The sequence below is a fragment of the Magnolia sinica genome, chromosome 7, assembly GCF_029962835.1.
Source record: "Magnolia sinica isolate HGM2019 chromosome 7, MsV1, whole genome shotgun sequence".
In the NCBI taxonomy this organism is placed as follows: Eukaryota; Viridiplantae; Streptophyta; class Magnoliopsida; order Magnoliales; family Magnoliaceae; genus Magnolia; species Magnolia sinica.
Genome location: NC_080579.1, coordinates 79517647 through 79661825, shown reverse-complemented (window position 1 = coordinate 79661825; position 144179 = coordinate 79517647). Strand labels below are relative to the sequence as shown.

The 144179-nt window shown below is 41.2% G+C and overlaps 1 protein-coding gene and 1 long non-coding RNA gene across 4 annotated transcripts; one reads left to right on the top strand and one right to left on the bottom strand.

Annotated features, from left to right (window-relative positions):
• The first annotated feature begins 53649 nt into the window (after positions 1 to 53649).
• On the top strand, positions 53650 to 135364 carry LOC131251495 (uncharacterized). 3 transcript variants are annotated; one of them, XM_058252245.1, is made up of 4 exons: positions 53650 to 54030; positions 54152 to 54197; positions 72586 to 72662; positions 134025 to 135364. In XM_058252245.1, the coding sequence occupies exons 1-4, from the start codon at positions 53924 to 53926 to the stop codon at positions 135082 to 135084; spliced, it is 1290 nt and encodes a 429-aa protein (XP_058108228.1). In that variant the 5' UTR covers positions 53650 to 53923; the 3' UTR covers positions 135085 to 135364. The 3 variants fall into 3 exon arrangements, with proteins under 3 accessions (XP_058108228.1, XP_058108229.1, XP_058108227.1); XM_058252246.1 differs by lacking the exons at positions 54152 to 54197; positions 72586 to 72662 and adding exons at positions 131673 to 131718; positions 132736 to 132782 and having other exon boundaries at positions 53655 to 54030; XM_058252244.1 differs by lacking the exons at positions 53650 to 54030; positions 54152 to 54197; positions 72586 to 72662 and adding exons at positions 130777 to 131537; positions 131673 to 131718; positions 132736 to 132782.
• LOC131251496 (uncharacterized) lies at positions 105823 to 107298 on the bottom strand. The gene is made up of 2 exons (XR_009173892.1): positions 106818 to 107298; positions 105823 to 106698 (listed from the first exon to the last, which is right to left on the bottom strand). It is a non-coding gene; the product is annotated as an uncharacterized LOC131251496 (long non-coding RNA).
• Positions 135365 to 144179: the final 8815 nt, after the last annotated feature.

Here is a 144179-nt window from a genome sequence, read left to right as displayed (position 1 = left end):
TTTTATTTCTAGAATGGTATTAAATTCAAATAGGACTCTGGTTGTATAGTGATGGCAATATCCTTTTCTTGTTATAATCTCTAAAGGCTTTATTATGTTATATTTTGTTTTAAAATAATATTAAAATTTGATTTTTTAAATTTTTGCTGATTTCCCTCTACATCTGAAAAGCTTTGGTACTTTTGTGTTGTAGGTTTTGTCCCACATCGGATTTGAAAAGGTAAACTATCTTGTACATAAGATAGTCCTTTTGCCTAGGGCTTGGGCCTCTTTCAGGGGGCATGTGAATTTGGTCCTGTGGGGGGGCTATGTCAATAGCTCTAATCTATGCCATTGACCACACGCGCGCGCGTGTCGAGCCGAGCCGAGCCGTGCTGTGCCGAGCCGAGTCCGGATGGGACGGGACGGGACGGGCTGGGCGTGGGCGCGGGTGCGATGTGAGTGTGAGTGTGAGTGTACTTGCGTAGGTGTGTGTATGGGTACTCGCAAGACTTTATGTGCGAGAGTGTACTCGCACTTACGCTTTTTCGTTTTAAACCAGAGAGATGCATCCTTTCCGATTGGTCGCCCCTGTTGGGTTTAAACCCAACGGACCTAACCTTTTATAAATGGTGCTTATGCACCACTTCGGAGTCTATATAAAGACTACCGATTCTCTTATAAAGCGCTCTCTGATATTCGATTTTAAGCAATTTTCTACTGAGTTTATCGTTCATCGCTGAGTCAACTTAGCACTTTCGAATTAAACTGCAAGTGGTTCGAGCCCGTGTACAGTGAGTGCACCGCTGGGACCGGGTCATAGTCGTTGTATCCTAGAGGTCGATTGCTCTGGAAACCTGTTGCACTTGGGACGCTGTCTAAGGGGAGCAAATTCGATTTCAAGCCGAGTGACTCAGTCACGCCTCGACTCAATTCAATAAGTTCTTCTTTCTTAAAATTTTATTTTCCTTTTTTGGTTCTCGATTTTAATAGTCTATTTAATTCAACCAAATATTCCAACAATCTTGAAATCGAATTGTTGAATTACATAGACTATGGCTACAGTAACAGTAAATGCTTCTGCTGAGTTAGCCAAAATCGAACCGTTCGCTGGACAATCATTTAAACGGTGGAAACAGAAACTGATGTTCACTCTGACCACCCTGAAAGTTTCATACATTTTATCTGAATAATTTACTATAGATCTAACAAATCAAACTGAAGTAACAGATGAAAATAATTATAAAAACTATATTCTAAACTCTTTATCCAACGAACTATATGATATGTATGCTTCTTACGTGTCTGCTAAAGACATATAGACTACTTTGGAAAAGAAATACATATTAGAAGATGCAGGCGCTGAGAAACATGCAATTGCTAACTTCCTTCATTATGAAATGACAGATGATATACCTGTCACAAATCAGATTCACGATTTTCAAAGCCTAGTTCACGAACTATCGACAGAAGGAATTAAGTTGGATGAAGTGTTTCTGTCAGGAGCGCTAATAGAAAAGTTACCGCCCTCCTGGAAAGAATATTAGAATAGAATGAAACATAAAAAGAATGGTGTTTCTTTGGAAACTACTATCGTACACATATGAATAGAGGAGGCCAATAGAATCAGGAACCAAAAAGAAAATAAAAATGAGATAGATTCAAAGGCGAATCTTGTGGAATCAAGTCAGGTAAATAATAAGAAAAAGAGAAATTGTCATAACTGTCGCAAACCTGGACATTATGCAAATGAATGCAGGCTCAAAGAGAAGAATGCAAACAATCAATTCAAGAAAAAAGGAAACTGCTACAACTGTGGAAAGCCTGGGCATCATGTCAAAACCTGCAGGCTTAAGAAAAACAAAGATAAGCCGCAGACTAATCTTACAGAAACAGGCAATGAGTCTGACATGGTAGTAGCTGTGGTGTCAGAAGTCTTCCTTGTAAACAACTTGGAGTGAGTGCTAGACACTGGTGCAACTAGGCACGTGTGCAAGGATCGTAGCATGTTTACTTCCTACCAAGTATCAGGAGATGATTAACAGGTGTTCATGGGTAATGCTAGAATGTCTCCAGTTGTAGAGAAAGGGAAAGTACTTCTGAAACTCACTTCTGGAAAGACTCTAATGTTGAATGATGTCTTACATGTGCCTGACATTAGAAGAAACTTGGTCTCTGGTTCACTCCTCAATAAGGCTGGTGTTAAGTTAGTAGTTGATTCAGATAAGCTTGTAATAACTAAGAATGGAACCTTTGTTAGTAAGGGGTACTGTAGCGATGGTTTATTCATTATAAATGTATCCAATGATAATAATAATAAGACATTCAGTTCTGTTTATATCGTTGAACCTTTTTATCTATGACATAGTAGATTAGGTCATGTGAATATAATATCTTTAAAGAAAATGAAAAGATTAGGTTTATTACCTAATATATCTAATGAAGAATTCGATAAATGTGAAACATGTGTCGAATCAAAATTCATTAGAAAACCCTTTAAACAAATAGAAAGATCATCTGTTCTATTAGAGTTAATACACAGTGACTTAGGTGATTTTAGAAATCACATGTCTAGAGGTGGAAAAAGATATTATATAACTTTTGTAAATGACAACTCTAGGTTCACTAGAGTATATTTGTTAAGAAATAAAGATGAAGCTTTAGATATTTTTTTTAAATACAAACTTGAAGTTAAAAATCAGTTAAATATAAAAATTAAAAGACTTAGAATAGATAGAGGAGGTGAATATGAATCTTCTCAATTTAGAGAATTATGTGAAAAGAATGGAATAGTTCACGAAACTACAGCTCCTTATACACCAGAACAGAATGGAATAGCAGAACGTAAGAATCGAACTCTAAAAAAGATGATGAATGTCATGTTAAACAGTTCAGGCTTACCCTCAAATATGTGGGGAGAAGCAATTCTATCTATTTATTATATCCTAAATAGGATTCCTTCTAAATCTTCTGAACTAACACCATATGAACTTTGGAAGAATCGTCTTTCTAGTTATAAATATATTAAAGTGTGGGGGTGTCTTGCTAAAGTAGGATTGCGTGAAACTAAGAAAAGAAAGTTAGGTCCTAAAACGATCGACTGTATATTTATAGGGTACGCACAAAATAGTGCGGCCTATAGGTTTTTAGTTTTAAAAACTAAGGATAATATTATAGATCCTAATACAATTATAGAAGCTAGAGATGCAGAGTTCTTTGAGAACGTATTCCCTATGAAATCTAAATCTATAGGAATAAAGGAAGTTAATGAATCAGATATTGCGTCTACTAGTAAAAATGTATACGAGAAAGTAGTAAAAGAGATACAACCAATAAAAAGTACTAGGGTTAGAAAAGAAACTAACCTAGGAGATAGTTTTTTCACTTTCTTAGTAGAAGATGATCCTACAACCTATATGAAGCAATTAACTCTCCAGATGCAACCTTTTGGAAGGAAGCAATAAATGATGAGTTAGAATCTATTATATCTAATAACACTTGAGAACTTGTAAACCTACCACCTGAAAACAAACCAATAGGTTGTAAATGGGTGTTTAGAAATAAACTAAAACCAGATGGGACTATTGATAAGTTTAAGGCTAGGTTGGTAGCGAAAGGCTTTAAACAAAAGGAAGGAATAAATTACTTTGATACATATTCCCCTGTAACTAGGATTACAACTATTAGAGTCTTAATAGCGATAGCCTCCATATATAAACTAGTCGTACACCAGATGGACGTTACGACGGCTTTCCTAAATGGAGACTTAGAAGAAAAAATATATATGGAGCAACCTAAGGGTTATAAGATATCAGGTAAAGAAAATAAAGTATATGTAGACTAATTAAATCACTATATGGTTTAAAACAGGCTCCTAAACAATGGCATGAAAAATTTGATGGTGTTTTGAAATCAAATGGTTCTCATATAAATGATGTAGATAGATGTGTATATAGTAAAATTTTTGAAAATGAATATGTTATTATATGCCTTTATGTTAATGACATGTTTATTTTTGGAACTAATATTAAATTAGTTAATACAACTAAAAAATTCTTGTCATCTAAGTTTGACATGAAAGACTTAGGAGAGGCTAGTGTAATCTTGGGTATTGAAGTAACTAGGAAAAATGAGATTATTATATTATCTCAATCTCATTACATTGAGAAGATATTAAGAAAGTTTAACCATTTTGACTGTTTACCAGTTAGTACTCCTTATGATTATAGTGTGACTCTCATGAAGAATACAGAAAATAGTGTGTCTCAATTAGAGTATTCCAGAATAATTGGTAGCCTCATGTATCTAACAAACTGTACTAGACCAGACATAACTTTTGCAGTAAGAAGATTAAGTAGATATACACATAACCCTGGAAAAGAGCATTGGAATGCTTTGTCTAGGATTTTGAGATACCTAAAAGGTAGTATAACCTATGGTTTACATTATAATGGTTTTCCTTCTGTATTAGAAGGATACAGTGATGCTAACTGAATTAGTGATTCAGATGAGACAAAATCCACGAGTGGATATGTCTTCACTTTAGGTGGAAGAGTAGTCTCTTGGAAGTCTACCAAGCAGACATGTATCGCTCGGTCTACTATGGAATCCGAGTTTGTTGCCTTAGAAAAGGCTGGATCAGAAGCCTTGTGGCTTAGAAATCTCTTAGCTGATATACCATTGTGGCCAAAGCCTGTATCGGCCGTATCTATTCATTGTGACTGTCAAGCAACTATAGCGAAAGTAAAGAGTAAAATATATAATAGAAAGAGCAGGCATATTAGACTCAGACACAGCATAGTGAAACATATGTTGCGTGATGGAGTCATATCTATTAACTTTATGAGGTCAGAAAAGAATCTAGCAGATCCTCTGACCAAAGGACTATCTAAAATGTTAGTCAATGATACATCGAAGGGAATGGGGCTGAGCCTAATATATGAGCTGCCAGTGTCGGCAACCCAACCTATACAAGTGGAGATCCCATGAGATAGGTTCAATTGGTAAACAACAAGACACGAGGTAGACGATTGCACTGAGTTGTATGAGCCCCTTCTATGGTGTACAGTGCGAGCAGCAACGGAGAAGGATGAGTTGTTAGAACTCTTAATGAATCCATAGCTACATATTTGGTGGTGTATACAGTTGCTGCATACACTTGATGGAATTCACCTATATGGGTGTGGAGGTGGAGGCCGCTTCTTATGAGAATCTATGCAAATTCTCTAGAGCACTCATGAAATCTAGGTAATGGTGTATGACCGAAACGCACCGAACCACAGAATCACTTGCAGAGGAAGAGTTGTGTGAGTGGCATGTACTTGTGATCTACATTAAAAGGATTCAGGTTCAAGACTATGGTTTCACCTGATTCCTTTAGACCTATCTTGTTTACTCTAATGTCAGTTCAAGTCTATGGTGACACCGGCACCATTGCACAACTATTACGCTTTAATCCGAAAGAGTTTTATTTTAAAACATGTGGGGGATTGTTATATTTTGTTTTAAAATAATATTAAAATTTAAAATTTCAAATTTTCAGTGATTTTTCTCCACATTTGAAAAGCTTTAGTATTTTTTTGTTGTGGGTTTTGTCCCACATCGGATTTGAAAAGGTAAACTATCTTGTATATAAGATAGTCCTTTTGCCTAGGGCTTGAGCCCCTTTCAGGGGGCATGTAAATTTGGTCCTGTGGGGGGGCTATGTCAATAGCTCTAATCCGAGTCCGAGTCTGTGTGCATGTGCGTGTGCTTGTACGCGTGCGCGTGCGCGACGCGACGGGATGAGATGGGCTGGGCTGGGCGTGGGTGCAGGTGCGGGTGCGGTGTGAGCGTACTCGTGTGGGTGTGTGTATGGGTACTCGTAGGACTGTATATGCCAGAGTGTACTCGCACTTGCACTTTTTCGTTTTAAACCAGAGAGATGCATCTCTTCTGGTTGGTCGCCCCTGTTGGGTTTAAACCCAACGGACCTAACCTTTTGTAAAGGATGCTTATGCACCACTTCGGAGTCTATATAATGACTACCGATTCCAGTTTCAAAAATACGAAAAATTCTTCTCTTATAAAACGCCCTCTGATATTCGGTTTTAAGCAATTTTCTACTAAGTTCATCGCTGAGTCAACTCAGCACTTTTGGATTAAACTGCAAGTGGTTCGAGCTTGTGTACAGTGAGTGCACCGCTGGGACCGGGTCATAGTCGTTGTATCCTGGAGGTCGATTGCTCTGGAAACCTATTGTACTTGGGACGCTGTCCATGGGGAGAAAATTCGATTTCAAGCCGAGTGACTCAGTCACGCCTCGACTCAATTCAATAAGTTCTTCTTTCTTAAAATTTTATTTTCCTTTTTTGCTTCTCGATTTTAATAGTCTATTTAATTCAACCAAATATTCCAACATATTACTGCTCCATCGTGCTATAAATTTCTCAACCTAATCATGGCAAGTAAGGAAAAGGTAAGATGAGACCGCAAGAGTGGAAATTGAATAATGAATATAGATAGTAGAACACAACCAATTGAACAAACCTCTCTATGAGAAAGCTCCTCCAGAGCAGCTGTATCCTTCTTTGCAGCAAGATCTTTGGCATTTTACAAGAGTGTCTGGTTTTGGGAGTGGAATGCATTTTACAAAGTGTCTGGTTTTGGGAGTGGAGTGTATTCTGAAAACAGAGAGAGAGAGAGAGAGAGAGAGAGAGAGAGAGAGCTCCAAGAAATAAGACTAAAATGGCATGAATCACTCTATCTATGCAAGTCCCTCTTATAACATGCCAAACACTTTCTTAATATATCCTCAAGAAAATTGGACAATAAATCTGAGGCCTACCTTGGATTTTGTAAGTCCAATATATTATAAAACACAGAAGTGTGTGAAATCATTCCAGATTATTGGGTGGAACATTGTGCAACACTCATAAATTTGAATTGTCGGTCATGACCTCAATCATAGATTATGCAACCCCAAAAGTAAAATATTGTAGCAGTCACATCCTTTAAATGGCCATGAAGAGAGCCAACATTGGTCTCTCCTTATCAAAATTTTGGTCCTTTAAAGTTTAAAGAGGCATGACGTTAAGTTGCGCCTTAGTTGCAGGAAACCATCTACAAAGTGGGAAACATGCTTCCTAGGAAAAAAATGGTTCTGATTTTCATTTTATGAAAGAGGTGGAACTATAGAGAAACTCAAGGAAACATAAGGGAAGCATATTTCCCTGGGTACACTGGAAAAGAAATTTCCTCTTCGGCCACCATCTTTACCGGAACTTTCTCAACATTCAAAACAAGATAGAATGGACTGAGGACTGTGAGCAAGCATTTCAACAGCTCAAGCAGTTCTTAGGCTCACCTCCACTGCTCTTCAAGCATGAGCAAGGAGAGCCACTACTGCTCTACCTGACAGTCTCGACCGCGGCAGTAAGCTTGGCTCCCATCCGAGAACAAGAGGGAAAGCAACTCCCAGTTTATTATGTCAATAAAGCATTGATCCCAGCCGAGACCAAATACCCCGACATCGAGAAGCTTGCTCTGTCTTTAATTGTGTCATCTCGTCGCTTCCGTCCTTACTTCTAAGCCCACATGATCATAGTCCCAACAAACCAACCTCTCCGCCAAGTGCTCCGAAAGCCTAAGGTGTCAGGTAGGCTCACAAAATGGGTAATCGAGCTCAGCAAGTTCGATATCAGATATCAACCTCGGACCGCCATCAAGGGGCAAGCAGTGGCCAACTTCATTATTGAATTCACCAATGGACAGAACCTGGAAGCTGCAACTGACCCAAACAATGAAGCCAACCAATAGGTTTGGACGTTGTACGTCGACAGCTTTTCCAACTATAAAGGCAGCGGGGTCGGGATAGTCCTTGAGGCACCTGACCAGACCTACACGCAATATGCCTTGAGATTTGGATTCCAAAAGTCGAATAATATGGCCGAATACGAAGCATTGCTCGCCAGACTCAGGTTAGTAGCAGCAATGGGGGCCCATACTCTAAAAGTCCTAAGCGATTCACAGCTCATCGTCAACTAAGTCGCCAACAAGTAATAGGCCAAGGAAGAAAAAATGATCGCCTATCTTCAGAAAGCACGAGAACTCATCAGCAAGTTCCAAAGATGCAACATCGTCTTGGTTTCTAGAGTGATAAATTTTAAGGCAGGCATATTGGCAAAGTTAGCTACGGCGACCGAGGATGACATCCTGAGATCAATACCCATTGAGTTTCTATCAAACCCTAGTATCAATGAGCCTGACCTTCAAATAGCTTGTCCCGTCATCTCGACCCTGAGCTGGATGGATTCGATCACCGAGTATCTCTAAGAAGGCAAGCTACCCGAAGACAGGCTCAAGGCGTGCAAGGTCTGGGCTAGGTCGGCTCGGTATACTAAGGTAGGAGACGCCCTATACAAAAAAGATTTTTCTCTACATTATCTGAGGTGTCTCCAACCTAAGGAGGCCGAGTACGTCTTGAGAGAAATACATGAAGGAATTTGTTGTAACTATTCCGGCGGCCGGGCTCTTGCCCATAAGGTCATCCGACAAGGATACTTTTGGTTGACCATCCAAGAAGATGCTAAGCAATATGGCTGGAGATGTAACAAGTGTCAAAGATTCACAGTGATACCTCGTCAATCGCCTGAGCAGCTGACCCCCATGATCGGACCATGGACGTTCGCCCAATGGGGGATAGACATCATTGGCTCATTGCTAATAGGCAAAGGACAGACCAAGTTCGTGTCATCGCAGTCGATTACATCATCAAATGGGCCAAAGCTGAACTGCAGGCCAAGATTACCAAGCTGAAGATCACTAACTTCATTTGCAAAAATGTCATCTACTGGTACAAGATTCCGCATACAATCATCTCGGACAATGATAAATAGTTCAACAATGATCAGTTCTGAGACATGTGTGAAAATCTTAGAATTCATAATTCTTATTCGTCACCTCGGCATCCTCAGGCCAACGGCCAGATAGAGGCGGTTAAGAAAATCATCAAAACCACCCCAGAACCAAGCTCTAAAAGACCAAAGGAGCCTAAGTTGAGGAGCTTCCCTATGTCCTCTGGGCATACCGAACTACTGCCCGAACGTCTATAGGAGAAACTCCCTTCTCCCTAACCTTCGAGTCAGAGGTCATCATTACAATCGAGATAGGGCTCCCTACTACGCGAATTCAATCATATAATGAATCTCAAAACGTCAAACAAATGGCTTTGAACCTCGACCTACTCGAAGAGGAAAGGGAGCAAGCGCAGCTGAAGACTGCGACTCGCCAACAGCAAGTCGCCCGCTTCTACAACTCCTAAGTGAAGGTGCGAAGGTTCCGGCTAGGAGACCTAGTACTCCATAGAACCTTCCAAAACACCAAGGAAGTCGGTTCAGGAACCCTAGTGCCGAACTAGGAAGAGCCTTACAAGATAACTGGCATGACCTGACCAGGAACATACCGACTTGAAGATATGGATGGATGACCTCTATTGCACTCATGGAATGCCAAACATTTAAAAATCTACTATCCATGAAGACTAATTAGGTCTCAAATCGAAAATAACCAACCTATAAGGTTAGAACAGCTTGTCTACTTATCCATAATAAGAATTCTTGAGGATGGGAATTTCAAATTTCTACTTGTCGATTTTTCTACTCGAACTACACGGCCTACTATTAGGACTTCTCTTAGTGCAAGGGAAAATAGTCCTCTCGTCAAGCTGCTTGGCCTATTATGAACAGGTTGGCATAGTTAATTCTTCTTGTGTCCTACAAGGGCAGGACTTCCACAAAGAAAAGGGAAGAACACCTCCCAAACGCTTCGACCTTCAGGATGACATGACCAATTTACTAACACACAACACCTAACCTACTAAAACTTAAAAACATATGACACGAAGAATATGCAAATCAAAAATCATACTTTCATTGACATATATATATATATATATATATATATATATATATATATATATATATATATATATATATATATATATAAAGAGAAGAAACTACATCAAGAGTACAGGGAAAAGGGTTAGGAGAGGCTAATCCCCTTGAGGAGGCTGCTCAGCTTTTGTTGAAATCAGGGCCTCGACTTCTGTTGGGGTTAAGTCTTTGGCTCCTTGTGGGATTGGGCCTTAGGCATAACTATCTACAAGGATGCTCAGGTCGAGCTTAGGGTACTTTTCTTTGATATTCTCGAGACATTTATGATACCTATAGTTGTAAAGTAGCTCCTTTTCATCTGCTCGCTCTTTTAAGGCCTTGAATTCCTCTACCGCTACCACTTAAGCAGATGGGATGAATGCCTTGACTTCAACCAGCTTCGCTGCTGAGTTGACCTTCACCTCGGCTAGTTCGGCCTTCAGCCTAATGGCCTTAGCCTTCGCCCCGTTCAGGTGTGATCGCATCACCTCCAGCTGGGCCTTCGCCTGAGCTGCCTCCTTCTTGGCCTCCTCCGTATAGGTCTTCAAAGCCGTTAACTCCTCCCTAGATTTCTCCAAAGTAGAGCGAAGCTAATTGGCCTCTGCGATCTTAGCGAGAAGCGTCACATCTGTCTCCTTACTCTCCTCCTCAACGCGTATCATCACTCGGCGAGCAAATAGGACAACAAGGGCAATCTAAAAAGAAAATGAAGAAATACATCAGATAGCATCAAATTGTGAAAACTAGTATAATGCAAGGAAAGAGCTCTACCTTATAAAATGTCGCAGCCGCCTCACCCAAGAAAGGTGACCAGATGCATCTTCGTTAAAGCCATGATCTCGGCCTCAGGAACGTGTCGGGCCACCTAGGGGACAAGACCTTACATGTAGTATCCGTTCATCCGCCTTCTGACCAGACAAACTGCCCTCTTGAGCTGGGGCCGAGGGGGGCTGAGCCTAAGTGGTGGGAACGACCTCCTATATAGGGGAGGGTTCCAAGTCCACCACCTCCGGAGCCATTGGAGGATTTACACTTGTGGGGGCATCCTGAGCCCTCCCTTCAATGGTGGCCAAGTTCGATTGCTCTACCGCAGGCTGACCAGCACCCAACGCTGATCTCCCTTCCACCACTGTGAAAGAGCTCGCCCGTTGCTTGGCGGGGGTTATAATTGCCCTCCACTTTGAAGGCAGTTTCTGCTAGGTTAGCTCGGCATCAGAAGGGACATGAGCTCTTTTGGCGGGACGAGGGAGATCGGCCATTACTACGCGACCGGAAATATTGATCAGAAAAAAAAAGAAAAGAAAAAAAGTTAAGTTTATAAGAAATGATAGTCTGTTTACCTCCCGAGATGGATGAAGTGAGAGCGAACTGATAAAGGAGCTCGAAAGTGATCAACACCTTCTAAAATCTATCAGAAGCGTCCGCCAACCTCGCGCAAGCAATCTGATTACACTTTGACTCGGTTACCACAACAGGTTTCTTGGGCAGAACTGCAAAAAGCCGCTACAGTTAGAAGCAAAACAAAATGAATGCAAATTATAATGTCAGCAATTCGGATATACCCGACCTGGATTGGCAAAGCGGGTTGAAACCCGAGGTTGTAGTCCAACAGCCGTCAGAGCCTCCCAGTCTCTAGACGCTTAAAACCACTTATCTTTCCGGTTCTCGTTAGAAGACCAGTTGTCTGTAATGAGGGCTTTTCCCCTACTCGGCCATGCCGAGAAGTAGTACCAACCCTTATGTTTCAGGTTAGACTTCATCTGGTAGAGATGGAGGAATTCATTAACGGTCAGCTTCGTATGCTCGAGCTGAAACCATAGTATAAAAACCCCCCAGTAAGGCCCTTTAGGCGTTTAGGGTTATTTGGCCAGGGGCCAACCTCAAACAAGTTATGACTTCCCTAACAATGCGATGAAAGGGAAGTCTGAGGCTGCACTGCAAGGCTACCAAGAACACAGCCACCTTGCCCTTGTCGAGATCACCCGAAACTTCACCAAGTATAGGAGTACATAATATCACCGAATCAGGGATGTGATATTCTAGCCTAATCTACACCAGGTCAGATTCCTTGAGTCTCGACCCAAATAGGCAGATCTCTTCAGATCCTTCTACAGGGGACTAAGTCGCTTCTCCTTTTGTCGATGCAGGACCCGTTTCAGCATCTTTCAGCCTTTCAATCGAGGACTGGGTCACCGCCCTTTCATTCAGCAGCAGGAATAAGGACGGTGGATCTTGGAAAGTCCCCGGTGGCAAGTCCCAATCCTCCGGCTCTGAGTCGCCCTCAAAGGCCATGGGTTCATCTCAATCATCCGATATATTAGACATTTTTGGTCAGAAAGCAAAAATGAAGAGGAAAAATGAAAGAAAATGGAAGAATAAAGAAGATTTGAGGAAGCAGAGGTCACCAGAGGAGAAGATTTCCAACTTACCAGAAGTCAACAAGTCTGGGAGCTTGAGAAGAAGAAGCGGGAGAAAATGGTTGTAATGATTAGAGTTCATCCCTTTTTTTATAACTAGCTCGGCCGCATGTATTAATTGCCTGCGTTTAATGCAGTAGCCGAAGAGGTTCCTCGACTTGTGCTCATAGCCACGTGGAGGCCTCCCCTTTGATGGATGACCCGGCTTCCCAGGTAGCATTACTTGTCCACGCCCCATTGGTCGGGAACCGAAAAGGTGCCTTGCCAGTGCATGCCGCCTCAACCGTGTTGAACCATCATTACAAATCCTCATCAATCTCCGCGTTCATTGCCCCTCTCCGCATTAATGATGAACTGACCCAACCTCCCATATACAGATATCATCAATCCAACCTCATTACACCGACTTACTTCCAGAGCTTACGCAGTTAGCTCGAAAGTAGGGGGCTACTATTATGGGAAAAAAATGAACTGATCGGGAAGATGAGGTCGGCTCAGATATCAATATACGTCACATGTTCAGATGGCGCGTGGTCTAACTAAGGAGCTCCTCAGCGGACAGAGTAGCATCAATTGAACACTTGGAGATCGACCTGCCCGATGTCTCATCCACCAAAAGATGAAGTATCTCCGCTTCTTGTGAAAGGGGACGAGCCCCAAGCCTTTTCACATTCCTATTCATTTTCAAGCTCCTGCAAGGAGATCTGTCTATGATCTACTGAGGACCATCTGAGCCATGATCCCATATACGAGGCCGTGCAGCTCAAAATTTACAATGAAGTCCCTACACCATATGATAAGATCAAGAGGATGGTAATCCCTGATGTCATCTATACTTCGCTAAGGAAGAGAGTTCGGCCTGAGTGCTTGGATATAACCTCCAGTGCTCGGATACAACCTTCATGGGCATGTTGAACATAGCCCATAGGAGAGCCCAATTCGAGGAGCTCTTCCTCAGCATAATTGAGATGATTATCTCGGATGCTCGGCCTCAGTCTCCGACCACATTGTCTTCAGAGGTCGACCACTTGATCTTATCTTCGCCAATGATCTCGCGAAACAGTTGAGAAACAACTGCTAAATGCACGCCTATGATTTAGGAAGCGTTTTTCTCCACGTAATTGACTCGTAGCCTATAAATAGGAGCCTCATCTATAGTAAAAGGTACACACCAGTGAACCATCAATTCTACTGGACCCAGTTTACTATTTTTTGACTTAGGCAATGGAGGGTCCCCCTATTGTAGCCAAGGTCTCCTTTGTTTTCCTTGTGTGCAGGTGCTCAGAGGTCCAGTGAAGGTTAACCAGATTTCTGCATCAACAGTTTATAGTGAGTAAAAGGACTAAATCTCACTAGATGTGGTACTTATCAGGGAATGCGATAAGCAAATTTTCGACCACATGGCTCTTTACCAAGCCTGATTCCAACGAATTGAAGCATTGAACCATAAGATTTAATGAAATCAATATTTAAAAAAAAAAAAACCTCGATTGTAAATAAATCTGTAAAATATTATAAAATCAACAGATTTTCCAACAGAAAAAGGGAGAAAAGCGAAGATTGAATGGACCTGACCATCTTTGTCCTTGTCAAACATGCTAAATGCCTCCTTGAACTCAGAGATCTGACTGTCCCCAAACTCCTACGCCTTCGTCAGCGCCAATGTCAACGGGGATGCAGAACTGACCATCTTCAATTAAAGAGAGAGAGAGAGAGAGAGAGAGAGAGAGAGAGATGGTCGGTGGGTTGAGGAGAAGATGAGAGATTGGGGTTTTCTTAGGGAGATAGGGTCAGTCAGTGGGTTTTTTAGGGAGGAGAAGATGAGAGAGACACGTAAGATGATTTGGGTAATTGGAGGTATCAAGCGGATAAACTCTTTAGGGCTGTCTTTTTTTAAAAATGTTTGAAACAGTTTAAAATTGTTCTAAGTTTAGAACAACCAAAGACGTAGCCGTTCCAAATTTATCATTTTGGTGTAGGGATATATAAGACCTAAGCTCTTTTGTAGGGTTGAATTCACCAACATGGGTGTGTACATGGTCCACCAGGCATGGGTGCATACGTGTTAGTCTTCGTGAAAGCATCTGATAGGAGTGTACATAGCTCATTGGATTAGGACCGCTAATGGTTGTTAGTTTGCTAATAAAAAATCAATTAAAGTTTCTTACGGGAGCCACCGACACAGATAAAAATGGTACTTCCGACACGGGAGTGTACATGTAGGCTAGTGGTTAGCCTAAGAGAAACTATGTAAAGGTTAGATGTGAAGCAGATTTAAAACCTCCGATAGTAAATACCAGTACACTCAAGGAAAGTACATCCGCCAGGAGTTGAATAGGAAAATTGAATCACTATACATGCTTGTGCTTGCAATTGTGAAGTTTGCAATTCTAATTCATGCTTACATGTTTAATTAGTTAAATTATATGAATGCTTACATTGAGTTGTATGCTATGTAATTATTAAGTACACATAAGTATATATATATATATATATATATATATATATATATGTGTATATATATATATATATATATAGAGAGAGAGAGAGGCATGCTCACCTACGCACCTACGCACATGCGCACCTTTACACACATGTCATGGGTGTCGAATCCGAATGGTCCATAAGATGCAGAATCCCATGAAACCTTAGGGGGTGAATTTTCACCCTGATCTAAGATTCTAGTGGACCATAGCAAAGATAAATTCAAATCAAGGGAAGAAGCTGTTTGCATTTTTCATGGCCCACCGAAGTTTTGGTTCAAAGTAAAAATTGGTACCAAGGGGTTTCAAGAGGTTCTACTTCATGTGGACCGTTCAGATTTTCGAGACTCATCAGATATGATGAGTTCTCAAAAAAGTTCGTATGTAGTCCATGCAAACTAGTTCATAGGTGAGCGTTCCGCTATATATATATAAAAATTAGTTGCTTGATTGGAACATCATTTGTAGTTTATGTAATTGGACTCACTTTGGCTTGAAAGCCTTATTGGTAGTTGTCTTCTTAACTTTAATTGATAAATTGATTTAAAGTAGGCAATTGTATTTTTAATAGTATAATTTTTAAATTGGTCTTAGTCAGTCCCCATTAGAACTTAGTCATAGTTTTATAGCTTCGTCAAGTTTCCACATGTGTCATGTAGACTATCCCCACCATGATATATGTATTGTATTTACACTAAATTCATTTTGAGAGATCATTTTAAGGCATGACCAAAAGAATGAAATAGATTCAAAGCTCAAGTGGACCCCACCATAGAAAACAGCAAAACATATAAAACAACAAAAAAGTGACACCTAATGTTGTAACCTTCTTATTCTCACCATAATGTTTGCTGAAGATCTACCATATTCATACGATAACAACATAGATGTACATGAAGTGAAATCACAACTATTAGCAAAAACTTAAAATTTTAATGGTAATCATTCAATCCTCCTCTTTTTTCTTTTTTCTTTTTCTTTTTCTTTTTTATCTAGAAGGGGTCCACATGAGCTTTGGATGTGACTCATTCTCTCATGCCTTAAAATGATCTCTATAAATGGATGGACAGTGCAGAGACAACGCATACAACATACATCATAGTGATGACACTTTAGTAGCAAAATTGGTACGGACGATGTCAGTAGCGAATCAGCGTCCAGACTAACGGGGATGGAAGCAGATTGGCAGGTGTACCCAATTCGCGTCTGCGCATCGAAAGCGGATTAGCTGGGCTGTAGGTACGTGTCATGCGAAGACGAGCTCTGATGCTCATCGAGCTCCGAGTTATACGAATGGTTCAAATGATATCAAAGTTACATAGGCCCCGTAGGGATGTATTTATTATATCTACACCATTCATCTATTTTCAAAGATCATTTTAGAGCTTTATCCAAAAAATGAATCATATCTAAAGATCATCTGGACCACACCACAAATAGCCGCGGAGATAATGATTTTCATTGTTAAAAAATTTGTAGGGCCCACCATAAAGTTTATTTTCCATCTAATCCGTTCATAAGGTCACAAAGGCTAGAATTAAGAGGGAAAACAAATTTCATATTGATCAAAAATTTCTGTGATCCCAAAAAGGGTTTCAATGGTAGACGTTCAATCCCCTACTACTTTTTATAATGTGGTCCACTTGATAGTTAGATCTATGTTATTTTTCATCTCTAGCCTTAAAACTAGCTCGCCAAATGGAAGGACGGTTTGGATATAACACATACCTCGTGATCAGACCCACATAACTTGCTGACGTCAATGCAGCAGCTAAAAAGCTGGTGTAAGGTACACTAGGCAATCCACTTCCCCGCGTGTCCCTCAATCGAAAGTAATCTCATCCATACAAAGGTGTGCCCTGCCTAATGGCTAATCTCCGAATCTCGCGCACGTTCCAGTGGAATCTCCTTGTACAAACGGAAGCGGATGTGGCTGTGTAACGCCCTGAAATTCGGGGGTCGAGCATAACTCAGCTCCCGAGTTTCAAAACATCACTTATGCAACATATGCAATGATGGATGTATGTTGTCTGTATGAGTGCATAAAACACGGAGTAGATTAAGCCAAACTACAAACATAATCCAGGGATAGGTGAAATCTGCAAGCGGAAGACTGAAGAAACATATATGTATATCTATATAAGTCCCTGAGATATGTATGCTCTGCCAGGTCATAATTACAAGTGTTTGTTTCAAAATATAAGTATCAAAATGAAATCATCCATTACAAAAGAAACCCAGAATCCCCGTAGCTCAGGGCACGACTCATATGAACCCGCCTGAGAACTGCATAAAAGAAAACGCGTCCTCGTCATCCTTATACTCCTGCTCTGCCTCAGGGGTCGCATCATCATCTGCATCTAAGACAGAGTCTGGTTGATGTTAAAACACCGTCCCAGAATGTGGGAGTGAGTGATCAACTCAGTGGAACTATACAGTAAAAGTTAACATATTATCAAATCAATCAAGCAGTAATGATAAGGCAATACAATCAAACACGTCCTAATTACTCTTGTTAATGCAAGGATGTATGTAGAAATGATGCATGCTCTCGCCTGCACTCCCTCAGCGTCTTCATCTTACGGTACGCGTGACAACCTCCCGCAGTGTTCCACGACGCCAAAGCACATGCAATGCGGTGTATGAACATGATTACCAAGTTGTTATTAGTCCTTTTCATACAGCAGGATTGGGAAGCTAAGGTACCTTCCTCATATCAATTCTCAAACGGTGATCCATTCTAGGGTCGTCAGTCCTAGACAATATCATATGATCATATGGTTCTAGGTCGCTGCAAAGGGCTCGTCACCAGTTAATGCATGCCTAGCCATACCTTAGTTGTACACTAAGGCTCGTCACATCAATGCAGTATCAAGGTATGCTCAAGGGCACTACAAAGGGCTTGTCACCAATCAATGTAGGCCGACAGCGCGAATATAGTGTCTCATACCATCATAATCAGCTCACGAGTCTGGTGTGCTCACTGGTCACTACGGGGAGGCTCGTCGCCCCAGCGTAGGCCTACAGCTCGACCACGGTGTCCCATACCACCATGCCCGGCTCATGAGTCTTAGCGGATCAAGGTACAATGGTTAACGGGATTGCATTGGTAAGTTTAGTACCCTAGATTCAAACAATAGCGTTCATACATGGTGAACATCCATCGGGACAGTCGGGTTACTTGACGAGTTCAACTAGCACGAGCGCACGTTGAGTTGAATGACATGAAATGCGCAAACACTCCATGTGGCCAAACCACTGTCGACGACTCTAATACGACTCGGGTTCGTTAAACATGTCCTTCGTGGTGAAAACAACCTTGGCCACGAACTCAAGGTTTTCTACCGATTCCCTTGACTATTTCATAGTCGCAACACATTCAAGTATAACAGATATTCATACTAGCAATTCAGAACAGTAATGGATCAACAATTCCAATCATACAAGCATGTGAGCATTTGTTGAATTTCAACTTAACATGAATTCACACCTGAGTAACGTCTAAGTTAAACATACAAAGAATATAGATTGCATGGAGGAAATCATACACATCATTAAGATAGTTGAGAATCTCTTCTCAACGCCCATAAAAGTACAATATATGACACTTATTTATTCAGACATTTCTACAAACACTTAGGCTACATATTCCAACATACATGACGTATGTTGGTGATAACACACATTTAGACAATTCCTTTCGCCAAGGAGTTGACACACGTACAACTAACACATACACGAGAATTAATCATGGCAAACACATGTTCGTATTTCATACATATACGATACTTTCTACTTATACATGGAGTACAAAAATCTCAATATAGATCATATATATCAGGAATGCAATATAAACATCGCATTTAAAATGTGAAATTTCACCCACAACAATAACAAACCATTAACCGACATTGAAAGCCTTGAAAACCATAACCTATACGAATATAGTCCGCACCTTAAACCAGAAAGTACGCAACAGATCTGATTCAGACGATAAGTCTTCGTCAACGGCGACTAGATAACCTAAGGTATGAATGAAATGAGCTACATCAACACTTAGACTATTCTAAGCTCCAAAACAGGCTAGGGTTTGATTAACTTACCCAAGAATGAACTTAGAATCGCCGAAATAACGATTCAGATGAGATGGTTTAGGTACGGAGAGTAATAGGGAAGAATCTCAAGATGATTCACCAACTTCTCTCTCACTTTCTCTCTCTCTCTTAGCTAGGGTTTAGAAAATTCGTATGAAATTTGAGAGTGAGGGTTTAAGGTCTTTATATAGGCCTAAATTGATGGAAATAGCCCCAAGGCCAAGGTATACTTAGGTTATAACCAATTCGGGTCTATTTCGATCCAATGGAGCGCTTTTGGTGGTCCCTTTTCCATGTGCGGTCGGACTTAAGCTCACTGAACATGGATCTAGGTCAAGCTGAGTTTTTGTACCGATCGGATTTACAGATCAGCCGTGGCGGACCAGTTTCAATTCAACGGTCACCGAAACTCGATCAGGTCCACCGGCACTTTGACATGTTTGGGTCGTCTTCCCTGATTCGAGGGTAAATTTGGGTCAGATTCTGATGGTCAGAATGCTTAAAATTGGCGCACAAGCGACACGACTCGGATTTCTTAAATTCATATTTAATTTCTAAATAATTTCACCTTTCTCAAACTCTTTACTCCGGACTAAAGCAAATCGTCTCAGGAAATCATCTGGACTTAATTTTTAAGGTGATTGTCAAACCCAACAAGGTGATCATAAATGTCTAAGATCATCGCTATCGGATTTTCGACGCGCGGTCTAGGTTCGATACAAAATTTCTAAGTACTCCCGTGAGCAACTGGATTTAGCGTTGAATCCTAGATTTCAGGGTAACATAGCGCTAACGATTCTACAGGTTTTGGGTCTTGCAGATCATATTTAAAGTGATTGGTGCTAATTTCACAGGCAATCGAGATTAGCGCTAGTTAATCCACATTTAACTTCTAAAGAATTTGAGGTAGTACTCGGGTCTTTGCACGAAATTTTTCGGGATGTTACAATTTACCCCCCTTAAAGAAAAATTTTATCCTCAAAATTCGTACCTTCTCATACTCCTCGAGGATCTGAGGGTAGTTCTTTCTTACCTCAGCTTCAATCTTCCAAGTAGCCTCTTCTTCACTGTGATGCGTCCACAGCACCTTCACAAGTGGGATGACCTTGCTACGCAGTACCTGTTCCTTCCTATCTAGGATACGCGTCGGTCGCAGTACATATGTGGCATCTTCGCTCAACTACACCTGCTCCCAACTGATAATATGCGAAGGATCAGGAACTTATTTCTTCAGCATAGAAACATGAAATACGTTATGCACACCCGCAAGTGGTGTGGGCAAAGCAAGGCGGTACGCTATCTCTCCCACTCGATCCAGTATTTGAAATGGACCAATAAATCTCGGCGTGAGCTTCCCCTTCTTACCAAACTACAGGACTCCCTTCATAGGGGAAACCTTAAGAAATACATGGTCTCCAACCCTAAACTCAAGCGGTCGCCGCCTCGTATCAGCGTAATTCTTTTGCTTGCTCTGGGCTATCAGAAGTCAACGTCGAATAATGTCAATTTTCTCTGAAGTCGCCTGTACTAATTCTGGGCCAATCAAACTACGCTCGCCAACTTCTGCCCAGTAATGCGGTTCTCTACACGGGCGATCATACAATGCCTCGTAGGGAGCTATGCCGATACTCGCCTGGAAGCTGTTGTTATATGCGAACTCTACATAAAGGAGACAGTCATCCTAACTGTCCTTGAAATCCAAAACATAAGCTCGCAACATGTCCTTCAGAATATAATTCACACGTTCTGTCTGCCCATTTGTTTGTGGATGAAACGCGGTGCTGAACTTCAATTTCACACCCATCGCTTCTTGCATACGAGTCCAGAAGATAGATGTGAATCGCGTATCTATGTCAGACACAATCTCCAAGGGAACTCCGTGCAGACGTACAATCTCCTTGATGTACAACCTAGCCAACTCGTCTGTAGAGTTTGTGACTCTGATTGGTAAGAAATGAGCCGACTTCGTCAATCGGTCGACGATCACCCAAATAGAGTCATGTCCCTTCCTCGTCCTCGGTAGTCCTGAAATAAAATCCATAGAGATGAAGTTCCACTTCCATTCTGCTATAGGCATGACCTAAAGTAGTCTAGGAGGTCGGCGATGCTCTGCCTTAACCTGCTGGCACATGAGACAACGAGATACGAACTCAGCAATGTGAACCTTCATGTTGTCCCACCAATAGGATCTCCTCATATCTTAATACATCTTCGTGCTACCTGGATGCATTGCAAGCTTTGAATTATGGGCTGACTCGAGAACCTCCTGTCTTAAGTCAAGAATGTCTGGGACATATAGGCGGTGACGATATCGTAAGCCCCCGTCTGAACTAACACTCCACTTGGAGTCCTCATCTGTACGAACCCACTCTCTCATCTTCGCCAATAGCTCATCATCTACCTGAGTTGCAATGATCCTTTCGTCAATAAGGGGTTGTACTCGAATGTGTGCGATAACCTCATACGGCTCTTCCACCATGAGTTTCTGGTCAAAGTCTCGCACAAACTCCATCATGTCCCATTCTGCTATCATTAGCGGAGCCGCAAACTCTATAGTCTTCTTGCGACTCAACGCATCTGCCACAAGGTTTGCCTTGCCCGGATGGTAAGAGACATCGAACTTAAAGTCCTTCAATGTTTCCATCCATCGGCATTGCCTCATATTCAAGTCACGTTGAGTGAAGATATACTTAAGGCTCTTGTGGTCACAAAAGAGCTCGAACTCCTCTCCTAGAGGTAATGTCTCCAGAGATTTAATGCGAAGATGATAGCTACCAACTCTAGGTCGTGTGTAGGGTAATTCTCTTCGTGTTTTCTCAACTGTCTCAAGGCATATGCAATCACCCTGTCCTTCTGCATAAGGACACAACCTAGGCCAATGCGAGAGGTGTCAGTATATATCGTATACTTAACCCCTTGCTCTAGCAATACTAGCACAGGGGCGGACGTCAACTTGTCCTTCAGCTCCTGAAAAGCTATTTTCGCCTTCTCATTCCAAGCAAACTTCAAGTCTTTCCGTGTCAACTGAGACAACGGTCTGGCTATCTTCAAGAAGTCTCGTATGAAGCGTCGATAATAGCCTGCTAGACCCAGAAAGCTTGTCACCTCAGTAACCGAATCAGGCTGCTTCCAATCCTGAACTGGAGCTATCTTGGCGAGGTCAACGACTATCCCTTCCTTGGACACCACATGTCCTAGGAACTTGACTTCCTCCTTCCAGAAGTCACATTTCTTGTACTGCGTAAAAAGATGATTCTTCCTGAGAGCATCCAAGACCGTTCTTAAGTGCTCCTCGTGCTCTCCCCGACTCGTAGAGTATATCAAAATGTCATCGATAAAAATAATGACGAATCGGAACAAAAATGGCCGAAACACCCTGTTCATCAGATCCATGAACACGGCCGGTGCGTTCGTAAGACCGAACGACATCACAAGGAACTCATAATGGCCGAAACTAATTCTGAATACGGTCTTCTGCACGTCCTTATCCTTGATGCACAACTGATGGTACCCTGACTGCAGATCAATCTTTGAAAAGTACCGTGCCCCCTTTAACTGATCAAACAGATCATCGATCTTGGGTAAGGGATACTTATTCTTCACTGTCACCTTATTTAACCTGCGATAATCTATACATAATCGCAAGGAACCATCCTTCTTCTTGGTAAACAGAACAGGTGCTCCCCAAGGGGACACACTAGGTCGAATAAAGCCCAACTTCAACAAGCCATCTATCTGCTTCCTCAATTCCATTTCACTCGAAGGCATGCGATAGGTCGGCAATGAAATCGGTGTCGCACCAGGCATGAGATCGACAGTAAAATCAATCTCGCACCGAGGGGGTAATCCAGGAATCGACTCGAATACATCATCAAAATTTCAAACTACTAGCGTGCTTTCAAGCGTCGAACCAGCAATACTCTCCAACAGAGAAGTATAACAACCAAAATGGAAAGGGTAACTGACCTGAATAAGGAAAGTAAATGTCTCACCCTCAGGTCCATGGACTGTCACCAGTCTATCTTCACAATCAATCTCTGCTTGCATCTTCGTGAGCCAATCCATGCCCAAAATGACGTCGTAATGATATAGAGGTGCGACAAACAGGTCAACTAGAATCGATCTGCTCCCTATATCAATCAAACAACCCATACAAATCTTGGTAATATCAGAGGAGGTCCCTGTAGCGGTAATGAGTGTCACTCCCTTCATAGTAACAGTGCCCAAACTTAGGCGCTTAACTGCCGCATACGATATAATAGAGGTAGTGGACCCGGTATCCACCAACAAGGAGATGAGAATACCTTGGATGTGAGATGTAACCTCAAAAGATCTCGGTGCCAAGTTAGCCCCAAGCGCTTCAGCTGTAAGCGCGTGAACTCAAGCATGCTGTGGGCGATTCGGCGGTGGTACCATGGGCCGTTGAGGTGGCTTGAAGCGAGGTACAGAAGGTCTGAAGGATGGGTGAGCTGGCGCTGAACGAAGGGGTGGAGTTGATATGACCTGAGGCATCAGACGGCTGATCCTCTGCGGCGGCGTAAACCCACTGCGGTTGCTCCACCTTGGATAAACATTGAATGTGCAGATGTGGTGAAGCAAGCGAAAGTCGTCCATCATGTTGGTCGTTAAAAGGCTTCTGTTAGGCTACCATTCAACCAGACGACCACAAAGGAACCGCGTACGGCGATCCCTTTCACGCGCACTACTCAGATTCTTCTCACTTGCATGAACCTCGCTAAGCGGCACGTTCAGAAGTCGGGATATCAAAGCGACGTTGATTGTAGCCTCCCGATCTCTTCCACAAGGGATCTTGAACTGCAATGGCTCCAATGAAGGTTCTCGAATGTGGGCATAGAAAGCTCGGACAGTACCCACATTGGTGTGGTATTTGCCCTCGAATAGCGGACACCAACTGGCCTCTTCCAGGCGCTCAAATAAGAAATATTCTCCAAATAGTAGCGAATCTACACGAGCTTCAAAAAGGACCCTACGGCCCTCATAGATTCCATGAGATAGCTCCACCAACAAAGTTCTTCTAACAAGAGACTGAGGATCGAGATCCCACTTTGTCTGAAACTCTCGAGTGGCGGTTGAGCTCGTGGCGGCACCTCTCGACCTCCGTGAACTGGTTGGGCGGCTAGGCCCGGCTTCATCAACGGGAGCTCTTTTCTTCCCCATGAAAGAGAGAATGGTAGAAATAAAAAATATAGCCGTAATAAGCTCAAATAGGGCCATGAAAAATGAAAGGAAAGAGGGAAAATGGGAGAAATGGTGAGGCTTCCACAAATTTGAGACTCAAAGGAGGGTTTTGAGTACTCAAAGGGAAAGAAAAGAGAGGGAAAACAGCAATGGAGGTGGGTTTTGAGATGGGTAGAGTGGGGGTGCATGAAATGGAAGAAGAAGGGGTTTGGGGAGGGATTTTTGTGGGGTTTTGAGAGAAATATCCAGAAAAGGGAAGCTTGGAGGGTAGCTTTGTGAAGGAAGGAGGGTTTTGGGGGAGTTTAAAATGTGCAACCTTGGAGGAGTGGGCCACACTAGATCCCATATGCGTCGGCCCGAGCCAGCCCACCCGGCCAGGCCCGTTGGGTGGTGAGGGCTCGCCGAACCGACGAGGTCATCGCCGGTCTCTGGACATTCCGGCGAGGACTTGCCATTTGGGCGAGGTCCTCCTGCCCCCTAGGTCAGCAATTGATGTGGGTCCCACCCTGGGTCCCCCTATAAATGCCCCGATTGGGCCCTTAGTCCGCTTCGACTCTTATTAGGTCACTTTGAATAGAATCTGATACATGTTCACTTTTACCAGATTTCTAATGGTTGAAAAGGGATGATACACAGTCTAAACCCATCAATGGATGGTCTAGAAGAGATTTGGGGTCCCTGTGTGTGATCAAGAGTGTGTACAGACCCGATCTCGGCGACCATTTTCAGTCAACTTTCACCGATAAGAGCAACTGGAAAACCTACACTGTTTCTAGATTAAACTCGCACCCTCCTACACTAAGGTGGCATCAGCGTGCGTTGTGTGACCATAACCGAGGTCCGGTTTAATCTAAATCATGCTTTGATACCAACTTGTAACGCCCTGAAATTCGGGGGTCGAGCATAACTCAGCTCCCGAGTTTCAAAATATCACTTATGCAACATATGCAATGATGGATGTATGTTGTCTGTATGAGTGCATAAAACACGGAGTAGATTAAGCCAAACTGCAAACATAATCCAGGGATAGGTGAAATCTGCAAGCGGAAGACTGAAGAAACATATATGTATATCTATATAAGTCCCTGAGATAAGTATGCTCTGCCAGGTCATAATTGCAAGTGTTTGTTTCAAAATATAAGTATCAAAATGAAATCATCCATTACAAAAGAAACCCAGAATCCCCGTAGCTCAGGGCACGACTTATATGAACCCGCCTGAGAACTGCATAAAAGAAAACGCGTCCTCGTCATCCTTATACTCCTGCTCTGCCTCAGGGGTCGCATCATCATCTGCATCTAAGACAGAGTCTGGTTGATGTTAAAACACCGTCCCAGAATGTGGGAGTGAGTGATCAACTCAGTGGAACTATACAGTAAAAGTTAACATATTATCAAATCAATCAAGCAGTAATGATAAGGCAATACAATCAAACACGTCCTAATTACTCTTGTTAATGCAAGGATGTATGTAGAAATGATGCATGCTCTCGCCTGCACTCCCTCAGCGTCTTCATCTTACGGTACGCGTGACAACCTCCCGCAGTGCTCCACGACGCCAAAGCACATGCAATGCGGTGTATGAATATGATTACCAAGTTGTTATTAGTCCTTTTCATACAGTAGGATTGGGAAGCTAAGGTACCTTCCTCATATCAATTCCCAAACAGTGATCCATTCTAGGGTCATCAGTCCTAGACAATCTCATATGATCATATGGTTCTAGGTTGCTGCAAAGGGCTCGTCACCAGTCAATGCATGCCTAGTCATACCTTAGTTGCTACACTAAGGCTCGTCACCTCAATGCAGTATCAAGGTATGCTCGAGGGCACTACAAAGGGCTTATCACCAATCAATGTAGGCCAACAGCGCGAATATAGTGTCTCATACCATCATAATCGGCTCATGAATCTGGTGTGCTCACTGGTCACTCGGGGAGGCTCGTCGCCCCAGCGTAGGCCGACAGCTCGACCACGGTGTCCCATACCACCATGCCCGACTCATGAGTCTTAGCGGATCAAGGTACAATGGTTAACGGAATTGCATTGGTAAGTTTGACACCCTAGATTCAAACAATAGCGTCCATACATGGTGAACATCCATCAGGACAGTCGGGTTACTTGACGAGTTCGACTAGCACGAGCGCACGTTGAGTTGAACGACATAAAATGCACAAACACTCCGTGTGGCCAAACCATTGTCGACAACCCTAATACGACTTGGGTTCGTCAAACACGTCCTTCGTGGCGAAAATAACCTTAGCCACGAACTCAAGGTTTGCTACCAATTCCCTTGACTATTTCATAGTCCCAACATATTAAAGTATAACAGATATTCATACCAGCAATTCAGAACAGTAATGGATCAACAATTCCAATCATACAAGCATGTGAGCATTTGTTGAATTTCAACTTAACATGAATTCACACCTGAGTAACGTCTAAGTTAAACAGACAAATAATATAGATTGCATGGAGGAAATCATACACATCATTAAGATAGTCAAGAATCTCTTCTCAACGCCTATAAAAGTACAATATATGACACACTTATTCATTCAGACATTTCTACAAACACTTAGGCCACATATTCCAACATACATGACGTATGTTGGTGATAACACACATTTGGACAATTCCTTTCGCCAAGGAGTTGACACATGTACAACTAACACAAATACACGAGAATTAATCATGGCAAACACCTGTTCGTATTTCATACGTATACGATACTTTCTACCTATACATGGAATACACAAATCTCAATATAGCTCATATATATCAGGAACGCAATATAAACATCGCATTTAACATGTGAAATTTCACCCACAACAATAATAAACCATTAACCGACATTGAAAGCCTTGAAAACCATAACATATACGAATATAGTCCGCACCTTAAACCAGAAAGTGCGCAACAGATCTGATTCAGACGATAAGTCTTCGTCAACGGCGACTAGATAACCTAAGGCATGAATGAAATGAGCTACATCAACACTTAGACTATTCTAAGCTCTAAAACAGGCTAGGGTTTGATTAACTTACCCAAGAATGAACTTAGAATCGCCGGAATAACGATTCAGATGCGATGGTTTAGGTACGCAGAGTAACAGGGAAGAATCTTAAGATGATTCACCAACTTCTCTCTCACTTTCTCTCTCTCTCTTAGCTAGGGTTTAGAAAATTTGTATGGAATTTGAGAGTGAGGGTTTAAGGTCTTTATATAGGCCTAAATTGATGGAAATAGCCCCAAGGCCAAGGTATACTTAGGTTATAACCAATTCGAGTCTATTTCGATCCAATGGAGAGCTTCTGGTGGTCCCTTTTCCACGTGCGGTCGGACTTAAGCTCACTGAACATGGATCTAGGTCAGGCTAAGTTTTTGTATCGATCGAATTTACAGATCAGCCGTTGCGGACCAGTTTCAATTCAACGGTCACCGAAACTTGATCAGGTCCACCGACACTTTGACATGTCTGGGTCATCTTTCCTGATCCGAGGGTAAATTTAGGTCAGATTCTGACGGTCAGAATGCTTAAAATCGGCGCACAAGCGACATGACTCAGATTTCTTAAATTCATATTTAATTTCTAAATAATTTCACCTTTCTCACACTCTTTACTTCGGACTAAAGCAAATCGTCTCAGGACATCATCTAAACTTGATTTTTGAGGTGATTGTCAAGCCCAACAAGGTGATCATAAATGTTTAAGATCATCGCTATCGGACTTTCGACGCGCGGTCCAGGTTCAATACAAAATTTCTAAGTACTCTCGTGAGCAACTGGATTTAGCGTTGAATCCTAGATTTCAGGGTAACATAGCGCTAACGATTCTACAGGTTTTGGGTCTTGCAGATCATATTTAAAGTGATTGGTGCTAATTTCATAGGCAATCAAGATTAGCGCTAGTTAATCCACATTTAACTTCTAAAGAATTTGAGGTAGTACTTGGGTCTATGCACGAAATTTTTCGGGATGTTACAGGCTAGTGTGGGTATGTGTCATGCAAAGATGAGCGTCGCAGCTCCTCGATCTTCGAGTTGTACAAACGGTTCAAAGGAGATCAAAGTTACATGGCCCCAAAATTGTATTTTTTATATCCACACCATTCATTCATTTTTTTGATCATTTTAGAGTATGTTACAAAAATTTATTAATATCCAAAGCTTTAGTGGATGACACCAGAAATAACAGTGGGACAATTATTCTAACCATTAAAACATTCGTAGGCCCACCATAGCATTTATTTTCAAGCTAATCTATTCATAAGGTCACACAGACCCGGATTCCATTTTTTGGAGATAACGTGGTCCAAAACAATTTCCTTTTAAACCATGAAATGACATTTCTCTCGATTTAAGATAAGGTACTTCTCTTCACACCTAGATAAGACAAGAGATAAATTGTTGAGGCATTCCTCAAAACTACTCCCAAATACAAAAAAGTCATCCATGAAAACTTCAAGAAACTTTCCAACCATATTTGAAAAAATATTTAACATACACCGTTGAAAAGTTGCTGTGGCATTACACAATTCAAATGGCATCCATTTGAAAGCAAACATGACAAATGGACAAGTGAACGTGGTTTTCTCTTGGCCTTCCATGGCTATCTCTATTTGGTTATATCCGGAATATCCATCAAGAAAACTATAGGAGTGACCCGCTACCCTTTCTAAAACTTGATCAATAAATGGTAGAGGGAAATGGTCCTTTTTGTGACCTGGTTTAATTTTCTATAGTCAATGCAAACACGTCAACCTGTGATGACACGTGTTGGTATGAGTTCATTATTAAAATTATGTACAGTAGTTGTTCTAGATTTCTTTGGGACTACTTAAGTTGGACTCACCCAAACACTATCGGACATTGGGTAGATGATTCCCATATCCAACAATTTGATCACCTCATTTTTTATAACTTCCATCATGTTTGGATTGAGACGCCTTTGAGGTTGTCTAATTGGTTTGGCATCCTCATTGAGGTGGATCCGATGGGTGCATATGAGGGCTTATACCCTTAATATCAGAAATGGTCCAGCCCAAGGCTCCTTTGTGGTCCCTTAGAACATCCAACAATTTTATCTCTTGATTCTTGTCTAAAAATGAAGAGATCACCACAGGATAAGTTTTATTTTCACTCAAGTATACATACTTAAGCTTATTTGGTAGTGGTTTTAGATCAAGCTTTTGAACATTGGTTGGTGATGGCAGAGGTCGCAAGTCCTCGATAGATAAGATTTGAGTGCGCGGTCTCCATTGATATATACCAATGTCCTAGGTGGTAGTGCTCTCATTATCATCACAAATTTCAGCAAACACTTTTTCTAAATCAGAATTTTTCAAGTCCCCAAAGACTTGAATCAATTCCTTAATCAGACTAGGTTCCAATTCTTCTTCTCCTATCAAGAAGTCCATGAAATTCAGCTCATGGATCTCATTATTGTCAATGGGCTGCTTACATAGTATTTAGCTCTAAAGTCATGTTACCAAAAGACAAGTTCATCATTCCATTCCTGCAATTTATGATTGCATTTGAAGTTGCTAGGAATGGCCAGCCTAAAATGATGGGAACTTGAGCGCTAACGTTTACACAAGGTTCAGTGTTTAGTACAATAAAATCCACGGGAAAGTAGAATTTCTCCACTTGGACTAGCACGTCCTCTAAAATTCTCCTTGGTACCTTAATGGAGCGGTCAGCGAGTTGGAGTATAATCGTAGTTAGTTTAAACTTACCTAACCCCATTTGTTTGTAAACCAAATAAGGTATTAAGTTGACACTTGCACCCAAATCTAACAAAGCATGCTTAATTTGAAATTTTCCAATAAAAAAAGGAATAGTGGGACTTCCCAGGTCTTTGTATTTAGGTACGGCCCTTTGTTGAATAATAACGCTCACTTTCTCAACAAGAAAGGCTTTTTTGTGCACATTTAATTTCCTCTTTACAGTGCACAAGTCCTTGAGATATTTAACATATGACGGAATTTGTCTAATGACATCAAGTAGAGGAATATTGACAGTAACCTTTTGGAGCACATTCAACACCTCTTAATATTTCATGGGGACAATTGGTTTCCAAAGTCTAAATGGGAACGGAACTGAAGGCTCATGTGACTTAGTCTCTTTATCCTTTTATTTTTGCGGCTTTTGAACCATAGTCGGTTCATCATTCTCTTGAGATGGGTGCTCATCCTCCAGTATTTCTACCGGTTGCATTATCTTGTTATTGACGTCTTTTCCACTTCTCAAGGTAATGATGGCCTTAGCTTGTTCATGATGTAGCTCGCTTGGATTTGAGTCTCCAATGAAATGTATGTTCTAGGGTTTGACACAGGTTGAGAAGATAAGGGTACCTTTTTCCCTAACAATTAGTTGAGTCTCAATCCTAGCCACGACTATCTTTAATTCCTGACTTGATTGAATTAGAGACTGATTCATTTGAGCTTCAGAGTTCATGAATACAGTCAATGCATCCTCCACAGATGATCGCTTTGATAGGGGCACATATGGTGCATTGTTAGATGCCCCAAAGAAGTTATTTTAAGGAGGCATTTGAGGTACATTGGGCGCATTATTTTGTGATCCATTCATCCAACTAAGATTAGGATGGTTACACCAATTTGGATTATACGTGTTTCTTATTGGTTGCATAATTGACCTTTGGTAGTTATTTATAGCATTTGTTTGCTCATGCTCATGCGTGATATTTTGTACAACTAGGATTATTGGACAATTCTTTGTGTCATGATCTGCACCACCATAAATGCTACAAAAATTACCTAAGGTAGTGTTTGATTTAACCATATCAACCTTCCTAATTTCCAAGGCTTTGACCTTTCTAGCCAATGCAGCGAATTTTGCATTAAGGTCGTCTTCCTCTTTTGGGACAAACATCCCCGCTTTCTCTCTAAGAATGGGTCTAGTTTGGTCTGGTTTAACAGAGACATCCCATGTCTACTATTCTCTTCTAACATGTCTAAAAAATCCCAAGCCTCATTATGATCCTTGTCAAGAAAGGTTCCACCACACATCATCTCTATGAATTGATGGGTATCTATGGTGAACCCCTTTCGGAACGCATCAATCGCATGTCGTGGTTCATAACCATAATGTGGACAAGTAAGTAGAAGGTCTTTGAAGCGCTCCTAGGCTTGGAAAAACAGTTCATTCCCCTTTTAGGAGAACGACATGATTTCTTATTTAATTGCATTTGTTTTGTGCTCCGGAAAGAATTTTTTCAAAAACTCTCTAGTTAAGGCTTGCAATGTAGTGATAGTATTAGGTCTTAGAGAGTTGAGTCATGCTTTGGCCCGATCCTTTCGAGAAAATGAGAATAACCTAAGCTTAAGTGCATCCCTATTGCCATTGCTTACTTGTAATGTTACAATTACTTCATTAAAGTCCTTAAGGTGCAAGTAGGGGCTTTCAGAATCAAAGCCATGAATTTAGGAATAAATTGAATCACACTTGGTTTAAAATCAATGTTCCCTGTGAGAGTAGGGAATACTATGCAAGATGGTGAAGTTGATCTCTCAGGGTATAGATGTTCACGTAAAGTTCGTGTTTGGTTTAACACATTCCTATGAACTTCATTTTCATCTTCAAGAGGAAGATTAGGTTGATTTTCTTTGTTTTGATTTATGATTGGATCTGACAGATTTGGATTGGATTATCAACTGGGTCTGTCATGGAATCCAAGTGATGTTGAGTGCCTCTTCTAAGTGAATGATCAAAGCCTGGAACTAGTCCGCCTTTGGAGGAGAGTCGATTGTTTTGATCTTTATTCCAACGAGACATAAACCATCCACACCACACAATAAATACCACTAATTCAAATAGCAAGTATGATACTTAAAATAAAAATAAAAACTTAACCAACAACCCAGGCAGCAGAGCCGACCATGAGAGTTCAATCCACAAAGCAAAAATAAATTAACAACCCAGGCGGCAGGGCCGACCATGAGAGTTCAATCCACAAAGCAAAAATACATCAACAACTCAGGCGGCAGAGCCGATCATAAGGGTTCAAACCACAAAGCAAAAATAAAAATAAATCAATAAAAGTAAAACTAATACAGAAATTAAACTATGCTAATCTGGAAAATAGATTCAGCGGATAATCTTTGTGATTAAATAGCAACTATATGACAACCATAGCACTTGGGTGATAAAATCTCAAGTACAAAAATCTTATGTCATAGTTAGTGCTTGAAAGACCCAACTGAATTTACTTTCAAAGAAAAATAGAAAATCTGCATAAATTTTGGAGGGTTTAAAAGAGAACTTATGTTAGAAAAGAACTTACCTTAGCTATCTTGCACAGATCTAATTTATCTTAGTCTCCCCAACAATGGCACCAAAAACTTGATTGTTTGCCTCCAAGTGTAAAGATTCGTAAGTAGTATCCCGTGAATACAGGGTCAATCCCACATGGAGATGAATTACGAGAATGAGAAAATCAAATGCAAAACAAACTAAGTAATAAAAAAAACTAAACCGATGATTTGATTTTAGGAGTTTTGAATGGATGTAATTCAACTGAATTAAAACAACACCCAATCTTCAAAGTTCCACACAACGGTTAATATTCTAAAATCATGATGACTTGGATAACACAACTAGGATCTGAGTACTATGGTCAGCCTAATCGAAAAATAAAATAGTTTAAATATTTTAATAAATGATATAAAAGAAAATATTAGAAAATCATGGATTTGCACCATTGATATAAATTCTCAAGTGCCAGTGATTTTGAGAATTCAATATCAATAAGATAATGAATATCAAAGAAATATAGCAAGTTGAGAACCTCTCTTATCTAGGAAATCTAATTAATCTAGGGTAAGTCTATCCATCAATGTGGATCTCATATGATGGAAACATATATATCTCACATGAGGATAAAAAACTAATCTTAAACAATATATAACATGCATACATCATTCTTCTCATCATTAAAAACAATTAATCATCAAAACTTAAAGAATTATTAAACCCGTGTGCTTCTCTTCTAGCTTGAGTTAGAGGAAACTAAAAAAACATAACTGAAAAAAGGAAAGCAACAAGAAAGAATAAATATCTAAAAGCTTGTAAATAAAAACAAATTAAAACTATGAAACTTTTTAAAAACCCTAGATCTTACTTTGGGATGCTTTGAATGATGCTTAGGAATGCCCTAGGAAGCCCTATTTATAAGTGGGGAACTCCAACTTTTACACCAAGTTGGAAAACTCTAGAAACTGCTTCAAATTTACACATTTTATTAAAATAGACTTCTTGCCGCGATGTTTTCCAAAATAGACTTTAGAGTTTTAGAATACGTTTTTTCAGGACGATTTTAGAATTCTTCACTTCAAATCTTTGATTCTCTTCATTTCTCACTTAGTTTTCTTGGATATTTGGCATATGAATTCTTCAATCTTAGTCTCCTAAGATCCATCCCTTGCCTTGGTGATTCTTGAGCATCAAATCCATACTTTTAACACCATTTTCAATCCAAGCTCTTAAATTCACCTTGCAACATAAACATGAGTAAAATAGAACATTAAGTTGATTCATGTTCATAAAACCAAGATATAAATGGTGAAAATTATGCATTATTTGAGTCTCAACAGCAAGTGGGGTCCGCACCACATGTACGTTGCGCAGTCCACTTTGAATTATGCCAAAAACTACAACTTCTAATCTAGGTATCGTAATAGGGTGTGCCATTTAACATTGCAAACACAATGCCTGTGTGGTTGCCAATGTACAAGTCTCGAGTTGTTGCGGTATTAAAATAGAGCGCTCAATCAGTGCTCACTAATCTGGTCCCTTTTCGGGTATACCGACGCTAGAAACAAAGCATATAAAGGGTTAATTAAGGTACGAGTCTTACAATCAAGGACTGAAGAACAAATAAATGAGGTACCTTGGTGACTTAACCTTAGACCCTAAACGACATTAGCCTCTAGATGATCCTAAACTTTACCGGTAAACCTTGGTTGATCATCACATAGTCTTATGAGTCAAATTGGAACATGATAAGTAAGGCTAAAAGTGGTGCAAAACTGCTGTAAAAGCATACGCCCGAAACAACCGTTTTTTAGTGAAGCTTGAAGCCATTGACAAACCATCGATGTGTCTCGAGCGAACCTTCAATCAGTTGAAAGTCAGGGTTCAAGCAATCAAACTCTGTGCTCGATTAATCGAAGGTCGCCAAAAACCTCCAGCAACTAATTCACTAAATAGCTGAAATTTCTCGATCCATCGAAGGACCCTTTGATGCCATCGAAGGGGAATTCAATCGATTGAAGGCATTGTTCGATCGATCGAGAGAGCAGTTTTTTGTCCTTTTTTTTAAATTATTGGAACTCGGTTCCTTTATATAGGGCATTTCGTTCTTGGGTATTCTAATGAGTTTTTGGTGCAATAAAAGCTTAGGTGATTCCCCACTCATATCCCTCACCCTAGACTTTATACCAAAGAGATCCATGATAATCTTCTTGTGATTATTCACTCTAATTAGCATTTCATGCTCTATTACGAAGATGTGGATGAGCTCTCCATAATCTAGATATTAAATACTAAGCTTATTAATATATACTTGTATAAATCTTTTAGGAAGACCCATCTAGGTGAATCTCCTTTGGAGCTATCTCATTAGTTGTAGAAGATTCCACCATCCTCTCTTGCCTTGGTCACCTTATTGGTGCATCTCATGCAAGGTGAATGTTCGTAGGAGTTGAAGCATCGACGTCAACGATCGATGGACCAATTGAGAAGCTAATTCATGTATGGAAGAGCATTGAACAAACATCTTAAGACGACGCATCAAAAGTGGCTCAATCCGACAAGTAAGTTGTCACTTGTAAGAGTCCACATACACTCTTTCCTTATGTAGGATTGAGTGTAAGAGTTTGTGATGCAAACTTGATAAATTTATATGTAAGACCTAAGCTCTTGTGTAGGGTTGAATTCACCAACACAGGTGTGTACGTGGTCCACCGGGCACGGGTGCATACGTGTTAGTCTTCATGGGAGCTTCCGACAGGAGTATACGTAGGTCATTGGATTAGAACTGCTAATGGTTGTTGGTTAGCCGATAGAAAACTAACTAGAGTTTCCTACGGTAGCCACTGACACGGATAAAAATGGTGCCTCCGACACGAGAGTATACATGTAGGTTAGTGGTTAGCCTAGGAGAAATCATGTAAAGGTTAAATGTGAACCATATTTAAAACCTCTAATAGTGAATACCGATACATTCAAGGAGAGTGTGTCTGCTAGGAGTGGAGTAGGAAAATCGATCCACTATGCATGCTTGTGTTTGCGATTGTGAATGCTTGCAATTTTAATTCATGCTTATGTGTTTGATTAGTAAAATCATATGAATGCTTGGATTGAGTTGTATGTTATATACTTGTTAAATACACACAAGTACATTATCTATATAGACTAGTTGCTTGATTGGAACATCATTTGTAGTCTGTGTGATTAGACTCACTTTGGCTTGAAAGCCTTACTGTTAATTGCATTCTTAGCTTGAATTTGTAAATTGATTTAAGGTAAGCAATTGTAATTTTAATGGTATAAATTTTAAATTGGTGCTAATCACTCCCCACTGGTACTTAGTCATAATTTTATAGCTTCACTGAATTTCCGCACGCGCCGTGGTAGACTATCCCCACCATAATGTATGTATTATATTTAAATCGTCCATCCATTTAGAGATATTATTTTAATACAAGAGCCAAAAAATGAGATGGATTCAAAGCTCAAGTGGACCCACCATTATATATATATAAACAAACATCTAGATAGTGGCGCCTACTTTTGAAACCCAGCACCTTAACGTTTATTTGAGACGTAACATGTTAATAAAAGAACATAAACGGGGATGAAGGGAAAACACAAATATTAGCAAAAACTTCTCTAGCATCGTAATTATTGAATGGTAGCCATTTATCCCATTTTATTTTGTTTTTCAGGAGTCCACATGAGCTTTGGATCTGACTTATTCTTTGACTCATCCATTAAAATGATCTCTTCAAATGGATGGACGCTGTAATTACAATACATACATTACGGTAGAGTGCCCAAAACTTACGGAGGTTACTTTAGAAGGAAAATTGGTACTTACGATGTCGATAGTGAACAGGGCAGGTGGCGGTGGTCGGTGCTCCGTGGGCCTATGATGTATGTGTTTCATCCATGCCGTTCATTTATTTTGCTGGATCATTTTACAGCATGAGACAAAAAATTAGTAAAAAATGAGGTAATCCTAATCTCAAGTTAGCCACAATATAGGAAACGGTGTTAAAAGAATATATGCCGTTAAAAACTTTCTGGGGATCATAAAAGTTTTGAATAGATGATCTTTGTTTTTTCCCTTCATCGGGGTCAGTATGACCTAATCAACAGATTGGATGTCAAATAAACAGTACAGTGGGCCTTAGGAGGATTTTAATGGTGGATATCCAATTACTATTTTTTTCCCTGTGGTGTGGTCCACTTGAGATTTATATTCCTCTTATTTTTGGAATCAATCGCTAAAATGATCTGTAAAAATGGATGAAAGGAATGGATGAAACACATACATCATGGTGGGGCCTACAGAGCACCGACCATCGGCCACGGGCCTGGTGGCAAGGAAAGTAGCCAATCCGTTCTCCGCCAAAAAGCCCCTCCCCTCCAATCCGTGGCGCCACGGAGAAGAGCAAACGCCTTTCCTGCCATCCCCAAATCCCCAAATCTATCCTCCTCCCAAAATAAACCGCTTCGACTTCCAATCAATCCCTGGTGCCATATGCCGTGCGAAGGAAGGAAGATAGAGAAGCAGAGAAAACGCCTTTCCCGCACTCCCCAAATCCCAAATTCCATCCTTCCCCACAGACAAACCGCTCTGAGTTCCAATCAATCTCTCGCTCCTCTCTTCCTCTTCAATCCTTTTTCCAGGAACCAAAAGTTCCAATCAATCTCTCGCTCCTCTCTTCCTCTTCAATCCTTTCTCCAGGAACCAAAAGAGAGGGCAAAAGAAACCCATAACCAGAACCCTTCCCCTTCTCTATCTATTTAAAATCTACCAATCCCAGAGAAAATGCGTTGTGCTTTGAGAAATGCCTCTGAATCTCAGTGGTTTGATTTCGACATTTGGAGCGTAACTTGCAACCATGGGTCGGCGTTCTAGTGGCGTTACTATGAAGATGGAAGTCGATGGTGGAATTTACCAAAATGTGCCTCCAGGGTTTTCGGCTGCAGATTCGACTAGGTCTAGAATCAAGCGCGAAGTTAATCACGATGGTGAATCCGTGATGGATGACATCGATAATCTTCCATTGAGTAAACGGATGAAAATGCTGCTTGCTGGTAGGCCGTCTGGTTCATCTTCGGGCAGTGGGTCGAGTGGAAAAGTTCCAAAGTTAGTATTTGGTTTTGATAAAGAAAAGAAAAAAACAAAGGTTTTCTGTTTTTGAATCTTTTATGTTGTGTAGTGAAATGGGTGGAATTGATTTTTAGGAACTTATGTGAGGTTTGGTCGCAGGTATTGCGTTGATGAGGACGTTACAGAAGAAGCTCGTTCTTCGAAGGTATATCCGCTCAACTGTCATTACTTCTTATGATATGCTTTTGATAAGATTCGGACGAAATGTACACAATCCTATTTATATTGGAGGCTTGCGCTTGCACTTCTTGCTGGTGGGGTCCACCACTTGACCATCCAAAATGTTTCATCTGGTGGGGCCCATTATGGATGGTCGTTCCCATAAAACGTGGCCTCATTGTATTTTCCTAACCTTTAACTCACTTCTCCTCCTCCATGGTCCAGCATCACGGTTTCATGCATTTTCTTCTTTTTTTCTTTTTTCTTTATTCTTTTCATTATTATTATTTTATTTTGCATGATGTTGATTTTAATTTTCCCTTTTCCTCCTTCTGGGCCTGTTTTAATTACCATGTGAATGTGATTGGGTAATTATTACCATTCCCCTTCTTTGAAAATCAAACAAATTTCTACCTTGGAAACTGGTTCAAAAGAGGTAATTTAAAGTTGTGGACCCTAAGGTGATGTGTATTATATATCCATTCCGACCATCTGTTTTACCACGATATTTTTAGACATGATCCGAAAAATGAGGCAAATCGAATCCTCAAGTGGCCCACACCAAAAGAAACAGTGGCCCCAAGAGATTGATTTCCTTTTTCCCGTGATGTAGTCCACTTGAGCTTTGGATAATGGATGAACGGTGTGGATGACCCACAAATATTCCGTGCCCTTCTGCATTTTTGTGTCTAAAAAGCACCCAGTCAAATCAAGTACTGGAATAGTGCTGTGAAATAATTATTACCCATTTAGCCCGTATTTACCACTGAACTGAAATTTCAAATAAGCCCTTTCCTTTTGGTGCGTTGATCGATGGCACTTCGCGGCGGTTCCAGGGAAATTGGTTTTCCTCTAAGCAGTTGGGCCGTCCAGATTGATTGGGGCCGATCGGGTCCCTGACCTGCCAACAATTTGTGAAGTGAGATGCAGCAGATCTGAACCGTTCGAACTGATCAGACCTGTCCCCATGCAATTGGAAGCCCTGATCTAATGAGAAATGGGCCAGATGGGCCCAGTGGAATTCCGATTTCTGCTTGGCCTCCATCCTGACTGCCTGAAGTTTTCTAAGATCAGTGTGGCGGCTTCAGACAACTCTGTCTGGAGCCCATATGGCAGTTTGGGCTGTCCAGATTGATCAGGGCCCAGCATTTACTGATTGGCAACTGACCTGCCAAAAAATTGTGAAGTGGGGCCCAACAGATCTGGACCGTTCAAACTGATCAGGCCCCGCCCCTGTACAATTAGAGGCCACCTGATGACAAATGAGTCATATATGCCCAACGGAACAGCTGTCCGACATCTACTGAGATAAGGTTATGTCAGTGCGGGGCCCATTCATCGTGTGCTAACAACGGCCAGCTGTTATGAAAAAAAATGACTTGTTATTGCCATTAACAACACGTTACATTCTCTATAAAGGTCATAATAGTAATAGCCTTGTAATAGTCTATTATAGGACATATACCTAATTTTCATACTTTTTAATCAACATTGCGGGACATATATAGGTTTTTTGGGAGTTTTTTCAATAAATGAATAAAATAAAAAGAGAGAGACTGTAACGGCTGTTACATGCCCCATATCGTAAAGGTAACAGTGGTGGCCCTTACGGCCACCGTTACCGTTATGGAACACCTTGGGCCCATTGGGCTTCAGACAACACAATGTGGAGCCCCCTGAGATCTGATCTCTTGGAAAAGGGCCATTCTGCCTCGATGAGCCTGACGTCGGGCCTGCTTCAATCCCTAGTTTCCATGCAAATTTTTTACGTACCTGCATTGTTGTTGCTCACTCTAGCTGCTGGTCCAGGTTGCCGCTCGAGGTTCCATACCCGCTGTTGTAGATCGAGCATACATTCCTTTGAAGAATGATCCATCCCATCAGAGGTGAGATCGGTTTGCCTGTTCCTCCTGTAGTGTGGTGATGACTGATGTGGGGCTCATCTTAAGCGATTTTGGTCATTGGATGGTCCTGATCTTTGGGCTGCAGATGATCAGTGTATATATTACTGCCTGATCATTAGTAGGGTCCATCTCATGATGATTGGGGCTGGATGATTGATCTGATTTGTTGGATGTATGGCTGTCTTGCTTATGTTTGGTTGGGCATCCAATCTATTGTAATTAATTGTGTTTGGCATGCCAATGAAATGACATCACACCGCAGCCTGACAGAACTGGATATTACTCTGGCCTAACTTGATCCACTGGCCCTGCAGTTCATTAGGTGTGCTATCATATTATCCCAACTGATCCTAAAAGTCAGTCCTATCTAAGAGTTGGGCCACACCAAAGTAACCTCTTGTGAAATCATGCTTAAACCCTTTATATTCAAGTGGTGTGGCCTACATAAGTCTTGGAATGTACTGAATTTTAGGAAATCCATCATGCTGGTGTAGTGCTTACTTAAATGGATGGTATGTACAAACCATGGTAGACCCAACATGCAATTCGAAAGATTTTAATGGTTGGATTTGCCACCATTTCCCACTTTGAGTGTTGAATGGACGCCGATTGCATACTGACAGCGTCAGTAGCCAGGTGGCTATTGACAGTGCTCTGTTGCCCTGCATGATATATATGTGTTGTATCGAAGCCGTCTATTTATTTTTTTCAGATCATCATAAAGCACGATCCCAAAATTTAGGGAGATCTATATCTCAATTCCACCACACCACAAGAAAACAGCAGCGATTGAAGGCCCACCATTAAGAACTTCCTAAGGCTCACTGTAATGTCTATTTGTCATCCAACTTGTTGATTAGGGGATGCACACCTGGATGAAGAAAACGCAAATATCAACTTAATTCAAAACTTTAGTGGCCCCAAAGAAGTTTAATGGTGAGTGTTCAATCACCACTCTTTGCGGTGGTGTGGTCCATATGAAACTTAGATCTACCTCATATTTGGTTTCATGCATAAAATAGTCTGGAAAAATGGACGGAAGGCGTGGATAGAATACATGTTGCATGCCAGTAGCCACCTCGCAATTGACGCTGTCAGTAGCAGTCGGCGTCCATGTTGAATCTACCTATTTTTTTGGGAAGCGGATTGGCTGGTTTACCAGGGACGCGGGTTTCCTGCGAAAGTCCTTCGCAGGAAGTTCCTGTGCTGGGAACTTAGGTAGGCCCACTGTGATGTTTGTGAGAAATTCTCCCCGTCTATCTATTTTGTAAGTTGATTATAGTGAACCGTTTCCAAAGCTCAAGTGAGCCGAAACCGTGATAATCGAACGTCCACGGTTGAAATATTCGTAGGCCACAACTGTTTTGAATCATGCTAATATTTGTGACTTCAATTCATCCCAGTAGGAATGAAGTTATTAACGGTATGGATGTCATGTAAACATCACTGTCGATCCCAGGTAGGTTTCAACGGTAGTAATTTCCCTAACCACATTTTCCTTTAGTATGGCCCACTTGAGCTTTGGATACAGTTCATTTTTTGAATCATGTCCTGAAATTAACTCATAAAACGGATGGAAGGTGAGGATTTCTCTCAAACATCACAGTGGGCCCCACCTGGGTTCCCAGCGCAGGAACTTCCTGCGAAAGGCTTTTGCAGGAAATCCGCATCCGTTTACCAAACACCAGCGATATAGCTGATGTAGGTACGTATCGTGCGAAGACGAGCGCTGACGTAACTCGAGCTTCGAGTTTTAGGAACGGTACAAAGGGGAAACGGATTGGCTACTCCCCCGACACCCGCCCCAGAGCTGGTGGTCGGTGCTCTGTGGGCCCATCATGATGTATATGTTTCATCCATTCAGTTCATCTATTTTTCTAGATCAATTTATGGTAATATACAAAAAATGAGGTATATCCAAGTTTCAAGTGGACCACATTACACGAAACAGTGTTGAATGAACTTCGACCGTTAAAAACTTTTCGGGGGCCATAAAAGTATTGGATCAAGTTGATATTTGTTTTCTCCCTTCATCTGGGTCTTTATGACCTAATCAACGGATTGGATGTCAAATAAACAGTACAGCGAGCCTTAGGAGGATTTAAAAGATGGATATCCAATCACTATTGTTTTCCTGTGGTGTGATCCACTTGAGATTTATATCCCTCCCAATTTTTTGGGATAAACCATAAAATGATATTTAAAAATGGATGAATGGAATGGATAAAACAAATACATCATGGTGGGGCCCACAGAGCACCAACCACAGCTCCGGGGCTGGTGTGAGGGGGAGTAGCCAATCCGTTTCCGTACAAAGGAGATCAAAGTTACGTGTGCCCCACAGTGATGTATTTATTATATCCACACCGTTCAGCCATTTTTCTAGATAATTTTAGAGCATTATACAAAAAATAAATTATATCCAAAGATCAAATGGACCACAGCACAAATAGCAGCGGGGATAATGATTTTCACCGTTAAAAAATTCATAGGGCCCACTGTAACGTTTATTTTCCATCCAATCTGTTCATAAGGTCACAAAGACATAGATGAAGAGAAAAAACAAATTTGATTTGTGTGACCCCATAAGAGTTTCAATGGTAAACGTTCAATCCCCCACTTTGTAGTGTGGTCCACTTGATGGTTAGATATGTTTTATTTTTCGTCTCAAGCTTTACTACGAGCTCATCAAATGGATGGACGGTTTGGATACACCGCATACCTCATGATGGGATAAGCTCGCCAAATGGATGGACGGTTTGGATATGACGCATACCTAATGATGCAATGGGCTCGCCAAATGGATAGACGGTTTGGATATAACGCATACCCAATGATGGCACCTCAGAACTTGCTGACGTCAATCCACCAGCTGTATAGCTGTGTGTGGTACAACAGGCAATCCGCTTTCGAATTTTATGTGCCCTCGTGCAAACGAAAGCCATTCCGTCCACGTCAGTGGAAGTAACGCCCCCATTTCCTTAGGACGAGGATGGCAATTTCCTGCAACCCGGTTGCAGGTAGCCGGGCGAGGATTAGCTGGTAACAGGTTGAGCACTACTGAAGTGACGTCACCAATTTCTGTGGCCCACTTTGATGTATGTGTTGTATACATAACGTCCATCCATTTAGGGAGATTATTATAAGTCATGAGCCCAATAATGAGGTGGATTCAAATCTCAAGTGGACCTACCACAGAAACCAGTAGGACTGTGTCACTCAGTGTTGAAATCTTCTAAAACCCCGCCGTGATGTTTATTTGAAAATAACCTGTTCATAAGTTAACATAGAAAACACAAATATCAGATTAATTGAAAACTTATGCAACCCCCAGGAAATTTTTAATGATAAGTGTTCGACCATCACATGGTTTTTCTGATACTTGACCTTTGGATCTACCTCATTCTTTAGCTCATGCTCAAAAATGATTTTTACAAATGAATGGACAGTATTGCTGTTACATATACATTAATGATGGATCTCAAGACTTGGTGACATCACTTCAGTAGTTGGATTCACTCTTCACTACGTCAATAGCCAATCTGCCTCCCAGTAGCCTCGTAAACTATGCTTTGCGGGGCGTTGGCATGTTTCTGTTATGAATCCGGATCCTCTCCTTTGCCAGGAAAGTCCTGCTTGTTGTTGCCATCTAATTGTCCCACATCATCACACATTGCATTTAATGCAGTAATGCTAATGAGGACGCTGATTTCCTGGCAAAGCCTTTCGCATGAAGTCCCTGCGCAAGGATGATAAGTGGGGCCCACCTAGATGTTTGTGAGAAATCCACCCTGTCCATCCTTTGTTTGAGCTCATTTTAGGACATGCGACTAAAAATTAAATATATTCAACACTCAAGTGGACCATATAAGAGGAAATAGTGGAAAATTAACGAGCACCGTTGAAGCATTCCTATAGCCATAAAAGTTTTGTTTCAGGCTATCTTTATGGTGTTTTCACTTCATCCCATTGGGAATGACCTTATAAACGGTTTGGATAGCATATAAACATCTAGGTGGAGCCCAGGAAGGTTTCAACACTAGGAATTTCTTTCCCCAATTTCCCCTCTCGTGTGACCCACTTGAGTTTTGTATTTAGCTCATTTTTGGTCTCATGTCATAAAATGAGTTGGCAGAACAGATGGACAGAATGGATTTCTCACATACATTGCAGTGGGCCTCACCCATCATCCTTGCGCAACAATTTCCTGCGAAAGGCTTTCTAGTTGTTGCAAAAGGCTTTCCTAGGAAATCTGCATCCTACTAATAATGTCAGTGATGATATGGACCAATCACAATGCAAGAAAGCCCCTAATATGAGATTAAGACCAGTAATGGGCCCATTTTGGATGGAATCCTAGTCCTTGTTTTTTCCATTCATGATTTGAACAACGGTTCCCTCATGCATTGGCTGTTTTACCTGAAATATGAACCTAGGTGGGTATCCTTATTTTAGATAATTCTCCTGTTGAAATATTGCGGGCCTGGATGTTGGTCGTTATGTTAGTTGTGTCCCATCACGTTTGTTTTACTTGATTCTGGTCATTTGGCATATTTGTCATCATGGTCCAGCCATCGGGCGGGTTGGATTTGATAATCCAGTCTGTTGGTTGGATCTCATTTTTATTGGTCCTGACGTTGGAGGGACCAGATTCATTGTTCAAACCATTAAATGCGTCTTGTTTGACAATCTGGCCCTTATAGGTGCCAGATTTGGCGATCGGACCATTGAATGGGCCTAATTTTGGTGGTTGGACTGTTGAATGGGCCCGTTCGAATGATTTGATCGTTAACTAGACATGATTTGGTGATCCTGAGCATGATTGAGAGGTCCCACTGTTAGACAGGGCGGATTTCAGCTTTGCATCCTTCTTAGATAGCAAATATTTAAGAGCCGAGTGGTCTGTGAAAATGACCACTTTAGATCCCAGCAAGTGGGACCTAAACTTATTCAAAGTAAAAACTACTATAAGTAACTCTTTTTCAATTGTTGAGTAGTTCACTTGGGTCGAGTTTAGAGTTCTACTCGCATAGTGAATAACGTAGGGCCATTTATCTTTCCTTTGGCCCAAAACAACCCCTATGGCATAATCACTTGCATCGCACATTAGTTCAAAAGGAAGTGTCCAATCTGGTGAATGCGTGATAGGTGCAGTGGTAAGGGATGATTGAATTTTATTAAAGGCACTTGCACACTCATCTGTCCACTTAAATAGGACATCCTTTTGGAGAAGATTAGTCAAGGGTCTAGTAATAACACTAAAGTCCTTGATGAATCTTTTATAGAAACTAGCGTGCCCTAGAAGTGATCTAATATTTCGAACAGTTTGGGGGATAGGCAGATTAGCAATAATGTCGAGTTTTGAGCGATCTACCTCGATTCCATTTTTTGGAGATAACGTGGTCCAAAACAATTTCCTTTTAAACCATGAAATGACATTTCTCCTAATTTAAGAAAAGGTGCTTCTCTTCATACCTAGATAAGGCAAGAGATAAATTATTGAGACATTCCTCAAAACTACTCCCAAATACAAAAAAAGTTGTCCATGAAAACTTCAAGAAACTTTCCAACCATATTTAAAAAACTACTTAACATTCACCATTGGAAAGTTGTTGGGGCATTACATAATCCAAATGGCATCCGTTTGAAAGCAAACATGACAAATGGACAAGTGAACGTGGTTTTCTCTTGGCCTTCCATGGCTATCTCTATTTGGTTATATCCGGAATATCCATCAAGAAAACTATAGGAGTGACCCGCTACCCTTTCTAAAACTTGATCAATAAATGGTAGAGGGAAATGGTCCTTTTTGTGACCTGGTTTAATTTTCTATAGTCAATGCAAACACGTCAACCTGTGATGACACGTGTTGGTATGAGTTCATTATTAAAATTATGTACAGTAGTTGTTCTAGATTTCTTTGGGACTACTTAAGTTGGACTCACCCAAACACTATCGGACATTGGGTAGATGATTCCCATATCCAACAATTTGATCACCTCATTTTTTATAACTTCCATCATGTTTGGATTGAGACGCCTTTGAGGTTGTCTAATTGGTTTGGCATCCTCATTGAGGTGGATCCGATGGGTGCATATGAGGGCTTATACCCTTAATATCAGAAATGGTCCAGCCCAAGGCTCCTTTGTGGTCCCTTAGAACATCCAACAATTTTATCTCTTGATTCTTGTCTAAAAATGAAGAGATCACCACAGGATAAGTTTTATTTTCACTCAAGTATACATACTTAAGCTTATTTGGTAGTGGTTTTAGATCAAGCTTTTGAACATTGGTTGGTGATGGCAGAGGTCGCAAGTCCTCGATAGATAAGATTTGAGTGCGCGGTCTCCATTGATATATACCAATGTCCTAGGTGGTAGTGCTCTCATTATCATCACAAATTTCAGCAAACACTTTTTCTAAATCAGAATTTTTCAAGTCCCCAAAGACTTGAATCAATTCCTTAATCAGACTAGGTTCCAATTCTTCTTCTCCTATCAAGAAGTCCATGAAATTCAGCTCATGGATCTCATTATTGTCAATGGGCTGCTTACATAGTATTTAGCTCTAAAGTCATGTTACCAAAAGACAAGTTCATCATTCCATTCCTGCAATTTATGATTGCATTTGAAGTTGCTAGGAATGGCCAGCCTAAAATGATGGGAACTTGAGCGCTAACGTTTACACAAGGTTCAGTGTTTAGTACAATAAAATCCACGGGAAAGTAGAATTTCTCCACTTGGACTAGCACGTCCTCTAAAATTCTCCTTGGTACCTTAATGGAGCGGTCAGCGAGTTGGAGTATAATCGTAGTTAGTTTAAACTTACCTAACCCCATTTGTTTGTAAACCAAATAAGGTATTAAGTTGACACTTGCACCCAAATCTAACAAAGCATGCTTAATTTGAAATTTTCCAATAAAAAAAGGAATAGTGGGACTTCCCAGGTCTTTGTATTTAGGTACGGCCCTTTGTTGAATAATAACGCTCACTTTCTCAACAAGAAAGGCTTTTTTGTGCACATTTAATTTCCTCTTTACAGTGCACAAGTCCTTGAGATATTTAACATATGACGGAATTTGTCTAATGACATCAAGTAGAGGAATATTGACAGTAACCTTTTGGAGCACATTCAACACCTCTTAATATTTCATGGGGACAATTGGTTTCCAAAGTCTAAATGGGAACGGAACTGAAGGCTCATGTGACTTAGTCTCTTTATCCTTTTATTTTTGCGGCTTTTGAACCATAGTCGGTTCATCATTCTCTTGAGATGGGTGCTCATCCTCCAGTATTTCTACCGGTTGCATTATCTTGTTATTGACGTCTTTTCCACTTCTCAAGGTAATGATGGCCTTAGCTTGTTCATGATGTAGCTCGCTTGGATTTGAGTCTCCAATGAAATGTATGTTCTAGGGTTTGACACAGGTTGAGAAGATAAGGGTACCTTTTTCCCTAACAATTAGTTGAGTCTCAATCCTAGCCACGACTATCTTTAATTCCTGACTTGATTGAATTAGAGACTGATTCATTTGAGCTTCAGAGTTCATGAATACAGTCAATGCATCCTCCACAGATGATCGCTTTGATAGGGGCACATATGGTGCATTGTTAGATGCCCCAAAGAAGTTATTTTAAGGAGGCATTTGAGGTACATTGGGCGCATTATTTTGTGATCCATTCATCCAACTAAGATTAGGATGGTTACACCAATTTGGATTATACGTGTTTCTTATTGGTTGCATAATTGACCTTTGGTAGTTATTTATAGCATTTGTTTGCTCATGCTCATGCGTGATATTTTGTACAACTAGGATTATTGGACAATTCTTTGTGTCATGATCTGCACCACCATAAATGCTACAAAAATTACCTAAGGTAGTGTTTGATTTAACCATATCAACCTTCCTAATTTCCAAGGCTTTGACCTTTCTAGCCAATGCAGCGAATTTTGCATTAAGGTCGTCTTCCTCTTTTGGGACAAACATCCCCGCTTTCTCTCTAAGAATGGGTCTAGTTTGGTCTGGTTTAACAGAGACATCCCATGTCTACTATTCTCTTCTAACATGTCTAAAAAATCCCAAGCCTCATTATGATCCTTGTCAAGAAAGGTTCCACCACACATCATCTCTATGAATTGATGGGTATCTATGGTGAACCCCTTTCGGAACGCATCAATCGCATGTCGTGGTTCATAACCATAATGTGGACAAGTAAGTAGAAGGTCTTTGAAGCGCTCCTAGGCTTGGAAAAACAGTTCATTCCCCTTTTAGGAGAACGACATGATTTCTTATTTAATTGCATTTGTTTTGTGCTCCGGAAAGAATTTTTTCAAAAACTCTCTAGTTAAGGCTTGCAATGTAGTGATAGTATTAGGTCTTAGAGAGTTGAGTCATGCTTTGGCCCGATCCTTTCGAGAAAATGAGAATAACCTAAGCTTAAGTGCATCCCTATTGCCATTGCTTACTTGTAATGTTACAATTACTTCATTAAAGTCCTTAAGGTGCAAGTAGGGGCTTTCAGAATCAAAGCCATGAATTTAGGAATAAATTGAATCACACTTGGTTTAAAATCAATGTTCCCTGTGAGAGTAGGGAATACTATGCAAGATGGTGAAGTTGATCTCTCAGGGTATAGATGTTCACGTAAAGTTCGTGTTTGGTTTAACACATTCCTATGAACTTCATTTTCATCTTCAAGAGGAAGATTAGGTTGATTTTCTTTGTTTTGATTTATGATTGGATCTGGCAGATTTGGATTTGGATTATCAATTGGGTCTGCCATAGAATCCAAGTGATGTTAAGTGCCTCTTCTAAGTGAATGATCAAAGCCTGGAACTAGTCCACCTTTGGAGGAAAGTCGATTGTTTTGATCCCTACTCCAACGGGACATAAACCATCTACACCACACAACAAATACCACTAATTCAAATAGCAAGTATAATATTTAAAATAAAAATAAAAACTTAACCAAAAACTCAGGCAGAAGGGCCGACCATGAGAGTTCAATCCACAAAGCAAAAATAAATCAACAACACAGGTGGTAGGGCTGACCATGAGAGTTCAATCCATAAAGAAAAAATAAATCAACAATTCAGGCGGCAGAGCCGACCCTGAGGGTTCAAACCACAAAGCAAAAATAAAAAAATAAATCAACAAAAGTAAAACTAATGCAGAAATTAAACTATGGTAATCTAAAAAATAGATTCAATGGATGATCTTTGTGATCAAACGACAACTGTAGGACAACCATAACACTTAGGTGATAAAATCCCAAGAAGGACAACCTTATGTCATAGTTAGTGCTTGAAAGACCCAACTAAATTTACTTTCAAAGAAAAACAAAAAATCTGCATAAATTTTGGAGGGTTTAAAAGAGAACTTATGTTAGAAAAGAACTTACCTTAGCTATCTTGCACAGATCTAATTTATCTTAGTCTCCCCAACAATGGCACCAAAAACTTGATTGTTTGCCTCCAAGTGTAAAGATTCGTAAGTAGTATCCCGTGAATACAGGGTCAATCCCACATGGAGATGAATTACGAGAATGAGAAAATCAAATGCAAAACAAACTAAGTAATAAAAAAAACTAAACCGATGATTTGATTTTAGGAGTTTTGAATGGATGTAATTCAACTGAATTAAAACAACACCCAATCTTCAAAGTTCCACACAACGGTTAATATTCTAAAATCATGATGACTTGGATAACACAACTAGGATCTGAGTACTATGGTCAGCCTAATCGAAAAATAAAATAGTTTAAATATTTTAATAAATGATATAAAAGAAAATATTAGAAAATCATGGATTTGCACCATTGATATAAATTCTCAAGTGCCAGTGATTTTGAGAATTCAATATCAATAAGATAATGAATATCAAAGAAATATAGCAAGTTGAGAACCTCTCTTATCTAGGAAATCTAATTAATCTAGGGTAAGTCTATCCATCAATGTGGATCTCATATGATGGAAACATATATATCTCACATGAGGATAAAAAACTAATCTTAAACAATATATAACATGCATACATCATTCTTCTCATCATTAAAAACAATTAATCATCAAAACTTAAAGAATTATTAAACCCGTGTGCTTCTCTTCTAGCTTGAGTTAGAGGAAACTAAAAAAACATAACTGAAAAAAGGAAAGCAACAAGAAAGAATAAATATCTAAAAGCTTGTAAATAAAAACAAATTAAAACTATGAAACTTTTTAAAAACCCTAGATCTTACTTTGGGATGCTTTGAATGATGCTTAGGAATGCCCTAGGAAGCCCTATTTATAAGTGGGGAACTCCAACTTTTACACCAAGTTGGAAAACTCTAGAAACTGCTTCAAATTTACACATTTTATTAAAATAGACTTCTTGCCGCGATGTTTTCCAAAATAGACTTTAGAGTTTTAGAATACGTTTTTTCAGGACGATTTTAGAATTCTTCACTTCAAATCTTTGATTCTCTTCATTTCTCACTTAGTTTTCTTGGATATTTGGCATATGAATTCTTCAATCTTAGTCTCCTAAGATCCATCCCTTGCCTTGGTGATTCTTGAGCATCAAATCCATACTTTTAACACCATTTTCAATCCAAGCTCTTAAATTCACCTTGCAACATAAACATGAGTAAAATAGAACATTAAGTTGATTCATGTTCATAAAACCAAGATATAAATGGTGAAAATTATGCATTATTTGAGTCTCAACAGCAAGTGGGGTCCGCACCACATGTACGTTGCGCAGTCCACTTTGAATTATGCCAAAAACTACAACTTCTAATCTAGGTATCGTAATAGGGTGTGCCATTTAACATTGCAAACACAATGCCTGTGTGGTTGCCAATGTACAAGTCTCGAGTTGTTGCGGTATTAAAATAGAGCGCTCAATCAGTGCTCACTAATCTGGTCCCTTTTCGGGTATACCGACGCTAGAAACAAAGCATATAAAGGGTTAATTAAGGTACGAGTCTTACAATCAAGGACTGAAGAACAAATAAATGAGGTACCTTGGTGACTTAACCTTAGACCCTAAACGACATTAGCCTCTAGATGATCCTAAACTTTACCGGTAAACCTTGGTTGATCATCACATAGTCTTATGAGTCAAATTGGAACATGATAAGTAAGGCTAAAAGTGGTGCAAAACTGCTGTAAAAGCATACGCCCGAAACAACCGTTTTTTAGTGAAGCTTGAAGCCATTGACAAACCATCGATGTGTCTCGAGCGAACCTTCAATCAGTTGAAAGTCAGGGTTCAAGCAATCAAACTCTGTGCTCGATTAATCGAAGGTCGCCAAAAACCTCCAGCAACTAATTCACTAAATAGCTGAAATTTCTCGATCCATCGAAGGACCCTTTGATGCCATCGAAGGGGAATTCAATCGATTGAAGGCATTGTTCGATCGATCGAGAGAGCAGTTTTTTGTCCTTTTTTTTAAATTATTGGAACTCGGTTCCTTTATATAGGGCATTTCGTTCTTGGGTATTCTAATGAGTTTTTGGTGCAATAAAAGCTTAGGTGATTCCCCACTCATATCCCTCACCCTAGACTTTATACCAAAGAGATCCATGATAATCTTCTTGTGATTATTCACTCTAATTAGCATTTCATGCTCTATTACGAAGATGTGGATGAGCTCTCCATAATCTAGATATTAAATACTAAGCTTATTAATATATACTTGTATAAATCTTTTAGGAAGACCCATCTAGGTGAATCTCCTTTGGAGCTATCTCATTAGTTGTAGAAGATTCCACCATCCTCTCTTGCCTTGGTCACCTTATTGGTGCATCTCATGCAAGGTGAATGTTCGTAGGAGTTGAAGCATCGACGTCAACGATCGATGGACCAATTGAGAAGCTAATTCATGTATGGAAGAGCATTGAACAAACATCTTAAGACGACGCATCAAAAGTGGCTCAATCCGACAAGTAAGTTGTCACTTGTAAGAGTCCACATACACTCTTTCCTTATGTAGGATTGAGTGTAAGAGTTTGTGATGCAAACTTGATAAATTTATATGTAAGACCTAAGCTCTTGTGTAGGGTTGAATTCACCAACACAGGTGTGTACGTGGTCCACCGGGCACGGGTGCATACGTGTTAGTCTTCATGGGAGCTTCCGACAGGAGTATACGTAGGTCATTGGATTAGAACTGCTAATGGTTGTTGGTTAGCCGATAGAAAACTAACTAGAGTTTCCTACGGTAGCCACTGACACGGATAAAAATGGTGCCTCCGACACGAGAGTATACATGTAGGTTAGTGGTTAGCCTAGGAGAAATCATGTAAAGGTTAGAAGTGAACGATATTTAAAACCTCTAATAGCGAATACCGGTGCATTCAAGGAGAGTGTGTCCGCTAAGAGTGAAGTAGGAAAACCGAACTACTATGCATGCTTGTGTTTGCGATTGTGAATGTTTGCAATTTTAATTCACACTTATGTGTTTGATTAGTAAAATCATATAAATGCTTGAATTGAGTTGTATGTTATGTACTTGTTAAACACACACAAGTACACTATCTATATAGACTAGTTGCTTGATTGGAACATCATTTGTAGTCTATATGATTGAACTCACTTTAGCTTGAAAGCCCATTGCATTCTTAGCTTGAATTTGTAAATTGATTTAAGGTAAGCAATTGTAATTTTAATGGTATAAATTTTAAATTGGTGCTAATCACTCCCCACTGGTACTTAGCCATAATTTTATAGCTTTGCTGAATTTCCGCACGCGCCGTGGTAGACTATCCCCACCATAATGTATGTATTGTATTTATACTGTCCATCCATTTGGAGATATCATTTTAATGCACGGGTAAAAAAATGAGACGAATTCAAAGCTCAAGTGGACCCACCGTTACATATATATATATATAAACAAACATCTACATAGTGGCGCCTACTTTTGAAACTTATCACCTTAATGTTTATTTGACACGTAACGTGTTAATAAAATAACATAAATGAAGCAGATGAAGGGAAAACACAAATATTAGCAAAAACTTCTCTAGCATCATAAATTTTGACCAGTAGGCATTTATCCCATTTGCTCTTTTTTTTTTTGGTCCTAAAGTCCACGTGAGCTCTGGATATGACTTATTCTTTGGCTCATCCATTAAAATGATCTCTCCAAATGGATGAACGTTGTAGATACAATACATACACCAGGGTGGAGTGTATAAAACTTAAAAAGGTTACTTTAGTAGCAAAATTGGTACTCACGATAGTGAGTCAGGTGGCCGGTGGTCGGTGCTCCGTGAGCCGATGATGTATGTGTTTCATCTATTTTTCTGGATCATTTTATAGTATGAGACTAAAAATAAGGTAATCCTGATCCCAGGTTGACCACAGTATAGGAAACAGTGTTGAATGAATGTAGATTATAAAAAACTTTTTGGGGCCATGAAAGTTTTGTACAGATGTTATTTGTTTTTTCCCTTCATCTGGGTCTGCATGGCCTAATCAACAGATTGGTTGTCAAATAAACAGTCCAGTGGGCTTCAGGAGGTTTTTAATGGTGGATATGCAATCACTATTTTTTTTTCTTGTGATGTGGTCCACCTGAGATTTATATTCCTCTCAATTTTGGGATCAATTTCTAAAATGATCTGTAAAAATAGATGAAAGGAAGGGATGAAACATATACATCATGGTGGGGCCCACAGAGCACCGACCATCTTCCACGGGCCTGGTGGCAGGGGGAGTAGCCAATCCGTTCTGCGCCAAAAAGCCCCTCCCCTCCCCTCCCTGGCGCCCGGAGAAGAGCAAACGCCTTTCCTGCCATCCCCAAATCCCCAAATCTATCCTCCCCCCAAAATAAACCGCTTCGACTTCCAATCAATCCCTGGTGCCATATGCCGTGCGAAGGAAGGAAGATAGAGAAGCAGAGAAAACGCCTTTCCCGCACTCCCCAAATTCCATCCTTCGCCACAGACAAACCGCTCTGAGTTCCGATCAATCTCTCGCTCCTCTCTTCCTCTTCAATCCTTTTTCCAGGAACCAAAAGTTCCAATCAATCTCTCGCTCCTCTCTTCCTCTTCAATCCTTTCTTCAAGAACCAAAAGAGAGGGCAAAAGAAACCCATAACCAGAACCCTTCCCCTTCTCTATCTATTTAAAATCTACCAATCCCAGAGATCATGCGTTGTGCTTTGAGAAATGCCTCTGAATCTCAGTAGTTTGATTTCGACATTTGGAGCGTAACTTGCAACCATGGGTCGGCGTTCTAGTGGCGTTACTATGAAGATGGAAGTCGATGGTGGAATTTACCAAAATGTGCCTCCAGGGTTTCGGCTGCAGATTCGACTAGGTCTAGAATCAAGCGCGAAGTTAATGACGATGGTGAATCTGTGATGGATGACATCGATAATATTCCATTGAGTAAACGGATGAGAATGCTGCTTGCTGATAGGCCGTCTGGTTCATCTTCGGGCAGTGGGTCGAGTGGAAAAGTTCCAAAGTTAGTATTTGGTTTTGATAAAGAAAAGAAAAAACAAAGGTTTTCTGTTTTTTAATCTTTTATGTTGTGTAGTGAGGAGGGTGGAATTGATTTTAGGAACTTATGTGAGGTTTGGTGGCAGGTGTTGCGTTGATGAGGACGTTATAGAAGAAGGTCGCCCTTCAAAGGTATTTCTGCTCAATTGCCATTACTTCTTATGAGATGCTTTTGATAAGATTCGGAGGAAATGTACACAATCCTATTTATATTGGAGGCTTGCGCCTGCATTTCTTGCTGGTGGGGTCCACCACTTGACTATCCAAAATGTTTCATCTAGTGGGGCCCATTTTGGATGGTCGTTCCTATAAAACGTGGCCTCATTGGATTTTCCTAACCTTTTTCCTCACTTCTCCTCCTCCGTTGTCCAGCATCACAGTTTCATGCATTTTCTTTTTTTTTTCTTTTTTTCTTTATTCTTTTCATTATTATTATTTTATTTTGCATGATGTCGATTTTAATTTTTCTCATTTTTCTCCTTTTGGGCCTGTTTGAATTTTCGAGAGCAGGTGTAATTACCCCTGTAAATGAGTAATTATTATCATTTTCCCTTGAAAATCAAACAAATTTCTACCTTGGAAACTGGTTCAAAAGATGTAATTTAAAATTGTTGGCCCAAGGTGATGTGTATTATATATGCATTCCGTCCAACCGTTTCACGACAATAATTTTAGGCATGATCCGGAAAATGAGGCAAATCAAACACTCAAGTGGCCCACACCAAAAGAAACAGTGGCCCCAAAAAGTTTTTAACGGTAAGTGTTCAATTTCCTTTTTCCCATAGTGTGGTCCACTTGAGCTTTGGATAATGGATGAACGGTGTCGATAATCAACATACATCACAGTGGGACCCACGAATATTTTGTGGCCTTCTTGATTTTTGGCCTTCTTGATTTTTGTGTCTAAAAATTAGCCATCAAATCAAGTACGGGAACATTGCTGTGAAATAATTATTACCCATTTAGCCCGTATTTACCACTAAATTAAAAATTCAAATTCAAACAAGCCCTTTTCTTTTGGTGCGTTGATCGTGGTACTTTGTGGCGGTCCCAAGGAAATTGGTTTTCCTCTATGCAGTTGGGCCGGATTGATTGGGGACGAACGGGTCCCTGACCTGCCAACAATTTGTGAAGTGGGATGCAACAGATCTGGACCGTTCGAACTGATCAGGCCTGTCCCCGTGCAATTGGAGGCCCTTATCTAATGAGGAATGGGCCAGATGGGCCCAATGGAATTCCAATATCTGCTTGGCCTCCATGCTGACTGCCTGAAGTTTTCCAAGATCAGTGTGGCAGCTTCAGACAACTCAGTCTGGAGCCCATATGGCAGTTTGGGCTGTCCAGATTGATCAGGGCCCACCATTTACTGATTGGGCAACTGACCTGCCAAAAAAATTGTGAAGTGGTGCCTAACAGATCTGGACCGTTCAAACTGATCAGGCCCCGCCCCTGTACAATTGGAGGCCATCTGATGACAAATGGGTCATATATGTCCAACGGAACAGCTGTCGGACTTCTACTGAGATCAGGTTGTGTCAGTGCGGGGCCCATTCATGGTGTGCTAACAACGGCCAGCTGTTATGGAAAATAAATGACTTGTAATTGCCATTAACAATACGTTACATCCCCTATAAAGGTCGTAGTAGCCCTGTAATGGCCTATTATAGAACACATACATATTTTTTATACTTTCTAATAAATATTATGGGACATATGTAGGTTTTTCGAGAGTTTTTTCCACAAATAAAAAAAATAAAAAAGAGAGACTATAATGGCTGTTACGGGGCCATAATAGCGGTTATTCCCCGTATTGTAAAGGTAACAGTGGAGACCGTTACAGTCACCTTTATCGTTATGGAACACCTTGGACCCATTGGGCTTCAGACAACACAATATGGAGCCCACTGGGATCCGATCTCTTGGAAAAGGGCCATTCTGCCTTGATGAGCCTGACGTGGGGCCTGCTTCAATCCCTAGTTTCCATGCAAATTTTTTACGTACCTGCGTTGTTGTTGCTCACTCTAGCTGCTGATCCAGGTTGCTGCTCGAGGTTCCATTTCCGCTGTTGTAGATGGAGCATACATTCCGTCGAAGAATGATCCATCCCATCAGAGGTGAGATCGGTTTGCCTCTTCCTCCTATAGTGTGGTGATGACTGATGTGGGGCTCATCTTGAGCGATTTTGGTCATTGGATGGTCCTGATCTTGGGCTGCAGATGATCAGTGAATATATTACATCCTGATCATTAGTTGGGTCCATCTCATGATTATTGGGGCTGGATGATTGATCTGATTTGTTGGATGTATGGCTGTTTTGCTTATGTTTGGTTAGGGCCAATGAAATGACACCACACTACAGCTTGACAGAACTGGATATTACTCTGGCCTAACTGGATCCACTGGCCCTGCAGTTCATTAGGTGTCCTATCATATTATCCCAACTGATCCTAAAAGTCAGTCCCATCCAAGAGTTGGGCCACACCAAAGTAACCCCTTGTGAAATCATGCTTAAACCCTTAAGTGGTGTGGGCTACATAAGTCTTGGAATGTACTGAATTTTAGGAAATCCATCCTGCTGGTATATGCATTAGATAAGTTAAATGGATGACTGTACAAACCATAGTAGACCCAACATGCATTTTGAAAGATTTTAATGGTGAGACTTTCAACCATTTCCCACTTTGAGTGTTGAATGGACGCGGATTGCCTACTGACAGTGCTCTGTTGCCCCGCATGATATATATGTGTTTCATCGAAGAAGCCGTCTATTTATTTTTTTTCAGATCATTATGGAGCACAATCCCGAAAATGAGGGAGATCTATATCTCAATTGGACCACACCACAGGAAAACAGCAGCTATTGAAGGCCCACCATTAAAAACTTCCTAAGGCTCAATGTAATGTCTATTTGTCATCCAACTTGTTGATTAGGTGATGCACACCTGCATGAAGAGAACGCAAATATCAACTTAATTCAAAACTTTAGTGGGCCCTAAGAAGTTTTAATGGTGAGTGTTCAATCACCACTCTTTGCTGTGGTGTGGTCCATAGGAGACTTAGATCTACCTCATATTTGGTTTCATGACGTAAAATAGTCTGGAAAAATGGATGGAAGGCGTGGATAGAATACATGTTGCATGCCAGTAGCCACCTCGCAATTGACGCTGTCAGTAGCAGTCGGCGTCCATGTTGAATCTACCTATTTTTTTGGGAAGCGGATTGGCTGGTTTACCAGGGACGCGGGTTTCCTGCGAAAGTCCTTCGCAGGAAGTTCCTGTGCTGGGAACTTAGGTAGGCCCACTGTGATGTTTGTGAGAAATTCTCCCCGTCTATCTATTTTGTAAGTTGATTATAGTGAACCGTTTCCAAAGCTCAAGTGAGCCGAAACCGTGATAATCGAACGTCCACGGTTGAAATATTCGTAGGCCACAACTGTTTTGAATCATGCTAATATTTGTGACTTCAATTCATCCCAGTAGGAATGAAGTTATTAACGGTATGGATGTCATGTAAACATCACTGTCGATCCCAGGTAGGTTTCAACGGTAGTAATTTCCCTAACCACATTTTCCTTTAGTATGGCCCACTTGAGCTTTGGATACAGTTCATTTTTTGAATCATGTCCTGAAATTAACTCATAAAACGGATGGAAGGTGAGGATTTCTCTCAAACATCACAGTGGGCCCCACCTGGGTTCCCAGCGCAGGAACTTCCTGCGAAAGGCTTTTGCAGGAAATCCGCATCCGTTTACCAAACACCAGCGATATAGCTGATGTAGGTACGTATCGTGCGAAGACGAGCGCTGACGTAACTCGAGCTTCGAGTTTTAGGAACGGTACAAAGGGGAAACGGATTGGCTACTCCCCCGACACCCGCCCCAGAGCTGGTGGTCGGTGCTCTGTGGGCCCATCATGATGTATATGTTTCATCCATTCAGTTCATCTATTTTTCTAGATCAATTTATGGTAATATACAAAAAATGAGGTATATCCAAGTTTCAAGTGGACCACATTACACGAAACAGTGTTGAATGAACTTCGACCGTTAAAAACTTTTCGGGGGCCATAAAAGTATTGGATCAAGTTGATATTTGTTTTCTCCCTTCATCTGGGTCTTTATGACCTAATCAACGGATTGGATGTCAAATAAACAGTACAGCGAGCCTTAGGAGGATTTAAAAGATGGATATCCAATCACTATTGTTTTCCTGTGGTGTGATCCACTTGAGATTTATATCCCTCCCAATTTTTTGGGATAAACCATAAAATGATATTTAAAAATGGATGAATGGAATGGATAAAACAAATACATCATGGTGGGGCCCACAGAGCACCAACCACAGCTCCGGGGCTGGTGTGAGGGGGAGTAGCCAATCCGTTTCCGTACAAAGGAGATCAAAGTTACGTGTGCCCCACAGTGATGTATTTATTATATCCACACCGTTCAGCCATTTTTCTAGATAATTTTAGAGCATTATACAAAAAATAAATTATATCCAAAGATCAAATGGACCACAGCACAAATAGCAGCGGGGATAATGATTTTCACCGTTAAAAAATTCATAGGGCCCACTGTAACGTTTATTTTCCATCCAATCTGTTCATAAGGTCACAAAGACATAGATGAAGAGAAAAAACAAATTTGATTTGTGTGACCCCATAAGAGTTTCAATGGTAAACGTTCAATCCCCCACTTTGTAGTGTGGTCCACTTGATGGTTAGATATGTTTTATTTTTCGTCTCAAGCTTTACTACGAGCTCATCAAATGGATGGACGGTTTGGATACACCGCATACCTCATGATGGGATAAGCTCGCCAAATGGATGGACGGTTTGGATATGACGCATACCTAATGATGCAATGGGCTCGCCAAATGGATAGACGGTTTGGATATAACGCATACCCAATGATGGCACCTCAGAACTTGCTGACGTCAATCCACCAGCTGTATAGCTGTGTGTGGTACAACAGGCAATCCGCTTTCGAATTTTATGTGCCCTCGTGCAAACGAAAGCCATTCCGTCCACGTCAGTGGAAGTAACGCCCCCATTTCCTTAGGACGAGGATGGCAATTTCCTGCAACCCGGTTGCAGGTAGCCGGGCGAGGATTAGCTAGCTACTATCGGGTTGAGCACTACTGAAGTGGCCTCACCAAGTTCTGTGGCCCACTATGATGTATGTGTTGTATACATAATGTCAGATCATTATAGGTCATGAGACAAATAATGAGGCAGATTCAAAGCTCAAGTACACTTACCACAGAAAACAGTGGGACAGTGACACCGCTGTTGAAATCTTCTAAGAGCCCACCGTGATGTTTATTTGAGATCTAACCTGTTCATAAGTTAAACGTAGAAAATACAAAAATCAGATTTATTTGAAAATTTTTGTAACCCCTAAGAAATTTTTAATGATAGGTGTTCGATCCCCACTTGGTTTTTCTGGTGGGTCCACTTGAGCTTTTGATCTACCTCATTCTTTAGGTCATGTACAAAAATGATTTCTCCAAATGAATAGACAGCATAGATGTTACATATACATCATGATGGGATCAACAGAACTTGGTGATGTTACTTCGGTTACTAGATTCACTACTCACTACGTCAGTAGCTAATCCGCCTCCTGGTAGCCTTGTAAACCATGCTTTGCGGGGCCGTTGGCATGTTTCTGTTATGAATCCAGATCCTCTCCTTAGCCATAAGCAGGAAAATCCTGCTTGTTGCCATCTAATTGTCCCACGTCATCACACATTGCATTTAACGCAGCAATGCTAACAAGGACGCGATTTCCTGGCAATGCCTTTAGCATGAAGTCCCTGCGCAAGGATGATGAGTAGGGCCAACCTAGATGTTTGTGAGAAATCCACTCCATCCATCCTTTTTTCGAGTTCATTTTAGGACGTGTGACCAAAAATGAAATATACTCAATACTCAAGTGGGCCACACAAAAGAAAATAGTGGGAATTCAGCGAGCACCGTCGAAGCATTCCTATGGCTATAAAAGTTTTGTTTCTGGCTATCTTTCTGGTGTTTTCACTTTATACCATTGGGAATGACCTTATAAACAGTTTCGATAGCATATAAACATAAGTGGAGCCCGGGAAAGTTTCAATGCTAAGAATTTCTTTCCCCAATTTCCCCTCTCGTGTGACCCACTTAGAGTTTTGTAACCAGCTCAATTTTGGTCTCCAATCATAAAATGAGTTCGCAAATTGTATGGACAGAATGAATTTCTCACATACATTGCAGCAGGCCTCACCCATCATCCTTGCACAACAACTTTCTACAAAAGGCTTTTCCAGGAAATCTGCGTCTTACTAACCATGTCAATGATGATATGGACCAATTACAATGTAAGAAAGCCCTTGATATGAGATTCAGACTGGTAATGGGCCCATTTTGGATGGAATCCTAGTCCTTGTTTTGTCCATTCATGATTTGAACAACGGTTCCCTCGTGCATCGGCTGTTTTACCCGAAATATGAACCTAGGTGAGTATCCTTATTTTAGATAATTTCCCTGTTGAAATATTGCGGGCCTGGCAGTTGGTCGTCATGTTAGTTGCCTCCCATCATGTTTGTTTTACTTGATTTTGGTCACTTGGCATATCTGTCATCATGGTCCCGCCATCTGGGTGGGTTGGATTGGATAATCCAGTTTGTTGGTTGGATCTCATTTTTATTGGTCCGACGTTGGAGGGACCAGATTCATTGTTCAGGCCATTAAATGCATCTTGTTTGACAATCTGGCGGTTAGAGGTACCAAATTTGACGATCGGACCATTGGATGGGCCTGATTTTGGTGGTTGGACCGTTGAATGGGCCCGTTTGAATGATTTGATCGTTAACTGGACATTATTTGGTGATCCTGAGCATGATTGAGAGGTCCCACTGTTAGACATGGCCTAATGTAACGATAATGTAATGCGGAAAACAATAAAAATAAAAGAAAGGGTGCATAGTTCCTACCGTGAAGAACTTACCTGCTAGGTGACACTAAAAAAATTGAATATGATACAAAATCCTACATAAATGCTCCGTCAGACTAGGAGCATCAATTTAAATATTCTGGCTTATGAAGAAGGACAGACTCCTCTCCCAAATTAAAGTTTTCCACATAAGGCTTCAATCTCTTACCATTAAACTTGTACTCATTATCATTACGTAGATTCTCAATTTCAATAGCCCCATGAGTATAAACATTCTTCACAATGAAGGGGCCTATCCATCTTAATCTTAATTTTTTTCAGAAAGAACTGGAGACGAGAATTGTACAATAGGATATTTTGCTGAGGTTCAAAATTCTTCCTCATGATGTTTTTGTCATAAAAATTTTTGGTCCTTTCTTTATAGATTTTAGAATTTTCATATGAGTCTCTCCTCGGCTCCTCTAATTCATTTAACTCTAATTTTCTTTGTCCACTTGTTTGGTCCATATCAAAGTTTAATTTCTTTATTGCCCAGTAGACTTTATGTTCCAATTCCATAGACAAATGGCAAGTCTTTCCATACACCAGTATGGGAACATTCCAATCGGGCTCTTATAAGCAGTCTTATAAGTCCATAAAGCGTTAGATAGTCTGAGGGACCAATCCTTCCTATCTGGCCTTATAGTTTTCTCTAAAATGTGTTTGATTTCACGATTAAAAATCTCAGCTTGCCCACTCATTTGTGGGTGGTATGGAGTGCTCACTTTATGCTTGATGTTATATTTCTTCATCAAAGCTTCTAATGTCCTATTACAAAAGTGAGACCCGCCATCATTAATGATGGCCTTTGGAGTTCCAAATCTAGAAAAAATATTTTCCTTGAGGAATCATATGACCACTTTGTTGTCATTGGTCCTACTTCGAACTGCCTCAATCCACTTTGAAACATAGTTCACACCAACCAATATATAAAGAAATCTAAAAGAAGATGAAAATGGGCCCATAAAATCAATACCCTAATAATCAAATATCTCTAATGGTAAAATTGGGGATAAAAGCATCATGTTGCGCCGGGACACTCTTCCCAACCTTTGACATCTATCACAAGCAACACAGAAAGCATAAGTGTCTTTAAACATGGTGGGTGAGTAAAAACCACACTGCAAGATTTTTGCAGTGGTTTTCTTAGTAGAAAAATGGTCATCACATGCTTCCATATGGCAAAAGGAAATAACACTCTGAACTTCATCCTCTGGGACACAACGTCTAAAAATCTGATCAGTCCTATATTTATATAAATACAGGTCATCCCAAAAGAACTTCCTAACCTCGGTTTCAAAACACTTCATATCTTGTGACTTCCAATGATATGGTATTTTTTCCGTTACAAGATAATTCACTATATCCGCATAGCAAGGCAATTTGAAGATCGCAAATAATTGTTTATCAGGGAAAGTGTCCTGGATATGTAACTCCTCAATGGAATCATCTAACACCAATCTGGAAAGGTGATCGGCCACTAAGTTTTCATTTCTTATCTTTTATGTCTAAGTCAAATTCTTGGAGTAGGAGGATCCATCTCAAAAGTCTCGGCTTTGCATCCTTCTTAGATAGCAAATATTTCAGAGCCAAGTAGTCTGTGAAAATGACTACTTTGGATCCTAGCAAGTAAGACCTAAACTTATCCAAAGTAAGAACTACTGTAAGTAACTCTTTTTCAGTTGTTAAGTAGTTCACTTGGGTTGAGTTTAGAGTTCTACTCGCACAGTAAATAAGGTAGGGCCGTTTATCTTTTCTTTGGTCCAAAACAACCCTTATGGCATAATCACTTGCATCGCATTTTAGTTCAAAAGGAAGTGTCCAATCTGGTAGATACATGATAGGTACAGTGATAAGGGATGATTTAATTTTATTAAAGGCACTTGCACACTTCTCTGTCCACTTAAATGAGACATCCTTTTGGAGAAGATTAGTCAAGGGTCTAGTAATGATACTAAAGTCCTTGGTGAATCTTTTATAGAAGATAGCGTGTCCTAGAACTGATCAAATATCTCAAACAATTCGGGGGATAGGTATATTAGCAATAATGTTGAGTTTTGAGCGATCTACCTTGATTCCCTTTTTTAGAGATAATATGGCCCAAAACAATTCCCTTTTGAACCATGAAATGACATTTCTTCCAATTTAAGACAAGATACTTCTCTTCACACTTAGATAAGATAAGAGATAAATTGTTGAGGCTTTCCTCAAAACCACTCCCAAACATAGAGAAGTCATCCATGAAAACCTCAAGAAACTTCTCAACTATATTTGAGAAAATATTTAACATACACCGTTGGAAAGTTGTTGGGGTATTACACAATCCAAATGGCATCCGTTTGAAAGCAAACGTGACAAATGGATAAGTGAACGTAGTTTTCTCTTAGTCTTTCAGGGCTATATCTATTTGGTTATATCCGAAATATCCATCAAGAAAACTATAGAATGAGTAACCTGCTACCCTCTCTAAAACTTGATCAATTAATGGTAAAGGGAAATAGTCCTTTTTTGTGACCTGGTTCAATTTTCTATAGTCAATGCAAACACGCCAACCAGTGGTGACACGTGTTGAAATGAGTTCATTATTAGAATTTTGCACAATAGTTGTTCCAGATTTCTTTGGGACTACTTGAGTTGGACTCATCTAAATACTATCGGATATTGGGTAGATGATTCCCACATCCAACAATTTGATCCCTCATTTTTTTACAACTTTCATCAAGTTTGGATTGAGACGCCTTTGAGGTTGTCTAATTGGTTTGGCATCCTCATCGAGATGGATCCGATGGGTGCATATGGAAGGGCTTATACCCTTAATATCAGAAATGGTCCAACCCAAGGCTCCTTTGTGGTCCCTTAGAACATTTAACAATTTTATCTCTTGATCCTTGTCTTAAAATGAAGAGATCACCACAGGATAAGTTTTATTTTCACTCAACTATACATACTTAAGCTCATTTGGTAGTGGTTTTAGATCAAGCTTTTGAACATTGGTTGGTGATGACAGAGGTTGCGAGTCCTCAATAGATAGGATTTGAGTGCGCAGTCTCCATTGATACATACCAATGTCCGGGATGGTAGTGCTCTCATTATCATCACAAATTTCAGCAAACACTTTTTCTAAATTAAAAATTTTAAAGTCTCCAAAGACTTGAATCAATTCCTTAGTCAGACTAGGTTCCAATTCCTCTTCTCCTATCAAGCAGTCCATGAAATTCGGCTCATGGATCTGATTATTATCAATGGGCTGCTTACATACTATTTAGCTCTAGAGTCATGTTACCAAAAGACAAGTTCATCATTCCATTTCTGCAATTTATGATTGCATTTGAAGTTGCTAGGAATGGGCGGTCTAAAATGATGGGAACTTGAGCGCTAATGTTTACACAAGGTTCAGTGTCTAGTACAATAAAATTCACAGGGAAGTAGAATTTCTCCACTTGGACTAGCACGTCCTCTAAAATTTCCCTTAGTACCTTAATGGAGCGGTTAACGAGTCGGAGTGTAATCATGGTTGGTTTAAGCTCCCCATTTGTTTGTAAACCAAATAAGGTACTAAGTTGACACTTGCACCCAAATCTAGCAAAGCAAGCTCAATTTGGAAATTCCCAATAATACAAAGAATAGTGGGACTTCCTGGGTCTTTCTATTTAGGTACGGCCCTTTGTTGAATGATAACGCTCACTTTCTTAGTAAGAAATGCCTTTTTGTACACATTTAATTTCCTCTTTATAGTACGCAAGTTCTTGAGATATTTAACATGTGATGAAATTTGTCTAATGGCATCAAGCAGAGGAATATTGACAGTAATTTTTTGGAACACATTCAACACCTCTTGATATTTCATGGGGACAATTGGGTTCCAAAGTCTAAATGGGAACGGAACTGGAGGCTCATGTGACTTGGTCTCTTTATCCTTTTATTTTTGCGGCTCTTGAAGCATAGTCGGTTCATCATTCTCTTGAGATGATCGCTCATCCTCCAGTATTTCTACCGGTTGCATTATCTTGTTATTGACGTCTTTTCCAATTCTCAAGGTAATGATGGCCTTAGCTTGTTCATGATGTAGCTCGCTTGGATTTGAGTCTCCAATGAAATGTGTGGTTCTAAGGTTTGGCAGTTGAGAAGATAAGGGTATCTTTTTCCTCAGTAATTAGTTGAGTCTTAATCCTAGCCACAATTGTCTTTAATTCCTGATTTGATTGAATTAGAGACTGATTCATTTGAGCTTAAGAGTTCATGAATACGATCAATGCATCCTCCACAAATGATCGCTTTGATGGGGGACACATATGGTGCATTGTTAAATGCCCCAAAGAAGTTATTTTGTGGAGGCATTTAAGGTGCATTGGGTGCATTAATTTGTAATCCATTCATCTAACTAAGATTAGGATGGTTACACCAATTTGGATTATACGTGTTTCTCATTAGTTGCATAACTGACCTTTGGTAGTTATTTATAGCATTTGCTTGCTCATGCTCATGCGTGATATTTTGTACAACTGGGATTATTGGACAATTCTTTGTGTCATGATTTACACCACCACAAATGTTACAAAAATTACCTAAGGAAGTGTTTACTTTAACCATATCAACCTTCCTAATTTCCAAGGCTTCGACCTTTCTAGCCAATGTAACGAATTTTGCATTAAGGTCGTCTTCCTCTTTTAGGACATACGTCCCCCGCTTTCTCTCTAGGAATGGGTCTAGCTTGGTCTGGTTTAACAGAGACATCACATGTCTGCTATTATCTGCTAACATGTCTAGAAAATCCCAAGCCTCATTATGATCCTTGTCAAGAAAGGTTCCACCATGCATCATCTCTATGAATTGACGGGTATCCATGGTGAGACCCTTTCGGAATGCATAATCGCATGTCATGGTTCATAACCATGATGTGGACAAGTAAGTAGAAGGTCTTTGAAGCGGTCTCAAGCTTGGAAAAATAGTTCATTCCTCTTTTGGGAGAACGACATGATTTCCTGTTTAAGTGCATTTGTTTTGTGCTCAGGAAAGAATTTTTTCAAAAACTCTCTACTTAAGGCTTGCAATGTAGTGATGGTATTAGGTCTTAAAGAGTTGAGTCATGCTTTGGCCTGATCCTTTTGAGAAAATGAGAATAACCTAAGCTTAAGTGCATCACTATTACCATTGTTTACTTGTAATGTTACAATTACTTCCTCAAAGTCCTTGAGGTGCAAGTAGGGGCTTTCAGAATCAAAGCCATGAAATTTAAGAATAAATTGAATCACACTTGGTTTAAAATTAATGTTCCCTATATGAGCAGGGAACACTATGCAAGATGGTAAAGTTGATCTCTCAGGGTGTAAACGTTCACATAAAGTCTGTGGTTGGTTTAACACATTCCTATGAACTTCATTTTCATCTTCAAGAGGAGGATTATGTTGATTTTCTCTATTTTGATTTATAGTTGGATCTGACAGATTTGGATTTGGATTATCAACTGGGTCTGCCATGGAATCCAAGTGATGTTGAGTGCCTCTTCTAAGTGAATGATCAAAGCCTGGAACTATTTCGCCTTCAGAGGAGAGTCGATTGTTTTGATCCATACTACAACGGGACATAAACCATCTACACCACATAACAAATACCACTAATTCAAATAGCAGGTATGATACTTAAAATAAAAACAAAAACTTAACCAACAACCCAAGCGGCAGGGCCAACTATGAGGGTTCAATCCACAAAGTAAAAATAAATCAACAATTCAGGCGGCAGGGCCGACCATGAGGGTTCAATCCACAAAGCAAAAATAAATCAACAACCCAGGTGACAGAGCCAACCATAAGGGTTCAAACCACAAAGTAAAAATAAAAAAATAAATCAACAAAAGTAAAACTAATGTAGAAATTAAACTATACTGATTAGGAAAATAGATTCATCGAATGATCTTTGTAATTAAACAACAACTATAGGACAATCATAGCACTTAGGTGATAAAATCCCAAGCAAAAAAACCTTATGTCACAGTTAGTGCTTGAAAGACTCAACTGAATTTACTATCAAAGAAAAATAGAAAATCTACAGAAATTTTGGAGGGTTTAGAAGAGAACTTATCTTAAAAAAGAACTTACCTTAGCTATCTTTCACAAATCTAATTTATCTCAATCACCCCGACAATGGCACCAAAAACTTGATTATTTACCTCCAAGTGCAGAGATTCGTAAGTAGTATCCCATGAATACAGGGTCAATCCCACATGGAGATGAATTGCGAGAATGAGAAAATCAAATGCAAAACAAACTAAGTAATAAAAAATTAAACCGATGATTTGATTTTAGGAGTTTTGAATGGATGTAATTCAATTAAATTAAAACAACACCCAATCTTCAAAGTTTCACACATAGGTTAATGTTCCAAAATCATGATAACTTGGATAACACAACTAGGATCTGAGCACTATGGTCAGCCTAATCGAAAAATAAAATAGTTTAAATATTTTAATAAATAATATAAAAGATTAGAAAATTATGGATTTGCAACATTTATATATATTCTCAAGCGTTAGTGATTTTAAGAATTCAATATCAATGAGATAATGAATATCAAAGAAATATAGCAGGTTGAGAACCTCTCATATCTAGGAAATCTAATTGATTTAAGGTAAGCCTATCCATCAATATGGATCTCATATGATGGAAACATATAGATCTCACATGAGGATAAAAAACTAAACTTAAATCGTATATAACATACATACACCATTCTTCTCGTCATTAAAAACAATCAATCATCAAAACTTGAAGAATTATCAAAACCCACGTGCTTCCCTTCTAGCTTGGGTTAGAGGAAACTAGAAAAATATAACTAGAAAAAAGAAAGCAACAAGAAAGAATAAATATCTAAAAGCTTCTAAAGAAAAACAAATTAAAACTATGAAACTTTTCAAAAACCCTAGATCTTGCTTTGAGATGCTTTGAATGATGCTTAGGAAAGCCCTGAGAAGCCCTATTTATAAGTGGAGAACTCTAACTTTCGCACCATGTTGGAAAACTCTAGAAACCGCCTCAAATTTATGCAATTTGTCAAAATAGACTTCACGCTACGTAGTTTTCCAAAATAGACTTCAGAGTTTCAGAATATGCTTTTTCAGGATGATTTCATGATTCTTTACTTCAAATCTTTGATTCTCTTCATTCCTCATTTAGTTTTCTTAGATATTTGGCATGTGAATTCTTCAATCTTGATCTCCTAAGATCCATTCCTTGCTGTTGTGATTCTTGAGCATCAAATCCATGCTTTTAGCACCCTTTTCAATCCAAGCTCTTAAATTCACCTTGCAACATAAACATGAGTAAAATAGAACATTAAGTTGATTCATGTTCATAAAACCAAGATATAAATGAGAAAATTATGCATTATTTAAGTCTCAACAGCAAGTGGGGCCCGCACCACACATGCGTTGCACAGTCCACTTTGAATTGTGTCAAAAACTATAACTTTTAATATGGGTATCGCAATAAGGTGTGCCATGCAATGTTGGAATCACAATGCCTATGCGGTCGCCAATGTACAACTCTCGGGTTGTTGCGGTACTAAAACAGCACTCGATCGGTACTCACTAATCTGGTCTCTTTTCGGGTATACTGACACTATAAACAAAACATATAAAGGGTTAATTAGGGTATGAGTCTAACAATCAAGGACTGGAGAATAGATAAATGAGGTACCTTGGTGACTTAACCTTAGACCCTAAACAACATTAGCCTCTGGATGATCCTAAACTTTACTGGTAAACTTTGGTTGATCATACACAGTCTTATGACTCAAATCGGAACATGATAAGTAAGGCTAAAAGTTGTGCAAAACTGTTGTGAAAGCATATGCCCAAAACAACCGTTTTTTAGTGAAGCTTGAAGCCATTGACAAACCATCGATGCGTCTCGAGCGAACCTTCAATCAGTTGAAAGTCAGGGTTCAAGCAATCAAACTCTATGCTCGATTAATCGAAGGTCGCCAAAAACCTCCAGCAACTAATTCACTAAATAGCTGAAATTTCTCGATCCATCGAAGGACCCTTTAATGCCATCGAAGGGGAATTCAATCGATTGAAGGCATCATTCGATCGATCGAGAGAGCAGTTTTTTGTCCTTTATTATAATTATTATTGGAACTCCGTTCCTTTATATAGGGCATTTCATTCTTGGGTATTTTAATGAGTTTTTTGTACAATAGAAACTTAGGTAATTTCCCACTCATATCCCTCACCTTAGACTCTATACCAAAGAGATCCATGATAATCTTCTTGTGATTATTCACTCTAATTAGCATTTCATGCTTTATTACGAAGATGTGGATGAGCTCTCCATTATCTAGATACCAGACACTAAGCTTATTAATATATACTTGTGTAAATCTTCTAGGAAGACTCATCTAGGTGAATCTCCTTTGGAACTATCTCATTAGTTGTAGAAGATTTCACCATCCTATCTTTCCTTGGTCACCTTCTTGGTGCATCTCATGCAAGGTGAATGTTCGTAGGAGTTGAAGCATCGACGTCAACGATTGATGGACCAATTGAGAAACTGATTCACGTATGGAAGAGCATTGAACAAACATCTTAAGACGACGCATCAAAAGTGGCTCAATCCGACAAGTAAGTTGTCACTTGTAAGAGTCCACATACACTCTTTCTTTATGTAGGATTGAGTGTAAGAGTTTGTGATGCAAACTTGATAGGTTTATTTGTAAGACCTAAGCTCTTGTGTAGGGTTGAATTCACCAACACAGGTGTGTACATTGTCCACCGGGCACGGGTGTATACGTGTTAGTCTCCATGGGAGCATTCAATAGGAGTGTACGTAGGTCATTGGATTAGAACCGCTAATGGTTGTTGGTTAGAGTTTCTTACGGTAGCCACTGACGCGGATAAAAATAGTGCCTCTAACACGAGAGTATACATATATATAGGTTAGTGGTTAGCCTAGGAGAAACCATGTAAAGGTTAGAGGTGAACCATATTTAAAACCTCTAATAGTGAATACCGGTACATTTAAGAATAGTGTGTCCGCTAGGAGTGGAGTAGGAAAACCGAACCACTATACATGCTTGTGTTTGCGATTATGAATGTTTGCAATTTTAATTCATGCTTATGTGTTTGATTAGTAAAATCATATGAATGCTTGGATTGAGTTTTATGTTATATACTTGTTAAACACATACAAGTACATTATCTATATAGACTAGTTACTTGATTGGAACATCATTTATATTCTACGTGGTTGGACTCACTTTGGCTTGAAAGCCAATTGCATTCTTAGCTTGAATTTGTAAATTGATTTAAAGTAGGCAATTGTAATTTTAATGGTATAAATTTTAAATTGGTAATAATCACTCCCCACTGGTACTTAGCCATAATTTTATAGCTTCATTGAATTTCTGCACGCACCATGGTAGACTATCCCTACCATAATGTATGTATTGTATTTATATTGTCCATCCATTTGGAGATATCATTTTAATGCACGGGCAAAAAAATGAGACGAATTCAAAGCTCAAGTGGACCCCCTGTTATATATATATATATATATATATATATATATATATATATATATATATATATATATATATATATATATATATATATATATATATATATATAACAAACATCAAGATAGTGGCGCCTACTTTTGAAACCTATCACCTTAATGTTTATTTGACACGTAACATGTTAATAAAATAACATAAACCCCGTTGAAGGGAAAACGCAAATATTAGCAAAAACTTCTCTAGCATCATAAATTTTGACCGGTAGTCATTTTTCCTTTTTTTAAAAAAATTATTTTTTTATTTTTATTAAAGGAGTCCATGTGAGCTTTGGATGACTTATTCTTTGGCTCATCTATTAAAATGATCTCCCCAAATGGATGATCGCTGCGGATACAGTAAATACGTCAAGGTGGAGTGTAAAAAACTTAGGAAGGTTACTTTAGTAGCAATATTGGTACTCACTATGTCGATAGTGAATCAGGCTGGTGGCTGGTGGTCGGTGCTCCGTGAGCCGATGATGTATGTGTCTCATCTATTTTTTCCGGATCATTTTTATGAGACTAAAAATGAGGTAATCCTAATCCTAAGTTGACAACAGTATAGGAAACAGTGTTGAATGAACGTAGACCATTAAAAACTTTTTAGGGTCATAAAAGTTTTGGATAGATTATCTTTGTTTTTTCCCTTCATCTGGGTCTGTATGACCTAATCAACAGATAGGATGTCAAATAAACAGTACAGTGGGCCTTAGGAGGATTTTAACGGTGGACATCCGATCACTATTTTTTTTTCTTGTGATGTGGTCCACCTGAGATTTATATTCCTCTCATTTTTGGGAATATAAATCTGAAGTGTTCAGTATCTAATCTGCTCCCCAGGCTGTGAAATAATTATTACCCATTTAGCCCGTATTTACCACTGAACTGAAATTTCAAACAAGCCCTTTCCTTTTGGTGCGTTGATCGATGGCACTTCGCGGCGGTTCCAGGGAAATTGGTTTTCTTCTATGCCGTTGGGCCGTCCAGATTGATTGGGGCCGATCGGGTCCCTGAGCTGCCGACAATTTGTGAAGTGAGATGCAACAGATCTGGACTGTTCGAATTGATTAGGCCTGTCCCCGTGCAATTGGAAGCCCTGATCTAATGAGAAATGGGCCAGATGGGTCCAGTGGAATTCCGATTTCTGCTTGGCCTCCATTCTGACTGCCTTAAGTCTTCTAAGATCAGTGTGGCGGCTTCAGACAACTCAGTCTGGAGCCCATATGGCAGTTTGGGCTGTCCAGATTGATCAGGGCCACCATTTACTGATTGGGCAACTGACCTGCCAAAAAATTTGTGAAGTGGTGCCCAACAGATCTGGACCGTTCAAACTGATCAGGCCCTGCCCCTGTACAATTGGAGGCCATCTATGACAAATGGGTCATATATGTCCAACGGAACAGCTGTCGGACATCTACTGAGATCAGGTTGTGTCAGTGCGGGGCCCATTCATGGTGTGCTAACAATGACAACCTTTACACGTTACGGGGTCGTAGCGGCCAGCTGTTATGGAAAAAAATGACTTGTAATTGCCGTTAATAACACGTTACATTCCATATAAAGGTTGTAATAGCCCTGTAATGGCTTATTATGGGACTTATACAGGTTTTTTATATTTTTTAATCAATATTACGGGACATATATAAGTTTTTTGGGAGTTTTTTCTTAAAAAAAAAAGAAAAAAAGAAAAAAAGAGAGAGAGAGAGAGAGAGAGAGAGAGAGAGAGAGAGAGAGACTATAACGGTTGTTACGCTACCCTAACAGCCGTTATGCCCAACATCGTAAAGGTAACAGTGGTGACCGTTACGGCCACCATTACCGTTACGGAACGCCTTGGGCCCATTGGGCTTCAGACAACACAATGTGGAGCCCCCTGGGATCTGATCTCTTGGAAAAGGGCCATTCTGCCTCCATGAGCATGACGTGGGGCCTGCTTCAATCCCTAGTTTCCATGCAAATTTTTTACGTACCTGAATTGTTGTTGCTCACTCTAGCTGCTGGTCCAGGTTGCCGCCCGAGGTTCCATTCCTGCTGTTGTAGATCGAGCATACATTCCTTTGAAGAATGATCCATGCCATCAGAGGTGAGATCGGTTTGCCTGTTCCTTCTGTAGTGTGGTGATGACTGATGTGGGGCTCATCTTTAGCCATTTTGGTCATTGGATGGTCCCGATCTTGGGCTGCAGATGATCAGTGTATATATTACATCCTGATCATTAGTAGGGTCCATCTCATGATTATTGGGGCTGGATGATTGGTCTGATTTGTTGGATGTATGGCTGTTTTGCTTCTATTTGGTTGGGCATCTAATGGGGCCAATGAAATGACACCACACTGCAGCCTGACAGAACTGGATATTACTCTGGCCTAACTGGATCCATTGGCCCTGCAGTTCATTAGGCGTGCTATCTATCATCCCAACTGATCTAGAAGTCAGTCCAATCCAAGAGTTGGGCCACACCAAAGTAACCCCTTGTGAAATCATGCTTAAACCCTTAAGTGGTGTGGGCTACATAAGTCTTGGAATGTACTGAATTTTAGGAAATCCATCCTGCTGGTATATGCATTAGATAAGTTAAATGGATGACATGTACAAACCATAGTAGACCCAACATGCATGTTGAAAGATTTTAATGGTGGGACTTTCAACCATTTCCCACTTTGAGTGTTGAATGGACGCGGATTGCCTACTGACAGTGCTCTGTTGCCCCGCATGATATATATGTGTTTCATCAAAGTGGTCTATTTATTTTTTTCAGATCATTATAGAGCACAATCCCGAAAATGAGAGATCTATATCTCAATTGGACCACACCACAGGAAAACAGCAGCTATTGAAGGCCCACCATTAAAAACTTCCTAAGGCTCAATGTAATGTCTATTTGTCATCCACCTTGTTGATTAGGTGATGCACACCTGCATGAAGAGAACGCAAATATCAACTTAATTCAAAACTTTGCTGTGGTGTTCCATCTGAGACTTAGATCTACCTCATATTTGGTTTCATGACATAAAATAGTCTGGAAAAATGGTTAGAAGGCGTGGATAGAATACATGTTGCAATGCCAGTAGCCACCTCACAATGATTCGGGATCCGAACAGAGAATTCCTGTTACCCTAATGGTTTGGCGTCCGAAGCTGTTTTTTTTTATTTTTATTTTTTTAGTGAGTGGTGACGTGGACCAATGGGAATTAGGGTATCAGGAATTCTCTGTTGACCTGGTACCAGAGGATCCCGACTCCCTCGGAATTGGCGCTGTCAGTAGCAGTCGGAGTCTGTGTTGAATCTACCTATTTTTTGGGAAGCGGGTTGGCTGGTTTACCAAAGACGCGGGTTTCATACGAAAGCCTAAGTTCGTGTGCTGGGAACTTAGGTGGGCCAACTGTGATGTTTGTGGGAAATCCTACCCGTTTATCTATTTTGTAAGTTGATTATAGGACATGATGCCAAAAATGAACCGTTTCCAAAGCTCAAGTGAGCCGAAACCGTGATAATCGAACGTCCACGGTTGAAATATTCATAGGCCACAACTGTTTTGAATCATGCTAATATTTGTGACTTCAATTCATCCCTGTAGGAATGAAGTTATTAACGGTATGGATGTCATGTAAACATCACTGTCGATCCCAGGTGGGTTTCAACGGTAGTAATTTCCCTAACCACATTTTCCTTTAGTACGGCCCACTTGAGCTTTGGATACAGTTCATTTTTTGAATCATGTCCTGAAATTAACTCATAAAACGGTTGGAAGGTGAGGATTTCTCACAAACATCACAGTGGGCCCCACCTGGTCCCAGTGCAGGAACTTCCTGCAAAAGGCTTTTGTAGGAAATCCGCATCCGTTTGCCAAACACCAGCTATATAGCTGATGTAGGTAGGTATCGTGCGAAGATGAGCACTGACGTACCTCGAGCTTCGAGTTGTACGAACGGTACAAAGGGGAAACGGATTGGCTACTCCCCCGACACCCGCCCCAGAGCTGGTGGTCGGTGCTCCGTGGGCCATCATGATTTATATGTTTCATCCATTCCGTTCATCTATTTTTCTAGATCAATTTATGGTACTAAACAAAAAATGAGGTATATCCAAGTCTCAAGTGGACCACATTACACGAAACAGTGTTGAATGAACTTCGACCGTTAAAAACTTTTTGGGGGCATAAAAGTATTGGATCAAGTTGATATTTGTTTTCTCCCTTCATCTGGGTCTTTATGACCTAATCAACGGATTGGATGGCAAATAAACAGTACAACGAGCCTTACGAGGATTTAAATGATGGATATCCAATCACTATTGTTTTCTTGTAGTGTGACCCACTTGAGATTTATATCCCTCCCAATTTTTTGGGATAAAGACATAAAATGCTATTTAGAAATGGATGAATGGAATGGATGAAACACATACATCATGGTGGGGCCCACAGAGCACCGACCACCAGCTCGGGGCTGGTGGGGAGTAGCCAATCCATTTCCGTACAAAGGAGAGCGAAGTTACATGTGCCCCACAGTGATGTATTTATCATATCTACACCGTTCAGCCATTTTTCTAGATAATTTTATAGCATTATACAAAAATTAAATTATATCCAAAGATCAAATGGACCACACCACAAATAGCAGCGGGGATAATGATTTTCACCATTAACAAATTCATAGGGCCCACTATAATGTTTATTTTCCATCCAATCTGTTCATAAGGTCACAAAGACCTGGATGAAGAGAAAAAACAAATTTGATTTGTGTGACCCCATAACAATTTCAATGGTAGATGTTCAATCCCCCACTTTGTGGTGTGGTCCACTTGATGGTTAGATATGTCTTATTTTTCGTCTCAAGCTTTACTACGAGCTCATCAAATGGATGGAGGGTTTGGATACACTGGATGAGCTCGCCAAATGGATGGACGGTTTGGATATGACGCATACCTAATGATGCGATGAGTTCACCAAATGGATAGACGGTTTGGATATAACGCATACCTAACGATGCGACCTCAGAACTTGCTGACGTCAATCCACCGGCTATGTATTTGTGTGTGGTACACCAGGCAATCCGCTTCGAATTTTATGTGCCCTGGTGCAAACGAAAGTCATTCCGTCCACGTCAGTAGAAGTAACGCCCCTATTTCCTTAGGACGAGGATGGCAATTTCCTGCAACCCGGTTGTAGGTAGCCAGGCGAGGATTAGCTGGTAACGGGTTGAGCACTACTGAAGTGACGTCACCAATTTCTGTGGCCCACTTTGATATATGTGTTGTATACATAACGTCTATCCATTTGGGGAGATTATTATAAGTCATGAGCCCAATAATGAGGCAGATTCAAATCTCAAGTGGACCTATTGCCTTTTTGTGGTTTAAAAAAATAATTAAAAAATGAAATTTCAAATTTTCAAAATTTCGGAATTTTCCCGCCAAAATACCTTTTTGAATTTTTAAATTAAAAAGTGCGGTGTGTGTGCTTTGTCCCACATCGGAAATATAGAGAAAAGTTTGGTGGTTTAAATGAGATGTTGAGAAGGGTATTCTTACTTGGAGCTTTTTTGGAAGAGATGAAACCTGGTTTCGCACTGGAACACACGCACACACGTACGCGCGCGCGCGCGCTCGGGCTCGGGCACGGGCACTGGCGAGGGCGTGGGCAGTGAGGCAGTGTGGCTGTAGTGGCGCTAGATGGCGCACTTTGCACTTCGCACGTGCGCATCGTGTCGCAGAGAGGTCGCTCCCTCGCGAACCGGCACGAACTCGGCGCGACCTCGGTGCGATGGGTCTGGTCAGAGCCTTAGGGCGGTGTGGATCTGAAATGTTGGAAATGAGCCTGGGTTTTATAGGTGACTGAGAACGGTCGGATCTTAAATCTGAAACGTCCAGCTGTTTCTTAAACGGATAGCTACCTTAAAAGCCACAACGGTCCGAAAACGGATGGGCCAGGATGATCCAACAGTCAGATCTACAGATCCAATGACTAGAAACGTCTAAGATTAATGGACAACGGCAAGAAACATTTTTCAAACGTTCTGGACCATTGAATACCACACAACAACGAGTCTAAACCTGAGGCCTATATAAACTGGACCATTCCAGTCCGATTTCATCATCTCAACACACTATCTCCCCATCAAATTAGATACAGTCCATAGCTTCAAATTAGAATACTGTTGTCATCTCCATAGTCTAATTCTGCCAGAATAAATCGACTGCGTTAAAATTGTTCCATAGTGGACCTATCGTGATTGCTACACGCTGGATCCAGATAAGGCTTGTCTTATCCTGGAAGCAATTCGCCTGTAACCCATCAGCAGTTGATAAGGGGGCGAATCACGCTTTAAGGACAGCGTATTTTATACGTGATTCAGCCTAGTGATAATTTTATTTTATTATTTATTTTTCGGTTTATCCAAAAATAGTTTCTGTAACAATCTTAAAGCGTGATTATGGACATCGAAAGTGTTGCATCAATCAAACTGATGAACCAGGATCTGATCCGATTGGACCAATTCGATGGTTCAAATTTCACTAGATGGCAGGACAAGCTGAAATTCCTGCTGACCGCGCTGAAGATCTTCTACATCTTGGACCCGACTCTCCAACCTCTGCCTGAAGCAAAGGACACTAACACTCCAGAACAGATCGCTGCTAGGATCAAGCGACAAGAAGATGAACTGCTGTGTCGTGGCCACATCCTTAATGCTCTCTCTGATCGATTGTATGATTTGTACACAGGGACTACATCAGCGAAAGAAATTTGGAGCGCACTGGAATACAAATACAAGGCTGAAGAGGAAGGTACACAGAAATTTCTAATTGTCAGGTATTTTGAGTTCACAATGGTAGACAATCTACCACTGCTTGCCCAAATTCAAGAACTGCAACTTATTGTAAATAAAATAAAAGCCATAAAAATCGATCTTCCTGAATCCTTTCAAGTTGGAGCTATAATCGCAAAGTTGCCTCCGAGCTGGAAAGATTACACGAAGAAACTACTGCATAAATCCGAAGAGTTCACCCTAGAACAAATCCAGAAGCATCTTCATATTGAAGAAGAATCTCGTAACCAAGACAAAAAGGATGACGCTAATGGTGCATCCTCATCCAAGGTGAACGCAGTAGAAAAGACATCCCAAAATAATACCTATGAGAAAGCTGATTCTCTTAAACCTAACAAAGATCAAGGAAAATTCAAGACAATCCAAAAGAAGAAAAACGGCAAACCTAAGGGAGCTTGCTATGTCTGCGGCAAGACCGGGCATTTCGCCCGAGTCTGTAGGGACCGAAAAAAGCCTAAGAAAGAGGCTAATGTAGTAGACGATGAAATCGTAGCCATGGTCACAGAAGTGAACCTAGTTCAAGAGAAAATCCCTGGTTGGTGGTACGATACAGGTGCCACAGTCTATGTATGTAATGATCGATCTGCTTTCAAAACCTATGAAAATGAGACTAATGGTCAAGAGGTTCAAATGAGAAATGAAGGATGATCGAAAGTTGTAGGCAAAGGAACTGTGGAATTACTCTTTACCTCTGGAAAGAAGATAATCCTGACCAACGTACTGCATGTCCCAAACATAAGGAGGAATCTTGTCTCAGGGGATCTCTTGAGCAAGCCTGGGATTAGGGTTATATTTGAATCAGGCAAGCTGATCTTGTCTAAGAATGGGAACTTTGTGGGTAAGGGATACGCTTGTAATGGGATGATCAAACTCTCTTTAAATGAAAAGAATTCTTCTGCTTACATGATTGAGTCTGTAACACTATGGCATGGTAGACTAGCCCATATTGGCTAGAGTACCATAAAACTCATGGCTAAGAACGGCCTAATATCATACAATGATAGTGACAAAGATAAATGTGAAGTATGCATACGGTCTAAAATAATAAAGAAACTATTCCCTAGCGTTGAGAGATCCTCTCAAATATTAGACCTAGTGCATACTGACATATGTGAACTAAACGGGGTTCTTACCCGTGGAGGTAAAAGGTACTTTATAACATTTATAGATGATTGTTCAAGATATGTATATATATATCTGTTAAAATCGAAAGATGAAGCATTTAATGCATTCAAAATCTATAAAGTTGAAGTAGAAAATAATTAGATAAAAATATTAAAATCCTTCGTAGTGATCGAGGAGGAGAATATTTTTCTAATGAATTTTCTAACTATTGTGAAGAACACGGCATAATACATCAGTGCACAACACCTTATACACCACAACAAAATGGTGTAGTAGAGAGAAAAAATAGGACGTTAGTAGAAATGGTCAACTCAATGCTAATACAAGCACAGTTGCCATTAAACCTATGGGGAGAAGCGCTATTAGCTGCATGTCATGTTTTAAACCGAATTCCTTCTAAGAAAACCAAGACCTCTCTATACGAAATATGGAAAGGAAGAAAATCAACATAGGGTATCTTAGAGTGTGGGGGTGTCTTGCATATTGCAAAACTCTATAACCTAAAAGAACTAAATTAGGACCAAGAGCTATCAAGTGTATCCTTGTAGGATATGCACAACATAGTAAGGCCTATAAACTTTTAGACTTAGACTCCAATGTAATCATAGAGTCTAGAGATGTAGAGTTCTTTGAGAATTCTGTATTCACGGAGAAAAAGAATACTGAGATTTAATCTCCTAATGAAAATATAAAAGAACCTCAAATAGAAGAGAAAACTCCTAGTGAACCTCGTAGGAGTCAAAGAGCAAGAGTAGAAAAGAGTCTTGATCCTGATCAAATAGACTCTCAACGACTCTCTTTTCATCTAGTTAAGGGTGATAGAGAGAAGGTGATTAGGAAAATACCTATGGTTTTGACTATAAAAGATGAACCTAAAACCTTTAGTGAAGCTATGTCTTCAAGAGACTCCGCTTTTTGGAAAGAAGCCATTAATGATTAAATGGATTCTATAACATCTAACCAAACATGAAAATTGGTAGATCTACCTCCATGTTCTAAACCAATAGGTTGTAAATGGGTATTTAAGAAAAAATATCACATAGATGGTACCATTCAAACCTTTAAGGCAAGGTTAGTTGCTAAGGGTTTCTGATAGAAAGAAGGAATCGATTATTTTGACACTTATTCACCAGTAGCTCGAATAACATCGATTAGGATCTTATTTGCTCTTGCTTCCATAGATCATCTTCATATCCATCAAATGGACGTGAAGACAGCATTCCTAAATGGTGATCTCGATGAGGAGGTTTATATGGAGCAACGAGAAGGGTTTGTTCTACCAGGAAATGAAAGAAAAGTATATAGACTTGTTAAGTCTTTGTATGGATTAAAACAAGCACCAAAACAGTGGCATGATAAATTTGATTCTAAAGTTCTGTCTTATGGTTTTGAACACAATATTGCTAATAAATGTATATATTCAAAAGTATGTAATGATTATGTTATAATCATATGCTTGTATGTAGATGATATGTTAATAATCAGTAATAACATGGAAGGGATAACTGAAACCAAAAAGTTTCTCTCTTCAGTTTTCAAAATGAAAGATCTTGGACAAGTGGATACCATATTAGGTATCAAAGTTAAAAAACATAGTGGGGGTTTTGCATTATGTCAGTCTCATTATATTGAGAAAATAATAAACAAGTTTAATCACTTGAAAATTAAAGAGGTAAAGACCCCGTTTGATCCAAGTATCAAGTTAAAAGAAAACAGTGGAAGAGCAGTTGTACAACTAGAGTATGCTATTGTTATAGGTAGTCTTATGTATGCGATGCAATGCACAAGACCGGATATAACATACACTGTGAGTAAACTAAGTAGGTTTACAAGTAATCCAAGTGTTGAACACTGGAAAGCAATTAGTAGAGTTCTAGGTTATCTTAAAGAAACTAAAGAACTAGGGATATTTTACTCAGAATTTCCAGCAGTGTTGGAAGGATATACCGATGCAAGTTGGATATCGAGTGCAGGGGACAACAAGTCCACTACAGGGTGGATATTCACCCTAGGAGGTGCAGCTGTATCTTGGGGATCCAAGAAACAAACTTGCATAACGCACTCAAATATGGAATCTGAGTTCATAGCTTAGCTGCTACAGGCAAAGAGGCTGAGTGGTTAAGGGATCTTCTTTTAGATTTTATGCGAAGCCTATACCGACTGTTTCACGTCATTGTGATAGTGAAGCTACTTTAGCAAGAGCCTATAGTGGTACCTATAATGGGAAGTCCAGGCACATAAGTTTGCGACATGACTATGTAAGATAATTGATTCAAGATGGAATCATTGCAATTTTATATGTAAAATCAAGTAATAACTTGGCTGATCCTTTTACTAAACCTCTAACGAGAGAGGTAGTAAGGACAACATCTAGAGGGATGGGGTTGAAACTCTTTACTTAAAGTTTCACCAGTGAAAGAAACCCAACCCTAAATTAGAAAATCTCTAAATATTGGGTATAATGGGTAACAACAATTCACTGATAAGTGAAAAGTTTCAGCACTAAATAAATTGATAACCTCATCTAGGATGATAGTGCTGGCCATTATAAAGAGGGATGAGTATTGAACTCTTAATGAAATCCAGTCAAACAAGACAAGTATTTTAAACGGAAACACTGGAAGGATTTCACCTATGTGAACGTAGAAGTGGTGCCGCTTCTCATGAGACTTAGAGTTATCTTGGGATCATTCATAAAACAGGATAAGCACATGGCTATTAAAAGTGCTAAGCGAGATTATAAAGGAACACCTAACGCATAAGCTATTATGTGTGTAGTATTTTCGATTATATCATAAAGGAATAACTGGTTCAATGCTGCGGCAATCAAAAATTTTGAAATAACTTTAAAATGCTTACACAAAGGAAAGATTCAAATCGCAAGATATCTTTCTTTATGCATAATAACTGTTATTCTGGCAGAATTTTTTCATTATTTTAAAAACCAGTGGGGGATTGTTGCCTTTTTGTGGTTTAAAAAAAAATAATTAAAAAATAAAAATTCAAATTTTTAAAATTTTGGAATTTTTCTGCCAAAATACCTTTTTGAATTTTTAAATTAAAAAGTGCGGTGTGTGTGCTTTGTCCCACATCGAAAATACAGAGAAAAGTTTTGTGGTTTATATGAGATGTTGAGAAGGGTATTCTTACTTAGAGCTTTTTTGGAAGAGATGAAACACGGGTTGCGGTTCCAGTGCGAAGCACTAGAACACACGCACGCGAGGGCGTGGGCAGTGTGATTGTAGTGGCGCTAGATGGCGCACTTTGCACTTCGTACGTGCACATCGTGTGGCTGTAGTGGCGCACTTTGCACTTCGCACGTGCTCATCGTGTCACAGAGTGGTCGCTCCCTCGCGACCTTACGCGAACCGGCGCGAACTCGGTGCGATGGGTCTGGTCAGAGCCTTAGGGCGGTGTGGATCTGAAATGTTGAAAATGAGCCTGAGTTTTATAGGTGACTGAGAACGGTCAGATCTTAAATCCAAAACGTCCAGCCAGTTCTTAAACGGATAGCTACCTTAAAAGCCACAACGGTCCGAAAACGGATGGGCCAGGATGATCCAACGGTCAGATCTACAGATCTAATGACCAGAAACGTCTAAGATTAATGGACAACGGCCAGAAACGTTTTTCAAACGTTCTGGACCATTGAATACCACACAGCAACGGGTCTAAACCTGAGGTCTATATAAACTGGATCATTCCAGTCCGATTTCATCATCTCAACACACCATCTCCCCATCAAATCAGATACAGTCCATAGCTTCAAATTAGAATACTGTTATCATCTCCATAGTCTAAGTCTGCCAGAATAAATCGACTGCGTTAAAATTGTTCCATAGTGGACCTATCGTGATTGCTACACGCTGGATCCAGATAAGGCTTGTCTTATCCTGGAAGCAATTCGCCTATAACCCATTAGCAGTTGATAAGGGGGCGAATCACACTTTAAGGATAGCGTATTTTATATGTGATTCAGCCTAGTGATAATTTTATTTTATTATTTATTTTTCGGTGTATCCAAAAATAGTTTCTGTAACAGGACCTACCACAGAAACCAGTAGGACAATGTCATTCACTGTTGAAATCTTCTAAAACCCCGTCGTGATGTTTATTTGAAATATAACCTGTTCATAAGTTAACATAGAAAGCACAAATATCAGATTGATTGAAAACTTATGCAACCCTCAAGAAACTTTTAATGATAGGTGTTCGATCATCACATGGTTTTTCTGATACTTGACCTTTGGATCTACCTCATTCTTTAGCTCATGCTAAAAAATGATTTCTACAAATGAATGGACAGTATTGCTGTTACATATACATCAATGATGGATCCACAGAACTTGTTGACATCACTTCAGTAGTTGGATTCACTCTTCACTACGTCAATAGCCAATCCGCCTCCCGGTAGCCTCGTAAACCATGCTTTGCGCGGCGTTGGCATGTTTCTGTTATGAATCCCGAGCCTCTCCTTTGCCAGGAAAATCCTGCTTGTTGTTGCCATCTAATTGTCCCACATCATCACACATTGCATTTAATGTAGTAATGCTAACGAGGACGCTGATTTCCTGGCGAGTTGGAGCATAAAATAACAAAAGAACAAGTGTATGAAATGCCTTGGTGACCCTAATCCTTGACTTAAAACAACCTAAAACTATGGATGATCTTAACCCTAATAGGTAAACTTTTTTATTGATCATCCCTTAAGCCATAAGAGCGTAAATTGACCACCCTTAGATTAGTTTTAGAGGTCCCGAGTTGCTATAATAACTGCACAAATTCAGCAACCTTCGGTTCCATCAAAATTGGTCAGAATAGGACAACAAGTACAACCCTAAATTTCTTCCTCATTCGTCTACAACTGAACAAATCTTTGGTTGGACTCGGTGCCACCGAACTGTGAATTTGGTTTGACCGAAAATGATATAAAAAAAAAATAGTCAGCAAGCTTTCATGAAAAATAGTGTATTTTGACTCTAACTGGATAGTCCTTCGGCTGGATTCGGTGCAAACGAATGTCATGTTCATTCCCACATAAGGCACCAAAATTTGTCCATCAACATTTGTGGGTTTTCCACAAGCTAATTTGATGCGAATGAAGACAACTTTGGTCGAACTGAAGACTAGCCGTTATGAATCCAGCAATCGAATCTTATTGGAAATGATGAATTTTTGGCATTTTAGAGACCATAATGCATCCCAATCTCTACCAAGCATCTTAGGCTCCATCCCAATTAGATCCATGGTATGTTCTTAGTGATTCTTCATTCTAATGAACATTCCAAGCTCCTCTACAAGAAGATCATGATCTTAACCCTTATTTAAAGTTTAGATACAATTTCTATTGCCAAATCCTAGTGTCTAGTAACCTCTAGAGTACCTATCAAGTATAATCCTCTAGGAATTCAACTTCCTATTAGTTGTAGGAGATTCTGCCCAACCTCCCATCACATTGGTCACATCGAAGAAGCATTACATGCAAGGTGATTGATCTTGGAGCTGAAGCCTTGGTAAAGCATCAGTATCATGGCCGGGGGAGTAAATGGAAGCTGATTGAAGCACGAGAGAGTATCGATCAAGCAACTTAAGACGATACATCAACGGGGCTCAATTCGATAAGTGTGTTATCATTTAGTGAGTCCATAAACACTCCTTGTGTAAGATTGAGTGTAAGAGTTTGATTGCCAAATTCGATTAGGTTCTTATGTAGGACCTAAATTACAATCGTTGTGTAGGCCACCAGGCACAAGTGTGTATGTGTTAGTTTCCGCTGGAGTATCCGGCAGGAGTAAACATAGGTACTTAGATTAAGATTAAGGTTCATGATGAGCATATAGAAAATTAAGTTTTCGAGGGAGCTGATTCTTGTGTAGGATTGTAAAGGTTAGAGTTGAACTTGATTTAAAACTTTTGATAGTAAAATCCGGTACACTCATGGGTTGAGTGGGTTCGCCGAGAGTGGAGTAAGGAAGCCAAACCACTATACATACTTGTGTTTGAGATTTTCTGTGAGTACTTGTTTAATTATACTTATGTGATGGAATGTTTAATTATGTGTATGCATGATAAGATCAATGCTATAAGTTAATTGGTAGAACATCCAACACACACATATACACTATCATGTTTATAGACTTGTTGCTTCATATGAATATGATTTGTAGTCTATGTGATTGGATCATTTATTAGCTTGCAAGCCTTAAAGTTAATTGCCTTACTTAGTTTTAATTGGAGATTAGTTAAAATTAGTAATTATATGTTTAAAGGCAAAAATTTTATTTGGTCCTAATCACTCCCCTTCTATAACATAGCCTTCAGTCCGTAGCCTCACCAAGCTTTCACAATATAGACCGCATGGCCCATTGCCTTGCACAATTTCAGATTGTCGCTCTGGGTTCTTGCGGGACACATATCAGCCTGATGCTAAGATGGAGTTTTCTTTCTGATTGGTCGAGAGGTAAGTGTTGGATTGTTTAGGTTGCATCTGTTGTTGTTAGAACACTTGACCTGGCCTATTGACGGTAGGTCAGGATATTTTTCTCATAACATCAATCTATTTAGAATAAATGAAAATTCTGAATTATATATTTTAATATATGAGTTTGTAAAGTAATGAATTTATTTAAATTAGTAAATTTGAATTAATTTCAAAATATTCTTAAGTAATCATTATGTTAATTATTCCATTTAATCATGTAATTGATCTGAATTATTTAAAAACATCAAGTTAAAAAGTAATCCAAAATTTAAATTCCAATAATTTATAATATAGAATTAATATAATAATTAAAAAAATAAAAATTGAATGTGTAACTTCCTTTGGCTTATTAAATTTAGATATAAAAACTGGATAAAATTATGAATTTAGAATATCTGATTTAAAATAATTAGATTAAAACTTTAATTTAATTTTAAATAGTTTAACTTGAATTATTAAATAATAATTTAATTACATTGATAATTTTATGAATTTATGAAATCAGTGTATTATTTTTTTCTGTAAAGATTAAAATTTGAATTTTATTTCTAAAATTTTAAAGAGTTAATTAATTTAAATTTTAAATGAACTCAAGTTTAAGAAAATTTTCAAAATTTTGGAATTGAAACTAAATTAATTAGATTTTTATATTTTGGAATTTTAATTATTAATATATATTTAAACCTTTATTAGATTGAAATTTTAATAAAGTATAATATTAAATTTAAAACTTATAAATCTTTTCCTTGTAGTTCAAAACTTTTGTTTAAATTAAAATTTAAATAAATTTAATGATTAAACCTAGATAAATATTTTCAATGAATTATCGAAGAGAAATTAAAATTAGTTATAAAATAATTAAGTTATTTCCATATATATAATTAAATTAACTCAAAAATCAGAATTTGGAGACTCAATTATAATTTTCAGCAAATTAGGGGGCTTTGTCATAAATTTTCATATTGTTACAAAATACAGCCTGTGCCTTAAGAAAATCCAAATTTACAATCTGTTGTAGTAAACAACTCATTTTTCAGACAATTTTAGGGACTGAATTTTAACAATATTGAATTTTTACGATTTTTATATAAAACCTGCATTATTATAGGAAAATCTAATTTATTAAATCAATTTAATACTGATTTTGGATTCATTCATGACATACATGCATCTTTATTTATTATGAAATTGTGGAAAAGGAAAGGAAAATATAATGGTATCAGCAAGTAGGACAATCGTGTCCCTTAGGTGAAAAATCCTAGTGTCAGCAAGTAAGATAATCGTGTCCCTTGGGTGAATAACCCTGAAGCTAGCAAGTAGGGCAATCGTGCCCCTTGGGTGAAAGACTCTAAAACCCGTTGGATCATTCAGAATCTCCTTTGTGTATGGCGTATGAGTACAATCGTGTGCGTAGATATATGCCAGGAGTATAACTTGAGCAGTAGTCTTACCAGCTAATGTATAAATGAGTCCCTCACTACAAGGTATCGGTGCGTCGACATTAATGTAACGTGGGCATATACTGAGTACAGTGTTGTAATTATTCATGAATGTTTATTTAATTATTTATGTGGATTTATGGATAGTATCGCATGCATATCATTTTACATTCCATGTACTCGATGTTATCATAAGTTATATTGTGACGTTTGTTTCAAATATATCACTTTACTTAAAGACATATGAAATCTATAACTTTGGATTTGTGTATGAGATGATTATACTGAGTTGTTATACTAACGTTAATTTAAACCATACTGGTGCCGAGTTGGAATATTTCGAGCAGACGGGCCTTTATTATTAGTTGCATTGTTATTAGGCTTAGTTTGAAATTTTCAAATGTTAATATAATAAGTTATGTGATTTAGTTTAATTAGTCGTTTAAGTTGTAATAGTATGATACAATATCATTTAATTAAGCTTGGAATTAGTAATCTTCTTTTATTTTGAATGTACATAGCTTTGTGGAATTGAATATTTACTTGTGTATTAATGATAATATATTAATTTTAGCTCACGTACTTGAAATTTGGGTATTGAATAGCCCTACTCGGGTACCCGAATTCTTGGGCGTGACACTTTCCCTTTAATCTCTCTCTCTCTCTCTCTCTCTCTCTCTCTCTCACTCTGGGGCATGATAGTAGTTTAGGAGCTTTTGTGGTAAAAATTTTGGATAGAGAGGGAATTATCAAAAGAGGGATAGGTAGAATGGGAAGAGAGAAAGATAGAGGGGAGTGGTTTAGCATGGGCAATGGTATGGGAGGCATTAGCTTGTTTGACTAATAGGGAGAGAGATACAATTGTAATTGATGTGTTGATTGATTAATTGATGGATTGATTAGACTACCTTGGATTTGTGTAAGTGGGGCCCGCACCAAGCGTGCATTGCATGGTCCACCTCAGATTGCGCCAAAAATATAATTTCTAATCTAGGTGTTGCAATAGGGCATGTCGCACGGTGTTGGAATCACAACGCCTACGCGGTCGCCAAGGTATAAGTCTCAGGTGGTGGCAGTACTAAAATAGGGCACTTGATCGATGCTCGCTAATCCAGCCCCTTTTCGGGTATGCTGACACCAAAAATGATATAAAGGGTTAATTAGGGTACGAGTCTTACAAGTGAGGACTGAAGAACCGGTAAATGAGGTGCCTTGGTGACCTAACATTAAATCCTAAACAACATTAGCCTCTAGATGATCTAAAACTTTACTGATAAACTTTGGTTGATCATCACATAGCTTTAGGAACCAAATTAGAATATGATAAGGCTAAAAGATATGTAAAGCTATTATAAAAGCATATGCCCAAAACAACAGTTTTTGGGTGAAGCTTGATGCCAGCGACAAGCCCTCAATGTGTCTCGAGCAAACCTTCAATCAATTGAAAGTCAGGGTTCGAACGATCGAACTCTGGGCTCAATTGATCGAAAGTCGCCAAAAACCTCCAGCAACAAATTCACTAAATAGCTGAAATTTCTCGATCCATTGAAGGGGAGTTCAATCGATCGAATGCATCATTCGCTTGATTAAGAGAGCCGTTTTTTGCCCCTTTTTTTTAATCGTTAGAACTATGTTCCTTTATATAGGGCATTTGGTTCTTGGGCATTCTAATGGGTTTTTGGTGCAATAGAAGCTTAGTTGATTCCCCACTCATATCCCTCGCATTATACTCTATACTAAATAGATCCATGCCAATCTTCTTGTGATTATTCACTTTAATGAGCATTCCATGCTCCATTACGATGATGTGAATGAACTCTTCATTCTTTAGAGATTAGAGACTAAGCTTATTAGTTTTTACTTATCTAAATCCTTTAGGAAGACCCATCTAGATAAATCACCTTTGGAAAACAACTATCTAATTACTTGTAGGAGATTCCACCATCCTCTCTTGCCTTGGTCGCCTCATTGTTACATCTCATACAAGGTGAACGTTTATAGGAGTTGAAGCATCAACATTAACAGATTGAAGGACCAATTAAGAAGCCGATTCATGCACAGAAGAGTATTGAACAAGCATCTCAAGACGACGCATCAAAAGGAGCTCAATCCGACAAGTAAATTGTCGCTTGTAAGAGTCCACATAAACTCTTTCCTTGTGTAGGGTTGAGTGTAAGAGTTTGTGATCCAAACTTATTAGGTTCATGTGTAAGACCTATGCTCTTGTGTATGGTCGAATTCAACAACATGGGTGTGTACGTTGTCCACCGGGCACAGGTGCATGCATGTTAGTCTGCGTGGGAGCCCCCCATAGGAATGTATGTAGGTTATTTGATTAGGATCGCTAGTGGTTATTGGTTAGCCAATAGAAAACTAACTAGATTTTCTTATGGGAGCAATCGATATGGATGAAAACGGTGCCTCCGACACAGGAGTGTACATGTACATTTGCGATTAGCCTAGGAGAAACCATGTAAATGTTAGAGGTGAACCAAATTTAAAACTTCCCATAGTGAATACCGGTATACTCACGAAGAGTGCGTCCGCCAAGAGTGGAGTAGGGAAACCGAACCACTATATATGCTTGTATTTGTGATTGTGAATGTTTGCAATTCTAATTCGTGCTTATGTGTATGATTGGTTAAATCATATGAATGCTTGGATTGAATTGTGTGTTATATACTTGTTAAGCACACACAAGTACACTATCTATATGGACTAGTTACTTGATTGAAACATTATTTGTAGTCTATGTGATTGGACTCACTTTAGCTTGAAAGCCTTGTTGTTAATTGCCTTCTTAGCTTTAATTGGTAAATTGATTTAAGGTTGGCAATTGTATTTTTCATAGTATAATTTTTAAATTGGTCTTAATCACCCCCCATAAGGACTTAGCCATAATTTGATAGCTTCGCCAAGTTGCCGCATGCGACGAGGTAGACTATCCCCACCATGATCTATGTGTTGTATCTACACCATCCATCGACTTGGAGAGATCATTTCAAGGCATGAGCAAAAGAGTGACATAGATTCAAATCTCAAGTGGACCCCACCATAGAAAACAACGAGATAGTGACACCTACTGTTGAAACCTTCTTAGGCTCACCATGATGTTTACTTGAGATCTAACATGTTCATAAGATAACATAGACATAGATGAAGGGAAAACACAAATATTAGAAAAAACTTTTGTAGCCTCATAATTTTTTAATGGTAGGCATTCAATCCCCTTTTTTTTCGAGAGAGGTCCACAGGAGCTTTGGATCTGACTTATTCTTTGATTCATGCCCTAAAATAATCTTTGGAAATGGATTGATGATGTAGATGCAACACATACATCATGGTGGAGCGCACAAAACTTTGTGAGGTAACTTCATTGGCAAAATTGATACTGACAATGTCAGTAGTGAATTAGTGTCCGAACTGGCGAGGACGGAAGCGGATTGGCTGGTGTACCACGCACCATTGACCTTCCTGGTGCGTTGATGTCACCATGTTTTGTGGGTCACATCATGAGATATGAGTTAAATCCAAACCGTACATCCACTTGGCGAGCTCGTCTTGAGCCTTGAGCCGAAAAATAAGATAGATCCAAAGATGAAATGGACCACACTGCAAAAATCTATGGGGATGCAACGTCTACCATTGAAACTCTTTTGGGGGTCACAGAAATTCTGGATCAATATGATTTTTTTTCCTCTTCATTCAGCTGTGTGACCTTATGAACATATTAGATGGAAAATAAACATTATGGTGGGTCATACGAATGTTTTAACAATGAGAATCATTGTCCCACTGCTATTTGTGGTGTGGTCCACTCGAGATTTGGAAATGACTCATTTTTGGGATCAAGATCTAAAATGATATTGTCAAATGGATGAACGGTGTGGATATGATAAATACATCATTGTGGGGCCTATGTAACTTTGATCTTCATATAACTTTGATCTTCTTTGAAATGTTAATATAACTTGAGGAGCGTCACTGCTCGTCTTCGCATGACACGTGCCCACACCAGCTAGGTTGGTGGTGTGTGGTACACCAACCAATCTGATGCTACCCAATCAGAAGTGGATTGCTAGTGTACTGCAAACCAGCAATATGGCTGGTGTGGGTACATGCCATGCGAAGACCAGCATTGCAGCTCATCGAGCTCCGAATTGTACGAATAGTTTAAAGGAGATTAAAGTTAAATGGCCCCAAAGTGATGTATTTATTATATCCACACTATTCATCCATTTTGTGAGATCATTTTAGAGCATGATACCAAAAATGATTCATATCTAAAGCTTAAATGAACTATTGATGCAAAAATCTAGTTCACCCTCACCGAGCTCCTAAATTTGAGCACTTGCACAGATGAACGACAATGGAGACCCTGGCTAGAGTAGGGGACCCTCTGATGCCAAATTCAGGCCTGGAACCTAGGTCTAAGTTGTGTAGATGGGGTTTAGGGTGAGAGATTTTATGTACCTGTTTCATTTGGTTAAGCTCCTATTTATACTATTTGGTCGGAGTGGACGTCTGTTAATCTCGGCACGATCTCTGCCATTAGGCGAGAACTGTGTACGTGATGATGTTATTAGTTATCCCGTGATCGTGGTTAAGAGGTTAAAGTTATCGTGCATTACTGGATTGAGCTCAGCTCAGTCGTCTTAACTAAGTTGGTCGATTGAAGTTGGTCCGAGCAGACGATCCAAGCAAAGCTCTCTTCAATCGGGCTCAGACTACGCCGGGTCACCATAGGCAGCCCAAAGTTGGGGTCGGCGGGGTTGATTCACCCGAGCCCATGCCTTTCCATGCTAGGGCTTAGATTCATCTTGCTCGTTGGTCTCATTCAATGAAGTATCTTTGGAGCGGCTGCTTGTCTGGTTGAGCCGACCTTGAAGGAAGTTCGACTGATTCATCCTGAGACGTGATTAGGCCGAGTTAACCTTAATTATGGTCGGATTATATTTTTTCATAACAGAAGCCCCCTACTTCATGAGTTTGCAACGCAAGCTCGGGAGTAAATTCATGTAGTGAAGACGAGCGTGCGGACTAATTCTTTCCCCCCAGTAATGGTGCCGAGAATGATTCACAAGGATATGGTGTTATTATCGAGGAGTCAGATTTTTACGGTGGACTCTTCGTCTACTAGCAAGTAGGAGGACGCGTGTCATGGACCGAGGAGGTGAAACGGCAGTGTTGCTGAGGCCCCGCCACGTGTAAAGTAGTGGGAGAGTCGGTGACTCTTCGTTCCCTGTCATTATGGTTGATCATTAAGGGTAGCGCGCAGCTCGAGCGGTTATGCTGGTCGAGCTAATCAGGCTCTGCCACGTGTGATCGTGTGCTCGGCTGGACGGCTCTTCACCTACGGCAATAAATGCCTGCCATGATTGCTTTTCAACAGGGAATAGTATAAAACTGTCGTTCCCTTCATTTGCCTTATCAATTGCTCGTTGTCATTCTGCTATTGTGACTCCTATAGTGAGCGAATTCCTGTGAGTCTTCCTGTACCTTTCCTTTTAGTTTCTCACTTCTTTTTTTCTTTCCTCCATCTTAAATGTCGAACGGCTTGGATGATATCCGTGAGGTGTATGCTTTCGAAGGTAACACTGAGCTGGAGAGTGTAAGCTCCCGACCCGAGGCCTTGGTAGAACTATTGACTACAATACCTCTGTGGCCTCGGGCCAAAAAGGCCAAGGGCCCGAAGACCATGGCTCACTCTAAGGGCATGAAGAGGGCAGCCCGAGCTCCAACTGGGACGATGGCTGCCGGACCTGTAGGTGGATGACCAATGAAGCTCGTCCCTGGGGGTTCGATCTTGGTCGAATCCCAGATAGAGGGGATCTCGACCAATGAAGCTCGTCCCTGGGGGTTCGATCTTGGTCGAATCCCAGATGGAGGGGATCTGGGTAGAGTTCCAGATCCCAGATTCTGTAACCATTTGAGCTCTTACTCTGTATCAGGCCCCTGAGGACCCACCTGAGGGGGAGATAGTCGTTTTCATCTGCGCCCTCCAATGCAGGCTGCAGTTCTCGATTCACCCATTTGTGCGGGCGATGACTACACATTTGAAGCTATCCCCGGGTCAGCTTGCCCCGAATGCATGGAGATCATTGATGGTTGCTTACGTCGTTTGGCATCAGTTCAAGAACAGGGAGCTGACCCCAGACGAATTTATGTTCGTCTACCAAGCCAAGCACGACCCCTTAGAGTCGTGCTGGTATTACTTCTCAACGAGGACGCATCGTGGCCCGAGTCTCGTCCCTAGGCTTCCAACCTTTAACAAGGATTTGAAGAATAAATGGTTTTGGGCCTTGGGAGAGTGGGAAGCACCTGCTGCCGAGCTCAAAGGTCTTCGAGTCTGAGTGCCCACAAAAATTTCAACCCTAAGTCAGATTTTTGTGAAGCCGTTCTTCTTTATACATGCATGCTTTGTATTGTATCTAATTAACTTATGTTGGTCTTCTGCAATCTATGCGAAAGGTCCTCCCGAGCTCTCCTCCTTCCTCTGAGCTCAAGTGGACAAGGCGAGGGTGCTAAAGGAGGAGTCTCACGTCTGGCACTACCTTATCACTCCGAATACTCTTCATTAATCCGGACTCTGTGAATTTAAACCTTTTCATTCTACTCCTGGTAAGTGTTCATCTATAGTCGTACTAAGGTTCCTGTTTTTGGTATTTTTCTGAGCCGAACTGTATTGTGCAGTTATGGTTGAGCCTTTAGGGACCAAGAAGAGGAAGCAACCCCCTCCCCTTAACGAAATGATATGAGTGAAGGTCACTGCTCGGAAGAAGGGGACCCCTCTTTCTGAGGCCAGGCCTGTCGTTACTCCCACCCGAGCCCTCGAAGTGCCCCCGACCGCCCCTCCATGTTTGCCCGAGATGGAAAGAGAGGTAGTTGGGGAAACCGCTGCTCCTTCCCTATCTGAGCTTAAGAGGGAAACTATGGCAAACGCCGAGCACATCCAACTCACACCTGCCGAAGTTGATTACTTGCTCGATAAGGCCGGTTCGCTGGTCAGGGGTGTTAATGCACCGGTGGTCGAGCCTTAGGTTTCAACTGTCAATGGCGTATGTGAGGCTGCTAGATCTGTACATTCTCCTCTGGAGGCTTGGGAGCTCCCGCCCAACATTATATGTCTTGCTTGGTTGGTTGGGCGGCGAAGAACGTCTCGGAGGCAAAGATCACTAACCTTCTTGCCCATCGTCATGAGGCCTTCCCGACTGACATAGCTTCGGTTTGTTATAAGGTAAATTTCCTTCTTTATCCGATCTGCTTCCTTTAATTCTGAGTTATTTCTTTCAAGTTTGAGCTATCTCTTATTCTGTCCATTATTCAGGTGGTCCCCATGTTCCTATTAACTAGGGAAAAGTTGGAGGAGCTGAGCGCGAAGGAGGAGGAGAATGAAGCCCTCCGAAAGGGGAAGGCTGAGGCTGAGGCACTTTTAAAGGCCACGGACGAGGAGCGAGAAGCTCTGAAGGGCCAACTGGCGGAGTCCTGGGTGAAGGAGAGGTTGGTGATGGAGGAGCTTAGCAGGTAGAAATCCCACTTGGACACGGCCAGAGCCGAGCTGGTAAGGGTGAAGGCCCAATTTAGCTCTATTGAGGACAACACTTCCAAATTAGCAGCTAATCTAAGCAATTAAAGATTGATGCTGCCGCCAAGGTAGAGAAAGTTGTTCAAGTGGTCGTTGAGAAGGCTCTGGCCACACAGCGGGCTAAGTTTGACACCTTGACTGTGTCTATGGTTACCGCCACTGTTGAAGAGTTCAAGTCCTCGGCAAAAAGAACTGCTGAGGCCGAGAGCATCTATCATTACGTTATAACGCTTGTCTAGGGGACATCAAGGAACTTTACCCCGACCTCAACTTCGATGCTCTTGTTGCTGAGGAGGTCAGGGAGAGACCTACCTAGCAAGCTCCTCCTGCCGACCAACCCCCTTCTGCTGACCTACCTCCTCCTCGGGCTGATTGATTCACCCCTTATTATGTTAATATTGTGGTAATTTGATGCCAACTTTTTGGAGAATATTTTTGAATACTTAGATTATTTTAATGTCTTCATTTTGATAATTGACTGTTGCAATGGTTGTTTGAATTATTGTTGATCAAAGTTGACGAGCCGACCTCTTCTTTAAGGGTCAGGTCGTCGGAGGGTTGCCTTTCTGCACTTGAGAGAAGGTCCTCCGTAGGTCACATTGTTTTTAATGAGCTGAGCCCTTTTTTAAGGGCTGCTTCATTAAATGGGCTTTTTCTCCCATATGAGACCCTGCATAAAGTTGAGGAGTATTATGCGCGTAGGATTAGACATTACCATCTCAAGACACGTCGAGGAATTCTTATTATTAAAAAGTAGATTCATCGCAAACAAGTGCTGACCTTTACAATTTGTTCTAAGGGTAGTAGACTTTCAGGTGCTTGGCATTCCAAGAGTGTGGTAGTGGTCAACCCTCGAGATCTTAAAGTCGGTAAGAGCTTGGCTTAGCCGAGCTAGTCACTCGATAAGGACCTTCCCAAGTTGGCCTTAGAGCCCCCGTGCCAGGCTCAGTAGTGTTCTGAAAGGTCTTGCAGAGGATGAGGTCTCCTTGCCGGAAGTACCTTACTTTGACTCAGGAATTATAGAACCGGGTCACCTGTTGTTGTCGAGCTGCTGTTCTCAGTGTAGCCAGATCTCTCGCTTCTTCAAGGAGGTCGAGGTGTGTTGTCATGTGCTTAGAATTTTGATCCTCATTGAATGATCGCACTTAGGCTGTAAGGAGTCCTATTTCAACCTGGACTACTGCCTCGGCCCTGAAGGATAAAGAGAATGAAGTCTCACCAATTGAGGACCGAGCTGTGGTCATATAAGCCCATAATACGAAGGAGATCTCGTCTGCCTAGACACCCTTTGCTCTCTCAAGCCTGGTCTTGAGGTGATTCTTTATTATCTTATTTACTGCCTCGACCTATCCATTTGACTAAGGATGCTGATGTGATGAATAAGCATTCTGGATGCTGAGCCTTTGGCACATTCCTCGGAACCTTTCTTTATCAAATTGTCTCCCATTGTCAGATACTATGGTATGTGGGATTCCGAATCTATAAATTATATTCTTCCATACGAAGTCCGTCACCTTCTGCTCAATGATCCTAGCCATGTGCTCAGTCTCTACCCATTTAGTGAAATAATCAATTGCCACAATCGCATACCTTGTCTAACCTCTACCTGTGTGTAATGGTCCAATAATATCGATCCCCCATTGAGCGAACGGCCATGGCCCACTATGGGAGTCAGTTCCTCAATAGGTTGCATGGGGACGGTTGCGAATCTTTGACATTTGTCACATATTCAGGCGAAGCTCTTGGAATCTTCCTGCAACGTCGACCAGAAGTATCCCTGTCGCATGATCTTGTGAGCCAAGGCTCAGCTACCGGAATGGTTGCCGCATATGCCTTCATGAGTCTCTCGCAGGATGTAGTTAACTTCATCAGGCCTGAGGCACCTCAAGTAATGTATAGAGAAACCTTTCTTGTATAGAACACCGTCGAGGATTACATACCGAGCTGATCTGAGTCTCAATCGTCATGCTTCTAATCTGTCCTCGGGGAGCTTCCCTTCCTGGATATACCCGATGATTGGATCCATCTAACTTGGGGCTACTTGTATGGGCTAGACAACCTCATGGTTAATGTGGTCAATGCTCAGCTCAGCAATGAATTCTATCGGGATCAGTTTTAGAACGCCCCCATCTGTCGCGGAGGCTAGCTTCACGAGGGCATTCGCCCACGAATTGTCTGCTCTCGGGATTTGACTGATTTTACAGTTTTGGAACTTGTTGATCAGCTTCTAAGCTTCGGCTAAGTAAGCAATCATCTGAACTTCCTTCGCTTGGCACTCTGTTGATATTTGGTTAACGACGAGTTGTGAATCACATCGAACCTCGAGTGCTTTGACCCCCATGGTGACTGCTAGCTTGAGCTCGGCTAGCAGTGCTTCGTATTTAGCCACATTGTTTGAGGTGCGAAACCTGAGCCTTATAGCATACTGGATGGTCATCTGATCAGGGGCTAGTATGACAACCCCTACTCCCCCACGTCTTGCATTAGATGATCCGTCTATGTAAAGTACCCAACTATTTAGGTCCACCTTCTCTGCCCTAGGAGCCCTAGCAGGATGGGAGGGTTGTAGAGTTTCGTCACAAAGATTAGAAGTTTTTGTTGGATCGAACAATCCTCCTAGGTTGCTTGCGGATGCCTACTCATCCTGAACTGAAAGCTCAGCAATGAAATCGGCCACCACCTGACCTTTGATAGCTGTCCTGGGCTGATATCGAATGTCGAATTCACCGAGTTCGACCGCCCATTTGCTCCTCTGCCCTGACACGTCGAGTCTCTGAAGAACTTGTCGAAGAGGCTGGTCAGTAAGGACCACTATGGTGTGTGCTTGGAAGTAGGAATGGAGTCGGCTAGACGAAATCACTAGGGCCAGAGCGAGCTTCTCTATGCTCAGATACCAAGTCTCAGCAGGGACCAATGCTTTGCTAACATAGTACACAGGGTACTGTTTTCCTTCAAATTCTCAGACAAGGGCCGAGCTCACGACGGAGGTGGACATGGCTAGGTAAAGTTGTAATGTTTCTCCTTCCACCAGTTTTGACAATAGCGGGGGTGATCCTAAGTACTGCTTTAATTGTTGGAATGCTTGCTCGCAGTCCGAGGTCCACTTCGCCTTCTTATTGCCTTTCAGTGTTTGGGGAGACCCCATGTTCAGTAGAGCTTTGACCTTATCCGGATTTGCCTCGATGCCCCTCTGGCTGACCTGGAAACAGAGAATTTACCCAAGCTGACCCCAAACGCGCACTTGGTCGGATTCAGCTTCATTCGGTATTTCCTTAAGATAGAGAATGTCTCGATGAGGTCAATTAGGTGGTCAACCGCCTTGACACTTTTCACTAGCATATCATCAACGTACACCTTCATTATGTGGTCGATCTGCTAGGCGAACATCTTGTTCACCAATCATTGGTATGTCGCCCCCGCATTTTTTAGGCCAAATGACATGACCGTATAACTGTAGAGACCTTTATCAGTGATGAAGGTAGTCTTCTGCTTTCTGGGTAATGCATCGCTATCTGATTGTAACCTGAGTATGCGTTCATGAACGTCAGGAGCTCATGCTTCGCTGTGTTGTCGACCAGTTGGTTGATTCTGGGAAGAGGAAAGTTGTGCTTTGGGCATGCTTTGTTCAAGTCGAAATAGTCGACGCAGATGTGCCATTTTCCATTGGATTTCTTAACCAACACCATGTTGGCAATCCACTCAGGATAATAGACTTCCTCGATGAAGCCCGCATCTAGTAGTTTGCAGACCTCCTCGGCGATTACTGCATATTGCTTTGGCTCGACCATTCTTCTCTTTTGATTGATGGGCTTGAAGCTCAGATCCACATTTAATTTGTGAACCACACCTCGGGATCAATGCCCGACATATCCTGATGAGTCCAGGTGAACACATCTCTGTTTTCCCTGAGGAAACTCATCATCTGAGCACGATGGTCACGGATCAAAGATGATCCGACCTATACCGTTTTGCTGGGGTCACCTTCGCCGAGCGAAATGCCAATAAGCTCCTCCATTAGGGAGCCTTTCTCCGATGACTCTTCTCTAGGATCGAGTGAGTTGATCACCAGGGCTTGCTTGGGTATACATTTCCTCACCACGATTGAATAGCAGCACCGAGTCTCACATTGTTCTCCTCGGAGATAACCGGCCCCACTTATAGCAAGGAACTTTATCATTAAGTGGTATGTAGATACCACTGCTCTCATGTAGTTAAGCGAATGTTATTCGAGGATCATGTTATAAGTTAACGGACAGTTCACCACCAGGAAATCCAGCATCAAGGGTCAGGTGGAGTCTAAGCGAGTAACCGGGCTTCCTGGACGTCCAGGGAGAGAGGAATGAATCGGAGAAGAAGAAAGAAAAGAGAAGGTGAGGAGCGTTGTCCCCTTCGTGGAACTCTTATCGAGTCAACCCGCTAACTCAGTTGAGTCCACTGAATTGGGTTGTCCCTGAGCCGAGTAAAGCCACCTCTGGGCTTCCCAGAAGTAGAAAAGAAAAGGAGAGAAAGGGAAGATAGGATGGAGAGAAGAAGAAAAAAAAAAGAGAAAGAGAAGAAGATGGGTTTGGTGGCTGCCGAGTTGACTCGGCTGAAACCGAGTTTAACTCGATCAGGTCGGGTTGGGCCTGGTCCAGGCCTAGCTGGATATCTCAGCAAAAGATGAGAATGAGGGAGTGAAAGGAAGAAGAAAAGAAATAAAGGGAGAAGGAAAGAGTGAAAGAGCGCAGAGAAAAGAAGGGGAGTTTGGGAGTTGAGAGAGTGTTGTTGGGCCGGTTCGCCAAATGGAGTTGAGTAGAGCGACTGAGTTGATAGGGTCGAATCGACTCGAATAACTCGACTTAAGGAAATTCGATCTTTACGATGTTGAATTAGAATTTCATTCACGTTTTTGAATTAATTGGAATTATTCTTATTTTGTCCTTATTAGATTATTTATGCTATAACTAGCTATTATAATCAAAGGTTGTAAATATCAAATAGTAGATCTTAGTATTTATCATCATTATTAATATTACTATAATTATTGCAATTATTAAATATGGTTAATCATTGGTAGGTTAATTTTACTAGTATTAGTTATTATATCAGATATTAACATTTATCATGCTACACCTATTTTGTCATTGTAGGTTATTGACAATAAGATTAGTATTGTTAGTGTTAATAGATAATTATTATTTACTTTTACTTCGTTCTAATGTTATTATGAATTAATTGTATGAGTTAGATTTCAAACTTTAAACCAAAGTCTAAGATTAGATTAATGGATAAAACTCTAAACCTAGGTAATCCAAACCCTAGGTTAAGACCGTAATCATGGTCATTGTGATTATCAAGCATGATTGACCATTGGCTGATTCTTCACACCAATATTAGATGTTATAAACAGACCTATGATTATTAGACATTTATATTTTATTTACTATCCTTAAGTATGATCATGAATAGGTTCAATATTGATGGCTATTATTAGATTCATTATTAATGGCTATTAATACTATCATTAGAAATTACTATCACTTTCATTATGGGATTAGTATAAGTATTGTTAATATAAATATTATTATTAGTCATTATAAGAATATTAGATATTGTTAGTATATTTAAATATCAACTAGTAAATCATCATTATTAATATTAATGGATTAATTATTTGATCCATTGTACAATAATAATAATAATAATAATAATAATAATAATAATAATACTAATAATAATTTAGGATTTAAATCCTAGAATTTAAGTTTAGGACTAAACCCTAGGGTGAAACCCCTAATTCTACACTAAAACCCTAAAAGATAACCCTAGGCTATGATCTTAAACCCTAAGTAGTGTGTAGAACTTAGATCTAATTGTACATCCTGATTTATAGTAGGATTTGATTTTTAAGGGAACGCGCATTCTCTAACGATGCTTGTAAGCGATGCAAACTAATAAGGTGATGATTTCTTCCCCTTGAGCTTTTCATTTTCCCATTAGCTTAAGTGATAGTTTTTATTTTAATTTCAATTGATAATTGATATCTTCATTTTATAATCACATGATTTAATTATTGGAATTGAATTGCTATATTATGTGCTTAATATTTATCCTACATACTTCCTTATGTTTGTGGATTACTTGTGGATTGTTTCTAAAATTTAAACTGGTACATCAGTGGAAAACCCCCACTTATAAATGTACACCCGTACTTGGGATGTAACTCGATTGAATGTTATTGAAATGGACCTGCAACTTAGTGGTTATTGAATAGAGGCTTGAATCAAATATTGATGTGAGCCTACTATTTAGGGGTTGTTGTGTCTAAGTGGTTTTTAAGGATGGTTTTTATCACATGGTTTTGATATCGGCCCTATGTGACTTAGTTTTGATGATTGCCTTATGTGGCTTAGCTTTGATAATTACCCTATGTGGCTTACTTTTGAAATTCGTCCAGGTAGCTTTGTTTTGGTATTTGCCCTATATGGGTTCGATGTTTTATATCGTGCAACCATGCGATGCTAAGCCTCATATACTGTAATATGATTGGCCACTAGTCCACGGGTTTCCATTAAACATCCTAAGGTGGTAGTCTCATGAGTCAGGGATGGTGGTATGAGACCTATGCCCGAGCTGTCAGCCTACGCTGATGACGAGCCCCCGTAATGACCTTGAGCTTATTTAAATTGGTTGATTGTAACTGGGCTAATAATGGTTTGGCTAATCATGCATACATAGCACAGACTAGCGTCTATTGATATCATACGTGCTGTATGTATTTTGTCTGACTGGATGAGCATTCCCAGGTTGATTACTACATGGGTGACGAGCCCATTGTCATCACGGATGAGCATACTCGGGGCGATGATTGCATTCACGCATCCATGCATCTAATAAGACTACATCATATACTATTTTTTATGCCTTGTTCTTATAACTATACTTGCCTAATGCGGTGGTGTGTAATCTTGAGGAGAATTTACACTGAGTTAGCCACTCATCCATCAAATATATAACCATACAGGTAGCATGGGTGGCCCAGACGACATTCATGTTCATATTGATGAGGAGCAGGCTATGGTTGATAAGGGTGCATGAATGTATTTATTAAGAGTTGCTACAGGATTTCACAGCTCAAGATTGTTGTAAATTTACTTTGTTTCACATGTAATATTATTTTATTTCATAACTACAAGAATGAGGACATTGGTTTGTATAAGTCATTATGGGCAGCTTCTTGTATATTTAAATAATCATGCAACTTTCCTTTACATTTAATTTGTCCATACTACGCTAACGGCTAACTCTGAATGATAAAAGAAAAAAAATAATATATGAAAATCTGGCTCTTTATAGGTTAACACTCGTGTTTTTTGGAAACGGGTCATATACTTAGGTCCTGAAAACATGGGGCGTTACATCGGTGCTTCGAGCGTGTGCTTTGCATTCTCGGTTTGAGTCTCCGCCCCCGGATGGCCCTCTGCAAACAGTTCGGATCTCAACACTGTCGTCTGGTCCTCTGCTCGGCTGTTCATCTTCCCGAACTTGCTAGTCCTTCTTGACGTACTCACATAAATGCCCTTTGCAAATAAGGGTTTTGATCAACTCAATCGCTAGTGTTGTGGCCATGGTCGCAATGAAAACAACAATATTTGCTCTTATCTCGTTGACTCGTGTTCGTTTTCATACAACTTCGCCACCTTAAAAAGCTGATTGTCTCGGATCTCTAGGAGGACTTGCTCTGAAGATGTATTGAGGGGAGTGTACGAGCTAAATTGGCTCTTGGGACGCCTGCTCGGCCTTTGGCTACGCGAGGTGTCCTCGTCCGATCTCTTTCTGTTCGAGCTTGACTAGTGAGGGGCCTCCTTACGCTTCTTATCCCTCGTGGAATTTTTCGTGCTTTAGGCTCCTTTCCAAGAACTGAAGAAATCTTCAACGTTTGAGTATTTCTGAGCTCGTTTCATGAGCTCCCCTAATGTGGTTAGAGGATTCTTCCCTATCGAGAAGAGAAACCCTCCTTCTCTAAGTCCAGCAATCATCGTAGCTAGAACCATCATGTCGGAGTAGTCGTCGACTTGCAGCACCTCCCCATTAAACCGAAGAATATAATCCTTCAATGTGTCTCCCTCCTTCTGTTTGATGGTTAGCAGATAAGCGGAAGGCTTTTGGTGTTGTTTCTCGACAATGAACTATGTCAAGAATGCTTTGCTAAGCTCGGCAAATGAGCCAATCGACTTTGGCTTCAACAGTCAATACCAGCCTCGTGCGACTCCTGTGAGGGTTATAAAGAAGGCTTGGTACATGATCAGTCCGGAGGCCAACTGGAGCTCCATCCATGAGTGATAAGATTCCAACTACTTGGTCAAATCCCCAAAACCCGAGTACTGTGCGATGGGAGGCATCTGGAACTTTGGAGGTATGATTACGCCTATTATTTCGTTGGTGAACGGGGGCTCCGCCTCTTCCTTCATCGCCTCCACTGCGGTCGGAGCCTATACTTGATATGCTCGGCGCATAATGCCAATCTGACCTCGCAACTCGTCGAGCTGAGCTTCCCAAGGGTCTTTATTTTCGACAACAGTTTCACGAGCTAGATCTGAGTTGGTGCTCAGGGCGACATGCCCCGGGCATGAGTCAGTGCTTGGGCTGACGCACCCCGAGATGTTCCTCCTTGAGAACCGGTAGGGGCGGAATGTTCTGCGACTAGTGGAGCGATCGCCACATGATCAGGGGGAGGATGTTGTCTGGTCATTTGTTGTTTTATTTGGCCAAGCTCATTAACTAACATTTCCACTTGATTTTGTAACATGTGATATCTGCTTCCTCGATTCTGAGATCTCTGTGTTAGTCCCATTGGAGTTGATTCAACAAGCAATTGAGAAGACGAGTTTCGTTGCCCAGCTGGCTCGGAATCGGCAACAATGGTTGGAGGAAGCGCTTTCTTCTTTCCTTTCGCCTTTTTTTGGTAAAGTAGGAGCAGCTTTCACGTCAAAATTTCTACAGACGATGCCAAAATGTTGATTCAAAAATCTGGTTCACCCACACCGAGCTCCTAAATACAAGCAGTTTTATAGATAAACGACAATGGAGACCTTGGCTAGAGCTGAGGACCCCCTGATGCCAAAGTCAGGCCTGGAATCTGGGTCTAAGTCGTGTTCATGGGGTTTAGGTTGAGAGATTTTGCATACCTGTTCCATTTGGTTAAGCTCCTATTCATACTGTTTGGTCGGAGTGGACGTCCGTTAATCTCAGCACGATCTCTGCCATTAGGCGAGAACTGCGTACGTGATGATACTGTCAGTTATCCTGTGATCATGGTTAAGTGATTAAAGTTATCGTGCGTTACTGGATTGAGCTCGGCTCAATTGTCTTAACTAAACTGGTCGATTGAAGTTAGTCCGAATAGATGATCTGAGGAAGGCTCTCTTCAATCGAGCTCAGACTACACCGAGTCAGCTATGGGCGGCTCAAAGTTGGGGTCGGCAGGGTTGATTTGCCCGAGCCCATGCCTTTCCATGCTACAGCTCAGATTCATCTTGTTCGTTGGTCTCATTTGATGAAGTATCTCTAGAGCGGCCACTTGTCTAGTTGAGCCGACTATGAAGGAAGTTCAGATGATCCGTCCTGAGACGTGACTAGGCCGAGCTGACCTTAACTATGGTCCGAATATATTTTCCTGTAACATGAACCACACTAGAAGTAGTAGTGGAACAATGATTCTAACCGACCCAACATAGCATTTATTTTCCATCCAATCTGTTCATAAGGTCACACAGACCTGGATGATGAGGAAAAACAAATATCATATCTATCCAAAACTTATGTGGCCTCCAAAGGGTTTCATTGGTAGATATTCAATCCCCATTGCCTTTTGTAGTGTGGTCCACTTAATCTTTGGGCCTATCTTATTTTTCGGTTCAAGTCTGAGGACAAGCTCGCCAAATGAAAGGATAGTTGGGATATAACACATACCTCGTGATGGGATGCACAAAACTTGGTGGTGTCAACACACAGGACATATCGCTGGTGTACGGTACACTGGCCAATCTGCTTCCTACCTAATTTACGTCTGCGTGTCCCCATTGACAGTGCTCTATTAGCCCCACATGATATACATGTAATATGTGTTTTGTTGAGGCTGTCCATCTATTTTTTTGTTTTCCAGATCATTACAGGGCACTGTCTAGAAATTAAAGGAAATTCAAATCTCGAGTGACCACACTACGAGAAAACAGTGACAATTGAATGCCTGCCATTAAAAACTTCCTTAAGGTTCACTGTAATGTTTATTTGAAGTTAGTAATGGTGAGTATTCAATCACCGCACACCCTGATCCATAGCTTAAGTGGCTCACTGAGTGAAGATACCTCATTTCAACAATGACGTCTTAGTACCGATTCCTTTAGGGCCTGTTTGGTTTTCCAATTACCATGGTAGTTAGATGTAAAGACATCATAATTACTTTGTTACTAGTATTATCAATGATTAGCGTAATACCGGTATTTCGCTTTATCATGCTTGTTTTTCGAAACTTTGTGGGTCTATTTATGGGCAATACAGTACTCGCATGTTTGGTTTGACACTGTAGTAGTCACATCAAGGCATTTTCTCTCTTATGGTGTCCACCATATTAGCTATGGTACTATAATCAGCTGTTTGATTTTTTTCAACTGCGTTGAATATATACAGTGCAACAACGATCGCCCACCGGTGGCCACGATCACCCACCAGTGGGAATTCTTTCAGGCATATTATGTTGTCTACATGCCTTTCCACCAGGTCTCAATTTGGGATATAGGAAATGATGATCTTTCTTCACTAACTTCAATGGTCCACAACATAAACTGATTTGCACCAATATGTATTCCAGCTCTCTGTGGTGAACCTGTTGTAAACCGACATCTGGATCAGTGTTGACATATCAAACGATGGAAACTAATTAGCGAGTAGCAGTCGAAGATAAGCACCAACATAGGAGCTTACCTGTTCTCCCAAATATAGAAATTGACCATGCAAATGACAAGTCCAAAATTTAATCACAAACCATCCGTTTAAACATAGTCCCTTTACTACAAGGAAGTAAATCATTGTCCAAAAACATATCCCAAAACGTCCATAAAAACGAAGCAAACACAACCTAAGGCTGACAGTCATATGATGCGACACAGGAAGAGATGAATGGCGAGGATAATAATCAAGCAACTGATTATCATCCTCATCAACGCCTCCAGTGCACCAGGCGTTTCTTCAACGCTATCTCCCTCTGTCTCATGCCCAGCACTGGGCTGATAGTCATGTGATGCTGATCTGGAGCTCCCTATAGGATCGTTGCTGCAACCGGCAAAATAAAGCGGTCCATGCGTCGAGACCATGTTGTCATAATCCACTGCCACCTCGCCCACTCCTGTCTTCTGTTGAGCCGACACATCGCAGAAATTGTCCATTGAGTAAATGCCTCAGACGCCGATTTGTAGCTACGGAAGATCGCTAAAGAATATCCTTCAACCTGTTGATGGCACTCCTCCCACGTGTAATAGATTCCAGGCCAGCGACCTTTGAAAACAACGTACATCTTTTTACCCATCTGAAGATAACGATATTTTATCATCAACGTCAATCCATTTTCACAAATAATGTTACATATAATCAAAGATAATACTATATATATATGTATGTATGTACATAAGCACATGAAATTAGTGCAGCTATATTGACGGTTAGAGCATACCTGAAGCTTTTCAAACTGAAAATGTTAAATCTATCAATCTACACTACACACATTGCAAAATTCTAAAACAGGATAGTCATAATTAATATAAAGTTAGCAGCACATTTAAACAGGTAATGCAGGTTAACAGGCATCGATGGAGATATCATTAAATACAGATCACAATCCAAAAAAAAGCCACAAAAAAATATCATCCAAATTAACCCAGTCATCTAATTAGTGAACACAACTAGCATGTGTAACCAGAAAAAGTTAAGTCCAAAAAATGATTGGCTGTCCAACCAATCAAAATAACAACCATGATGATCAACTTCAAGGGACTATGCTCAGTCGGACGACTGATCTGGAGCAAGTAGCATCAACACAAACTCCAACCTTTATGCTCAGGGAGAGAAAGGAATGAAGCAGACTGTTGTTCGTCTTTCGATAGTATCTTTGTAACACGTACGATCTCATGACCTGTAAGACCCTCAATCTGCTCCAGAGCTGGTACCACCTGCGACATACGTACCATGTCCTTCCCTTACTGTATGGTAAGGGCCAGTGATTTGATGGCATCAACAACTTCACTCATTCTTTTGTCAATGATATCACAAGGGCGATTCATCCTAGCTTACTTCCTTGAACTAGTTGTGCTTCCTATGTTGATGGAGTTGTTCCCATTCACAGACGGACTTCGGCGTGGAATGTGATTACCATCACGGCTTTCATATGACCAGTGGATGTTATGCGTACTGTCCCCTACCTCATCACTGGATAACACAAGAGTATCGTCATTTAGATCAACCGATGGTGTGGGTGAAGTATCAAGATCCCTGGGCCTTCTCGAAGGCGGAGTGTTACGCATGTTTCCTGTGGAAGCACGCAATCCAGTCACTCGGTCATTACCAAATATGTATGTTAGGTCGTCGTACCTTCGCACTGTTTTCCCGCGTACATGTTGTGCATATGGATGTGACTATTGATAACAATAAAGATAAATCAATATAAGTAAACAAACATGAGATGATACATATAACTTAGGAATAAAAATAATTGCTGGAGTTATACAAAATTTAATTTCGAAGATTCTCTCACCCATATGTAATCCTCCCAAACATCGTCCAGAGAGGTTACTACCTTCAAGTCATCGTCACGACCAAATCCACAGCGTTTAGGGTATCTCGAACCTCGAAATACAACCTTTTCATAGTGCGGAGGCGATTCCCAATATGTTTCTCTTGCACTGATATTCCTATTGCACTCCTGACGCTCTCTATGACTGTTTTATACGTCTCCTTAAAACCATTCGCACTCTTGCAGCCATTTGCAACCACATCCATCAACATATTAATCAGACAGTCATCCATTTCATCTGTCTATTGCATTGGGCCACTCGAGGATTCACTTGCATCAGGTGATTTTAGTTTATATTTTCTCGGTGTCCTGCGGGGTGTAATACATGGTTCTTGGCCAGGTTCTTTTGTAGGAGTTGATTGGTTGTTTCGGTTGGTAGGTGACATTTCACCTTCACTAACTTCAATTATCTACAAATAGAAAATGAAAAGATGTAATTAACAAATCATAGTTGATATAATTCATAGCATTATTCTAAAAATTTTCATTAAGTTGAAGGAAGATACACATAATTAAAACATGATACAAAACTTGGAATAGAGAATAGACATATTTGAAAATCTCCTTTACTGTTACTAAAATCTAGACATATGCTTGTAGGTAACTCAGATTATCATGACATATTTCTATTACCTAATACAAAATAATAATTTCATGCGGTAATCATACTATACGACTCACAGGAAGAGATTCATTCCACATCCTCTCTGCGATATTGTCTCAATATGTCGTTCATTCATCCTTTTCACGTTATGTAACATTACCCTCACATGGTGATAGATCCACACTCTGTTACTTCCGTTGAGGTGTCCTCCTCTTCCATTAAACTATCTCCTCCACATATATGGATAAAGTTGTGTAACACACAACATGCGATCACTATCTTCACTTTGTGTTAAGGTTGTATGGTGGAGCTGATTGGAGGATCGAAAATCGCGCTTTTAGTACTCCAAATATTCGCTCGATAACATTTTATAATTGAGCATGTCGATAGTTAAAAAGTTCTTTCTTATTCGTATGATTGCGGCCTGTGCGGTATTCATTGAGGTGGTACCGTACACCACGATATGGAGCCATAAATCTAGGTGAATGGGTGTAACCAGCATCAACTACGTAGTATTTACCTACAATTAATTACAAGTATATGTCATGATAAATGAAAGAAAAAATCATCTTATGAAGATGTTCCATCATCTATTGATATTCAAAGTACCCTGAGGGATAGTAAAACGATCAGTGGTATGTGTCAATGCACTCTGTAAGATGCGTTCGTCAGAGGCAAATTCTTTCCATCTGGCGAGCACATATACGAAGTTCATATCTAACCCACATACGGCCATTACATTTTGAGAGAGGATCCCTTTCCTGTTACGGTAGGTTGCACTTTTCAATGCTGGCACATGGGCGGGTACATGGGTGCCATCAATTGCACCAATACAATCCTAAATTCAACATGTATTATTAGCAAAGAAATAGTAAAAAAAAAAGTTTAGAGTACGAAGGGTTGTTAGAATTGAGCTTACCTGAAAATATGTGCCCCATTTTGGATTGGATCGAATCTCGGGAGGTGTTTCTGCACTTGGCAGTTTAACAAAATTAGGATATAGTCCGACAACAGCATCCAAAGCTTTCGTAAAGTAACAGCTAACTGTTTCTCCTGACCTTAAAAATTGATTTTTAATTACACGGTTTCTCACAATATGGCCTACTATATGAAGGAAAATGACAGTTATTCCTCCATAGAAACATGTTTCCCATCGGGAAGCATATTTCTATCATTGAGAAAGGAGCAGAGGTTGAAGAATGTGGCCTTGTTCATTCTGAGTTGAGCAACACACACTTGCTCTCCCTCTCTAATTATCCCATTTATTATCCTGCTTCTTTCATAGTCTCCAAATCTTGAGGGTGTCCTGAATAAATAATTGATGCAATATTCTCCCACTGCAATAATTGTTGCTGCTGCAGCAAGTGTAGTTCCAAAAGCAGCCACTTCCTCTTCTGTCCAGCCATGTCCCTCCATGTTACGAATATTTCTTGTGCAACACACCGAATGACAGTTAGACAGCAACTATGACACAATATCAAATTCCAGTATCATATTGGTCCATGATTTTGGTGAGCAAAAGAAGACATATAAACAGTTACTTACTGCCAACAGTCATCTCCTAATTGATCATGATCAGCAACAGTACAAGACTCAGTAGGTCTCAGCCTGACCCATTGAGATAGTGTCACAGTTGAATACTACAATGCTTCATCAAGCTTCTGAGTACATGTTGATATACACACGCAAACAGTTTTTGATTTACATTACTCCAACATATGTAATATACATGAGGTTGAGAGAAATGGAAATCTATATATGCAATCTGTAAATCAGTTTAACCTAACTAACAAACCATGTTTTGAATTACTACAGATATGAGAATGGAGGTTATCTATATGGAACCCTGAATATTTAATATATACTTCAGTTTTCAAATTATGACAAACCAGTTATTGCAAAGCTATAGATATCAAAATCGAAGTTTTCTATAAGGAACTCTGAAATTGTAATATCTAAATCAAATTCAGTTACATGTCAACCCAGGTTTTGCAATAATAGACATATTACATTCGAAATGATCTGTATTGAAATCTGCATATGTAATATACAAGATTCTTCCAGACAATTTAGGTTCTGCAATACTAGAGATAGAAACATCCAAATAAAAAAATTGAAATGGCCTACAACACGATATCCCCCCCCCCCCCCCCGAGTGTTGTCATTGCTATCAATTCAGGGTATATGAATTGAAATGTTCATAGTCATCAGTCAACCCGTAAAATCTCTAAATATTGGAATGAAATGCCATACGCTGGCTCTCATGTGGGGACTGTAAGCGAGCAGAAACATTTTTCTCATTAAGATCATATGTAATAATTTTTTTCCCAATGCATTTGAAATTCAAGATTATCAGAACATTATCATCCAACATCCTACAGCAGCAAAGTTTACAAGACATTGTTTCAACATTTAATTTTACACCTGTTGTGATTAGGAGCATAAGTACGTCCGTTTATGTCAATAACTGTAAATTGAAATTTATCAAAACATATGACCTTCCGACGGCCAGAGCAGCAGCTACTATTAGCAATTGTAAAAGAACCCAAAGCATAGCATTTTCACCTATTATATAAAGAATTTAAAGATAAAAAATAGATCTGCATACGGTGACAAAACCAATTGCTAGAGAAAATGGTATAACAAAATACCTAAGAAAAACAGTAGAAAACAAATATCAAAGCTTTTCAAACTTTGAGATATATGGAAAAGCAGAGACCCATCCAACGAACAGGATTTTGTTACGCCAAGGCTATCTCAGGGATTGAGATATGAATAGGAATGAGTAGGGCCACACGCTTGTCACTGAAGATGAGGGATATGAATGCCTACCTCTCGAGGAATATGCACAGGAGATGGTGAAGAAGTCCGGATCTGTTGGCTGAGCAGTCCACTGCAGGAAGATGGAGTGGATATCAAAATCAGAGATGGAGAAGAAATCCGGTGCATGTAAGACAGGACTTCCCAACAACATGTAATCCCTGAATAATACAACAACATGCAAGGCCCCTGTAGAGATCAAACTTCCCTTCGTACATACCTCTCGACGTTTGGATGTACTGCGACAGCATTCAACGATCTTCGGCAAGATCTGTTCTGAGGCTGATACCTATGAACCATGGAAAAACAGACGAACATGGTGTCAATGAAGGGAAGAGCTCAAAAACTATCTGCGTTGAGAAGGGGGAACATCAATGGGTGTCATCTTCTCACCATATAGGTCCGCAAAATCGCAGCAGTCTGGATCGGTTCCTCCCTGTGAAGAATGACTAACATGCCATGAGAAGGTTTTAAATGCTACAACTGCGCGAACGGAAACCAATGATGCACTTGTGGACCACTGTATTTACGAATGACCGATCTACTGCGAGACTGTAATCCTCTCGATTACCTGTAGCGGATTTGAAAGTCGGGCGGCTACTTTACATTTGTCTACCGCCAACTCATTTAACAGGTATTTACGTCTGAAACCAAACAGGAGGCGAAAGTCATCATGACTTCTTTACGATCTAATGCTGGTATCTCGGAAAACCAAACAGACCCTTAGATGACTATTTTTTTTAGCTCACGCCCCCAATAGTGCCGTAGCCACCTCGATACTGATACTGTCCGTACATAACAGGAAGTCATTCTTACCCAGGAGCGGATTGCTAGCTGAGTAAGCTATGTGGAGTCTAGCATGATTCTCAAATAGACCACACCTTGGGAAACATTGTGAGTTAAAAGTCTACTGCAAAAAAATTCTTGAGGGCCAGTGAAGTTCTGGATCAAGCTTATATTTGTATTTTCCCTTTATCTATGTTTTTTTATATATATCATATTAACAGGTTGGATAACAAATAAACATCAATGTGGGGCCTAGCAAGGTTTCAACAGTGGAAATCATCATTCCCATTGTTTCCAGTGGTATGGTCCACTTGAACGTTTCTAATGCTTCAATTTTAGGAAGCGAATTGCGTCCTACCCCTGTCCGGCCAGAGCTCTATGGGGGCCATTGTGATGCAAACGTCTTATCCACGCCATCCATCCTTATTTACAGGTCATTATACAGTATCAAGCCAAAAATTAGGCAGAACCAAGGCTTAGGTGGGCCACAAAGTGGGGATTGAAGGCCCTTGAAGAAGTTTCGAATCAAAAAGATATTTGTGTTTTCACTTCATCCAAGTCTACATGACCTTATGAATAGGTTGGATAGTAATTTTTGAGGTCAAAATCTGGACCACCCTCTGCTCAATGCAGCAAACCGTCAACGAACCCTAGTCCTTCACAAAGTCGGGGGACCTTCCGATGCCTAAGTCAAGCTAGGGAATCTGGGCCTAAGTCAAATGTAGAGAAATGGTGCGAGATATTGTGTACCTATAGCAATGGGGTCCCCTGGTATTTATACCTGTGGGTTGAACGATCCACGTTCGTTAGTCTCGGCATGATTTGGTCAATCAGCAGGATATTGTGATCGTGGAGATATTATCCATAATTTTTGGGTCGTGCAACATATCGTGTTTTAAGGGCGCGTATCCTTGGGCAAGATCTTCAGTTACATCTGCATTTTTAGGTGCCTCCAGGCTCGGCACATGGAGTATCCTCACCCGGGCTCGGCCTCAGCCTTGGCATACGGAGTATCCTCTCCCGGGCTCGGCCTCAGGTTGTGTAGACTCGATGTTGAGTACGAGGCTCGGCCTTATACTGTGTAGACTTGACACCGAGTGCGAGTAGTCGGAGTTTGTCAGTAGATCACCGAGGTCGGAGTTCGCTGAATGAAGCTGACGGTGAGGATCAGAGCTTGGCTCAACCATCCTTCTTCGGATGAGGACGAGGGTTAGGAACGGCCAATCAGGACTGTAGTTCCGAGTCGTGATTCATCTGTTGAGAGCATGTCTCAACCAACCTACACTCGTAACTTAGGGATCGATTCATACTTGACGTGGTATCCTCCTTCCGAGGCCTTGTTAACTGATTCGGGTAACTCAGGCCAACCTCGATTATCCTTGTTCAGATTTTCCCATAACAGAAGTCCCCTACTGTAACAACCCGTACTTTCATTACTCGGGTATTAACAAAATCGGATTAGTATAAACACAAATCCAACTAAATGGAACATTCGCCTTTTTCATAGCATTTAGTGGATCTTTTTAAGTGATTTTCATCCTTAGATCAGGCCATCTAGCCATTGCTTACTAAAGTAAATGTTGTAGTTAAGCATACAATTGCAAGGATACACATTTGATCGAAATAACCTGATCAGAGGGTTAAATGGAGAGATGCACCATAGTTTGGGAATTAAATGACTAAAGAATCATGTGAAACTGGCTATTTGAATGCACCTAAATTAGCTCATGACTATGGAACCATTCTAGATGGAATTAGGATCAATCCGACCACCATATCTATATAAATCCACAAATAGGAATCAAAAGTTAAAAGTAGGGCTCACCTAAGCATATAAATTGCCTAAGAAACTATCAAAATTCCTAACAGGACCAGTAGATTCAAATGGACGGTGTAGATTACACCATACAGAAGTGTGGACCCCATGCACTTGGTGCAAGTGCACGGGATGCGTACAACCGCTGTGCACTAGAATGCACAGCTCAGTCAAATGCGTTTGGCCCAAGAAAAGCCTCCAAAAGAGAGATTTCTCTCTTCTCTAGTTCCCGCCCGCGAGAATTTGAACGGAGGACGTCCGTTCACGACGTCTGTGGCCCACCTTTCAAGATCAAGTGAGTGATCCGAGCCGTCCTTCATGCATGGCCTTCGAATCCATCAAAAATCATCTCTTCCCTGCGTGTTGGAAGGCACATGCATGCTTGCAAACATTGGCACAAAACAGAAGCACGTACGTGGTTTCCGAAAACGGAAACTTTCTGTTACTGACGTGATATGTGGCCCACCTTTGTGATCGTCTAGCATGATCTCTACCGTCCATCATGTCAGGACAGAAGATCCGACCACACCTTAAGTTTCTACGTGCGAAGTTGGGCATGTGTGTACTCACTGCACCGATGCAAGTAGTGCTGCGTGCGGTAGCTTCTGAAAGCGGGAATCTTCCGTACTGCCAGACTGGCTTACAGTGTGCGCGATTCTCCTCCCATCCTAACCACCCATTCAAAGGAATCCCAGACCTCCATTCTCTCCACATAGCTTAGGGTTTCCATCGTAAGAGAGAAAGCCGCCGCAACTCCAATACTCTGAATCCCACTGAGATTTGTGAATGTCCGTCCAAAATATGGACCCCACAGTGTTCTAGGATCAAATCCACACCATCTATACGTACCAGATTAGCCGATTAACCAACTTTAAAGAATCCGCCATTATAGAGAAGGTCATCTTCTCCGTTCTACCATAGATACCCATCACTAGTGATGGGGTCCGTTTTCTAATCAAGGTCGTCCATCTGGAGGACCACAATGTCAGAGATCCAGTTGTAGCATTAGATTAGTGCCACGCGGCCATTTTAGTCAGTTTTAGTAGAGAAATCGATTGGTGGTGCTCGGGTTAAACCGCACTTAAGTGTAACTAATCCCATGGATTAGTTGTCGATTTCGAAGCATCTAAAATAGGAATCGGACATTTTATAATCCTGCCTTTTAGGGCTTCCTTTCCAGAAATAGAAATCTTAAAAGAAAGGGAGAAAGTGCGTCGTTTCTAATGATACATTGAGCGAGTCAACCCGGTTTGAGCCGCTGTAAGTTCGGGCCAAGTCCTTGGCCGTCACCTGGTTGTTCCCAACAGAAAAAGGAGAAGAAGAAGATGGAGTGAAGGAAGGGTAGAGAGGGAGAAGATTTGAGTCGAGGAGAAGGGTCGGCCGAGTTATGCTATACGTTGTCGATTCGACTCAGCTCAACAAGGGTCAAGCCTTGCTAAGTCCATGCTTGGACTTCTTCCAACAGAGGGAAGGATAGGAGAAGGAGAACAGAAGCAGAAGAAAACGAGAAGAAGAGCAGAAAGAAAGGAAAGGAAGAGAAGACGGGAGAGAGAGAAAGAGAGAGAGAGAGAGAGAGAGAGAGAGAGAGAGAGAGAGAGAGAGAGAGAGAGAGAGATCGGAGGGAGTGAGAAGGCACAAGAGTTGCTGAGTCGCGGACTCGCTAACTCATTCAACCCAATAATCCTAACGAGTCCTGCAACCTCGCTGGATGGGGGATTGCTGAGAAGACAGAAGGAAGAAGGGAAGGAAAAAGAAACAGAGTGGAAGGATGAAGAAGGGAGTTGAAGCTGAGAGCTTAACCCACTGTCGAGTTTTGATGGATCGACTCACTGAGTCAGACTGCCTTGTAGGTCTGGTTTGATAACTAGCTGTTATTAAACATTTCAAAGAAATGTGAGAGAAAGAAAGAGAAAGTTAGAGAGGAAGGAAGAGAAGAAAGGAAGGAAAGAGGGAGAGAAAGAAAGAGAGGCGAGCCACTGAGTTGACTCGGTTCAAAACCGAGTTAGGCCTCCAACTCACTGAGTTTTCTAATTCCAGACGCTATCGGGTCGAGTTTCGCAACAAGGTAATTTGAGGTTTACCTTTTGTTATTATTTTTGTTTATTATCATGTGTTATAATTATCATTAGAAAATTAGTATGGATAGGTTCATTATTATAAGTTACTATAATTATAATCATTATCATTATTAGATAATATAATCATTTCCATTTTGGATTGGTATAAATATTAATAATTTATTGTTAATAATTATTTTATCATTTTAGCATTTATTAAACTCTCATTTTTATGGAAATGATATTGGATATTATTGGGAAGAATTAATACCAATTCACAAATTATCATTAATAATATTATTTTATTCCTTACGCAGAAAGTTAGAGTTCAAGTTCTAATACTTATACTTAGATTTAAATGGTTGGGTAAAATCCTAAAATTTACATGATCTAAACATTAAACTTTAATCTTAACCATATAAATTTCGTTACGTTGTAATCTAACCACTCCAAACATTCTAATTTTGTTAAATCTTGATCCTAGGGTGTGTACAACTATCTCTAGCATTACCGGGAGACGAACCATCTCTTGAAAGGTGAGGATCACCCTTCAAGCTTTTCTACATCTTGATAGTTGGCCTAATTATTCATCTTCCTTCATTTATCTTATTGATTAGTTAATATGGTTGATTGCTCTTATTGAGTTCGATTTTTATAAATGATTGATGAATTGAATTTAAAGTCAAATATTTGAACATGCTATGGATTTAAATATCCCTATTCAGATTTGAAATGAACGCTTTAAATATGCATGTGCTATATTGATAATTATACATGATTTAATTTGTCAATCATGATTACTTAATGGTGTTTTAAGAGATCCTTGAACTAGTGGCCACCTGTGAAATAGGTTAAATAAATTTACATTGTGGACTTACCACCTTGTGGACCATTTGTGCCTATGTGGCTTTTAGGGAATAATCCCTTCTTATCGTACCATTAAATGGAATATTCAGCCCTTGCGGCTTTTATGGAACAATTGTCTCATGTGGCTTTAATGGATTGTCTTTATATAACTTTGCGATGGTAAGTTTCACTTGTTAGATTAATACTGGCCACTAGTTGAAAGGGTTACCTTGAACATCCTATTTGTTAATCTCATGACCAAGGATGGTGGAATGGGACACTATGCCTGAGCTGTCGGCCTATACTGGGTGATAAACCCCCCATAGTGACCTTTGAGCTCTCCTAAATGGATTGTTTGAAATTAGAATAATAATAGTTGGGCTAATCATGCATTTCCATGGCATATAGTCTTTTCTGAGTGATTAGTTCTCCTTGGGCATACCTTTGTGTACTTTTTCGAGTGACTAATTCTCCTTGAGCGATTTATATTATTTGGTCTTTTCCGGGTGGTTAGTTCTCCTTGAGCGTGCCTTTGTGTACTTTTTCGGGTGACTAATTCTCCTTGAGCGATCTATATTACATGGTCTTTTCCGGATAGCGAGTTCTCCTTGGGCGTACCTTTGTATATTTTTTTGGGTGGCTAGTTCTCCTTGGGAGACCTCGTTGCATAGTCTTTTCGGGTGGCTAGTTCTCCTTGAGTGTACCTTTGAGTATTTTTCCGAGTGGCTAGTTCTCCTTGGGCGACTTTTTACCAGCTGGATGTGCATCCTCAGGTCTTTGAGCATGTGCATGCATCCATGCATTTAAACAAGAAAATCTTGTATGATTTATTTAATGAATGTGTATCTGATAAAGCTTATCTGATTTCCATGGTAATCTTTGTGTAATATTTGTTATACACTGCCTTTGTTAACTATGCTTAATTATCTTAGTGATGCGATAAATCTTGAGGGATATACCTCACTACGATAGCCATTGACGCTATCGAACTGTACTCAGTGTGCAGGAGACGGAGATGACGCGAAGACTGGTGTTCATGTGGAATGAGAGGAGCTAGATGATCTTGCGACTCTCCATTCCTAATTTTATTTGTATTTAATTTATACTGTTATGTTTGTAAAGGTTAAGACATTAGTTTGTATAAGTTTTTGGGTAACCACTTGAAACTTTGGTTATGTATATTTGGACTCCCTCTTATACTTGATTTGTTTTTGTCCCGCTGGTTTATTAACTCTGATAAAAGAAAAAAAATTAACGTGAAATTTGAGATATTTAAAGGTTAACGCTCGGGTTTTTGGAAAACGACTAGTGTACTCGAGTTTCGGAAACCGGGGTGTTACGCCTACTCTCTTGGTCCGAATCCAGACTTTGAGAGTAAACGCCTGGGGAAACGAAACAACGTCTCCACGCCTTTGTTCATGATTGCAATTAGGATGATCAGGGCGTAATTAATGTGATACATACGCCTCAGATCTCGCGTGCTGTACGGCGGCCGCAACCTTCAGCTTCTATCCCTTTAGCGAATGACAAGTGATGACGGCTACGATTTGCAATCGGTGAAGCAAAGGAGAAAGCGCCATGTGTATGCGGAGGGGCGAGGAGCCGCCCACACCATTAATGGCATTAAATGCTGAGTAGACTTTGACCCCAAAGCGTGGGTTCGGATGTATAGGCTTCCTCCATGTGTCCCTTGGCGCCAGTACCGAGTCGCCTTGGCTTCGGGAACGGCCGTTTGCAATGATGACGCCGACTAATGAGGCGGTTATATAAACCCCTCCCGTTCTCACTCTCACACTTCTCGCGCTCTCACTTCTCATTTTCTCTGCTCTCTTCTTTCGAATCGCCCTCTGCCGAAAATCACCCTCCGCCAAAAATCACCATCTACCAGAAAAAGGATTTTCTTCGCCGGATAAAGGGTTTCTGACCATCGGAGAAGAGATTCTGCTCGGAGGAAGCCATCGGAGTTAGAAAGATTTCTACTGGAGGAAATCGCCAGCAACGCTGTGAGTCTTCCAATACTTTAAAGCCTTTTTCCTTGCATCATGTCAAGCAACTCTGACGAAGTGGTAGAAGTTCGAGGAGTTGGTTCAGACTCTTAACTGGAGACTACTGCCTCGGAACCCGGAGAGTTTGAAGGCCCTTTTAAGGCTGTACCCCTTGACACTTCGGTCCCGGCCCAGAGAACCGTGAGTTAGAGGGCCAGAAGCCGAGGCAAGAGACCGAAGAGGGCTCTCAGAGATCCCGCAAGGCGGTCGAAGGTAGGCCCCTCGGGAGGCATGTCGAAACCGTTAGTCCCTAGGGGCTCAATCCTGGTCGAGTCCCAGATGGCCCAACTCCGTGAAGACTATCAAATTCCTGACTCGGTGCACATCCAAGCCCCTGCCCCCACGGACCAAGCAGGCTCTCCAGCTGAGGGGGAGATTGTTATTTTCATCTGTGCCCTTCAATGCGGGCTTCAATTCCCCTTCCACCCATTATTACCCGAGCTGACCGCACAGCTGAGAATAGCTCCGAGGCAGTTGGTTTCGAACTCCTGGAGGATCCTCACTTCCACATTTATTCTCCGGCATTAGGCGGGGAATCAGAGGCTGACACCAAACGAGTTCCTGTTTTTGTACATGGCCAAGTACGATAGGTCGGATCAGGTCTAGTGGTACTTCTCGGCTAGGCCTACATCCGTCCTAGGCCTAGTAACCCAACTTTCCACTTCTAACAAGGATTGGAAAGGGAAGTGGTTCTAGGCCTCAGGGGAGTGGGAGGCCCCTGCCTTTGAAATGGGCAGACTACGGGTCTAAGTCCCTACCAAGTTTGCCAACCCAGGTCGGACACTTCTTTTAGTCATTCTGTACACTTGGTCCATTCTTTTATATTTTAACTCATACTCTGCTTCTGTTTGCAGCTCAGCCAAAGGGGTTCCCAGACCTCTCTGCTCTTCAAAAGCACCAAGTCGCCCAAGCCAGAGTGCTCCTGTAACGTCTCAAAAAAATCCGTACAAAGACCCGAGTACCACCTCAGGCAGAAATCACTTAGGACCAAATCCTGTAGAAATTAGACAAAATTAACTAAGTGTTAAACTAGATTATCTGTGAAATTAGCACTAATCACTTTAAATACGATCTGTATGACCCAAAATCTGCAGGATCGCTAACGCTACATTGCCTAAAAACTTAGGATCCATCTCAAAACCCAGTTGCTCTTGGGAGCGCATCGAAACTCCGTATCGGACCTAGACCGCGCGTCGAAAGTCCGATTTCCTCAAAATCTATATGGTTATGACCACCTTGCTGGACTTGGCAATCATCTAGAAAATCAAGTCCTAAAGGTATCCAGAAACGCATAACTTGAGCCTGAAGCGAAGTATGTGAGAAACGCGAATATCTTTAGGAAATGAACTGAAACTTATTTGAATTGAGTCGTTCGCTTGCAGGCTGAATCTAAGGATTTAAACCGTCAGAATCTGACCCAAATACACCCTTGTATCAAGGAAATTTCCCAGCACAAGTCCATGTACTCGTGGCCCTGATCGAGCGACGATGGCCGTTGAACTGAAACTGGTTCCCCGGGGCCAATCCACTGATCCGATCAAATCGAGATCTTAACCTAACCTAGATTCAATGTCAGGGAGCTTAAGTCTGACCATATTTAGAAAAGGGGCCTCCAGAACAGCTCTGTTGGACTGAAATGGCCACTATTTGGCTATAACCCAAGTATACCATGGCCCTGGGCCATTCCCATCAGTTCTGGGCCTATATAAGCCCCTTAAACCCTCTCTCTCTCATTCCATACGAATTTGAAAAACCCTAAGAGAGAGAAAAGAGAAAAGTGAGAGAAAGTGAGAGAGAGAGAGTTGGCGTTTGTTTCTGGGATTCAATCCCGCCACTCCACGTGCTTAACTACCATTTCTATATCGTTATTCTGGCGATTCTGATTCCGTTCTTAAGTAAGAAAATCTAACCCTAATCTGTTTTAGGGTTTTAAATAGAGTAAATGATGAAATAGTTAACCTATTTCATACTTTAGGTTGTCGTTGTGGCGTAGACAGCGAGTCAGTGTATGAACTGAGTTCGTTATGAGTTTACCAGCGGAAGGTGCAGATTATAAATGTTTAGGTTATGGTTTTCAAGGCTTTCAATGTCAGTAATAATTTATGACTGGCTTGATTGCTATCACATGTGCTTAGATACGAGGTTTTTCGTACATATGCTTATATAGACTATGTTGATTTATAACGCATTCCATGTGTTTTGTTGAAATGTTTGAATGAGTATGGAATTTGGACTTGTGCTTGCCATGATTATCCGTCGTGGATATATGATTGTTGTATAAGTGACAACTCTTTGGTGAAAGGATTTACCCTAATACATGTTATGACCAACATACGTCATGTATGTTGTAGTGTGTAGTCTAAGTGTTTGTAAAAATGTCTGAATGAGTAAATATTTGGTAATTTGTATTTTATATGGGTATTGAGATAAGATTCTCAACTACCTTAGCTATGTGTATAAATCCATTCATATAACTTAGATTATTTGATGTGATTTACGTATGAAATGTATATGTGTGAAAGCATGTTTATTTGTACTTCATAAAAAAAATGTTCAAGTGGTTCCCTTGTTTGAATTAATTGTTTATTGCTGATATGCCTATCACATATGCTTTCCTGTTATGTTTAAGTGTGTTTGGGGCTACGACGTAGTCCAGGCAATCGGTAATAATTTCTCAATTAGTGGTCGAGGTCGTTTCGCCATACCAGATAAGTTCGTAGAATTTGAGTCGTACACACATTTACCAACAGTGGTTAAGCCACACAGAGTGCTTACGCACTCTATGTTGACTAAGGCAACGTGCGCTCGTACTAACCGAGCTTATCAAGTAACCCGATTGACCCATTCTATGTTCACCATGTATGGACGCTACTGCTTGAATCTAAGGTACCAACTTACCATTGAAGATCCCGTTTAACCTTAGTACCTCGATCTGATAAGACTCATGAGCCGGAGATGGTGGTGTATGGGACACCGTGGTCGAGCTGTCGGCCTACGCTGGGGTGACAAGCCTCCCTGCAGTGACCAGTGAGCAACCCAAACTCATGAGCCGAATATGGTGGTGTATGGGACACTGTATTCGAGCTGTTGGCCTACGATTAGGTGATGAGCCCGTAGTGACTTTGAGTATACACTGGGACTACGTTAAGGTGACGAGCCTTTCCGTAGTTACCTTGAGTATAAAATAGGCCTGTGCTGAGGTGACGAGCCGCTCCGTAGCGACCTGAAAATTACCTATCGTATGTGACTACCAGGATTGACGACCCTAGATGGATCAATGTTTGGATATATGATATAAAGGGAGATGCCTTAGCTTCCCAATCCTGCTGTATGAATATGCCTAATTAAGAACTTAGTTAATCACGCACATACACCACATTGCATGTGCCTTTGGCATTGGAGTTGAGCACAGCGGGAGTGTTGCATGCTGCGATTGTGAGATATTGTCGTAAGAGAGAGTGCAGGCGAGGGCATACATCATTAACACATATCATCCTTGCATTAACCAGAGTACTTAGGAATGCTTGTGGTATTGCTTTATCATTACTGCTTGACTGAAATGATAATATGTTAACCTTTGCTTTATAGTTTCACTGAGTTGATCACTCACTCTTACGTTCTGAGATGGTGTTTGAACACCAACCAGACCCTGTTATAGATGCAGATGATGGCGATGCTTTCAAGGTAGTGCTGGTCTTTTGCGATGATGAGGAGTTCTCCTATATGCACTATCAGGCGGGTCTATGTAGACCATGTTCTGATCGACGGGGTTGCAGGGATGCTGTCTAGATGGCATTACACTTGTCATTTTACATTTTTGGAGTACCCATGTATATTCATTTTGTCCATTTTGGGAGTATATATGTATATATTTAACCTGGTAACATGTTCACACTTTGGAGACTTACAACAGTTTATACATTTTATATAATTATCACAGTCTTCTGCTTGCGAAATTTAACTGTCTTTGAAGTATAATGTTGTTTGGTATAATCCCACTCATGTTTAAGGCACTAATAAAGACAACATTTAATCATTATTTTCTATGTTGCATAAGTGATGTGTTGGAACTCGGGAGTTGGGCTCCTACTTGACCCCCGATTTTCAGGGCATTACAGCTCCCCAAGGACCAACGCATTTGGTTCGAACTCATCAACCAGGAGAACTTGGTGTCGTCTAGCTTCTTTAGAATCCAGCCTACTCTCTTTGCTCTGGGTAAGCGAGGTAAGAATCTCCGGAGATTTGTTTGCTAACATTCAATAGATTTTACTTGGGTGGATTCTCCTTTTTTGAATAGGATGGAGGCAGGCGGCTCAAAGAGGAGGAGACCACTCGTGCCATGTCCTCCGATGGACGTTGTCCTCTCCTCCGAACCGAGGATGAAGGTGGCGCCGAAGAAGAGGAAGACTTCCAAGGCCGAGGCTGTTCTGGTTGCAGCCATGACCTTCCCAGCCGAAGCCAGACCCATCATGGCCCCAGCTGAAGCCGTTCTCATCGCTGCCCCGACCCCTGCCTCTGAAGCATGAGCCCCTAAGGCCCCTGTCGGAGTCAAGCCGATCACCATCTCGACGCTGTCTGTAGAGGAGCAAGCCCCCGAGGTTCCACCTTCAGCGGTTGTGTGCCCTCTCGGGATAGGGAGAGAGGTAGTTAGGGAGACTCCTAGTTTTGTCGTCCCTACACAATCCGTAGCTCACCACCCTGCCGATGAGGCCGAGCTCTTAGCCGGTTGAACCGATGCCCTTGTCGGATATACCACCACGCTCTATGCTGCTGCCCAAGCTTCTACAGCCAGTGGGGTCGGAGGAACTTCCGAGCCCACTCCAGAGACCCCACCTCCCGATTATCATATGGCTTTACTGAATCCATGGGCGGCTAAGCATGTACCAGAGGCAAAGATAGTCGATACACTCTCCCGACGCTACGTTAACTTCCTGAATGATTATGCAGCAGTCTGTTACCAGTCGTTGCCAATGATAATGGAGGTGAAGGAGAGTTTAAAGGAGATGGAACGGCTTGAGGTGGAGAGGGTCAAGTTTGTGGTGGAGAAGGTAGGCAAGAGGCGCGAAGGGTCGAACTCGAAGCACAGAGGGCCAAGCTTAAGAAACTATTGGAGGCTTCGGCTGCGGAGTGAGAGGAACTGAGAAGGGCTACTGTCAAGGGTCAAGTGAGGGAGCAAACAATCCAGGGCGAGGTCAACCAACTCCAAGCTCGCTTGGACGTGGCCGACCCCGAGGTCAGGTGCCTACGGGAGGTTGTCAAGCATCTAAAGGTTTGTCTTGAGGATACAGAGGGTGATGTTTCATGACTGGAGAAAAACCTCGAGATAGTAAAGCACCAAGCTGCCGAGGGGTTGGTTCAGCAGCGAAGTGTTCTTGAGGCCGTGGCTACTACTGACCAAGAAAGACTGTGGGGTGAACTTGAGGCCCGAGCATCTTCTCAAATTGCCGTAGCGGTGGTAGCATATAAGGAGGTTGAGAGGGCTAAGGAGCTGGACAAACTGTATTACTTTGACTATAACACCGGCTTCGATGCTTGCCTTGTTAAGGTCCAAAAGCTTCATCCGACCATCGACCTCAATGCTCTCGCTGCATACGATGCTGAGGATGTTGAACCGGTCACGGCAGATGAGCCTGAGAGTTCCCTCCTATCGTCGAGGCCACCCCTGACGCTCAGCCCCCCAGCTCGGTGGCCAGTCCCTCTACTCGGAGGGAGTGAGACTTGTATTGTATTTTTTTTAACATGGATAATTTTTTAATGAATGAATGATCTTTGGGAGAATGCATATTTGCATGTGTTGATTGTCGTGATGATTCTTTGATGTTAATATTTAAGGACTGACCCCTTGAGAGTTCAACCCCCCCACGAATTGCACGCCCCTTAGTCGTTTTTGTAGATTTGCCATTGTGTGACGAGCCGATCCCTTTTTCAGGGAATCAGGTCGTCTCCAGGATTTTCTCCTGCATATGAGGGGATCCCTTGTAGATTTTCATGGGTTTAACGTTCTGACCCCTTCTTTAAGGGATCGGTCCGGTAGCCTCTGCTTATAAGAGGTAACTTTTTCCGTTTGTAGATAACCTGAGATAAATTACGCAAGTAGACGATTTATGAAAGAATGAACTTTTATTAAAGGCCTTAGCAAGCTCGTAGCTCCGAGTGGTACATTTATTGAGGGCCTTCATCGGCCAGTAGATCTTCACAGATAGTAGATCTTTAAGTGCTCAACATTCCAGGGGTGGGGGAGCTGACATCCTTCGAGATCCTCTAAGTGGTAGGAGTCTGGCTGGATCGATTTGACCACACGGTAAGGCCCTTCCCAGTTGGGCCTGAGTGTCCCAGCCCCCGGCTCGATCGTATTTTGGAAGACGCGGCGGAGGACCAAGTCCCCTGGTCGAAACCGCCTTGTCTTGACTCTTGAGTTGTAGAATCGTGCTACTTGATGATGTCTAGCAGCGACTCTGAGTCTAGCAACATCTCTGGCTTCCTCAAGCAAGTCGAGGTTTGCCACGATCTATTCTACCTTCTGATCCTCCTGGTAGTTTCTGACCCGAGCTATTGGGATACCGATCTCAACTAGGATGACCGCCTTCGAACTGTAGGATAGCAAAAAGGGGGTCTCTCCGGTAGACGACTGAGCTAGTCCTATAAGCCCAAATGATGAATGGGAGCTCCTCTGCCCAGTTGCCTTTAGATGGTGCTTGATGACCTTATTCATAACTTCCACCTATCCGTTGGACTGCGGATGCCGAGGTGAGGAATAAGTGTTCGAGATGTCAAGCCCCGTGCACATGTTTCAGAACCTATCATTGTTGAACTGCTTGCCATTGTCAGAAACAATGGTGCGCAGGATTCCGAACCGGTAGATGACATTTTTTCAGACGAACTCGATTACTTTCTGTTCGGTGATCTCGGCTTCGGGTTCGGCCTCTGCCCATTTAGTGAAGTAGTCAACTGCGACAATAGCCAACTTCACATGTCCTTTCCCTATGGGCAAAGGCTCGATGATGTCGATCCCCCATTGAGCGAATGGCCACGACCCACTCATGGGGGTTATTTTTTCTGCAGGCTGCCTCGGTATAGCGGCGAAACTCTAACACTTATCACACCTTCGGACGTAATCTTTCGAGTCCTCTCGAATAGTCAGTTAGAAGTACCCCTGGCGGAGTATTTTTATAGCCAAGGCTCAGCCACCGAAGTGATTTCCACAGATATCTTCATGGATCTCACTATCACATAGTCTGCTTCCTCGGGTCAGAGGCATCTAAGGTAGGGCTGTGAGTGCCCCTTCTTGTATAAGACTCTGTCCAAGACAATTTATTGGGTAGCTCTAATCTTCAGGTGTCACGCCTCCAATCTGTCATGGGGGACCTCACTAGATACAAGGTAGTTGTAGATCGGGTTCATCCAACTTGGGGTAGCTTCCACCGGGTTGACTACTTCCTGATCTGTTTGGTCGATGCTCAGGCTCTCCATGAATTCTATGGGGATGATCTGATAAATCTTTCCTTCCATGGCCGAGGCTAGCCTTGCGAGGGCATCGGTACAAGAATTCTCTGTGCTCGGAATCTGGTTGATGATGCAGGTCTAGAACCTTTCTATCAGTTTCCTGGCCTTAGCTAGGTAGGCCACCATCCTGGTTTCCTTAGCTTCATACTCGGTGGAGATATGGTTCACCACAAGTTGGGAATCACACGGAACTTCACGGGACTAAACCCCCAAACTAGCTGCTAGCCTGAGTCCTGCCAACAGGGCCTCGTATCTGCTTCGTTAGTAGAAGCTCTAAATCCGAGCCTGATGGCGTACTGTATAGTCGTAGAATCGGGCGCGACCAGGATAATTCTTGCCCCGACACGCTTGGCATTGGACGACCCATCGACATAAAGGACCCACCTCTGCTCCGACTCCGTATCCTTGATAGGCGATGGAACAGGCAGGGTTGCGAGAGCTGCTTCTGCTTCGGTATCTGCACTTGGAATGGTAAACTGGGCTATAAAGTCAGCCACAGCCTGACCCTTGATTGCAGTCCTCAGACGATTTAGATGTCGAACTCCCCGAGTTCTATCACCCATTTCGTCAGCCGACCTAAGACGTCTGGCTTTTGAAGGACTTGTCTGAGGGGGGAGTCAGTCAGGACGATGATGGTGTGTGCTTGGAAGTACGGGCGCAGCTTCAGTGCTGAGAAGAGTAAACTGAGTGCTAGCTTCTCCATGCTTGGGTACCTGGTCTCGGCGGACACCATTGCCTTCTTACGTAGTAGACAGGATACTGCTTGCCTCCCACCTCTCTAATGAGCGTAGAACTGACGGCCGAAGCAGAAACCGTTAGGTACAAGAATAGGGGCTCGCCCTCTTCCGGCTTTGTCAGCAGGGGAGGTGAACCCAGGTATTGTTTTAGCTATTGGAACGCCTTCTCGCATTCGGGGGTCTACTCGGCTTTTTTATGACCTTTCAGTCGCTGGAAAAAGGGGAGACACTTGTCTGTTGCTCTGGAGATAAACCGACTGAGCGCTGCCACCCAGCCAGTCAGACACCGGATCTCCTTCGTTGTCCGAGGCGAGCTCATGTCGAGCAGCGCTTTGATCTTTTCAGGATTCGCCTCGATGCCTCTCTGGTCGACTCGAAACCCAAGGAACTTACCCAAACCGACTCCAAAGACACACTTGGCCGGGTTCAGCTTCATGCGATACTCTCGGAGGATCGAGAATGTCACCCCGATGTCCACAAGGTGGTCGGATGTTCTGACGCTCTTGACAAGCATGTCATCGACGTAAACTTCCATTGTCCAACCGATCTACTTGGCGAACATCTGATTTACCAATCTCTGGTATGTTGCCCCAGCATTCTTCAGGCCAAAAGGCATGATGCGGTAATAGTCGAGTGCTTTGTCGATGACGAAGGTAGTCTTTTATCTGTCTGGGGGGTGCATCGAGATCTAATTGTACCCGGAATAGGCATCCAGGAAGGAGAGTCGCTCATGTCCGGCCGTGCTGTCCACTAGCTGGTCGATTCAAGGTAAGGGGAAGCTATCCTTAGGACAGGCTTTGTTCAGATCTGAGTAATCTGTACAAACCCACCACTTCCCATTTGATTTCTTTATCAAGACCACGTTGGCGTTGCAGTCCGGATAATGTACTTCCTTGATGAAGCCGACGCTGAGAAGCTTGGAGACTACATCAGCTATGGCCGTGTACCTCTCCACGTCGAATGCTCTTCTCTTCTGTTTCACTAGTTTGTGGTCCGAATCCACATTTAACCTATGAACCATGACGTTTGGAGAGATGCCTGGCATATCCTCGTGCAACCACGCGAAGATATCCCTGTGCTTTTGTAGGAAAGTCAGCATTTGAGACCTCTGCTTGGAATTCAGCGAAGATCCGAGCTGAACATTTTTACTCGGGTAGACTTCCTCAAGCGGGACGGTCTCCAGGTCCTCGGGGGGATCTTCCGTGGGAGTCCTAAGGTCAAGGACATTGATGGTGAGGTTCTGCTTTACTGACCCTTTCCTTATAGCTATTGCATAGAATCTCCGAGCTTCACACTGGTCCCCTCAGAGGTATCCAACCCCACCTTCGGTGGAAAACTTTATCATCAGATGGTATGTGGACACAATTGCCCTCATTGCATTAAGGGAAGGTCGGCCCAGAATAACATTGTGCACCGATGGCATATTGACAACAAGAAAGTCCACGAGAAGTGTGACTTGATGCTGTCCTTCTCCTACTGTCACGGGGAGAGCGATGGCTCCCTCGGAGATCACCCTATCTCCGGCAAAGCCGTGCAGAGGGGTTTTCACAGGTCGGAGGCATGACCTTTCGATCCCCATTTTCTTAAATGCTTTGGAATAGATGACGTCAACCAAGCTCCCCATGTTGACTAGAATTCGGTAAACTTTGTGGTTGGCTATGGTCATAGTCACCACGAGGGCATCATCGTGCGGATGCTGGATTCTGCGTGCGTCCTCCTCTGTGAAAGTCAGACTGCAGGGGCTGATTCAGAGTTCTTTCATCGGCCTCTCGACCAGGTGGACATAGTGCTTAGGATCTGAACTCCGAGAGTGGGCTTTGCGAGCCCTGTTCGAGTCACCTCCATCGGACGAGCCGCCTTAGATGGTGCGGATCTCGACAGGTTCTTCCGTAGTCGTGCTCGGCTGTTCTTCTTTCCAAGCTGACTTCTCTTCCTTGGTGTATCGTCGCATATGACCCCTATGGATAAGGGTCTCGATCTCATCCTTGAGATCCACACAGTCGCTCGTATTGTGACCGTGGTCACGATGAAATTGGCAGTACTTGCGCTTGTCTTGGTTCTCTGTGTCCTTCTTCATGCAAACCAACCAGTTCAGGAGTATTTAGCACATGATGTCTAGCAGGATATGCTCAGGAGATGTGTTGACGGGAGTGTAGGAACATAATTTGCTCTCAGGCTTCCTGCTTGGTCGGCGATCGCGAGTGGCGCGATCATCAGGCCTCTTTCTAGATGACTAAGGCTCTTTGTTCCTTGGTCTCTTCTCCTTAGACGGCTACTCAAGTACTTACATGCTCCTGCGAGAATTGGAGAATTCCTCGGCATTGGTATATTTCTGAGCCCTGCTGATGAGTTCGGCTAAGGTGGTCGGTGGATTCTTTCCGATCGAGAAAGTGAACTTCTCCTCTTTAAGCCCGCTGAACATGGCCGAGAGTGCCATTTTATCATCGTAGTCTTCCACTAATAATGCCTCCTCATTGAAGCGGGCAATGAAGTCCTTCAGTGACTCCTTGTTCCCCCACTTGAGGGTAAACAGATGGGTAGTCGACTTCTGACTCTTCTTACCAGAGATGAACTGGGTAAGGAACAACTTGCTGAGCTCGGCAAAGGAGCCGATCGATTTTGGTTTAAGTTGTCGATACCAACTCCGAGTAGATCCAAAAAGGGTTATCGAGAAGGCTCTGCACATCATTGCATCCGTGGCTGACTAGATCTACATCCACGAGCGGTACATTTCTACATGCTCCGACGGGTCTTCAGACCCAAAGAATTGGATGATGGGAGACATCCTGAACCTCGGCGGCATCACCTCACTTATGATTTCTGAGGTGAAGGGAGGCTTGGTCTCTTCCATCATCACCTGGACTGCAGTTGTGACAGATGCAGATTGCTCATTCTTCTGAAACGTCTCAAACTGGTCGCGGAGTTCCTCAAGTTGAGCTTCCCAAGGATTCTGATTCTCTGCTACCGTCTCCTGGGAGCCCTCCGTCATCGCGGGTGCTCTTCCCTGTCTTCTCCTCTCCAGCCGATGGCGGAGGTCAGAGGGGGCCAGAGCCGAAGTGACGAATAGGTAAGACGGCTTCGCATCTCGAACAGGTTCAGAGGCTCGGGCGGATCGATTCTGGGACACTGCATTGTGTGCAGGGTCGGGAGCTGGTGTGGACTGTGCTTGGGATCCTCAGGCCCGGGAACTAACTTGTTGCGGTCGTTTCTCGGGCACCGGGGTGGCCTCCACTAAGTTAAGAGCTGGTTGTTGATTCTGCTGCGCTTTCATCCGGCTGATTTCGTCCTTTAGCATCTGGACTTCACTTTGCAACGCCTTATATTTTCCTCCTCGGCTCCAAGTCCGTTGGGACGGCCCAATTGAAGCCGACTCGGTATATAGCAGCAAAGAAGACTGATGTTGTCCGCTAGGTTCGCGCTCCACCGTTGTCACCTTTTTCTTTCCTCTCGCCATATCTTATAAGCTTCCTAGCTTTTCGTTATCGTTTCCCACAGACGACGTCAAAAATGTTGAGGTCAAAATCTGGACCACCCTCCGCTCAATGTAGCAGACCGTCAATGAACCCTAGGCCTGCATAAAGGGTTGAGCAAAAGAGACCCTGACTCAGCCGGGGGACCCTCCGATGCCTAAGTCAGGCTATGGAATCTGGGTCTAAGTCGAATGTAGAGAGAGGGTGCGAGATATTGCGAACCTATAGCAATGGGGTCCCCTGGTATTTATACATGTGGGTTGAACGATTCACGTCCGTCAATCTGGGCAAGATTTGCTCAATCAGTAAGATTTGTGATCGTGGAGATATTATCCGTAATGTTTGGGTCGTGCGGCATATCGTGTCTTAATGCCGCGTATCCTTGGGCAAGATCTTCGGTCACGTCCACATTTTTAGGTGCCTCCAGGCTCAGCACATGGAGTATCCTCCCCCGGGCTCGGCCACAGCCTCGGCATACAGAGTATCCTCTCCCAGGCTCGGCCTCAGGCTGTGTAGACTCGAGACCGAGTACGAGGCTCGGCCTCAGACTGTGTAGACTCGAGACCGAGTGCGAGTAGTCGGAGTTTGTCAATAGATCACCGAAGTCGGAGTTCACTGAATGAAGCTGAGGGTGAGGATCAAAGCTCGGCTCAACCATCCTTCTTCGGATGAGGACGAGGGTTAGGATCGGCCAATCAAGACTGTAATTTCGAGTCATGATTCATCAGTGGAGAGCTTGTCTCAGCCAAGCTACAATCGTAACTTAGGGATCGATTCATACTTGACATAGTATCCTCCTTCCAAGGCCTTATTAACTGATTCGGGTAGCTCAGGCCGATCCCGATTATCCTTGTTCAGATTTCTCCATAACAGTAATAGAACATCACAGTGGCCCTTAGAGAGGCTTCAATGATGGATGTCATTATCACCACTGCTTCCTTTGGTGTGGTCCACTGGAGATCTGGACCAGCTTCATTTTTTGGATGATGCCATAAAATGTTCCGTTAATGGATATGGACGGCGTAGATAACATGTTTACATCGCAATGGCCCCCACAGAGCTCTGCCCGTCCGGGCGGGGTTGGGACGTAATCTGCTTCCTCAATTTTGGTCTCAACCCTTTAAATGACCTGGAAAACGGATGCATTGAGTGGATAAACACGTACATTCACGGTGGGCCCAATCCGATTTCTTCTTGCCCGTACCCAGGTGGGCCCACCCGATGGACGATCCCTTAATCCCGCGCACACGTTCCAGTGGAATCCCCTCGCGCAAATCTCCTCACTAATTTATGTACATCGGGAGCGCCAAAAAGCCCCTCCGCTCCTAGCGCTGCCGCCACGGAGAAGAGCAAACGCCTTCCTTGCCATCCCCAAATCCCAAATTCTATCCTTTCCACCAAAAAAAAACACCGCTCCGACTTCCAATCAATCCCTGGCGCCACATTCCGTGGGAAGGAAGGAAGATAGAGAAGCAGAGAAAACGCCTTTCCCGCACTCCCCAAATCCCAAATTCCATCCTTCCCCACAGACAAACCGCTCTGAGTTCCAATCAATCTCTCGCTCCTCTCTTCCTCTTCAATCCTTTCTCAACGAACCAAAAGAGAGGGCAAAAGAAACCCATAACCAGAACCCTTCCACTTCTCTATCTATTTAAAATATACCAATCCCGGAGATAATGCGTTGTGCATTGAGAAATGCCTCTGAATCTCAGTAGTTTGATTTCGACATTTGGAGCGTAACTTGCAAGCATGGGTCGGCGTTCTAGTGGCGTTACTATGAAGATGGAAGTCGATGGTGGAATTTACCAAAATGTGCCTCCAGGGTTTTCGGCTGCAGATTCGACGAGGGCTAGAATCAAGCGCGAAGTTAATGACGATGGTGAATCTGTGATGAATGACATCGATAATCTTCCATTGAGTAAACGGATGAGAATACTGCTTGCTGGTAGGCCGTCTGGTTCATCGTCGGGCAGTGGATCGAGTGGAAAAGTTACAACGTTAGTATTTGGTTTTGATAAAGAAAAGAAAAGAAAAGAAAAAAAAAAAAACAGTTTTCTATTTTTGAATCTTTCACGTTGTGTAGTGAAATGGGTGGAATTGATTTTAGGAACTAAAGTGAGGTTTCGTCTCAGGTATTGTGTTGATGAGGCCGTTATAGAAGAAGCTCGCCCTTCAAAGGTATACGTGCTTTTGATAAGATTCCGGAGGAAATACACAATCCTATTTGTATTGGAGGCTTGCGCCTGCATTTCTTGCTGGTGGTGGGGTCCACCATTTGACTATCCAAAATGTTTCATCTAGTGGGGCCCATTTTGGATGGCCGTTCTTATAAAACGTGGCCTCATAGGATTTTTTAAACTTTTTTCCTCACTTCTCCTCCTCCATTGTCCGGCATCACAGTTTCATGCATTTTCTTCTTTTTTCTTCTTATTATTATTTTAATCTTTTGCATGCTGTTGATTTTAATTTTCCATTTTCTTCGTTTTTCTTTTGGTACGTTGATCGCGTGTGCCGCTGTCCAAATGTTCGTGGCGGTCCAAGGGGAAATTGGTTTCCCTCTAGGCAGTTGGGCCGTCCAGATTGATTGGGGCCGATCGGCCCCTGACCTGCCAACAATTTGTGAAGTGAGATGCAACAGATCTGGACCGTTCGAACTGATCAGTGCCTGTCCCTGTCCAATTGGAAGCCCTGATCTAATGAGAAATGGGCCAGATGGGCCCAGTGGAATTCCGATTTCTGCTTGGCCTCCATGCTGATGTGGCGGCTTCAGACAACTCAGTGTGGAGCCCATATGGCAGTTTGGGCTGTCCAGATTGATCAGGACCCACCATTTACTGATTGGGCAACTGACCTTCCCAAAAAATTGTGAAGTGGGGCCCAACAGATCTGGACCGTTCAAACTGATCAGGCCCCGCCCCTGTGCAATTGGAGGCCATGATCTGATGACAAATGAGTCATATGTGCCAAGCGGAACAGCTGTCCGACATCTACTTAGATCGGGTTGTGTCAGTGCAGGGCCCATTGGGGTTCAGACAACAGTGTGGAGGCCCTTGGGATCGGATCTCTTGGCAAAGGGCCATTCTGTCTGGATGATCCTGACGTGGGTCCTGCTTCTATTTGATTTCACAATCCCTAGTTTCCTTACCATTTTTACCGTACCTGATTTGTTGACGCTCGCTCTTGTTGCTGATCCAGGGTGCCGAGCGAGGTGCCATTCCGAAGAATGATCCTTCCCATCAGAGGTGAGATCGGTTTGCCTATTCCTCCTGTAGTGTGGTGATGAGTTTGATGTGCGGCTCATCCTGAGCGATCTTGGTCATTGGATGGGCCTGATCTTGGGCTGCAGATTATCAGTGTATATATCACTGCCTAATAATTAGTGGTCAATCTGGGCTGGATAACATATGTGGCTGCCTTGCTTATGTATGCTCTGGCATTTGGCGTAGCCAATGATATGACACCACACCACGGCCTGACAGAACTTGATGTTACTCCGACCTAAGTGAATCTATTACCATGGAGAGGGCCCCTTCTATTAACTGACTGCTACATCAAACAAATCCACAAGTTCATTAAGCGTGCCATCATATTATCCTAACTGATCCGAAAAGTAAGTGCCATCGAAGATTTGGGCCAGGCCAAAGTGACCCCTTGTGAAATCACGCCTAAACCCTCTTAAATTCAAGTGGTGTGGCGTACACAAGTCTTGGAAATCCATCCTACTGGTGTATTGCATTAGATAAGTGAAATGGACGGCATATGAAATCCAAATGTGAACCAATCACAATGAAAGAAAGGCCCCAATCTGATGGATTCGGATTGATAATGAGCTCATTTTGGATGGAATCCTAGCCCTTGTTTTGTCCATTCATGACTTGAACAGCCGGTTCCCTCATGCATTTTCGGGCCTGGCTGTTGCTCGTCATGGTAGTCGCGTCCCATCATCTTTGTTTTACTGGATTTTGGTCATTTGGCATATCTGTCATCATGGTCCGGCCATCCGCCGGGTTGGATTGTATGAGCCAGTTCGTTGGTTGGATCTCATTTTTTTTTAATCGGTCCTGACGTTGGAGGGATCAGATTCATTGTTCAAATCATTAAATGCGTCTTGTTTGACAATCTGGCCGTTATATGTGCCAGATATGGCGATCGGACCATTAGATGGGCCTAATTTTGGTGGTTGAACCGTTGAATGGCCCCGTTTGAATGATTTGTGATTTGGTGATCCTGATCTTGATTGAGAGGTCCCACAGTTAGACAGGCCGGATTTTGATGATTAGGCCGTTGGATGGGCATGGTAGAGGGATTTGACCGTTGGATTGGCCACATTTTGTGATCGGATCGCTGAATACTTTCGTTTGTACAATCAGACTGATGGATGTGTCTGACTCAGTTATTCAGGCGCTGGATGGGCCAAACTCGATCGGCCATTTTCATTTTCGCATTTTATCTGTTTGCTGATTGACACTCGAATTTATTTGCAGGATGGGATCTAGGCGTGTCCAAGCCTCCGAGTCGTCCTTGCCCGAGCACTCCTCTTCCTCAGAATCTTTGATGGAGGAAGAGACAGCAACTCCACGCACATCCCTGCTAAAATTTTCTTCTCGCCCCGTAGTTTGTGAACGTAAGGTTCTACACAACTGTCTTCGGGGATTCCCAGTGTTGGAGCTCCTCGTTCAGATCGGATGGGAGCCCGTTTTATCATTTGGAGGTCCTGTTCATGAGAATTTGGTCCGCATGTTCTTCGCGAGATGTCGGAAGCCGCATATGGATCCCCTAAGCTTTGATGTTGATTATAATGGGAAAGTCACTCATGTGACCCCGACTCTCATTGGGAGGTTGATTCAGGTTCCTCCATTGGGGTATGTCCCTCCGGGTTCTAACCTACCCCGTAAGGCTCAAAGGCTAGAGTGGACCCGGTTTCTATGTGGCGGCCGAAATGTTGCATGGTTTCAGGGCAATGCCTTACGGGCGTCAGAAATGACCGCCCAATTTCGCATCCTTCATCTCATCTTCGTCTCTAATGTCTACCCTCGATTAGGCAATCGAAGTGAATTAACTCCTTTCATGGCTGAGACGCTATATCGGGTTGGTATCCACCAGCCGATGTGCCTCCCTTCCCTTATCATGCGCCAGATCATTTATGTTTTGACTTCGAGCCACTCCCTTGCCTTGCCGTTTGGAAACCTCATCTGTAAGCTAGCCCGGGAATGTGGTCTTCCGGCTACTTCGGAGCGCCCCATTCTGAAGAAAATGATAGACTTGCTTAGCATTCGTCGGATGAAGTTGCTACCCCAGGAGTCCGCCCCATCGGCTCCATCTGCACCCCAGATTGGCGTAGCTCCGCGTACTCCCTCTCCACTCGAGGCTAGTCCAGCATCGCCACCAATGTCATCATCAGCTGCTCCGCCCCCGATCGATGTAGCAGCTCGTCTAGCTGCTATTGAGGAGCGCCAGATGCAGATTTATCGCTACCTTCAGAGTTTGGCATCCTGCTTCCGTCAGCAGGGGCATGATGTTCCCTCCCCCAGTAACTCTCCATAGCTGCAATTCTGTTACTGAAGTGAGTTGATGACAATTTTTTTTTTTTTTTAAAGTTGTCCCTTTTGCTAGCTATCTCGATAACATTACTCTGTTCTTACTCGAGTAGACTTCTAGATGTATTCTTGTGACTTGTACAGACACTTTTGTACAATCTCGATATCTTGTTACCTGTTTATGCATGTATGAATATTTCTAGGCGTGTATTACGTTGTGCACGCACGTGTTATGGGATTTTGTCGACTGCTGACAAAAGGAGGAAGATATCTAGAATTATGAGAATAAAAATATTAGATAATTTCATGCACCAAATTATTTTAAGAGGGGTAGGTTGTAACACCTCTGCATCTAATACTTGATTATTGGGTGTCATCATGTGTTACCCAAAAATTCCCCAATTAAAACATATAATCACATGGGCACACATGTGCGTAGATTCACAAACCTAGGGATTGTGACCTGAAACTTAAGTTTAGAAAACCTGCAATTCGATTTATCCTCATATGTTAGTAAATTAAACCACATGGCAACTACTATGGACCCAAATCATCGAATCCCCTATCCATTCGAACTTGAATTGTTTCGTCAAATGAAATCCCTACTAGGATGCATAAGTTAAATGTCTAATTCAAGTGATCAACCAAAAGAAGACATAGTTCAAGCCTTCGAATCGTAAAACAATGAAAAATCCTATCTATGTGATTGAGTTGTAGTATGTTGGTTTGACCTACAAACCAATCGTTTCGACCTACTATGCAACCTGAAAACATGTGAAATTAGAGCTCTGTTGGTTTGACCGATTGAGTTGTCGATTCTTGTCAGTCCAATCGATAATCACACGATTTTTGTGCTATTGCCAACCACCAAATTTCTTTTTGGGATTATAAAAGCCCCATTAGCTCATTTCCTTCATTTTTCAAGCCAGAGAGGGAGAGATTAAGGAGTGGAAGCGGTTTGTGTTAGTGCACTGATTTATGCACCTTATTTGCCAGTCATGTGAGTCCATATGTTATGCAATCGGTTCAACCCTTGGAAGCTGAAGACCGAAGACAAGTGAAGTTGGAGCATTAAAGAGCAAAAGAACAAATGTATGAGGTGCTTTGGTGACCCTAACCCTAAGAACAACATAAACCTTTATATGATCTTAACCCTAAGAAGTAAACTTTTTTATTGATCATCACTTAAGCCATATGAGCCTAAATTGACCACCCTTATATGGGCTTTAGAGGTCCCGAGTTATCATAATAATTGTACAAATTCAGCAACCTTCGATCCTATTGAAATTGGGCAGAATAGTACAACAAGCACAACCCTAAATTTTATCTTAATTCAGATGTAACTGGACATACCTTTTGCCGAACTCAGTGCCGCCAAACTGTGAATTTTGTCCAACCGAAATGACAAAAAATGGTCAACAAGCCATTTTTAAAAACAGTGTATTTCGACTCCAACTGGATAGTCCTTCGGCTGGATGCAGTGCAATCGAAGGTCATGTTTGTTCCCACCTAAGGCACCAAAATTTGTCCACAATCATTTGTGAATTTTCCACAGGCTAATTCGGTGCGGTCGAAGCCAACTTCGGCCAGACCGAAGACTACCCGTTATAGATCTGTTAGAGCCTTTTTCCTATAAATCCAGTAACCGAATCTAAGTGAAAATTATGGATTTTGGCATTTTAGATACCCTAATGCATCCCAATCTCTACCAAACATCTTAAGCTCTATCCCAATTAGATTCATGCCATCTTTTTAGTGATTCTTCACTCTTATGAACATTCTAAACTCTTATACAAGAATATCATGATCTCAAGTCTTCTTTAGAGTTTAGACGTCATTTCTATTGGCAAATCCTAGTGTCTATCAACCTCTAGAGTGCCCGTCAAGTATAATCATCTAAAAATTCAACTTCTCATTAGTTATAGGAGATTCTACCCAACCTCTCATCACATTGGTCACCTCAAAGGAGCAGTACATGCAAGGTGATTGATTGTGGGGCTGAAACCTTAACAAAGCATCGACATCATGATCAAGGGAGTAAATGAGAGCCGATTGAAGCACGATAGAGCATCGATCAAGTAACCCAAGACACACATCAACGGGGCTTAATTCGACAAGTGTGTTGTCATTTAGTGAGTCCATGAACACTCCTTGTATAGGATTGAGTGTAAGAGTTTGATTGTCAAATTTGATTAGGTTCTTATATAGGAACTCAATCAAAGTCCTTGTATAGGCTACCAGACATGAGTGTGTATGTGTTAATATCCGAAGGAGCCTCTAGCAAGAGTAAACATAGGTACTTGGACTAGGACTGAGGTTCATGTTGAGCCTATAGAAAACTATGTAAGTCTCTGAGAGAGCCTATTCTTGTATTAGATTGTAGAGGTTAGAGGTGAACCTGATTTAAAACTTTCGATGGTGAAATCTGTTACACTCATGGGTTGAGTAGATCCACCAGGAGTTGTGTAGAAAACCAAACCTCTATACATACTTGTGTTTGGGATTATTTTTGAGCACTTGTTTAATTAATCTTATGTGATTAAATGTTTAATTATGTGTATGCATGATTAAATGAATGTGATGAGTTAATCGGTAGCACACCCCACACACACATGTACACTATAATGTTTATAGACTAATTACTTCATAGGAATATGATTTGTAGTATATGTGATTGAACCCTCTATTAGCTTGGAAGCCTTAGAGTTAATTGTCTTACTTAACTTTAATTGGAGATTAGTTTACATTGGTGATTATGTGTTTAAAGGCAAAAATTTTATTTGGTTCTGATCACCCCCTTCTATGATATAGCCTTCATCTCGTAGCTCGGCCAAGCTTCTGCACACATAGACCGCGTGGCCCATCGCCTTGCGCAATTTCAGATTATCGCTCTGGGTTCTTGCATGAAGCACATCGGCAAGTTTTGGCAAACTCCGGTGGTTGAAATAGCCAAGGTGAGGGTGAGTTCATGTTGTGTGAGGTCTAACAGCTCGAATCCACCAATGCATGTGCGTTGTGAAACCTTCCATCGGTACATGCACGTCGCATGCCTTTTTATTGTAGTGTTCATGTCACGTGTGCACAACGTGCATTTCAAGGTTTGAAGTCCTGGATGACGATCAGGAGCTGTGCAGCTGCACGCATGGGCCACGTAGTGTAGCAGTGTTAGATCGTCTGTGTGGGCTCGAGTTAACGGCCAGATTGCCTAGTCAACTCGACTTCGTAGCTAGGAGCGTAACAATTCCTTAATTGAACCTTAGTTTGACTTGGATTAAAATGGTTTAACTCTAATTTAGTATTTTAATCATAAGGTTTTGATTTTCCCTAATTTCTATCTATAGGAGCCACCGAAAGCAAATCGCACTCGAACTAGAGCCATCGAACCTAAGAATTCAAACTGTAAGAGGTGAAGATCTATCCTTCAAGCTTTTCTCAATATTGTAGTCTGGTTTTTGTTTCATGTATACATTGTAGGGTGGCTTTGAAATTGTCCATGCTAGCATGCTTTCTTATTTTGATAACATGTGCTAAGTTGTTAATATGCTTAGAATCACAGATATGTTGTTTGAAGTTTTTACTTTTATGAACTATTTAGGAGGGCTTTTACGTACCACTTTTATGAATTACTTGTGGTTTTAATTTCCATTTTTATGAATTATCTACGTGGATTGGATTGCCACTTTTGTAACTTGTTGGTGACGTTGGATTGCCATTTTTACAAATTAACGAAAGCATACCCTTGATTAGTGGACTAACTTTTTTAAAAATATATATATGAATTCCATCTTTTGGTAGTTGTGCACATCGTGGCTTTTCTCAGGAAGAACCCTTTCTTTTATCCTTTAATGGACTTTTTCTACTTAGGTGACTTTTTCGAGTTAAACCCTTTTGTGTGTCTGCAATCGGGCTTTTAATGTAAAGGATATTTGATATATTTTGTCGTTATCAATTTGGAAGTGTCACTAGTTGAATGAATTACTTGTAAATTAAATTACTTGCAAATTGAATTGTTTGTAAATTGGACTAATAATGATTAGGCTAATCATGCATATATGGCACACAGACTTTATCGGGTGGCCGATGTAAGATATGGGGTTTCTCAAATCACTATGGGCCGTACCTTAGAGTATTTTACCAGATGACTTTGAGTCATCAGCATATGTTGCCGTCCACTATGGGCCGTACCTTAGAGTATTTTACCAGATGACTTTAAGTTATCAACACATGTTGTTGTCGTCCACTATGAGTCATACCATATTATATTTTACCGGGTAACTATGTTACTATAGTCTGTCATTTCTACATGGTTCTTACTGGGTGACTAGTCAGTATGGGTCGTACCTCAGTGTATTTTACTAGATGGCTAGTTCACTATGGCTATTCTTTTTCAGTTGGATGTGCATCCTTATACTAATTGCATTTCACGCATTCATATATCTAAACAAGATAAATATTTGTCATAGTATAAATGTTGTAGTTCTCTATTAGCGATTACATTAGGCATAATGTATTAGTTATAATTTTTGGATTTCTATTTTTTTATATATATAATTTTATTTCACTAACATGTCGCTTGTATAATCTTGTGAGTTCTTCACTATGAATACCATCAATGCCTTCCATTTGACATATACAGATGGCTTAAGTGTAGCGTAGGGTTGTGACGAGATCCTAAGTGCTCTCGTGAAATTTGGTGGGAGTTAGTTAACTAGAGTGCGCAATGCTAGCATGGCTGGGCCATAAGAGTTCGAGCTGATAGATTCTTAGTTTTTCATTTAATGATTGTTTATCCCGTACATTGGGTTGTTTATGATTTGTGTGGTCCCATGTTCACCTTTTGGAATAGTATGTTTTCTTATTTCATGATACCCTCTGTGTTGATGGATGCTATTATGATTTTCGATTTTGGAATGAATCTTAATATGACTATGAAGATACATGGAAAATATGCCCATGTGCAACTTTCTTACGTGTGACACCCGAATTTCCATTGTGAGAGTATCGTACTTGGGCAGCAAAAACCCAAATTCAGAAAATGAGTTTCTGTACTTGGGCAACGAATTGTAGTACAAGGGGACCATCAATCAATTCGTGGTCACCCGGGAGGAGAGAAAGTAGCATATTCGGTTTGTAATATTGTACTACTTGGGTGCCACTGTCTTCTGTTTAGGCCCCGATACAGTCGACTCCATCCACTTGTGGTTGCCAGGGGACTTGGCTTTCCCCCATCATTACTCGTGGGGGTAACTCTTTGCTGGCCCACCTAATCCATGGCGTTGACGAGGTCGCATTAGACGCTTGTACTTCTATTGCCGGCTTCTTCACTCTTATAGAGCTACCTTTTTGCTACCGTGCATTTGTTTTTAAAGCAGTTATTGATCTCAAGTTATTTTTTCACATGTCGTTTTCTACTAGCATATCCATCGTTTGGTCCCCCGTCTGCGAGACTATTGTCAGTATTTCTTTAGACCATTAACTCTCCCAGCTTGAAGATCTTTCTGAGGGTGACGTGACTATTATCCTTTCATCTTTTTGCCCTTTCCATCTTGTTGTGCTCTGCCCAACTTTTCTTTCTTTTCTTTTTTAGCTTACCATCCCTGTGTACGGTGTCCTTAATATGTAAGCGGATTGGCTAGTGTACCTCACACCAGCTATATATATATATATATATATATATATATATATATATATATATATATATATATATATATATATATATATAACCGATGTATTGGTGTCAGCAAGCTATATATAGCTGATGTATTGATGTCAGCAAGTTCTATGGGTCTGATCATGAGTATGTGTTATATCCAAACCATTCATCTATTTGGCAGCTCGTCTTAAGGCTTGAGATGAAAAATAAGGAAGATCTAACTATCAAGTGGACCACACTGCAAAAAGCAGTAGGGGATTGAACGTCTACCATTGAAACCCTTTTAGGGTCACAGAAGTTTTGGATCAATACAAATTTTGTTTTTCCTCTTCATTCAGTGCTTTGTGATCTTATGAACAGATTGGATGGAAAATAAACGTTATGGTGGGCCCTATGAATTGTTTAATGGTGAAAACATTATCTCCACGGCTATTTGTGGTGTGGTCCAGATGATCTTTGGATATGATTCATTTTTTGGATAATGCTCTAAAATGATCTCTAAAAATAAATGACGCTATGGATATAATAAATACATCATTGTGGGGCCCTTGTAACTTTGATCTCCTTTGAACTGTTCGTGCAACTTGGAGCTTGAGGAGCGTCGGTGCTTGCCTTCGCAGGACATATACCTACAGCAGCTATATAGCTGTTGTGTGGTACACCAGGCAATCCGCTTCCCCTTAGATATGTAAGGGGATTGGCTAGTGTACCTCACACCGGCCATATAGCTGATGTATTGACGTCGGCAAGTTCTATGGGTTTGATCATCAGGTATGTATTATATCCAAACTATCCATCTATTTGGCAAACTCATCTTAAGGCTTGAGATGAAAAATAAGACAGATCTAACTATCAACTAGACCACTGCAAAAAGCAGTGGGGGATTAAATGTCTACTATTGAAATTCTTTTTGGGACACAGAAGTTTTGGATCAATACAAAATTTGTTTTTCCTCTTCATTCGGTTCTTTGTGACCTTATGAACAGATTAAATGGAAAATAAATGTTATGGTGGGCCCTACAAATTGTTTAACAGTGAAAACATTCTCTTCGCTGCTATTTGTGGTGTGGTCCAAATGATCTTGGGATATGATTCATTTTTTGAATAATGCTCTAAAATGATCTCTAAAAATAAATGAACGTATGGATGTAATAAATACATTACTGTGGGGCCATGTAACTTTGATCTCTTTTGAACCTTCTCGTACAACTCGGACCTCGAGGAGCATCGGTACTCGTCTTCGCAGGACACGTGCCTCCAGCAGCTATATAGCTGGTGTGTGGTGCACCAGCCAATCTGCTTCCCCTTAATATCATGTATAAACATCTCCGAGTTGCTTGGATCGAGTCTGCAAAGGGCATGATTTTAGTGGCTCAGAAAATCCCTGATTGGTATCTGGACGAGTAAATGTTATGCCAGCTAGGTGTAGGGATCTTCATGCCCTTCAGCCCTCCTACTATACAAATTTACCCGCAGATGGCCAGGATGGATACGATTGGTAGTGACTGGTCGATCGTGATTGCCAGTACGCTTGGTTCATTTGTTTTGGGGTTAAAGCTTTTACCCAAACCTTACCCAGCTTGGACTTGTTACTCATATGCCGGAGGTGGCTTGATTCCTCCACTTAGGCCAGGGGATCCTTTTTAGGGGCTCAGTTGTTCTTAGCCCTATTTTCTTTTTATTTTAGTTGTCTTGTGTTCGAAACATTTGAACTTGCATCGTGACGTGAATGTTGTTATTTGGATCTTATTCTTGCACTTTGATTATCGTTGCATGAGACAATTTCTCATTTACGTGGTATTTTGCATGGCAAGCTTTTCAATTGGGCTCTGTACTATCTTCGATGCATTCCTATACTCTTGGAGTTGGAAGCATATGGCTTCTTTGAGAGTGGAAAAGGAAAGAAATGGCGGTTACCTCGTGATCGCCACTAGTCAGTCTTCAGAGGGCGCGGATTGGCTACCCCCTGCCACCAGCCAATGGCCGGTGGTCGGTGCTCTGTGGGCCCCACCATGATGAATGTGTTTTATCCATGCCGTACATCTATTTTTATAGGTCATTTTATGGTATGGTATGAGACCACAAATGAGGTATATATCAATCTCAAGTGGACCACATTAAAGGAAAGAGTGTTAATGAACATTGACCATTAAAAACTTTTTGGGGCCATAAAAGTTTTGGATCAAGCATATCTTTGTTTTTTCACTTCATCTGGGTCTGTATGACCTAATCAACAGATTGGATGTCAAATAAACACTACAGTAGGCCTTAAGAGGATTTTAACGGTGGATATCCAATCACTATTGTTTTCCTAGGGTGTGGTCCACCTAAGATTTATATACCTCTCATTTTTGGGATCAAGCCCTAAAATGATCTGGAAAAATAATTCGGCTTAAACCCAATAGTCACAACTCTTTTTGAAATGGTGTCTTTGCCTCAAAGGGTGTCTTCACAAAGTCTATAAATAGACTTTTTCTTTTTTTATTTTAAAAGAAATTAGAAGGCTAGGTTTTGTTTTTTAAAAATATATTTAAGTATTTCTAGTTCGGGTTAAAACTACAAATGGTTTGAGCCTGTGTACAATGAGTGCACCGCTAGGATTGGGTCATAGTCGTTATATTCTAGAGTGATTGCTCCGGAGATTTGTTACACTTGAGATGCTATCAAAGGGAAGCAAATTTGATTTCAAGCCGAATGATGGACGCCAAGCCTCAACTTCTATAAATTGATAAATTTTCTAACTTTCTTATTCTAGTTTTATACCATTTAAATAGTTTTCCAAAAATTCAATTTCGAACAATCTTAAACTCAAATTTTATTTGGAAAACTATCTAAAGCTATGGTTGTAATTTAATTATCCAAAATCCTCTAGGGTGTAGTCCAAAAGACATGCACCCTCTGGCATTTTAACGTAGTCAATCATCACATGTGTTGTTGTGCAGCACGCCAACAACGCAGTGAACTGAGATCCAATCTCCGGTCTCACCCAAAAACGATAAACAAAAAGAAATATAAAGTAGAAGAAGAATCAAAGCATTCCAAACAAACCACAAGATAAGATATACGTGAAAAAATTCCAACAAGGGTAAAAAAAAACCACGGATGCAAACTTCCACTATGAAGAAAATAAAGATTACAAGGCAATATAATAACCTCTTCCCTTGAAAGTATAGAGAAAACCCTTTTGCCCACACTTTGGAATAACTCCTATAATACCTAGAAAAGCCTTAGGGACCCTATTTATAGTTTAGGCAACTTCCCTTTCACACCCTTGCGAAAACTGACTCAAAAATTCCCAATCCACATCAAATCTAGAAACGAATCTGCGTAACCTCGACTAGTCGAGCATGGGCCTCGACCAGTCGAGTACCACGGAACCAAAAAACCGATACTCACTAGACTTTGAGTCGAGCCACTCTACAACTGGTCGAGTGGGCCACTCGACCAGT

Bases quoted from the DNA above. Each gene is read 5' to 3' on its own strand.
- LOC131251495 (XM_058252244.1), top strand. From the start codon at position 131,290: ATGGGTCGGCGTTCTAGTGGCGTTACTATGAAGATGGAAGTCGATGGT. The intron at 131,538-131,672 runs GTTAGTATTTGG...GTTTCGTCTCAG, and splicing joins TCGAGTGGAAAAGTTACAAC to GTATTGTGTTGATGAGGCCG. The intron at 132,783-134,024 runs GTGAGATCGGTT...ATTTATTTGCAG, and splicing joins AATGATCCTTCCCATCAGAG to GATGGGATCTAGGCGTGTCC.